Source organism: Bos taurus, chromosome 27 (assembly GCF_002263795.3).
Source record: "Bos taurus isolate L1 Dominette 01449 registration number 42190680 breed Hereford chromosome 27, ARS-UCD2.0, whole genome shotgun sequence".
Lineage (NCBI taxonomy): Eukaryota > Metazoa > Chordata > Mammalia > Artiodactyla > Bovidae > Bos > Bos taurus.
Genome location: NC_037354.1, coordinates 34,703,081 through 34,824,976, shown reverse-complemented (window position 1 = coordinate 34,824,976; position 121,896 = coordinate 34,703,081). Strand labels below are relative to the sequence as shown.

At 38.5% G+C, this 121,896-nt stretch overlaps 2 protein-coding genes across 7 annotated transcripts; one reads left to right on the top strand and one right to left on the bottom strand.

Moving 5' to 3' along the window:
- The first annotated feature begins 2,362 nt into the window (after positions 1-2,362).
- ADAM3A (ADAM metallopeptidase domain 3A (cyritestin 1)) lies at positions 2,363-116,736 on the top strand. 6 transcript variants are annotated; one of them, NM_001098166.2, is given in 21 exon segments: positions 2,558-2,651; positions 3,123-3,205; positions 10,136-10,191; positions 22,328-22,406; positions 28,960-29,036; positions 29,511-29,664; positions 39,000-39,062; positions 49,698-49,769; positions 50,222-50,388; positions 51,479-51,560; positions 65,422-65,561; positions 80,810-80,996; positions 85,576-85,674; positions 88,987-89,182; positions 89,671-89,761; positions 90,061-90,241; positions 98,107-98,193; positions 100,315-100,438; positions 103,394-103,556; positions 110,193-110,237; positions 116,565-116,736. In NM_001098166.2, coding segments are annotated over 21 exon segments (2,214 nt in total). In that variant the 5' UTR covers positions 2,558-2,593; the 3' UTR covers positions 116,575-116,736.
- Positions 74,754-75,359, bottom strand: LOC132344095 (replication protein A 32 kDa subunit-like). The gene has a single exon (XM_059882401.1). It carries the CDS (start codon positions 75,163-75,165, stop codon positions 74,782-74,784), a length of 384 nt encoding a protein of 127 aa, XP_059738384.1. The 5' UTR covers positions 75,166-75,359; the 3' UTR covers positions 74,754-74,781.
- Positions 116,737-121,896: the final 5,160 nt, after the last annotated feature.

The following is a 121,896-nucleotide window of genomic DNA, read 5'->3' as shown; positions in this document are numbered from 1 at the left end:
AAACAGATACACAACCAGAATATGAGCCCCTCTGTGGGTCAAAATGTGTCCAATATGCTACTGAGGAAGAGAGAAGGGCAATTATTAATAGCTCCAGTAAGAATGAAGCAGCTGGGCTAAAATGGGAATGATGCTCAGCTATGGATGTGCCTGGTAGTGAAAATAAAGTCAAGTGCTGTAAATAACAATAATATATAAGGAACGGTCCACGAATCAAGGTAAACTGACATAGTCAAGCAGGAGATGGCAACACTGAACATCCACAGGTTAAGAATCAGTGAGCTAAAACAGGCAGGAATGGGTGAGCTTAATTCAGATGACCATTATATCTAATACTATAGGTAAGAATCTCTAGAAGAAATGGATAGCCCTCAGAGTCAACAAAGAACACCAAAATGCAGTAATTGGGTGCAGTCTCAAAAACAAAAGGATGATCTTGGTTCATTTCCAAAGCAAACCATTCGACATCAAAGCAATACAAATGTGTGCCGCAATAGCTGATGCTGAAGGAGCTGAAGTTGACTGGTTCTCTGAAGACCTAAAACACCTTCTAGAACTAATATCAAAAAAGATGCCTTTTCATCACAGGGGATGGGAATGCAAAAGTAGGAAGTCAAGAGATACCCAAAATAACAGGCAAGCTTGGCCTTGGAGTACAAAAGGAAACAGGGCAAAGGCTAACAGAGTCTTGTCAAGAGAAAACACTGGTCATAGCAAACATTCTTTCCAAACAATCCAACAGATGACTCTATACATGGACATCACCAGTTGGTCAACACTGAAATCAGACTGATTATCTTCTTTGCAGCCAAAGATGGAGAAGCTGTTGAGTTCGGTTCAGTTCAGTTGCACAGTAGTGTCAGACTCTTTGTGACTCCATGGACTGCAGCATGCCAGGCCTCCCTGTCCATCAGCAACTCCCAGAGTTTATCCAAACTCATGTCCATTGAGTCGGTGATGCCATTGAACCATCTTATCCTCTATCTTCATCTTCTCCTCCCATCTTCAATCTTTCCCAGCATCAGGGTCTTTCCAAATGAGTCAGTTCTCCACATCAGGTGGCCAAAGTATCAGAGTTGCAGCCTCAGCATCAGTCCTTCCAATGAACATTCTGGACTGATCTCCTTTAGGATGCACTGGTTGGATCTTTTTGCAGTCCAAGGGACTCTCAAGAGTCTTCTCCAATATCACAGTTCAAAAGCATCAATTCTTCGGCACTCAGATTTCTTCACAGTCCAGCTCTCACATCCATACATGACTACTGGAAAAACCATAGCCTTGACTAGATGGACCTTTGTTGGCAAAGTAATGTCTCTGCTTTTCAATAGGCTATCTAGGTTGGTCATAACTTTCCTTCCAAGAAGCAAGCATCTTTTAATTTCATGGCTGCAGTCACCATCTGCAGTGATTTTGGAGCCACAAAAAATAAAGTCTGACACTGTTTCCACTGTTTCCCCATCTATTTCCCATGAAGTGATAGGACCAGATGCCATGATCTTAGTTTTCTAAATGTTGAGCTTTAAGCCAACTTTTTCACTCTCCTCTTTCACTTTCATCAAGAGGCTTTTTAGTTCCTTTTCACTTTCTGCCATAAGGGTGGTGTCATCTGCATATCTGAGGTTATTGATGTCTCTCCTGACAATCTTGATTCCAGCTTGTGCTTCTTCCATGCAACTCTTTTTGAGAATATATTGAAACCCTTGCCAGTTTCACATTCCAGGAATGTTTTTCTTAAGGGCTTTGTAGCCATTTATTTGGAGAAGGCAATGGCATCCCACTCCAGTACTCTTGCCTGGAAAATCCCATGGACGGAGGAGCCTGGTAGGCTGCAATCCATGGGGTCACTGAGGGTCGGACACGACTGAGTGACTTCACTTTCACTTTTCACTTTCATGCATTGGAGAAGGAAATGGCAACCCACTCCAGTGTTCTTGCCTGGAGAATCCCAGGGACAGGGGAGCCTGGTGGGCTGCCGTCTATGGGGTCGCACAGAGTCGGACACAACTGAAGTGACTTAGCAGCAGCAGCAGCAGCAGCAGCCATCTATTTCAATCATAGGCTTCAAAGTTGGTTCAGTGGTAAAGAATCCGACTGCCAATGCAGGAGACCTGGGCTCCATCCCTGGGTCCCATAAGATGCTCTGAACAAGGAAATCGCAATCCACTCCAGTATTCTTGCCAGGGAAATCGATGGACACTGGAGCTTAGCAGGCTATACGCCATGAAGTCCGAAAAGAGTTCGAGGGAACTCAGAGACAAAATAAAATCCTGCCTCAGACCACACTTCGCCTTTTAGCCTCAACCGGCCAAAACCTGTTCCATTCCCCCCACCCCGCCCCCCGCCCCAAACCTCCCCTCGCAGCTCTAGCCCCGCTTCTCCTCTCTACCCTCCAGCCCTGCCCTTCTCCAACCCCACCCTCCAGCCCCGCCCCTTCTCTCTGCCCTCTAGCCTCTCCCCTCAGCCCCAGTCACGCCCCTCAGCCCCAGCCCAGCCCCGCCCCTCCGAGACCCCCGTGCCCAATCCCCTCCACGCTTGGCGAACCTCGCGAGCCAGGTCCAGTCAACCGCCTTCCCTGAGGCAGGCCGGCCACGCAATGTTATCTCTCCTGCTACTCCTCACAGGGCTGGGCCAGCTGGCCTCCGCGGGCCATCGTAAGTGAGGACCCTACCGGATAGGAGGAGGCCCCATAATCACAGTGTCCCTTGGCGCGGGGGTGGAGGCCGTTGCCCTCCTGGCCACAGAAGCCCAGGTCAGGCTGGGGGAGCCCGGGTTTGATTGGAGTCCTGCCCATTTTCAGGGTTCTGCCAGGCCCGCTGGTCGGAGGACTCAGAGCAGGAATGGGATAGTTGTCCCTCACGCCCAGACGGGGATACAGGTCTTCTAGGTAGACGGGGTGGGGGTGGAGGTAGGGAGAGGATCCTGGATGGGGTCCAGGGGACCCCTTCTTAAAACCCTACACAGCATGATATTTTGGTGTGTGTGTGTGTGTGTGTGTGTGTGTGTGTGTCCGCGCGCACGCACTGGGGCTTGGAAGATCCACAAGTGATGTGATAGGAGAGGACAAGTAAGAAAGGATGCGGTCATGCCCTGGGGAATGCTCACTCTTGTTTTCCTTACTGCAGACTCTGAAACAGCACGTCTACAAATTACAGTGCCACGGAAGATTGAGACAAACACCAAAGATGGCAGTATTTCAGAAACACATGTAATTAACAAATCACTTTAAAATAAAAGAGTGTTTTATTTTTACTGGAATGCAAGACCCCAATCGATGCATGCCTTCATGACATTTTGTGTTCTACCAAGATTGTGTTCAAGAGACCTTTTGTCTGAGGAGAACAAGTGCTTTCTTTTCATTTCTCAAGTAAATATAAACCTTATGAAACAATTTTAAAATACAGATACAAAGAAAGAGATGCCTTGAATTCGTATCACACAAAAAGGTGTCTATGGTCTACTAAATTTTCTTTTTAAATATATCTTGTATGTAAATGAAGCCATACAAATATTTAACTTGTAGCATGATTTTAAGATAACAGTATATACATAATATATGCACGCCTGTATTTAACATATATGTGCATATGGATATGTTTGCAAAAATGAATGTTATTTTTGGTCTGACTAACATGGTAAAGTGCGTCCCTTATGTACATTGTAAAATGAAATCTAGGCAGTGCAGAGACTTGTTAAGAAAGTGAATGGCTATCTCACTTTCTAAAGGCAGTAAATTTGAAGGAAGTTTTAGAGACATGCGTACACACACGCACATAAATTTTTAATGAGCGTGTATGAGAGTTGTAGTTGGCTTTGTCTTTTATGGGTAGACTTAGGAGTTAATTTTATGATAATTAGTAACAGCCCAGTTATTATTGTTCTTAACTGTAGGGTATCCTATATGTAACATCATAAAATGTTTTAAATTATAGATGGCTAAATAGTTTCATTTCTTTTTTTTCCACGGGGATGGTCTTGATCCCTGTCTCCTATACAATGTCACAAACCTCTGTCCGTAGTTCATTAGGCACTCTGTCTATCAAATCTAGTCCCTTAAATCTATTTTTCACTTCCACTGTGTAATCATAAGGCATTTGATTTAGGTCATACCTGAATGGTCTAGTGGTTTCCCTCACTTTCTTCAATTTAGGTCTGAATATGTAAATAAGGAGTTCATGATCTGAGCCATAGTCAGCTCACGGTCTTGTTTTTGCTGACTGTATAGAGCTTCTGCATCTTTGGCTGCAAAGAATATAATCAATCTGATGTTGGTGTTGGCCATCTGGTGATGTCCATGTGTAGAGTCTTCTCGTGTTGTTGGAAGAAGGTGTTTGCTATGACCAGTGTGTTCCCTTGGCAAAACTCTATTAGCCTTTGCCCTGCTTCATTCTCTACTCCAAGGCCAAATTTGCCTGTTACTCCAGGTGTTTCTTGACTTCCTACTTTTGCATTCCAGACCCCTATAATGAAAAGGACATCTTTTTGGGGTGTTAGTTTTAAAAGGTCTTGTATGTCATCATAGAACCATTCAACTTCAGCTTCTTTAGAATTACTGGTCCAGGCATAGACTTAGATTTTGCTGATATTGTTTGTCATGGAAACGAACAGAGATCATTGTGTCGTTTTTGAGAGTGTATGCAAGTACTGCATTTCAGACTCTTTTGTTGACTATGATGGCTACTCCATTTCTTCTAAGGGATTCCTGCCAACATTAGTAGATATAATGGTCTTCTGAGTTGAATACACCCATTCCAGTCCATTTTAGTTTGCTGATTCCTAGAATTTCAACATTCACTCTTGGATCTCCTGTTTGACCACTTCCAATTTGCCTTGATTCATGGACCTAACATTCCAGGTTCTAATGCAATGTTGCTCTTTACAGCATCGGACCTTCCTTCCATCACCAGTCACATCCACAACTGGGTGTTGTTTTTGGTATGGCTCCATCACTTCATTCTTTCTGAAAAAGAAATGCAGAAAGGCAAAATGGTTGTCTGAGGAGACCTTGCAAATAGCTGTGAAAGAAGAGAAGTGAAAAGCGGAGGAGAAAAGGAAAGATATAAGCACCTTAATACAGAGTTCCAAAGAATAGCAAGGAGGGATAAGAAAGTCATCCTCAGTGATCAATGCAAAGAAATAGAGGAAAACAACAGAATGGATAAGACTAGAGATCTCTTCAAGAAAATTAGAGATACCAAGGGAACATTTCAGGCAAAGATGGGCTCAATAGAGGACAGAAATAGTATGGACCTAGCAGAAGTAGAAGATATTAAGAGCTGGCAAGAATAGATAGAACTATGCAAAAAAGATCTTCACGACCCAGATAATCACGATGGTGTGATCACTCACCTACAACCAGACATCCTGGAATGTGAAGTCAAGTGGGCCTTAGGAGGCATCACTATGATCAAAGCTAGTGGAGGTGATGGAATTCCAGTTGAGCTATTTCAAATCTTGAAAGATGATGCTATCAAAGTGCTGAACTCAATATGCCAGCAAATTTGGAAAACTCGGCGATGGCCACAGCACTGGAAAAGGTCAGTTTTCATTCCAATCCCAAAGAAAGGCAATGTCAAAGAATGCTCAAACTACCTCACAATTGCACTCATCTCACATGCTAGTAGATTAATGCTCAAAATTCTCCAAGCCAGGCTTCAGCAATACATGAACCGTGAACTTCCAGATTTTTAAGCTGGTTTTAGAAAAGGCAGAGGAACCAAAGATCAAATTGCCAACATCCATTGGATCATCAAAAAAGGAAGAGCATTCAAGAAAAACATCTATTTCTGCTTTATTGACTATGCCAAAGCCTTTGACTATGTGGATCACAATAAACTGGAAAATTCTGAAAGAGATGGGAATACCAGACCACCTGACCTGCCTCTTGAGAAACCTGTATGCAGATCAAGAAGCAACAGTTAGAACTGGACATGTAACAATGCACTGGTTCCAAATAGGAAAAGGAGTACATCAAGGCTGTATATTGTCACCCTGCTTATTTAACGTACATGCAGAGTACATCATGAGAAACATTGCACTGGATGAAGCACAAGCTGGAATCAAGATTGCCAGGAGAAATATCAATCACCTCAGATACGCAGATGACACCATCTTTATGGCAGAAAGTGAAGAAGAACTAAAAAGCCTCTTGATGACAGTGACTTCTAGTGAAAAAGTTGGCTTAAAGCTCAACATTCAGAAAACTAAGACCATGGCATCTGGTCCCATCACTTCATGGGAAATAGATGGGGAAACAGTGGAAACAGTGGCTGGCTTTGTTTTTTAGGGCTCCAAAATCACTGCAGATGGTTATTGCAGCCATGAAATTAAAAGACACTCCTTGGAAGGAAAGTTATGACCAACATAGACAGCATATTAAAAAGCAGAGACATTAATTTGTCAATAAAGGTCCATCTAGTCAAGGCTATGGTTTTTCCAGTGGTCATGTATGGATGTGAGAGTTGGACTGAGAAGAAAGCTGAATGCTAAAGAGTTGATGCTTTTGAACTGTGGTGTTGGAGAAGACTCTTGAGAGTCCCTTGGACTGCAAGGAGATCCAACCAGTCCATCCTAAAGGAGATCAGTCCTGGGTGTTCATTGGAAGGACTAATGTGAAGCTGAAACTCCAGTACTTTGGCCACCTAATGCAAAGAGCTGACTCATTTGAAAAGACCCTGATGCTGGGGAAGATGAGGGCAGGAGGAGATGGCAACGACAGAGGTTGAGATGGTTGGATGGCCTCACCGACTCAATGGATGGGTTTCAGTGAACTCTAGGAGTTGGTGATGGACAGGGAGGCCTGGTATGCTGTTCATGGGGTCTCAAAGAGTCAGGCACAGCTGAGTGACTGAAGGTTTATTTGAAGGTTTATGAATAGTTTCATAAACCTTCCTGAATAGTCATCTCAATAGAATCAAGGGTCAAACCACTGTAAAAAGTTGTTGATAAATAATGCAAAATGTCTACCAGAATAGTTGCATTATGTTTTACTCTTCTTCACAAAAATAGTGATGCCTATTGACCTGAGGCCTCTCCAGGTCTCCTCTTCAGTCTTCTTATCTTTGCTCTAGTGAACACCCTCAATGAATGCTTCACGTCTAACGGGTGTTTTTCATCTAAGCCTTAACAAGAGATTGCGCATCTGTATATCAACTGTTTGAATCATTTTGATTAGTTGTCAGTCTGTTTCTGGTTTTGACTTCTCTTTTAATAAGAAATAACAGCTTTGGATAGGACACTTTGTTTTCCAGAAGGCAAAAGTGTTGATGTAAAAACATAGGAATGGGGTAGGAATCCAATTACAACCCCAGTAGCAAGATCTGAGAAGAATGTACTCAAATTTTTGTTAAATGAAAAACTGTGTTAGACATTGGGGTAGGTTTTATAGACTGAGTGGTTTACTTCTGACTGGCTCACTTTGTGGCACCAAGAAACACCAGAGATTATATATTTATAAAAGCTATTACATCCCCCAAAATGATCATCAGGAGACACTGAAATGTTCAGGAGAGTATAATGTACACTGGGAAAATGCTTCCAAAAGAAAGCATGAGGTTTCATGATCAGATCAGATCAGTCACTCAGTCGTGTCCGACTCTTTGCGACCCCATGAATCGCAGCACGCCAGGCCTCCCGGTCCATCACCAACTCCCAGAGTTCACTCAGACTCATGTCCATCGAGTCAGTGATGCCATCCAGCCATCTCATCCTCTGTCGTCCCCTTCTCCTCTTGCCCCCAATCTCTCCCAGCATCAGAGTCTTTTCCAATGAGTCAACTCTTTGCATGAGGTGGCCAAAGTACTGGAGTTTCAGCTTTAGCATCATTTCTTCCAAAGAAATCCCAGGGCTGATCTCCTTTAGAATGGACTGGTTGGATCTCCTTGCAGTCCAAGGTTCCATGATAATAGCAGGAAAAAAAGAGCATTTGGTACACACACACATGCAAACACACACACATATACACACCCAATATTATGAGATAAGCATCCCTTGCTTTAAAATATTCATTTCTCAAGGAACATATAATGCTTCTAAATTTCTATGAATTTAATACAATGTCATCAGCATATATAACATGAAAACTGATGGCACAGCAGAGAGAAATTTTCAAATGCATTTCCATAGACAGATCTTTAAATTTTTTCTCACATGTTGATTGGCCAGTGTTAAAATTCTTCATGTGGGGAAGGAACATTTGAGCAAGAAAAAATAAGCATTTTATTGAAGAATAAAGTGACCCCAATGAAGTTTTCCCCTTTCTGCTCTTTGTTTAGCCACACTGGACTCTATGTATATCACATATGAGGGTTTTATATAAAGATAAAAGCTATGTTGCAGCAAGAAAAAGAGAATTCAATAAGTATCAGGAATCCAGGAAGCTTCCCCAGTGAGCTAGCTCCATGTCAGCCTGTGCTCTGGGAATACGTTGAGACTCTGGCTTTAAAATCACAAGATTTATGGGAGGAATCTTGGCTTTGGGAGAACTCCTTACAAAGCTTTCAGTGACCTCTTAAGTAACCAAGCCAGCCTTTTTGAACTAATTAGGGAAACACAACAGAAGCTAACCTTGGCCGGAGGGGGGGGTTGTATTGTAAACTGCAGCAATTTTAAGTCTCAATGCCCTTGTTTTAGCCAAGAGTCAGAAACATCCAAAGTTGTCAGTATTTCCAGAAACAGAACTTTAAAATTTTTTTAATATATATTTATTTATATTAATTGGAGGCTAATTTCTTTATAATATTGTGTTGGTTTTGCCATACATCGACATGAATCCGCCACGGGTGTACACGTGTTCTCCATCCTGAGCACCGCCCCCACCTCTCTCCCCAAGAACTTTTATAACCAAGCTGCACGTATGCTCTGTCTCCATTGTAAATAATGGTTCTGAAGAACAATACTTATACTTTTCAAGAATATATGATGTCATTTAATGAAATACCACAGCAAGGAAAATAAATAAATAAATGAAAAACATATAGGGATAGTACAGCACTCATTATCTGGGAACAGTACAGTTAGGTTAAAACTTAACAAAAAGACTCAGAAATGTATTTGAAAATTTAAAAATATATTTGTACATGGTTCATGGGTTGATGGAGAGATCATAAACTGTAATCAATATTAAATAATAAACAATGAGTGAGAATGAAAAATTGCAAAGAAAAACTTAAGTCATGCTCTGAAGTTCATATAATACCATAATATATACTCTTATCCACAAATAAATAGATGACAATAAATGGTTGGAAATTTAAAAATAGAAAAATAACTATAACCTTAAAATTCTTAAAACTTTCTCCTTAAATAAAGAGGTAGAATTAATGAAAAAATACATAAACTGAAGTAGCTCAGATTCCCAATGTCAAAAGTTGATTTCTGCGAAGAAGATAAAACAGAACATTTGGTGAGATAGACTAAGGAAAATGAGAAGGAAGAGATGCACTGTTAGAAGTGAGACTCACACAAATGTGAACTGGCCAATAGAATATGAATTCCAGATATCATCCTTTAGTAGAAGAACTGCCTTTTAGCTTTCTGAATGGTGCCTTTAAGTGAACATCAGATTTTAGTTTAATTTTAGTTTTATCTTAGAAAAGAACTTGCTTTGTATTCTTTAATTTTCCTTTTATTTTCTCTGGAGACTGCAAAGTAAGGAAAGATCAGAAAACTCAAATTTCTTCAAATTTTACTCAACATTTCTAAATGCAACCATTTTAAGTAAAAATTTGTTTGAGACTTTAATGCTCTTACTTTTGCAGTAGATTTATAATCCTAGATTTTATGTAACTTGGATTATGATTAATTCTGTCATATGTTCCAAGATTGAAGAAAACTGTCATGGTATATCTCTGTAAAAGTGAAGATATATAGTTTGTTTTCATTGTTTTTAGTCTCTTAGACATTTCTAACTGTTTTGAGACTCCATTGACTGTAGCCTGCCAGGTTCCTCTGTCCATGTGATTTCACAGACAAGAATACTGGAGTTGGTTGTCATTTCCTTCTCCAGTATATATAATTTTGAAACATGATATCATCCCTGTTTATATTAAAGAGTACATATTTTTTAAAATTAGGACTTTTGACTTTCAGAGATTTGAAATATCTAATAATTACTTTTTCTCTGAATCCTTTGCTATAGGTCGCCTATTCCATCCAAATTGACAAGAAAACCTACACTCTCCCACTTGAAAAACAGTAAGTGGACATTCTTTCTTTCAGAGAGTTGTTTTTAGTTTCTTAAGTTTGGAATGGCTTCCTATAACTGAGTCTACATTAAAGCCTAAACATTCAAAGGCATGAGTATTTTATTTAACATGTTAAGTCTTCTTGTTAATTCATGTCAGATTAGACTTTTGAGTCATTATCATTAGATCTTAAGTCTAATATTCAGATTCAACTATAATGATATAAATATTAGAGCATATGAAATACATGATCATCATTTTATGTAACTCCTTACATTTAATTACATTACAATTGTAAATGAACTAATGTTATCTGCCCATAATTCAGTTTCTTTGTTTCATGTCATTTAACATAATTATGTGACTTTATGCATTTTGTTTGATGTTACACTCTCAGTTTGTCTCATTTTGCTATAGTGTATACTTTTAATGTCTTCAGATTTCTGCTTTCATTCTGTGAGGAAGCCAACATCAATTACCTGTGTGTATCACTCCATGATTTTCTAATCTAAATTTCATCTTTATCTGAAATAAAACATACAGAAACCTACCCGAAAAAGAATTTCTTTGCTCAAATGCAAATTGTCTTCTGCAAGTGTCTTATTCAATAACAGCATATATTTTCTTTCTCTGTATGTATGTTTTCTCTCATTTTTAGTAGTGAGAATGCATGGCATATAGTATTGATGGGTAATGAGGTTATTTCCAGGGATTGTCACTATAGACTCTGACAAGAAGCATCCTCATCCATGTATTTTTATATCATACAGATTTTGTTACATAACAGACTTGATATAAATTAATGGACTTCTGGATCAAGAAGGATGAATGCTAAAAATAGTCATAATAATAATAATGACAAGAACAACAGTAACTGACATTTACTGAGCAAGTACCATTTTCCAAGTGAATTTCTAGCAATTTTCATGTTGCTGAGTCATGTTTGACTCTTTGGTACCTCATGGACTGCAGCATGCCAGGCTCTCCTGTCCTCCATTTATCTAACCATCTCATATTCCATCACCCTCATCTCCTTTTGCCTTCAATCTTTCCTTGCATCAGTGTCTTTCCAATGAGCAGATTCTTCATATCAGCTGGCCAAAGTATTGGAGCTTCAGCTTCAGCATCAGTCCTTCCACTGACTATTCATGTTTGTTGCCTTTAGGATAAACTGGCTTGATCTCTTTGCAGTCCACAGGACTCTCAAGTGTCTTCTCCAGAACCACAATTCAAAGGCATCAGTTCCGCAGCCTTCTTATGGGCCTATTTTCAAATCTGTACGTGACTACTGGAAAAACCATGACTTTGACTATACGGACCTTTGTTGGTGAAATGGTATCTCTGCTTTCTAGTACACTGTCTATGTTTGTTGTAGCTTTACTTCGAAGAAGCAAGTGTCTTTTAATGTCACGTCTGCAGTCACTGTCTTCAGTGATTATGGAGACCAAGAAAATAAAATCTGTCACTGCTTTTGCTTTTTCCACATCTATTTGCTATGAAGTGAGGGGACCAGAGCTATGATCTTAGTTTTTTGATTGTTGAATTTTAAGCCAGGTTTTTCACTCTCCTCTTTCACTCTCATCAGGAGGCTCTTTAGTTCCTCTTCACTTTCTGCCATTAGAATGGCATCATCTGCGCATCTCAGGTTGTGGATATTTCTCCAACAATCTTCATTCCAGCTTATGCTTCATCCAGCCCATCATTCCACATGATGTACTCTGCTTATAAGTTTAATATGCAGGGTGACAATATACAGTCTCTTACTCCTTTCCCTATTTGCACCAGTCATTTGTTCCATGTCTGATTCCTACTGTTGCTTCTTGACCCACATATATGTTTCTCAGAAGAGAGGTAAAGTGTTCTAGTACAAGCATTTCTTTGAGAATTTTCCACAATTTATTGTGATCCATAGTCAAAGGCTCTAGCATAGTCACTGAAGGAGAAGTCGATGTTTTTCTGTTTCTCCCTTGCTTTCTTCATGATCCAACGAGTGTTGGAAATTTGATCTGTCTTCTCTACTTCTTCTAAACCCAGCTTGTACATCTGGAATTACATGGTTCATGTACTTCTGAAGTCTAACTTGAAGGATTTTGAGCATAACCTTGCTGGCATGTAAAATTAGCACAATGGTAAGGTCGTTTGAGCGTTCTTTGGCACTGCCCTTTTTTGAGGTTGGAATAAAAACTGACATTTTCCACTCCTGTGGCCACTGCTGGGTTTTCCAAATTTGCTGATTTACTGAGTGCAGCACTCTAGCAGCATCATCTTTTAGAATTTTGAATAATTCAGCTGGAATTCTTTTACCTCCATTAACTTTGTTCATAACAGTGCTTCCTAAGGCCTACTTGATTTCACATTCCAGCATGTCTGGCCCCAGGTGAGTGACCACACCATGGTGGTTTTTTAGGTCATTAAAACCTTTCTGGTATAGTTCCTTTGCATACTCTTGCCATCTCTTCTTAATATTTTTTGCTTCAGTTAGATCTTCAGTGTTTCCATCCTTTATCAGGCCCATCTTTACTTGAAATATTCCCTTATCTCCAGTTTTCTTAAAGAGATCTTTAGTCTTTCCCTTTCTATTATTTTTCTCTGTTTTTTTGTTTGTTTTGTTTTGTTTTTTCATTGCTCAAGAAGTCTTTCTCATCTCTCCTTGCTATTCTCTGGAACTCTGCATTCAGTTGAGTATATCTTTCCCTTTCTCCCTAGCCTTTCACTTCTCTTCTTTCCCCAACTATTTTTAGCACATCCTCAGACAACCACTTTGCCTTCTTGCATTTCTTCTTCTTTGGGATGGTTTTGGCATTGCCTCCTGTACAGTGTTACAAACTTCCATCCATAGTTCTTCAGGCATTCTTCCACCAGGTCTAATCCCTTGAATTATTTGTCACCTCTACTGTATAATCATAAGGGATTTGATTTAGATCTTACCTGAATGGCCTAGTGGCTTTCCTTGCTGTCTTCAACTTTAGCCTGAATTTTGCAATAAGGAGCCACAGTCAGCTCCAGGCTTTGTTTTTACTGATTGTATACAGCTTCTCCATCTTTGGCAACAAAGAACATAATCAATCTGATTTCAGTATTGACCATCTGTTGATGACCATGTGTAGACTGGTCCACTGGATTGTTTGGAAAGAATGTTTGCTATGACCAGTGTCTTCTCTTGACAAGACTCTGTTAGCCTTTGCCTGCTTTCATTTTGTACTTCAAGGCCAAACTTGTCTCTTATTTCAGATTTCTCTTGACTTCCTTCTTTTGCCTTCTAATCCCCTATGATGAAAAGGGCATCTTTTTTTGATCTTAGTTCTAGAAGGTATCCTAGGTCTTCAGAGAACCAGTCAACTTCACTGTCTTTAACATTAGCCATTGGGGCGTAGACTTGGGTTACTGTGATGTTGAATGGTTTGCCTTAGAAACGAACTGAGATCATTCTGTCATTTTTGAGATTGTCCCAATTACTGCATTTTGAACTCTTTTGTTGACTATGAGGGCTACTCTGTTTCTTCTAAGGGATTCTTGCCCAAAAGAGTGGATATAATGGTCATCTGAATTAAATACACCCTTTCCCATCCATTTTAGTTCACTGATTCCTAAGATGTTGATGTTCAATCTTACCATCTCTTGCTTGACCATTTCCAGTTTACCTTGATTCATGGACCTAACATCCCAGGTTCCTATCCAATATTGTTCTTTACGGTATTGGACTTTCATCACCAGACACATCCACAGATTAGCTTTATTCCTGCTTTGGCCAAACTGCTTCTTTCTTACTGTGCAAAAGTGCAGTTGCTCAGTTGTGACCGACTCTTTGCGACCCCAATGACTGTAGCCTACCAGCCTCCTCCATCCATGGGATTTTCCAGGCAAGAGTACTGGAGCGGGTTGCCATTTCCTTCTCCAGGGGATCTTCCCAACCCAGGGATTGAACTTGAGTCTCCCGCATTTCAGGCAGATGCTTTAACGTCTGAGCCACATTATTAATTGCCCTTCACTCTTCCTGAGTAGCATATTGTATACCTTCAACCTGAGGGGCTCATCTTCCAGTGTCATATCTTTTTGCTTTTTTCATATGGTCTGTGGGGTTTTCCAGGTAAGAATACTGGAGTAGATTGCCGTTTCCTTCTCCAGTGTACTACATTTTGCCAGAACTCTTCACTGTGACCCATCCATCTCGAATGCATGGCTTATAGCTTCATGTAGTGACACAAGCCATCTCTGCCAAAGCAAGGCTATAATCCATGAAGGCGATTTTACCTTGGGGGTCTGGCAAATTACCAGCCCAGTTTGAGACTATGTCACTTATTTTGATGGGGCCTTCCCAGGTGGCTCAGTGGTAAAGAATCCTCCTGCCAAAGCAGGAAATGCGAGAGACTCACGTTCAGTTCCTGAGTGGGGAAGATACGCTGGAGGAAGCAATGGCAACCCACTCCAGTATTCTTGCCTGGAAAATAGCATGGACAGAGGAGCCTGGTGGGTTACAGTTCATGGGGTTTCAGTGTCAGACATAAGTGAGTAACTGAGCACTACTGCACACTTACTTTTGCCAAAGTCATGTTGGATGAATTGATTTCAACAGAGGCTTAAAAAGGTTCTCATGGTTTTCTGCTCTCCATCTTTATCTGTCATCCCCATGAGAATATGTTTTGGCTAAGCTTGCTGAAAGATTAAAGACATGCGGATCATAGCCAAAGTGTTCTATTTATGCCTGCTGCTGTTAAGTCACTTCAGCCGTGTCCAACTCTGCACGACCCCATAGACGGCAGCCCACCAGGCTCCCCTGTCCCTGGGATCTCCAGGCAAGAACACTGGAGTGGGTTGCCATTTCCTTCTCCAATGCATGAAAGTGAAAAGTGAAAGTGAAGTCACTCAGTTGTGTCCGACTCTTAGCGACATCATGGACTGCAGCCTACCAGGCTCCTCCATCCATGGGATTTTCCAGGCAAGAGTACTGTGGGTTGCCATTCCCTACATCAGCCAATATTCAGCTGAATCCTGTACCACTGAGCAAGCCTGGCCAGTTAGCAGAGTTGTCATGGCTACTGGCACATGACCCAAAAGTGTGAGCAGTAGGTACATTTTGTTTTACCGTATGTGGTTGTGGTTGTTCATAATGGAACATTATGCATAATATCATTTGTTGAGATTCATTCATATTGATGTGTGCAAAGTGGGTTTTAATGCATATGTCGCCATCAAATTAATATATCTCATAAATTATTTATCCTCCCTTATTTACAACAAGAAAGCTTTCTAGTTGACATCCCTGGACATGACTTCCCAGGCCTCAGTGTAGCTATTGCATTATAAATAAGAAAATTCTTAAGTGTTATATACTGCCAGTTTTTTTTTTTTCTTCAAAACCTTTATAACTAATTTTTATGACAATAAATTAAAGGATATTTGTTTTCTACATTCTCAACCAAATGCATATATTCACTCATTTTTGTTAATTAGTGGATAACAAATACTATTTTACTGTTGCTTTAATATGCCATTCCCTGGTTGTTAATAACATGTAGTGTCTTTCCCAGTCAAAATGTACAGTTCTCATTGACTTGCTTCCCGTAAGATTTTAAGGTAATTAGTTTCTATTCATTCAGTCAGTCCAATTCAGGTCAGTCACTCAGTCATGTCCGACTCTTTGCGATCCCATAGACCGCAGCACGCCAGGCCTCCCTGTCCATCACCAACTCCCGGAGTTTCTCTAAACTCATGTCCATTGAGTCGGTGATGCCATCCAACCATCTCATCTTCTGTCATCTTCTTCTTCCACCTTCAATCTTTCCCAGCATCAGGGTCTTTTCAACCAAATGCATATATTCAACCAAATGCATATAACCAAACTCTGGTCTTTTCAGAGTCAGCTCTTCGCATCAGGTGGCCAAAGTATTGTCTTTTATTCATTAGTTTTGAGTTATTTATATTCTATGTATGGCTTTATCTTTCTGTTTTTCTACTTTTTGCTCCATCATCAACTTGTGAGAAGTTTTGTTTTCTCTGGCTATTACCACTTAATCTTTTCTATAGTTGTGAAAATAGCATGTTGAATACTGATGTTTCCTCCTATGTTTTGGGGATTTATTGCTATAAAAAAGAATTTTCAAATAATCCTCATATTCATATTTTTTCTTATAGGTTCTCATGTTCTTCTCTTGTGTCTCTCAGATCCTAAAGTGATACCAAAACATCCTATATTTTTTAAAATTGTCTTTCCATTCTAAATGTAAATCCACTACTTTCAGTTTCTTTATCAGCTCTATTTGCATTTTCCTTCTTTTTTGAAACATTTTTTAATTGCAGTTTTCTGCTGACTCAGGTATTATTTAGTTAGAATATTTTCTAGTTAGATTATTTTCTTCAGAAGGAATATGCAAATAGCATGCGTCCCTAATACAGATCTGTGGATGTCTTTTTGTTCTCATAATTGAATAACATTTTGGCAATGTGTTGAATTTGTGAGTCATATTTCTTTTCTATAAATTTTTGTAATTTGATACAGTCTGTTTTAAGTTTTCCAGTATGTTTTCTTTGTATAGGTGGGTGTGAGTTTCTGTGTATATGTATGTATATTACATTAATACTCCCTGAAATATCCAAAGTCCCTTAATGTTTTCTTTTTAATTTTCAGCCCATATACCTTATTTTCTTCCATGGGGAATTTATGCTTTCATCCTGCATCTTATTTCTCTGTGCTGTATATCATATTCTATAACTATGATCAAATCTTTATTTTTGACGTGCATTCTGCCAGCATCTTTCTTTATTGGCTAAACCTTTAATTATGTTTACAGTAAGCAAATTTTCTTGGATACATTTATTCGATTCCTTAATATTAACTGTCTGCCAATGCAGGAGACAGAAGAGATGTGGATTTGATTCCTGAGTTGGGACTGTCCCCTGGAGGAAGGTATGGCAGCCCACTCAAGTAACGTTGCTTTCAAAATTTCAAAATCTCATGGAAAAAGGAGACCAGTGGACTATAGTCTGTAGAGTCAAAGAGCTGAACACAGCTGAAGGGACATAGCATTCACACGTTGTGTATTTTAGTTTCATATTATCTTTTTTTTTCCTTCTCCAAATGGTCTGCTTGGAAAGCTTATTAATTTTTCTTGAATTTAAGACTGTTCTTGTCCATCAATGCTAGTTCATTAGAAGCTAGCTTTTAAATTTTGCCTTTGATTTGTTTTTCAATTTCCTTTTTTTGGACGTTGTTTTTCTTTCAGTGCTCACTTGTATTTCCCTTATGTGCTTAGTTGCTCAGTCATGTCTGACTCTTTGCAACCCCATAGGCTATAACCCAGCAAGCTCCTCTGTCCATGGGGTTCTCCAGGCAAGAACACTGGAGTGTGTTGCCATTCCCTCCTCCAGGGAGGCTTCCCAACCCAAGGATCGAACCCAAGCCTCCTGCATTGCAGGTAGATTCTTTACCATCTGAGTTACCAAGGAAGCTTGATTTTCCTTATATCACTGATGAAGGCAGATTGGTGTGTTGTTTCATATAAAAAAGCAAAAGGTGTGGTTTTGGTAAAGAGCCTAGGATGAATAAACTTACAAACTAATTTTTTCTCATTTTAATAATTCTTGTCAAATATCTGTGAAGGTTTTTACTTCTGATTTCTTTTTTTCCGGGAATTACTGTTGGATTCCCACTCTGCCACCTCCATTTAAATGCTTACAGTTATAAAATGTAGCTCTGCCCTTGTTCCAGAATTCATGTTCTAGATGCTTTCACCTAAACCCATATGGGCCATTCAGATTCTTTAATCATTATATACACTGATATATAAAGATATACATAGTATATCATTTCAGTATATATATATGTATATATGTGTATATATATATATTTGAATCTTTTTGTCTTATACATCATTACAAATTAACTATACTTCACTAACAATCTTTTTTAAAAAAAGAATGAGAGCAAATAAAGTAGATATGAATTGAAAAGTAGTGATTGTAAAGTAATTAACCTCCAATTAAAATAAATAAATTAATATTTTAAATAAATAAAAACAACAAAAAAAGTAGTGATGAAGAAAGCACTCTGTTAATGCTTTAGTTTCTCTCTATCCTGGTGTTCAGAGGCTTCCTGATGTTTGGAATCCTTGAGAAATCTAGGGTCCTTGGACTCTTTAGTCAGTAGAAATTGTTAAGTGGCCAGACAAGGAATTCAGGCAAGGCTTTGTTGAGACTGGCGCTGCAGCAGGAGGGAGTGAAAACAAGCAACAGGTTCCCTTGCTCACTCTCTGAGGAGGGCAAGCTGGTTCCTCATGTGAGGTGAAAGTCAGGGGGGACTGGTGGTCCAAGGCCACTCTGCTCACCACAGGAGAGGCCAATGAATCCACGAGATGAGGGACTGAGGCAAGGAAGAGACTTTATTTGGGGAGCCAGCTGACCGAGAAGATGGCAGGCTAGCACTTCAAAATAACCGTGTTATTGGGGTCTGGATGCCAGATTCTTTTATAGATCAGAGATGGGGGGATGTGAGGTACCAAAGTAAAAAGACCTTGAATCTTGGAAACACCTCCTAGAATGCCAAGTCTCAGGCAGAGGATGTGTTAATTTCTTCCTTCCTGCCATCTACAGCACGTGGTTCTGAACAAAGGCACTCCAGTTTACAGTCAGTCAGAGGGGCAGGATTCTCTGAGGCAGGCCATTCAATTATAGTAACAAAAGCAATGAAAAGCAAGTCACAGAAACAGTTCCAACATGGAGTCAGAATTGGCTTCTCTGCAACAGTTTGCAGGTTCCCTTGGTGGTGCTGTGTACAAGCATCATGCACAGATCAGATCAGATCAGTCGCTCAGTCGTGTCTGACTCTTTGTGACCCCATGAATTGCAGCACGCCAGGCCTCCCTGTCCATCACCAACTCCCGGAGTTCACTCAGACTCACGTCCATCGAGTCAGTGATGCCATCCAGCCATCTCATCCTCTGTCATCCCATTCTCCTCTTGCCCCCAATCACTCCCAGCATCAGAGTCTTTTCCAATGAGTCAACTCTTCACATGAGGTGGCTAAAGTACTGGAGTTTCAGCTTTAGCATCATTCCTTCCAAAGAAATCCCAGGGCTGATCTCCTTTAGAATGGACTGGTTGGATCTCCTTGCAGTCCAAGGGCCTCTCAAGAGTCTTCTCCAACACCACAGTTCAAAAGCATCAATTCTTCAGAGCTCAGCTTTCTTGACAGTCCAACTCTCACATCCATACATGGCCACAGGAAAAACCATAGCCTTAACTAGAAGAACCTTTGTTGGCAAAGTAATGTCTCTGCTTTTGAATATGCTATCTAGGTTGGTCATAACTTTCCTTTCAAGGAGTAAGCGTCTTTTAACTTCATGGCTGCAGTCACCATCTGCAGTGATTTTGGAGCCCCCCCAAAATAAAGTCTGACACTGTTTCCACTGTTTCCCCATCTATTTCCCATGAAGTGATGGGACCGGATGCCATGATCTTCGTTTTCTGAATGTTGAGCTTTAAGCCAACTTTTTCACTCTCCACTTTCACTTTCATCAAGAGGCTTTTGAGTTCCTCTTCACTTTCTGCCATAAGGGTGGTATCATCTGCATATCTAAGGTGATTGATATTTCTCCCGGCAATCTTGATTCCAGCTTGTGTTTCTTCCAGTCCAGCATTTCTCATGATGTACTCTGCATATAATTTAAAGAAGCAGGGTGACAATGTAAAGCCTTGACGTACTCCTTTTCCTATTTGGAATCAGTCTGTTGTCCCATGTCCAGTTCTAACTGTTGCTTCCTGACCTGCATACAAGTTTCTCAAGAGGCAGATCAGGTGGTCTGGTATTCCCATCTCTTTCAGAATTTTCCACAGTTTATTGTGATCCACACAGTCAAAGGCTTTGGCATAGTCAATAAAGCAGAAATAGATGTTGTTCATCGCAGCACTGTTTATAATAGCCAGGACATGGAAGCAATCTAGCTGTCCATCAGCAGATGAATGGATAAGAAAGCTATGGTACATATACACAATGGAATATTACTCAGCCATTAAAAAGAATACATTTGAATCAGTTCTAATGAGGTGGATGAAACTGGAGCCTATTATACAGAGTGAAGTAAGCCAGAAAGAAAAACACCAATACAGTATACTAACGCATATATATGGAGTTTAGAAAGATGGTAACAATAACCCTGTGTACGAGACAGCAAAAGAGACACTGATGTATAGAACAGTCTTATGGACTCTGTTGGAGAGGGAGAGGGTGGGAAGATTTGGGAGAATGGCATTGAAACATGTATAATATCATGTATGAAACGAGTTGCCAGTCCAGGTTCGATGCACGATACTGGATGCTTGGGGCTGGTGCACTGGGACGACCCAGAGGGATGGTATGGGGAGGGAGGAGGGAGGAGGGCTCAGGATGGGGAACACATGTATACCTGTGGCGGATCCATTTCGATATTTGGCAAAACTAATACAATATTGTAAAGTTAAAAAAAAAAAAAAAAGAAATAGATGTTTTTCTGGAACTCTCTTGCTTTTTCCATGATCCAGCAGATGTTGGCAATTTGATCTCTGCTTCCTCTTCCTTTTCTAAAACCAGCTTGAACATCAGGAAGTTCACACTTCACATATTGCTGAAGCCTGGCTTGGAGAATTTTGAGCATTACTTTACTAGCGTGTGAGATGAGTGCAATTGTGTGGTAGTTTGAACATTCTTTGGCATTGCCCTTCTTTGGGATTGGAATGAAAACTGACCTTTTCCAGTCCTGTGGCCACTGCTGAGTTTTCCAAATTTGCTGGCATATTGAGTGAAGCACTTTCACAGCATCATCTTTCAGGATTTGGAATAGCTCAACTGGCATTCTATCACATCCACTAGCTTTGTTTGTAGTGATGCTTTCTAAGGCTATGCCTTGCTTTTTCTCCTGGCACCTCAGAAGTGGTGGTCACTTTGTGGCCTTTTTGTGTCTAATTTGTTCATACTTACCCAGACTGCTCATGCAGGCAGTTATTTTTAGTCCCTTATAGTTCCTTTATCATTTGTTACTCATGGAGACATTTGCCCAGGTCAAGTACTCCAGTAAAGAGTTCAGGTCCCACCCTATCTCATTCTTACCATAAACATGTTAGATTGTTCCAAGGTAATCAACATCCACCTAGTAAGAAGCTTATAGCTCCAAACTCCATTTATATCACATTTATGTAAAAATAACATATGATATTTGAGCCAAAGACTAGAATCCTTCTTCCAAACAAAGACTTTGAGACGTAGTGTGTGGTTCTACAATTTTTCTCCTACTGCTTCAAGAGAAGCAGTTGCCATAGAGGGACCATGTGTTTTCCTAGGTTCCAGAAGGAAGGCATTGTGGAGTTGAATCTGCAGTAACCTTGTAAACAACATTTGTTTTAATTTTAAAGCACTGGGAATTTGGAGGTTGTTTTTTAGCCTAGGATAAGTTATGAAAAAAAAATTAATGAAATAAGCATAAATTTTTTGTTATTTATCAACCCATGGCTGCTTATTAGCAAATTATAACAAAAGCATTTATGCCATGAGATGTATAGATGGTTGAATCTATAAAAACTTTGCTTTGGGTATTGGAAGTCCTGGATTTTATTAGACATCAATCTGTGTCATTACAGTGCCCACACTTGTATCTGGTCATTCTGGTTCTTGTTTTTTCTTATATACATAATATGCTATCAGAAAGAAAGGTAGACAATGGAGAGATGAACCCACTTCAGTTCAGTTCAGTCCTTCAGTCTTGCCTGACTTTTTGCGACCCCATGGACTTCAGAATGCCAGGCCTCCCTGTCCATCATCAACTCCCAGAACTTACTCAAACTCAGGCCATCCAACCATCTTATCATCTGTCACCCCCTTCTCCTCCTGCTTTCGATCTTTCCCAGCGTTAGGGTCTTCTCCAGTGAATCCATTCTTTGCATCAGGTGGCCAAAGTATTGGAGCTTCAGCTTCAGCATCAGTCCTTCCAGTCAATATTTAGGACTGATTTCCTTTAGGATTGGCTGGTTTGATCTTCTTGCAGTCCAAGGAAGCCATTGAATTTTTGCATATTTAAGCTCATAAATTGGAAAGTAATGTTTTTTTTAAAATGTCATAACTCTGGAAGTTACTTTTATTAATGCTGTTATTAAGACAAAGTTTATTGTTTTGGTTGAATTAGGTCATTTTTAGACTCTAACCTCCTGGTGTATTCATACAACAAATCGAGGGTGTTATATCCAGATTCTTCATTTATAAAGGTAAGTTTTACTTTATGTTTTGTAGATTTTTATCCTTTTGTGGTAAAGACATCATTGGTGGGAAGAATGAGCCTCCGTTATGCTCAGCCAGATTGTTGGGCAAGCAGATTGATCACAAACCCAAACATAATGTGGCTGTTGCTATGAAAACATGTTGAATAGAATGAGCATTTCAGAATGTGAAACTCAGGAATCACTTAATTGAAAAGGTCATTTACATTCTCTGGAAGTAGTTGTAGGAATTTGAGAGCAGAAAGAAGTGGGAAAAGGAACTCAAAAGCCTCTAAATACAGGGTAAAGTTTTGATGAAAGTGTCATAGAAGCTGAGCAGTGGAGGGAACAGTGGAAACCACTTCACAGAAAGAGCACAGAAAAATAAAGCTGCAATAGCATATTGAGTACTAAATCCTAATATGTTTACATGAAAACCACAGGAATTTGAATTATATCCCCCAATGCAGATAAGAGTCAAAAAAATGTTTAAAAGAATATGAAGAAGTTAGCTTTAGTCTAAGATATGTATTTTGCCAGACTAGATGATGGAGAAGATACGAATGCGAGTGTTTGTTCAAATTCTGTTGCTGTGCTACAATTCAGAGAGAATGATGTTTAAAATATGGTAACCAGTACAGCATTTCTCTTTCTCACCACCTGCAAGTAGAAAGTAGGACAGAATTCATGAGGCACCTGGTTTCAGACATTAGACAGTTAAAAGAAAAATCAGAGATTCTTCCTCTGACAGAAAGGAAGCACAGAGGGTGAGTCTCACACTGAACTTGGTCCTCTGACTAGGAATAATGTCTTAACTATAGTACAAGAGTTGAATCAAATAGGACTTCTTACGAGTTTGGATTTTCTGAATTGTAGGGATAAAGTATTCCCTACAATTGGATAATGTTAGATATAGGTTTTTGGGTTTTTTTGTTTAATATGGTCTTTACAAAGTTAAGGAAATTCACTGTTCCTAGATTGGTAAGAATCTGTTTGTTTTTCTGCCCCATGATGGGGATTGTAATTAATTGTATAAGATGGCTTTTCTGTATTAGTTGATATGATTATATGATGTTGAGATAGTGTATTGCTTTGACTGATTCTCAAATATTGATACAATACCTAGAAAATATCTTTCATACCTAGAAAAATCCAAACTTGGTCTTGTTGTATGAAATTTTTATTCATGCCTGGATTTGATTTGCTAACAATTTTTTGAGAATTTTGGGGGTCAAATTTCATGAAAAACATTGGTCTATGATTTTCTTTTTTTGTAGTGACTTTGTCTAATTTTTAGATTAGAGTAATACTGGCCTCATTAAATACATCAAAAAGTAATGCATTCTCTTTTGCTTTTCAGGAGGACATTGTATAAAATACTTGTTAATTCTTAAGGTACTTGGTAAAATTCTACAGTGAAATCCCTGGCTTTGGGATTTTGCATGTGTGTGTGTTGGGAGCTATTACATTAGCAATTCAATTTTTTTAATAGTTATAGGCTATTTTATTTATCTGTTTTTTTTAAATTGCTTTGGTAGGTTGTAGTTTTTTAAGTAATTGGTCTGTATCATCTTGGGGGCATTTCTGCATGGAATTTTGTAATAGTATTTATTATTCTTTTAATGACTTACAGGAGCTTTAGTGATGTGTTGGTTGATTTCAATCATTGATGATATGTGACTCCTCTTTTCTTAACTGTCAATCTTACTAGAGATTTTTCAATCTATTGCACATATCAAAGAACAGACTGTTTTCTTGCTTTGATTTTCTTTACTGTTATTTTCAATGTCACAGCTTTTTGCTGTGTTTCTTTTCTCCCTGATACCTTGCTTCAGGTTTATTTGGCTCTTCTTATTCTAATATGTTAAGGACAAAACTTAATAGGTGACCATTCATCTGGAAAAGATTGAGGGAAAGAGAAGGCTTAATGTCATTTGAATCAGGAAATGCGATACCTCAGCCTTACCTTTTCGGATTTGTGTGTGGATACATAAGAATTTCAGGATCATTTTTTCTGGTTCTGTGAAAAATGCCATTAGATATTGTATAGGAATCACATTGAATTTGTAGATTGTTTTAGGTGGTATGGGTATTATCACCATAAGAATTCCTCCAGTCCATGATCACTGGATCTCTTTCCATTGTGTCATAATTTCTTTCATCACTGTACTATAGGTTTAGAGTACAGGTCTTTCTCTTCTTGGTTTAATTTAATCAAAAAAATTTATTCTTTTGGATGCTATTGTAAGTGGAATTGTTTTGTTAATTTCTCTTTCTGACAGTTTGTTAGTTTGTAGAAACACAAATGATTTTCATAGGTTAACTTTATACTCTGTAGCATTGCTCAATTTACCAATATTTTTCTTCTTTAACCTATGTAGTAATTGCTTTTATTACTTGAATTTTGAATGTGGAACCTCCTTTGCATATCTGGGATACTTCCCACTTGCTTTTGGTTTACAATTTTTAAATTTATTGTTGATTTTTATTTCCTAATATGTTGTTGAGAATTTTTGCATATATGCTCATAAGAGATTTTAATGTGTAGCTCTTTTTTTTTTTTAAGTGTTATTGGTTGTTTTGGTTTTAGTATAACATTGGCCCACATAGCATGAGTTAGAAGTATTTGTTCTGTTTCTATATTCTGAAGGAATGTGTAGAGATTTGATATGGTTTACTCAAGTGTTTGGCAGAATTCAACAGTGACAACATCTGGGCCTGCCTGCTGCTTTGTGATTTGGCAGGTGATCAATTTTATTCAACTTCTTTAAGAGAATCAGACGTAGTCAGATTGTCTATTTCCTCTTACATGAGGTTTGACAAATGGTGTGTTTCAAGTAGTTGGACCATTTTATCCAGGATTTCAAATTGGTGGACATAGAGTTGTTTATCTCATTCCTTTATTATTCTTTTAATGTACATGAGGCTATAGTTAAGATACTTCTTTTATACTACTGATGTCAGTAATTAGTATCATCTCTCTTAGCATGCCTGGCAAGAGGTTTATCAATTCTAAATCTTTCTTTGCTGTTGCTTACTTCGGATTTAATTTGCTTTTCTTTTTTTCTAGTTTCCAAAGTGGAAACTAATTACTATCCCATAACTCCTGTAAGATTTGATCACTTTCTACTGTCTTCCTTTGCTCCTTTGATCTGCTGGAGTTGAACTGAGTCTTTCTTTTTTTTTTTTTTTATCTTTTTTTTAATTTTAATTTAAAGAAAAAAAATTATACATGTGTTCCCCATCCTGAACCCTCCTCCCTCCTCCCTCCCCATACCATCCCTCTGGGTCGTCCCAGTGCACCAGCCCCAAGCATCCAGCATCGTGCATTGAACCTGGACTGGCATCTCGTTTCATACATGACATTTCACATGTTTCAATGCCATTCTTCTGTCTGATGCAATCTGCTGTTGAAGACTTCTAGTGAATTTTTTCAGTTCAGTTATTATTCTATGGCTTCCCTGGTGGCTTAGTGGTAAAGAACCTGCCTGTCAATGCAGGAGACGGGTTCAATTTATGAGGTAAGAAAACCACTTGCAGAAGGAAATGGCAATCCACTCCAGCATTCTTATCTGGAAAGTCCCATGGGCAGAAGAGTCAGGTGGGCTATAGTCCTTGGGGTAGCAAGAGTTGGACACGACTTGGCAAGTAAACAACAGCAGCAATTATTCTACAGCTCCATGATTTCTGTTTGATACTTTTAATATTTTATCTTTTTTTTTTTTTCAAACTCTCACTTGGTTCATGCATTGTTCTCCTAACCTCAATGAGCATCTTTATGGGAAAATCTTCATTTTTAATTTTTTATTAGGTACATTAATTTTATTTCACTAGTGTCAGTTTCAGCCTGTATCTTGTTCCTTTGTTTGAAATATCATTTCCTTATTCCTCATTTTACTTACCACTCTACTTTGGTGTCTGCTCATTAGGAAAGCAGTCCCCTCACAGGGTCTTCATGAGACCTTCCATGTCCTTCCATGTACAGAAGGACACCCCCACAAATCAGCCCGGCCAGTGATTTGGGGGTCCTCTACCAGCTGTTTCTCTCTTCAGGTAGAAGCAGACCTCTGTGGGGTTTTCCTGCTCTGGCTCTGTCTCAGAAGGGATGCTCTGTCATCCCAGGTCAGTGCCTCTGTTCTCCCACAGACTGTACCACGGCTACAGTGCTGCAAGATCGGAGGGACAGATGCTGGTTCTTGGGGTAGTACTGGTGAAGAGGGAGCACTGCATTCAATCCGTAGACGATTGTCTCCTGCAGTGGAGGCAGAGAGGTGGGCTTTTTCTTCTTCTCACTCTGTGATGAGTGTGGACAAGCAGGGAAGGGAGTCAGTGGTGTCAAGTAACCCAAGCCACGATCTCCATTGCGCTTTGGGTGACTAGACTGCCCCGGTTTGGTGACCCTGTTGCTTGCATATTCTCCTCAAAAACACTGGGGCACTGCTTGCTTGAACAACACCCTCTTCTTGTCAATCTGGAAGCTAGATTATCTCTTTCTAATCTAATCTAATCTCTGGGGCAGATTCTCTGGTGAACAGGCATCCCAAATCTCCCTACTGGCTTTGGTGCATCTGATGTTGCATTCACCAAAAGATGTGCACAAGCCAGTCTGTTACTTCATTGTCTCTCACAGATGGAATTGGTGCATTAATTGCCACTCACTTGGTGTATTTATTGGAAGATAGCAGATCTAGGGATTTCTAAACCACCATATTTTGACCAGTATTAAGCCTTTATTTCTTTGAATAATTTTTCTGCTCTGCTAATTCTTTCTGGTTCTCCTTCGTGGATTCTGACATATATTTTAAAATGTTTGGTAATGTTCCATGTGTTCTTGAAACTCTATTCATTTTCTTAATTAATTTTCCTGTGATTTGTATATTGGGTAAATTTTATGCATCTGTCTTAAGTTCATTGATTCCATCCCTTGTCATCTGCACTCTGCATTTGTTCCTACCCAGTTTGGGTTGTTTTCTTTGTTTGTTTGGGTTTTTTAAATTATATTATTTGGTTCTAATTTCTTAGTTGTTATTTTTAATAGCTTCTATTTCATTTCTGAAATTTCCTTATTCTTTCAGCTGTTTCAGGATGCTTTTAAAATGTTCATTGAATGAGTATTTTCACAGCTGCTTTAAAATCCATTGAATCATTCCAGCATGTGGCTAATCTCAATATGCAGCATCTGGTGTCTTCTCCCATTTTGTTGTGATATTCTTGGTTCTTGATATAGTGTATAGTTTTAGATTGTATGCTTGTCATTGAAATCTTCTATTGTTGAAGACAATCACCCAGTTTAAGTTCAAATTTAGTGTGCTTGTTGCTCTAGTGACCATTTAGCCTTCTTGGAACTTTTGATATTATTTTGTTGTCCGTCATTCTTCCTGGCTTATGTGGAGCTCACTGGATCTCTGCCAGGGCAGCCCATGGCAGGAAAAGTTTCTTTCCTGGGCCACCCTCTGTTGCTTCATAATGTTGGTTGATGAGGGAACCATATAATGGAGAACATTTCTTCTAGCTGTATGTCAGTCACTGGCTATCAATATGCTTCTCAGTCTGTCTCTGCTAGTGCCCTTGAGAGAGGAAAGTTTTTAATCTAGGCCACTCTTTGCTGCTTTGAGTTTGGAGTGTTGAGAGTTATCTCACGAGGATCATTTTCTCTTATTGGGCATGCAAGGCCAGGAGATGCATAAACTGTGATGCTGTCTTCTGCTGGATAAAATGTTGGGACCTGGTTTGCATTCTACATCTTTGTGAAGATTTGTGGCATAGTTTACTGACACCACTGTGGGCAGAACTGGCTGCTATGTTGTCTGACAGTGGAGTGTGTATGCTCTGCCAGTATCGGTTGGAGATAGGAGTTAAGTCGAGTATTGAGATGAGTGAATGCTTACTGATGCATTTGTATGTATGGACACTAATGCCATAGAATCACATCCATACATGAGAATGTGATGATAATAGCATGTTCATAGTCCAGGATTAACTGAGGAACAAGGCTGATTCTAGATATCACTACACTTCTTAAGGAAGAGAAGGAAATATTCAGTACAAGACTGTATCAGTGGAGAACGTAGGAAGAGTAATGTTTTAAAAGTCCATTGAGAAGAGACTTTCAAGTAAGGATGATCAACATGGTGAGATATTAAAAAATAGTGAAGAAATGTCAGTTAAGATAGTTTGGTCTTACTTAGAATGAAACAAATGAAATGCCCACAGTGGAAGTCAAATTAATGCTGGTGATTACCTTGAGGTAGCATTTTTAGACTATATATTCAAAATGTGGACTGAGAACGACAAGATATAGATCAGAATGTTATTTATGGAAAGTTCAGATTTACAGCAAAAATCACTTTGGAAAGAATAGGAGTTGTGATTATTTATAGTTAGAAGAGTGTCAAGGGGAAAAGACTGTAGAAAGATAAAAAGGAAATGAAGTGTCTGTTGAATTGTATCATGGAATGCTTAAATTTGATATTTGATGATGTCTAGGATGAGGGTTATCAAAAAAATCAAACTCTTTGTTTACTAATCATTACCAATGTATCTTTATATTACTCCTGTGCAGGGCCATTGCTTTTATCAAGGATATGCCACAGAGATTCCAAATTCAGTTGTGACACTTAGTACCTGCTCTGGACTCAGGTAATGACATATTCCAGAGATGTACCATAGTCGATATCTAGTGTATCCTTTAACTTTTAGAAACTTCTTGAAGGGTAGATGGAAGACAAAGAAAATAGACACTGACACTGTGACACTGTGTTTCTTCTCATCTACTTTCTGTGCCTGCTTGTCTTATCTTTTCCACTATACTCTTTGTGTCTCTCCCAGGCTTGCAATTATAAAATTCATTCAGAAATAGCTGTCATTGGAATGAGAAATATCCCTATTACTGAGCCACTCTAGAACTGCAATGACTCTTAAATGCTATAATAGATAGAAGGAGGTAGAAAATTGGGTTTACACGTTGATGGAAGTAGGATGGGGCTATTATTAGATATTAGATGACAAAAGCATTATCAAATTTCTACTTAATGTTTTCTTTTAATATTTATTTATGTTTATTATTAAGAAATCCATACTTTTAATTTCTTTGTTATGTGTTTCAATATTAAGGGGATTATTGCAGTTTGAGAATGTCAGTTATGGAATTGAACCACTGGAATCTTCAACTACATATGAGCATGTTATTTATCCGTTCAGAGATAAAAAAAGTGATTTTTCTCCCATATCTGCAGATCAATCCTACAAAATTCTTGTGAAATCAAATGTAAGTAACTTGTGTATGCAAATTGTGATAAACATATTCACATTGATATCTGTTACATTTGGAAAACAAATTTAAAGTAATACTGGTTATAATAAAGCCTTCTCTTATAAGGTATTTATTTTAAATATATTTTGTGTAGTCATATAATATTAAAAGTGTAACAGCTGTAAATATATAATTCAAAATTCTCACATATACCTAATTTTAAGTATTTTCTGCAGATATTCCTTTTAAGTATTTTTATGCAAATATACACAAATATTAAATGAAAATATTAAGTAGAAATTTGATAATGACCTTTGTCATTTAATATCTAATAGTCCCATCTTGCTTGATTAACATGTAAATCCAGTTTTCTACCTTCTTCTATTTATTATTGCATTTAGGAGTCATTGCAATTCTAGGGTAGCACAGTTCCACTCTTAAACTGAATTTCCATCCTAAAAATATAATGGTACTCCAATTTGCTGATTGTAAGTGTCACCTGTTTTGCCATTTAGTAACTTTATTAACTTTGTAAAAATAAAAGTTAATTTTGATAGAAAATGCAAAAGTACAAATGAGGCAAAATTGTTCCATATCTCATTGCCTAGACATAGTGTTCTTAGAACTTTGAGGCATTGGTTCTAATTCTTTTACTGTGTCTAGTTATAAAGATGATTTATAAAGGAAGATTTAAGAAAAAAATTATCTAATCATGTATTTTTCTTTGAAATTTCATTTGTGCTATTAAGAGGATAATATAAGTTTTCACTTATCATTAAGTTACATTGCATTTATTATTATCTTAAATGAATGTTAGTTAATATTATTAAAAATTTAAATATAAGCAGAAGGATAATAAGAACTGACCATAATACTATTCTCTAGACAAAAAGCTATTGTGAAATCCAGGACAATCATTTTGATATATTGTTTTTCATATACATATATGTTATATATATATATATAAATTTAAAACATATGCTTTATAACATTATGGTATATTTTGCATATTTATATTCTTAACTTCAATCAAGAAATACTGCATGAATGTACCAGATTTTCGAACACTCACACTTTTCTTAAAAATGCTTTTATCTAGAAATAGGCATATTTCCAAGATTTTTAGATATATATTCTAACTTCCTACTTAGAATGTTTGCACAACTTTACATTTTGCCATCAAAAGTTACGAAAATGAAACTCTGTCCACATATTCATATCAAAATTGGATATCCTGTTTAGAGAGGCAAAACAAAATTATAATATGAAATGTGAATTTAATTTTTTATGATCTTCATCTCATTATTGCTTTAATATTTTTTATTTTGCCAAAAATACAAATGCAGATTTTAAAAATTACCCTTTCAGAATGTCATAAAAATGATAAAATATAGTTATATATAGAAATGAAAATGTCCTTTTTAATAGAACTGAGATGTGACTCCCAACCCTATGCCATCTGCCTGTTGCAGTACAACACTGACACAGTTGAAGACCATTTTCAAAACTGAAGCAGAGCATTGTCACATAAAATAACTTTAAAGGTTTCCATGAACCCTCCTCTATGGCAGTGGGAAAACCCAAATGGATTGACATGTTATGGCAAAGACAAATAGCCCTGCACTAGAACCCCCCAACTTGACTTGAAGAGTCAGCAATAAAAGAGGGGTTGACAGAGGCAAAGGTAACATACAATTCCAGCTGCCATAGCTTGAAGTTCTAGTCAATTAGGCTGTAGCCACAAGTATTTGGCGGAGTAATAAGGCAATGGCACCCCACTCCAGTACTCTTGCCTGGAAAATCCCATGGACGGAGGAGCCTGGTAGGCTGCAGTCCATGGGGTCGCTACGAGTCAGGCACAACTGAGCGACTTCACTTTCTCTTTTCACTTTCATTCATTGGAGAAGGAAATGGCACCCCACTCCAGTACTCTTGCCTGGAGAATCCCAGGGACGGGGGAGCCTGGTGGGCTGCCGTCTATGGGGTCTCACAGAGTCGGACGCGACTGAAGTGCCTTAGCAGCAGCAGCATATTATCTTTTTATATTTAAATCTTCTCATCTGTAAAAATTCAGTAATAAAAATAATACCCAAGTCACACGGGTACTTTAAAGTTTCAATAAATTTGTAATTAAAAATTACTTAGCATAGTATGTCAGAAATGTAAGTGATTGATGAATATCAATAAATATTGCTCCTACTACTACTATTAGTATTTGCTACCAGTAGTTTCTCATGTACTGAAACAAGGTAATTGGAGCTAAATATGGAAAATTTGGATACAAAATAGAATGCAATATGAAATAAAAGACACTAAAATTTCAGAACTAAGAAGAAACCAGGGATGTCACTGCTGTTACTGATTGGTGGCCCAAGACTGGGGACCCTTGCACAAGGCAACTACTGAAATGTCTTTTTAACTGTGAGTCCAAATACCTAAGGAAATGATATTAAGGGTGGGTCTAGGAAGACAGGTGGTTGAAAATAAGTTTAAAAATACATATAAAACCTAATTTCCTCTCCTAAACAATTGTTTCTGCTGTAAACTCACAGCTGGTCTAAGACTCTTTTCTTGTGTGGAATGTGTGAAGTGGGGTCACCAGGCATAGATGTCTTTGTAAATCATAATAGAAGGTGGTTATATCAAAATTTGTGTGAATATATTAAACTTGACACACTAGATGTTGGGAAATGGTTTTAAACATTCTAAGATGTTCATTAGAATCCAGGAGGGAATTGAACCACCCCAAAGAATCAAAACTAAGTATGTTGACAGCAAGGTTTCCCATTAAACATTCCAGATAATTTACCCTCTCTGAAGACAGCAGCCCATAACCTCCATATGTGGTCATGGATGTTGCAATATGCTGTCAATACCTAATATGAAGAAGCACTAGACACAGGATTAAACAATTTAATATGGTAGATATTGTCATGGAAAAATTCAAAATGTTTAATCTTGAGGCACTAAGGAATGGAGAGAGAAAGTGAAGAAAGCAACATGACAATATACTCAGAGAGGTGTGCTATGCTTAGTCTCTCAGTCATGTCCGACTCTTTGTGAACCCATGGACTGCAGCCCATCAGGCTCCTCTGTCCATGGGATTCTCCAGGCAATAACACTGAAATGGGTTGCCATGTCCTCCTCCAGGGGATTTTTCCAACCCAGGGATCAAACCCAGGTCTCCCACACTGCAGGCAGATTGTTTACTGATTAAGCCCCTAGGGAAGCCCATACTCAGAAAGGGTGAAGAAAATATTTCATCCACAAACTAAGAACAGAGCACTGTTTAAAAAATAAAATTCAGCAGATAACAGTTCTTGGGAATTAAAAGCATGCTACACAGGTGTAAAAACAGGAAAGTGCATCACAGAAAATTCCAGAAATCACACACAACTAAAGTATAAACAAAAATGACAAGGAAATTTGAGAGATAAGATATGCAATTAAAATAACAATGCAGGTGATGTAGTATGAGTTTCAATACAAATGAAATTGAGAATCAAAATGATTTAAGCAGGGGTTCTGAATCAGCATTTTTAAATATCTGATTTCTTCTGTATAAACACAATGTAGATTGGCATGAAACTACTTAGCACCAATATTGAAGATTGAAAGGCAACACAAAAATTACTTAAAATAAGGCAAGGTAGTTTTCAGCCTGTAATTATTTACCCAGTCAGAACTATATAACTGATATTTTTCATTAAAACCATTTCTTTCCTCCCTATTGTTAATACCCTTCCTAATGTGTAAAACAAACCACACTTAGGTTCAGGATGGGGAACACATGTATACCTGTGGCGGATTCATTTTGATATTTGGCAAAACTAATACAATTATGTAAAGTTTAAAAATAAAATAAAATTAGAAAAAAAAGAATAACAGAGAGAGACTCTAATCTCACCAGGAATGAGAAGATTAGCAGGCCACAACACAACCACATTTCTAAGGAGTAGTTGTCAAATACACTGAATTATCTGTCAAATCAGGAGATGGGACAACTTTGTAAGCTGTTATCCTCAAACTGTATTCTTCATGAGTAAACACTATTAGGTCAAATACAATGAGATTTTGAAGTGATGAATTTCTGTCAGTGGTTTAACATGATGTGTGGGCTTTGCTCATGCAAAGACCAAGGTAGATGAAAATGCTAGCTGTTTCCTTTCCAGCTTCAACTCGGGACCTCAAAGTGTCCCCAATAGTATTTGAATTCAGATAGGAGTAAAGGGAGAAGACTGTCTGAATCCCCATCTTGATTAACCTGAGCTGAATAGGTATCTCTCACCAACTTCTCTCTCAGAGAAGGAGCAATATCATTCTTGAAAAATTGGTCATTTCTTATGAACCAAATATAGTGTAGGTCAATTATCCCCACCATTTGTTCAACAAAAGTTTGACATGAAAGAAATGAATGTATTCTGAAAGAAGAATACAAAAGTAATAAACATGGGACATAAAAACAAATATAAATATAAAATATAACACAAATTACATGATCCAAAATGAGTTAAAAACAATATTGATATTGTTATATATTTATGTACAGGGTGCCACCTGTTGTTGTAAGACCTTGACAGTATGCCCTGTCTTTCCATTTCTTTCTACAATTCTGAGAGCGAGGACAATTATCCCTCTCTTCAGAAGGAAGCAGAGACCTAGAGAGTTCAAATTATTATTGTAAGTTACAGCATTAAAATTCTAGTCTAAATAATACAACCCCAGAGATCCATTCTTTAGTACTCACAAGTCTACGCTTTCACAGTCTGTTTAAAGATCCTGGAAGTGCTCAAGAAATAGACATAAAAGAAAAACAAAGCCATTTGGAAAATGAAAGCCATTGACAATAGAACTGGTGAATAACAGAATAGACATTATCATAAAACCCTAAGGTAACTAAAATGGATGGGAATGGGTGAATTTAACTCAGATGACTATTATATCTACTACTGTGGGCAGGAACCCCTCAGAAGAAATGGAGTAGCCATCATGGTCAACAAAACAGTCTGAAATGCAGTACTTGGATGCAATCTCAAAAATGACAGAATGATCTCTATTCGTTTCCTAGGCAAACCATTCAATATCACAGTAATCCAAGTCTATGCCCCAACCAGTAACACTGAAGAAGCTGAAGTTGAACGGTTCTATGAAGACCTACAAGACCTTTTAGAACTAACACCCAAAAAAGATGTCCTTTTCATTATAGGGGACTGGAATGCAAAAGTAGGAAGTCAAGAAACACCTGGAGTAACAGGCAAATTTGACCTTGGAATACGGAATGAAGCAGGGCAAAGGCTAATAGAGTTTTGCCAAGACAATGCACTGGTCATAGCAAACACCCTCCTCCAACAACACAAGAGAAGACTCTACACATGGACGTCACCAGATGGTCAACACCGAAGTCAGATTGATTATATTCTTTGCAGTCAAAGATGGAGAAGCTCTATACAGTCAGCAAAAACAAGACTAGGAGCTGACTGTGGTTCAGATCATGAACTCCCTATTGCCAAATTCAGACTTAAATTGAAGAAAGTAGGGGAAACTACTCAACCATTCAGATATGACCTAAATCAAATTCCTTATGATCATACAGTGGAGGTGAGAAATAGATTTAAGGGACTAGATCTGATAAACAGAATGCCTGATGAACTATGGACAGAGGTTCGTGACATTGTACAGGAGATAGGGATTAAGACCATACCCATGGAAAAGAAATGCAAAAAAGCAAAATGGCTGTCTGGGGAGGCCTTAAAATAGCTGTGAAAACAAGAGAAGCAAAATGCAAAGGAGAAAAGGAAAGATATAAGCATCTGAATGCATTGTTCCAAAGAATAGCAAGGAGAGATAAGAAAGCCTTCTTCAGCAATCAAAGCAAAGAAATAGAGGAAAACAACAGAATGGGAAAAACTAGAGATCTCTTCAAGAAAATTAGAGATACCAAGGGAACATTTCATGCAAAGATGGACTTGATAAAGGACATAAATGCTATGGACCTAACAGAAGCAGAAGAGGTGGCAAGAAACAATACACAGAAGAACTGTACAAAAAAGATCTTCATGACCAAGATAATCACAATGGTGTGATCACTCACCTAGAGCCAGACATCGTGTCATGTGAAGTCAAGTGGGCCTTAGAAAGCATCACTGCAAACAAAGGTAGTGGAGGTGATGGAATTCCAGTTGAGCTATTTCAAATCCTGAAAGATGATGCTGTGAAAGTGCTACACTCAATATGCCAGCAAATTTCAAAAACTCAGCAGTGGCCACAGGACTGGAGAAAGTCAGTTTTCATTCCAATCCCAAAGAAAGGCAAGGTCAAAGAATGCTCAAACTACCGCACAAATGCACTCATCTCACACACTAGTTAAGTAATGCTCAAAATTCTCCAAACCAAGCTTCAGCAATACATGAACTGTGAATTTCCAGATGTTCAAGCTGGTTTTGGAAAAGGCAGAGGAACCAGAGATCAAATTGCCAACATCTGCTGGATCATGGAAAAAGCAAGACAGTTCCCAAAAACATCTATTTCTGCTTTATTGACTATGCCAAAGCCTTTGACTGTGTGGATCACAATAAACTGTGGCAAATTCTTAAAGAGATGGGAATACCAGACCACATGGCCTGCCTCTTGAGAAACCTGTATGCAGGTCAGGAAGCAACAGTTAGAACTGGACATGGAACAACAGACTGATTCCAAATAGGAAAAGGAGTACGTCAAGGCTTTACATTGTCACCCTGCTTCTTTAAATTATATGCAGAGTACATCATGAGAAATGCTGGACTGGAAGAAACACAAGCTGGAATCAAGATTGCTGGGAGAAATATAAATAACCTCAGATATGCAGATGACACCACCCTTGTGGCAGAAAGTGAAGAGGGACTAAAAATAAAAATCCTCTTGATGAAAGTGAAAGTGGAGAGTGAAAAAGTTGGCTTAAAGCTCAACATTCAGAAAATGAAGATCATGGCATCCGGTCCCATCACTTCATGGGAAATAGATGGGGAAACAGTGGAAACAGTGTCAGACTTTATTTTGGTGGGGCTCCAAAATCACTGCAAATGGTGACTGCAGCCATGAAATTAAAAGATGCTTACTCCTTGGAAGGAAAGTTATGTCCAACCTAGATAGCATATTGAAAAGCGGAGACATTACTTTGCCAACAAAGGTCCATCTAGTCAAGGCTATGGTTTTTCCTGTGGTCATGTATGGATGTGAGAGTTGGACTAAGAAGGCTGAGCGCCGAATAACTGATCCTTTTGAACTGTGGTGTTGGAGAAGATTCTTGAGAGTCCCTTGGACTGCCAGGAGATCCAACCAGTCCATCTTAAAGGAGATCAGTCCTTGGAAGGACTGATGTTGAAGCTGAAACTCCAATACTTTGGCAACCTGATGTGAAGAGCTGACTCATTTGAAAAGACCCTGATGCGGGGAGGGATTGAGGGCAGGAGGAGAAGGGGATGACAGAGGATGAGATGGTTGGATGGCATCACCGACTCAATGGACATGAGTTTGGGTAAACTCCAGGAGTTAGTTGTGGACAGGGAAGCCTGGCATGCTGTAGTTCGTGGGGTCCAAAGAGTTGGACACAACTGAGCGACTGAACTGAACTGAGGAGGGTATACCATAGGCTATAGTTTTCTGACTTCTGCTCTGGAGATACATACTGTGGTATTGGTTTATGTGTGGAACAGTGGAATACCATAGAGGGGAGGTATAGCCATGTGCTCTTGCCCAAATGATTATATGCAAAGGTGCTAAGGTCTTTGGAAAGTAAAAAATGACGTCTTCATCAAATTATGCACAAAGATTGGATTTCCACATGGAAATCCTTATTCTAAAAAATTGAATTAGAGGGTAAACTTAAGTGTCAAACCAAACAAAATTTCTAGTAGGGGACTTAGGAAAAACCAAATTAATGAGCCAAAAGACTGTGAAAAGATGGTCAACATCATTAATTACACAGGAACTGCAAATTAAAATCTCAGTGAGTTCCCAGCACATACTTACAGGAAAGGATGCAATGCAAAAGAATGACAATACCAAATGAAGGCAAGAGTGAGGAGCAGTTGACATTAGTTCTTGGCAAAAAAAATGCAGAATGATCAAATTATTGAGTTGGCGAAAAGATCGGTTCAGATTTTTCCATTTGATGTAATGAAAAGACCTGAACAAACATTTTAGCCAACCTAATAACTTTAGAAAACAATCAAATTTTTATATTTCTATATGCATATACAGGTATCATGTCAATCAGATTTTCCAGTTCTAAACATTGAACCGAGAAAAATGAAAAACAATAACTATCCAAAGACCTGTACATGGATATTCACATCTACATTATTTACAATAGCTAAGATGTTTAAATAATCCAAATGGTCATTAACAGTTAAATGTATTAACAAATTGTTTTGTTTCTAAAATCTCACCCTTGGTAACAATAAAAACAAATAAATTACCAATAATCACAGCAACACGGACAAGTGCTGAGTTAAAGAAACCAGATATAGAAGAAGACATATCATATGATTTCACTTATATAAAATTCTAGGATAAGTTATTGTAACCTATGGTGAGAGAAAGCAGATCACTGGTTGCCTTGAGCCTTATAAGCTATTAACTTTATAGGGTAATGGAAACATTCTTTATTTTACTGATAGTAATGGATGCATGGTTGTATACATTGTTACCAGTTCTTGTAACTGTGTTCTTATCAAAGTATGTTTTAAAAATTGTATTTTAATGATGAAATTCAGAAGAGATATTAAGTTCCTTAGTGGCTGTTAGTCCCTTTGTAACCAAATGAAGTACAATGTAATTAATTTGAACTGTACTTAAGTAATCAAATAAAGTATAATATAATTTTAAAAAATACATGTATTTTATTGAAAGTAGGCCATGGTAAATAATTGCAAGTACAAAAATGATGACAAAATAGATGAACATTTGGGGGAAAGTTGATGGGAATTTGTTTAGCTTGAAGGTTAAATTAGGGACCTAGAAGAAGTTTTTGAGGAGAAAGAAACAAGAATCCTCCCTCATTTTAGTGACTTTTTTTGAGGATTCTAATTATCAAGAATATAAGGCAAAAGCTTCTGATTTGTTCTCAAAATGTTTACGCAAATTCTCCCAGATTATTTACTCAGTGGGCATTGAGCCTTATATTTCTTGTAATCATATCTTTACATGTTTGCATCTGTAACTATAATCTATCTATCTATCTATACCTGTGTGTGTGTGTGTATATAAATACATATATATATATACATATATATAATTGTATAATGTACATGATAATTACAAACAAGATAAGATTTTTAAAATCTTATCAATTCATGTCCTCTGTTTTGCAGAAAGATTCAGGTGTGCTGTTGAAAAGAGTTCTGAAAATACATGTCATTATTGATAAAGCTTTGGTAAGCATTATTGATACATTTTCCTTATACCTTTTTGTTTAAATTGAAAAGGAATATAAAGATAATCTTTGCAATGCAGAAATACATTACTCTGTTCAAAATATATGTATCAGTGTGACAGGACATAAAGACATGTTATCAGTTGGCTTTCCAATGACATAAGGGGATCAATAACAATATTTATTAGAACTAATGTAAATTTTTGTATGTAAGGGGAGATCTAGTAATCTGTTAGATTATAACTAGTTGCATGTATTTCTGGGTTCACCCCCAAATTGTGGCAAAACACTTCCTTAAGTCAATTTTCATTTTAAAGTGTTTTATTTATTACTAAATTGAAGAAGATCCTTTTATTAAACATAATCTTTTATAAGAATATTTTGTGCTGTGTAATTGCTTGGGTATTCTGGTGGAAATAATCATTTTTTAGATGGCTATAGTAGTTTTATTCATATTAATAAAACTTGGAAAGAACATAGATTTTCTTTAGTAAGTGAGTGGATAAGTTGTGGTACATTCAGACAATGTGATATTATTTAATGCTAAAAAATTAAAAAAATTAACTGCTAATTAACTATGAAAAACATAATGTTGGTGAGAGGGAGGCTATGATTTGATGGTAAACATTCTGTAGAACACACTGGGTAAATATCTAGTAAATTGTAAAGGGAGAAGAATAATACATAGGAACACATTTGATTTTGGAACTTTTCATTTATACAATTAGTTCTAGCAAACACTTAAAGAAAATAAGTTTAAAAAAAAAACCTGTTTTGTCCATTATTACTAGTAATTTTGTATAAGTCAGTAAGTGTCATGATATTCTAGAATTTTTGCATAAAATGAAATTTTCAAATCTTTAAATAACTTTTATAAAAGCAATAATAGAACAATGTGACATCAGCTCTGGGATCCCTGGCCCCTCCAACCAGGCTCCAGGCCCCAGCTCTGCCTATCAACAGCTAGGCACTAGCCCCAGGACCAGGCTTCACCCAGCAGTTGAAGTGCCATGGCCTTGGAATGTTCTGCACCTTGACTCCATACAGCACTGAGCCAGCACTATCCCAGAGCTCCCTGGAGTTTCACAGTCAGCTGCCTTATGACCTGGTCCTGCCAACCAGCACCTGGCAGCCAATGCATGAGGCAGAACTGCCAACCAACTGGACCAGGGGGCAAACAAGACTAACAGACCTCTCACCTAGTCAGCAACAGAAAGACTCACACAGCCACACAGGGGTAGCCACTAGAGTATACACCAAAGGTGATGAAAGTTGGATCGGTTGCTGAAACACACAATGCCTGCAAAAGGCCACTTCCCCAGCATTAAGAAGTACAACCAACCTACCAGATACATACAAATGCAAATACTTAGATAGACATGTTCCAGATGAAGCAACAAGAACAAAGCCCAAAAGAATGTTTACGTGAAATGGAGATAGGCAACCTACTTGAGAAAGAGGTTAGGGTAGTGCTTGTAAAGATGATCAAAAAACTCAGAAGAAGAATGCATACACAGAGCAAGAAAATATTAATATGAAGAACAACCAAACATAGATGAAGAATACAACACTGAAATGAAAAATACCCGTGAAGGTACCAATAGGAGACTAAATGATACAGAAGCATGGATCAGTGAGCTGGAAGACAGTGTAATGGAAATTACTGATGTCGAACAGAAAAAAGAAAGAATGACAAGAAATGAGAACCTTGAAAGAGAACTCTGGGACAACATTAAGCACATTAATATGTGCATTATAGGCCCCCCAAAAGGAGAAGAGAGAGATAGTAATTAAAATGACAAAAGTTAACAATGAAAAGAGGACACTGAAAGCAGGAAAAGAAAAACAACAAAAAGAACATCCATAGAGCTATCAGCTGACTTTTCAGTAGAAACTCTGCAGTCCAGAAGGGAGTGGCAGGCACAAAGTATTTAACATGCCGAAAGTGAAAAATCTACAACCAAGAATACTCTATCCAGCAAGGCTCTTCAAATTTGATTTAGAGATCAAAATTTTTATAGACAAGTAAAACTTAAAGAGTTCAGGAACTAGCATTACAAGAAATGTTAGAGCAGTTTTACTAAGATGAACGAAAAGTCCAAAACTGGAAATACAAAAATTATGAAAGGAAAAGCTCACTAGTGGGAGCAAACATACAGTAAATGTAGGAAATCATCTCACATGCAAAGCTGGAAGGAAGGTAGGAAGAATCTTGTCTTTTAACAAAAGCATCTATATCTATAATAAGGGGTTAGGAGATACTTAAATTAGATGTAAAATAAGATATTAAAAGCAGTAATTGCGAGGGGAGGAGAACATACATGGTTGTTAAAAATGTATTTGAAATGTATTTATTGTTAAAAATGTATTTGAAATGTATTTAAGAGATCAACAACTTAATCATATATAAACACATATGTGTATGTATAGATTGTTACATAAAAACATCAAGGTAACTGCAAAAATGTATACTATATACACACAAGAAAAGTAAAAGATTCCCAAATATAATATTAAGGTAGTCATCAAATCATACGAGAAGGGAACAAAAGAAGAAGAAAGGAACAAAAAAGACCTACAGAAAGAAATCCAAAGCAATGCACAAAATGGAAATGTGAACACACATATCAATAATTACTTTAAATGGAAATGAACTAAATGCTCCAAGAAAAAAGAAATAGAGTAGTTAGATGGATACATGACAAGACTCATATATGCACTGCCGATAAGCAACTCACTTCAGATCTAAAGACTCACAGACAGAAAGTGAGGGAATGGAAAAAGGTATTCCATGCAAAAGGAAATCGAAAAAAAGTCAGGGTACCAATACTTATATCTAACAAAATAGATTTGAAAAAGAGGTTGTTACAAGAGACAAGGACACTGCATAATGATAGGGATCAATCCAAGAAGAAGGTATAACAAATGTATATATCTGTGCACCCAGCATAGAAGCATCCAAAACCATACAGTAAATATTAATGGACATAAAAGGGGAAATTAACAGTAACTCAATAACAGTAGGCAATTTAGCACCTCACTTACATCAATGGACAGATCATCCAGACAGAAAATCAATAAGAAATCAAAAGCCTTAAATGACACATTCTCTATATATGGAACATTCCATCCAAAAGATGCAGATTGCAAATTTTTCCAACTGCACATGGCACATTGTACAGAATAGATCACATGATAGCCTATAAAATCAGCCTTGGTAAATTTCAGAAATCATGCCAAGCATCATTTCTGACCTCATGCAATGAGACTAGAAATGAACTACAAGAAAAATACTCCAAAACAAAAACTAAACACATAGAGGCTAAGCAATGTACTGCTTAATATCAATGGGTCACCACAAAATCAAATCTCTGCCTGGAGACAAATGAAAACACAACCATCCATAAATCTTAGATACAACAAAAGCATTTCTAAGAGAGAAGCTTTTCACACAGGTTTTGATACAGGCTTATCTCAGGAAACAAGAAAAATCTCAGATAAACAACCTAACTTTACACCTAAGGGAATTAGTAAAAGAACAAATAAAACTCAAAATTAGTAGAAGGATAGAAATCATAAATAACAGAACTGAAACTAATGAAATAGGTACTAAAAGAAGAATAGAAGAGAGGCAGACTAATCAAGGAAAACATCTATTTCTGCTTTATTGACTATGCCAAAGCCTTTGACTGTGTGGATCACAATAAACAGTGGAAAATTCTGAAAGAGATGGGAATACCAGACCACCATACCTGCCTCTTGAGAAACCTAAATGCAAGTCAGGAAGCAACAGTTAGAACTGGACATGGAAAAACAGACTGGTTCCAAATAGGAAAAGGAGTACGTGAAGGCTGTATATTGTCACCCTGCTTATTTAACTTATATGCAGAGTACATCATGAGAAACGCTGGGCTGGAAGAAACACAAGCTGGAATCAAGATTTCCAGGAGAAATATCAATAACCTCAGATATGCAGATGACACCACCCTTATGGCAGAAAGTGAAGAGGAACTCAAAAGCCTCTTGATGAAAGTGAAAGTGGAGAATGAAAAAGTTGGCTTAAAGCTCAACATTCAGAAAACGAAGATCATGGCATCCAGTCCCATCACTTCATGGGAAATAGATGGGGAAACAGTGGAAACAGTGTCAGACTTTATTTGGGGGGGGGGCTCCAAAATCACTGCAGATGGTGACTGCAGCCATGAAATTAAAAGACGCTTACTCCTTGGAAGGAAAGTTATGACCAACCTAGATAGCATATTCAAAAGCAGAGACATTACTTTGCCAACAAAGGTCCATCTAGTCAAGGCTAAGGTTTGTCCTGTGGTCATGTATGGATGTGAAAGTTGAACTGTGAAGAAGGCTGAGCGCCGAAGAATTGATGCTTTTGAACTGTGGTGTTGGAGAAGACTCTTGAGAGTCCCTTGGCCTGCAAGGAGATCAAACCAGTCCATTCTGAAGGAGATCAGCCCTGGGATTACTTTGGAAGGAATGATGCTAAAGTTGAAACTCCAGTACTTTGGACACCTCATGCGAAGAGTTGACTCCTTGGAAAAGACTCTAATGCTGGGAGGGATTGGGGGCAGGAGGAGAAGGGGACGACAGAGGATGAGATGGCTGGATGGCATCACTGACTCGATGGACGTGAGTCTGAGTGAACTCCGGGAGTTGGTGATGGACAGGGAGGCCTGGCATGCTGCGATTCATGGGGTCGCAAAGAGTCAGACACGACTGAGCAACTGAACTGAACTGAACTGAATCAAGGAAAAAGAAGAGAGGTCCCAAGTCAATACAATAAGAAATGAAAGAGCAGATTTACAACAAACACCAAGAAACATAAAAGATCATAAGAGACTACTCTGAACAGCTATATACCAATAAAATGCACAACTTGGAAGATGTGGGAAAATTCTTAAAAATGGACAATCTCCCAAGACTGAATCAGGAAGAAATACAAAATGTGAACAGAATAATTACAAGTAATGAAATTGAATCTGCAATTATAAAACTCCCAAAAAACAAACATTTATGGCTTTACAGGTGAATTTCCCCAAAAACTTAAGAGAAGAGTTAGCATCTATCCTACTCAAACTATTCCAAAAAATTGCAGAGGATGGAACCATTCTGAACTTATTCCATGGGGACATCATCAACCTGACAGGAAAGTCAGAAAAAGATATCATGAAAAAAAGAAGAAAAGAAAATTGCAGGGATTCCCTGGTAATTCAGTTCAGTTCAGTCACTCAGTCATGTCCAACTCTTTGTGACACCATGGACTACAGAACACCAGGCTTCTCTGTCCATCACCAATGACCAAAGCTTACTCAAACTCATGTCCATCTAGTCAGTGATGCTGTCCAACCATCTCATCACCTGTCGTGCCCTTCTCCTCCCGTCTTCAATCTTTCCCAGCATCAGGGTCTTTCCTAGTGAGTCAATTCTTCACATCAGATGACCAAAGTATTGGAGTTTCAGCTTCAACATCAGCCCTTCCAATGAATAGTCAGGACTAATTTCTTTCAGGATAGACTGGTTGGATCTCTTTGCAGTCCAAGGGACTCTCAACAGTCTTCTCCAACACCACAGTTCAAAAGCATCAATTCTTCGGCACTCAGCTTTCTTTATAGTCCAACATTCACCTCCATTGTTGACTATTGCAAAAACCACAGCTTTGACTAGATGGACTTTGCTAATAATGCCTCTGGTGTTTAATATGCTGTCTAGGCTGATCATAGCTTTCCTTCCAATGAGCAAGCATCTTAATTTAATAGCTGCAGTCACCATCTGCAGTGATTTTGGAGCCCAAGCCAGTAAAGCTTTTCACTGTTTCCATTGTTTCCCCATCTATTTGCCATGAAGTGATGGGACCAGATGCCATGATCTTAGTTTTTTGAATGTTGAGTTTCAAGCCATCTTTTTTACTCTCCCCTTTCACTTTCATCAAGAGGCTCTTTAGTTCTTCTTCGCCTTCTGCCATAAGGGTGGTGTCATCTGCATATCTGAGGTTATTGATATTTCTCCTGGAAATCTTGTTTGCAGCTTGTGCTTCATCCAGGCTAGCATTTCGCATGATGTACTCTGAATATAAGTTAAATAAGCAGGGTGACAATATGCAGCCTTGATGTACTCCTTTCCCAATTTGGAACCAGTCTATTGTTCAATGTCCAGTTCTAACTGTTGCTCCTTGAGCTGCATACAGATTTCTCAGGAGCCAGGTCAGGTGGTCTGGTAATCCATTTGTTTCAGAATTTTCCACAGTTTTTTGTGATCCACACAGTCCAAGGCTTTGGCATAGACAATAAAGCAGAAATAGATGTTTTTCTGGAACTCTCTTGCTTTTTCAGTGATCAGTGGATGTTGGCAGTTTGATTTCTGGTTCCTCTGCCTTCTCTAAAACCAGCCTGAACCTCTGGAAGTTCACGGTTCATGTACTGTTGAAGCCTGGCTTGGAGAATTTTGAGCGTTATCTTACTAGCGTGTGAGATAAGTGCAATTGTGCAGTCTGCCTTCTCTAAAACCAGCCTGAACCTCTGGAAGTTCACGGTTCATGTACTGTTGAAGCCTGGCTTGGAGAATTTTGAGCGTTATCTTACTAGCGTGTGAGATAAGTGCAATTGTGCAGTAGTTTAAACATTCTTTGGCATTGCCTTTCTTTGGGATTGGAATGAAAACTGACCTTTTCCAGTCCTGTGGCACTGCTGAGTTTTCCAAATTTGCTGGCATATTGAGTGTAGCACTTTCACAGCATCATCTTTTAGGACTTGAAATAGCTCATGTGGAATTCTATCACCTCCACTAGCTCTGTTCGTAGTGATGCTTCCTAAGGCCCACTTGATTTTGTATTCCAGGATATCTGGCTCTAGGTGAGTGACAATACCGTTGTGATTATCTGGGTCATGACAATCTATTTTGTATAGTTCTTCTGTGTATTCTTGCCACCTCTTCTTAATATATCTGCTTCTCTTAGGTCCATACCATTGCTGTCCTTTATTGTGCCCATCTTTGCATGAAACGTTCCCTTGGTATCTCTAATTTTTAAGACGAGATCTCTAGTCTTTTCCATTCTATTGTTTTCCTCTTTTTTCTTTGCATTGATCACTGAGGAAGGTTTTCTTATCTCTCCTTGCTATTCTTTGGAACTCTGCATTCAAATGGGTATATCTTTCCTTTTCTCCTTTGTCTTTAGCTTCTTTTCTTTTCATAGCTATTTGTAAGGCCACCTCAGACAACCATTTTGCCTTTTTGCATTTCTTTTTCTTGGGATGGTCTTAATCACTGCCTCCTGTACAATTTCACAAGCCTCCATCCCTAGTTTTCCAGGCACTCTCTCTATCAGATCTAACCCCTTGAATATATTTGTCACTTCCACTGTATAATCATAAGGGACTTGATTTAGGTCATACCTGAATGGTCTAGTGGTTTTCCCTACTTTCTAAAATTTAAGTCTGAATTTGGCAACAAGGAGTTCATGATCTGAGCTACAGTCAGCTCCCAGTCTTGTTTTTTTCTGACTGTATAGAGCTTCTCCATGTTTGGCTGCAAAGAATATAATCAATCTGATTTTGGTGTTGACCATCTGGTCATGTCCATGTGTTGAGTCTTCTTTTATGTTGGAAGAGGGTGTTTGCTATGACCTGTGCGTTCTTTGGCAAAACTCTGTTAGCCTTTGCCCTACTTTGTTTTGTACTCCAAGGCCAAATTTGCCTGTTACTCCAGGTATCTCTTGACTTCCTACTTTTGTATTCCAATCTCCTATAATGAAAAGGATATCGTTTTGGGGTGTTAGCTGTAGAAGGTCTTGTAGGTCTTCAACTTCAGCTTCTTCAGCATTACTGGTTGGGCCATAGACTTGGATTACTGTGATATCGAATGGTTACTGGTACTTCAGTGGATAAGAATTCACCTGCCAATGCAGGGAACGTGTGTTCAGTCCCTGCTCTGGGAACATCCCATGTCTTCGAGCAACTAAGCCAGCAAGCCTCAACTACTGAGCCCACATCTTGGAACTACTGAAGCCTGCTGGCCAAGAGCCTGTGCTCTGCAACAAGAGAAGCCACCACAATCAGAAGCCTACACACTGCAGAGAAACTCCATGCATAGCGATGAAGATCCAACATAGCCACAAATAAATCTTTTTTAAAAAAGAAAAGAGCAAGCCAATACCACTGATAAACATAGACGCAAAAATTCTCAACAAAATGTTAGCAAACCAGTTTCAACACTATATTAAAAGGATCATACACCACATTTCACCACAGTGAAATTTATCCCAGAGATGTAACGGTTTTTCAGTATCCACAAAAAAAATTAGTGTGGTACACCTACAGATGGCCCACAGATACATAATAACCATATGATCATCTCAGTAGATACAGAAAAAGATTTTTACAAAATTCAACTTCCATGTATGATAAAAAAAAAAAACTCTATAGAAAAGAGGCATAAATAAAATGGTCCTCAACATAATATAGCTCATGTATGACAAACCCACACCTAATATCATACTTAATGGTGAAAAGCTGAAAGCACTTCCTTGAAGATAAGGAACAATACAAGCATGTCTTTGCTTGCAAATTTTATTCAACATAGTGCTGAAAGTCCTTGCCTTAGTAATCAGTAAAGAAAAGGAAATAGAATCCAACTTGGGAAGGAAGAAAGAGAATAGTCAATGTTTTCAGATGACGTGATACTATACATAGAAAATCCTAAAGTGAAAAGAAATGAAGTCACTCAGTCATGCCCAACTCTTTGCTCCCCTATGGACTGTAGCCTACCAGGCTCCTCCGTCCATGGGATTTTCCAGGCAAGAGTACTGGAGTGGGTTACCATTTCCTTCTCCAGAAAATCCTAAAGACAACACCAAAAACTACTAAAGCTAATCAATGTATTGGTAAAGATGCTGGATGCAAAATTAATATACAGAAATTTGTTGCATTTCTGTCTACTAACAATGAACTATCAGAAGGAGAAATTAAGAAGACTATCTCCTTTACTATTGCATCAGAAAGAATAATACCTAGGAAAAAAAATCTTAAGTAAAAGACTTGTACCTAAACAGATGGAAAGACACAGTGTTTTCATAGATCTCAGGAATTACTGTTGTTGAAGTGTCCATACTCCCAAGGCTATTTAAGGATTAAGTGTAACCCCTGTCAAAATACCAATGGCATTTTTCATGAAACTAGAACAAGTAATTCTAAAATTTGTATGGAAACAAAAAGATCTCAAATAGCCAAATCAATATTGAGAAATAACAGAAGAAAGTATCACACTGTGTGACTTTAGACTATACCACTAAGCTGCAGTAATCAAAATAGTATGATACAAGAATAAACACAGACACATAGGTCTATGGAGTTGAATAAAGAGCCCAGATATAAACGCATGCACTTATGGTGAATCTACAACAAAGGAGGTAAGACTATACATTGAAGAAAAAAGCAGTCCTAAAAATAAGTGATGCTGGGAAGACAAGACACCTATGTATGTAGGACTGAAAGTAGAACATTTTCTCACACCATTTACAAAAATAAATTCAAAATGAAATAAGGACTTAATGTAAGACAGGAAACCATATTACTCCTGGAATAAAATATACGCAGAACACTCTCAGTCATTAATCATAACAGTGTTATTTTATCTGTCTCCTCAGGCAAAGAAAGTGAAAGGAAAAATAAGCAAATAGTAACTACTTAAAAGCTTTTGCACAGCAAAGGAAACAATAAACAAATGAAAAGACAGCCTGTAGAATGGGAAAAGAGTAGTTGTCAATTATGACTGTTAAAGAGTTAATATCCAAACTATATAAACAGTTCATACAACTCAATATCAAAAACAACCCAATTTAAAAGTGTGCAATATTGTAAAGTAATTAGCCTCCAATTAAAATAAATAAATTTAAAAAAACATAAAAGGAAGTATATACAAAGAAAATAAATAAAAGTGTGCAAGAGAACCAAATAGACAGTTTTTAAGGAAGACCTACAGATGGTTAATAAGCACAGAAAAGATGTTCAACATCTCTGAAATGCAAATCAGAACTACTAAAAGATATCGCTTCACACTTATCCGAATGGCTATAATCAAATAAGCCACAAATAACAATTGTTGCCAAGGATGTGAATAAAAAGGAACCCTTATTAATTATGCAATCTTGGAATCTTAACTTTTGATCCTAAATAACTACATGTGTAAAGAGGAATATAATCATCACCATCTCATTTTAATATTGTCATTGTTTAGTCAGTCACTAAGTCATATCCAACTGTTTTGCAACCCCGTGGACTGTAGCCCCTCCAGGCTCCTCTGTCCATGGGATTTCCAGGCAAGAATGCTGGAGTGAGTTGCCATTTCCCTCTGCAGGGGATCTTCCTGACCCAGGGATCAAACCCACATCTCCTGCATTGGCAGGTAGATTCTTTAGTACTGAGCAAGTTGGGAAGCCCTATTTTGTATTATTGGTTACTATAAAATGTCCCTAGGTTTAAGTCTAGAACTTATTAAGTACTTGTTAAGTCTTAATTATAATTTTGTCTTTTTGTTTGCATGCTGCATTATTTTACCATTTTTATATCCATTGAAATGTGGTAGTTTAGTCATTTTCACTGATGACTAAAAAATAAAATTTGCCTTTCAGTATCATTATATGGGTTCTGAAGTGGCACTTGCATCTGAGAAAATTATCTATGTTTTTAGTCTAATCAACACTGTGAGTATTTACGTTTCATATTTAAATAAGAAGCATTCATGTAAATACAGTAGCATTGTTTGAATAACTAGCATGTGCACTTTTTAAAATACTCATGTACTTATTTGGCTGCATTGGTTCTCAGTTGCCGCACGTGGGTTTGTTCCTCGTGCCTCACTGGCTCAATAGTTGCCATGCATGGTCTTTGTTCCTCTGCGGCATGTGGGATCTTCCTGGACCAGAAATGGAATCCACGACCCTGCAGGGAAAAGCAGATTCTTAACTACAGCCCACCAGTGAAGTCTGACATGTGCAATTTTATAAAATGTATACTCCTTCAAACTAGCTTATTCCACCAGTGAATTTCATCTGAAAAAACTATAGCTAATCAGATATATTGGCATTGCATGTAAATGTATAGTATTATATTTATGATTACTTATAGCCATATATCATGAATCTCCTATTTTTAGATGTATTCTCAGCTTCAAGTGTCTGTTATATTAACTTCTCTGGAAATCTGGTCAGATCTAAATAAGATTTCAACTGATGGGGATGCACATGATGTACTACAAAGATTTGTGTCCTGGAGAGAAAAATCTTTATTACAAAGCTCCCATGATTTGGCATACTTATTAATGTAAGTAATTTATTTTCATTGGTATAAAGTTTATCAAACTATTTGTAAGTGAACTATCAAAATTGTACACAAAATTTATTATTTAGAATAAAAAAGATAGCTCAAAAAATGACTATGTGAGTACTGTGTTGGCAGAATGCAAACTATAAATCTGATGATTCAATGTAAGATACTAAAGCATGGTAGGCCTGAGTGGTCTGCTTACTTGAGTGGTCTGCTTACTTCTGAGTTTCAAGAACTGAAAATATGGAAAGCCTTGGGAAAATATAGGGCCTGTATGGTTTTAAAGAATTTCGCAGAGGTAAATAACCAAGACCAGCATTTTAACATTAAATAAAGCATACATTAGTTAACAGAATGCAATAAATCCATATAAATCTGCTTACATTAGAAAACGTAAGTATGGTAATGTGGCGATCTTATGGAATTTCTATCCTGACCTAAGGTGTAGCTATTTAGCTGCTTGCACTGTAACTTTCAAGAGTCTTTCTATGTACTGATTTGATTATTTTGGATGGAAAAAAAACAAAAACATGATTCCAAAAGGCCTTAAGTAATATGGATACATCTATAAATCTCTGGTGTCTCTGTGGAATTTAAGGTCAGGTGTGGAGGTTCAGGAGCAGCTTTAACTAAGGATTAACGTGTGTGTGGACACTTAATGCATCCCATCTCTGTTTTTCCTGATGACTGTGCTGCACACTTTTTCTCTTTCGTCCTCCAATCCAACACTTTTTATGCCATCTGAGGTTTTACTACATGCAAATTCATGGCAGTAATCTATCCTGACTTTTATGTCTTAGGACTTTGTCCATCCAGTGTTGACAGCAATAGAGATTAATTTCTGGAAGGATGAGGCACTGCTGGATTTTAAGCTGTGCACCATACAATGTCAAAGTTGACTTTTGAACTTAATTTGGAGGCACCAGGGGAGACTACCGAAATACAAAATGATTGAGAGCATTAGACATGATACACAATATTCATGTTTTAAAGAACGCAGCTTTATTGAGGAATCTAATTCTTAAAGATCATTAAGTTATTAATAATTTAAAGTGCATTTATCCACAAGGAAAATGTTATTATTTAGTTACAGGGACCATCCTAATTATGTAGGAGCAACATATCATGGAATGGCATGTGATCCAAAGTTTGCTGCAGGACTTGCTCTGGTATGTCCCTTCTCTTCAGTAATTATATCATGTTTTGAAAGTTAGTATCTTCTTTAAGAACAAAAATGTGTATAGTATATCTAACATTTTATTAAATTAATATTTTAATACAGTGCTGTATTTTTTACTTTAAACCTCACATTGTCATTTTTAATTTTTTTTTATTTTCTTAAAATACACATTATGTAAAACTGACTATCTTAAGTATTATATGTTCACTGTGCAGTAGTGTTAAGTCTGTCTGCATTGTTGTGAAGTAGATGTGTAGAATCTTTATCTTGCTTTAATGAAACTTCATACACGTTGGCCAGACAGCCTCATTTTCCATACCTCCACCCCCTGGCAACCACGATTCTCCTCTCTGCTTCTGTGAGTATGATATATTTTAGATCCCACATATAAGGTAGACCATACAATATTTGTCTTTCTGTGTCTGGCTTATTTCTCTTTGAATAATACATCCAGCTTCATCCATGTTTTTGAAAAGGGCAGGATTTCATTCTTTTTATGGCTGAATAATATTTCATGTTACTCATATACATATATAAATCATATCATATTATCCATTTGTATATATAGACATTTTCTTTATGCATTCATATATTAGCCACCACTTAGTTTGGTTCCGTATCTTGGTGGTTGTGAATAATGCTACAATTAACATGAGAGATGGGAATGCAGATATCTCTTTGAGATAGTAGCTTCAGTTATTTTGGAGATATACCTAGAAGTGGGTTTACTGGATCATATGGTATTTCTATGTTTAATATTATGAAGACTCATAATGCTGAGGTCCAGAGTGGTTGCACCATTTTATAATCCCACCAGCATTTCACATTTCATATTTCATTCATCCCACCCTCATTAACAGTTGTTATTCTTTGTTGTTGTTAATTATTCCAAGGGGTATGCAGTGATATCACATTTTGTTTTTGACTGTAGCTTTATAATCACTAGTGATATTGAGCCACCTTTTCATATCCTTTTTGGTGTTTTGTACATCATCTCTGGAGAAATAAACATTTATTCAAGACCTTAGCCCATATTTTACCTGCATTACATGATTTTCTTGTTTAGTTAAAGCAGTTCTTCTTTTTAGTATCAACACCTTTGGATATCCTGCATCCAGTTTCCCTCCTCTCAAGCTCTGCGCCCTGTATCCATAAATCTAGTCCCTTTTTTTAGTTTGCTTGTTTGTTTTGAATTATAATTGACCTATATCCCTATGTTGACTTCCCTGATGGCCCAGTTGGTAAACAGTCTGCCTGCAATGTGGGAGACCTGGGTTGGGAAGATCCCCTGGAGAAGGAAATGGCAACCCACTCCAGTATTCTTGCCTGGAGAATTCCACAGACAGAGGATCCTGGTGAGCTACAGTTCACAGGTTCACAAAGAGTCAGACATGACTAAGTGACTAACTTTCACTTCACCCCTGTGTTAGTTTCTGTTATACAAAATATTAATTCAATATTTCTATACTATTCAAAATGCTTATCACAGTAAGTCTAGAAATGATACATCATTATACAAAGGTTATTGTTCACTCACTCAGTCGTATCTGACTCTTGGCGAGCCCATGAAACTGCAGCATGCCAGGCTTCCCTGTCCTTCACCATCTCCCAGATTTTGCTCAAACTCACTTCCATGGAATCAGTGATGCCATCCAACCATCTCATCTTCTCTTGTCCCCTTCTCCTCCTGCCTTCTATCTTTCCCAGCATCAGAGTCTTTTCTAATGAATTGGCTCTTCGCATCAGGTGGCCAAAGTATCGGAGCTTCAACTTCACCATCAGACCTTCCAATGACCATTCAGAATTGATTTCCTTTAGGATTAACTGGTGTGACCTCCTTGCTGTCCAAGGGACTTTCAACCGTCTTCTCCAACACCACAGCTCAAGCATCAATTCTTTGGCATTCAGGCTCCTTTATGGTCCAACTCTCACATCCATACATGACTACTGGAAAAACCACAGTTTTGACTATACAGACCTTTGTCAGCAAATTAATGTCTCTTCTTTTTAATATGCTATCTTGGTTTGTCATAGCTTTTCTTCCAAGGAGCAAGCATCTTTTAATTTCATGGCTGCAGTCACCATCTACAGTGATTTTAGAGCCCAAGAAAATAAAGTTTCTCACTGTTTCCATTGTTTCACCATCTATTTGCCATGAAGTGATGGAACTGGATGCCATGATCTTAATTTTTTGAATGTTCAGTTTTAAGCCAGGTTTTTTTCTACTCTCCTCTTTGACTTTTATCAAAAGTTTCTTTAGTTCCTCTTCGATTTCTGCCGTAAGTGTGATGTCATCTGCATCTCTGAGGTTATTGTTTTTTCTCCCGGCAATCTTGATTTCAGTGTGGGCTTCATCCAGCCCGGCATTTCATGTGATGTACACTGCATGTAAGTTAATAAGCAGAGTGACAATATGCAGCCTTGACATATTCCTGTCTCAGTTGTGAACCAGTCTGTTGTTCTGTGTTCAGTCCTAACTGGAGGCAGGTAAGGTGGACTGGTGTTCACATCTATTGAAGAATTTTCCACAGTTTGTTGTGATCCACTCAGTCAAAGCTTTTAGCGTAGACAATGAAGCATAAGTAGAGGTTTTTCTAGAATATTGCTTTTTCTATGATCTAATTGATGTTTGTAATTTGATCTCTGGTTCCTCTGCCTTTCTAAATCAAGGTTGAACTTTTGGAAGCTCACAGTTCATGTACTGTTGAAGCCTGACTTGGAGAATTTTGAGCATTACCTTGCTAAGCTGTGAGATGAGTTCAATTGTATGGTAGTTTGAACATTCTTTGGCATTGCCCTTCTTTGGTATTGGAATGAAAACTGACCTTTTTCAGTTCTGTGGCCACTGCTGAGCTTTCCAAGTTTGCTGGCATATTGAGTGCGGCACTTTCACAGCATCATCTTTTAGGATTTGGAATAACTCAACTGGAATCCATCACCTCCACTAGCATTGTTCACAGTGATGCTTCCTAAGGCCCTCTTGACTTCAAATTCCAGGATGTCTGGCTCTAGGTGAGTGATCATACCATCGTGGTTATCTGGGTCATGATGATCTTTTTTGTATAGTTCTTCATGTATTCTTGCCACCTCTTCTTAATATTTTCTGCTTCTGTTCGGTCCATACCATTTCTGTCCTTCATTGTGCCCATCTTTGCATGAAATGTTCCCTTGATATCTCCAATTTTCTTGATTGCAAATATACTACATAGGTATTAATTAGATTCCCCACACCTTGCATTTCATACCCATGACTCATTTATTTTGCAATTGGAAGTTGTATCTTTTAATCTTTTTTACCTATTTCTTTACTTCCCCCAGATGCCTCCATTCTGGAAGCCACCTGTTTCTTCTTTGTATTTATAACTCTGTTTCTGTTTTATGCTTTTTCATTTGTTTTTAGATTCCACATATAAGAAAAATTATATGGTATTTATGTTTCTCTGTCTGACATATTGTGTGTGCTGAATTGTGTCCAGCTCTTTGCAACCCTATGGACAGTAGCCTGCCAGGCTCCTCTGTCTGTGGAATTTGCCAGGCAAGAATACTGGAGTGGGTTGCCATTTCCTTCTCCAGGGGATCTTTCCAACTGAGGGGTCGAACCTACATCACTTGTGTTCCCTGCATCAGCAGACATTTTCTTTACATGAGAAGCCCATTTGACATATTATTCTTAGCCAAGGGACTCTCTAGAGTCTTCTCCAGAAACAAATTTGAAGGCATCAGTTCTTCAGCATTCAGCCTTCTTTATAGTCCAACTCTTACATCCATACATGACTACTGGAAAAACCATAGCTTTGACTATACAGACCTTTGTAGGCAAAGTGATGTCTCTGATTTTTAACATGCTTTCTGGGTTTGTCATAGCTTTTCTTCCAAGGAGCAAGCATCTTATAATTTTGTGACTGCAGTCACCATCCGGAGTGATTTTGGATCCCCCCAAAAATAAAATATGTCACTGTTTATACTTTTTCCCCATCTATTTGCCATGAAGTGATGGGACAAGATGCCAAGATCTTAGTTTTTTGAATGTTGAGTTTTAAGACAGTTTTTTTCACTCTCCTCTTTCATCTTCATCAAGAAGTTCTTTAGTTCCTCTTCGTTTTCTGCCATTAGAGTGGTATCATCTGCATATCTGAAGTTGTTGATTTTTCTCCTGACAATCTTGATTCCAGCTTGTGATTCATTCAGCCTGACATTTTGCATGATGAATTCTCCACAGAAATTAAAGAAACAGGGTGACTATATACAGCCTTGGTATATTCATTTTGAATCAGTCTGTTGTTCCATGTTCAATTCTGACCCTTGCTTCTTGCCCTGCTGTGGAATGAATTTCACAGCAAGAATACTGCAGTGGGTAGCCATTCCCTTCTCCAGGGGATCTTCCTCACCCAGGGATCAATCCCAGGTCTCCTCCACTGCAGGCAGATTCTCTACCATCTGAGCTACCAGCAAAGCCCTTGGTGGTCTTATTCCTATGTATTTAATTCTTTTTGATGTGATAATCCATGAAATCGTTTCTTAAATTTCTCTTTCTCATTTTCATTGCTAGTGTGTAGAAATGCAACAAATTTGTCCATATTGATTTTGTAGCCTGCAACTTTACCAAATTCATTGATGAATTCTAGTACTTTTCTGAAACCATCCTTAGGATCCTACATGTACAATAAATATCATGTCATCTGCAAGCAGTGACAGTTTAACTTCTTCTTTTCCAGTTTGGATTCCCTTTACTTTATTTTCTTTTCTTATAGCTGTAGCTAGGACTATCATGGCATCTGGTCCCATCACTTCATGGGAAATAGATGGGGAAATGATGGAAATAGTGTCAGACTTTATTTTGGGGGGCTCCAAAATCACTGCAGATGGTGATTGCAGCCATAAAATTAAAAGATGATTACTCTTTGGAAGAAAAGTTATGACCAACCTAGATAGCATATTGAAAAGCAGAGACATTACTTTGCCAACAAAGGTCTGTCTAGTCAAGGTTATGGTTTTCCAGTGGTCATGTATGGATGCGAGAGTTGGACTCAGTGAAGAAAGCTGAGCACCGAAGAACTGATGCTTTTGAACTGTGGTGTTGGAGAAGACTCTTGAGAGTCCCTTGGCCTGCAAGGATATCCAACCAGTCCATCCAAAAGGAGATCAGCCCTGGGTGTTCTTTGGAAGGAATGATGCTAAAGCTGAAACTCCAGTACATTGCCACCTCATGCAAAGAGTTGACTCATTGGAAAAGACTCTGATGCTGGGAGGGATTGGGGGCAGGAGGAGAAGGGGACGACAGAGGTTGAGATGGCTGGATGGCATCACCGACTCGATGGACTTGAGTTTCAGTGAACTCCGGGAGTTGGTGATGGACAGGGAGGCCTGGCATGCTGCGATTCATGGGGTCGCAAAGAGTTGGACACGACTGAGCGACTGAACTGAACTGAACTGAGGACTTCCAAAGCTATGTTGAATATATGTGGTGAGAGTGGACATCCTTGTCTTTTTCCTGATCATAGAGGAAATGCTTTCAGCTTTTCACAATTAAGTATGATGTTAGCTGTAGGTTTGCCATATATGGTCATTATTATGTTGAGGTATGTTTCCACTCTGCCCAGGTTCTGGAGAGCTGTTATCATAAATATTGCTAAATTTTGTCAAAAGGTTTTCTGCATTTATTGAGATTATCATCTGGTCTTTATTCTTCAATTTGTTGATGTGATGTATCACATTGATTAATTTTCATATACTGAAAAATCCTTCCGTCCCTTGAATGAATGATCTTTCTAATGTATTGTTGGATTTGAATTGATAGTATTTTGTTGAGGATTTTTGCATCTGTATTCATCAGTGATATTGGCCTGTAATTTTTTTTTTTTGTGATATCTTTGTCTGGTATCAGAGTGATAGTGGCCTCATAGAATGAATTTGGAAGTTTTCCTTCCTCTACAATTTTTGGAACTGTTTCAGAGGATAAGTGTTAACTTCTCTAAATGTTTGATAGAATTTACCTGTGAAGCCATTGGGTCATTGACTTTTGTTTGTTGGAAGTTTTTTTTTTTTTTTAACTGGGAAATTTTATTTTATTTTATTTTATTACTTTACAATATTGTATTGGTTTTGCCATACATCAACATGCATCCGCCACAGGTGTACATGTGTTCCCCATCCTAAACCCCCCTCCCACCTGTTGGAAGTTTTTAATCATAGTTTCAATTTCAGTGCTTGTGATTCATCTGTTCATATTTTCTGTTTCTTCCTGGTTCAGTCTTGGGAAACTGTATCTAAGAATTTGTCATTTCACCCAGGTTTTCCATTTATGATCCTTTGTATTCCTGTGAAGTCAGTTGTATCTTCCCTTTTTTCATTTCTAACTTTATTGTTTTGAGTCCTCTCACTTTTTTTTCCTGATGTGTCTGGTTTAAGATTTCTCAACTTAGTTTTATCTTTTCAAATCAGCAGCTTTTAGTTTCATTGATATTCACAGTGGTTTTCTTTGTCTATATCTCATTTATTTCTGCTGTTATCTTCATGATTCTCTTCCTTCTACTAAATTTAGGTTTCATTTCTTCTTTTTCTATTTGTTTTAGGTGTAAGCTTACATTGTTTATTTGAGATTTTTCTTATTTTTTGAGGTAGAATTTCTATAAACTTCCCTCTCAGAACTGCTTTTAACTGCATCCCATAGGTTTTGGACCATTGTGCTTTCATTTTCATTTGTCTCTAGGTAAATTTTTATTTTGTCTTTGATTTTTTTAGTGATCCATTGGTTGTTTAGTAGCATATTGTTTAGCTGTCACGTGTTTCTGGTTTTTTTAAAATAGATTTTTACTGTAGCTTATTTCAAATCTCATAGCATTGTGATCAGAAAAGATGCTTGATGTGATTTCAGGTTTTTTATATTTACCAAGGCTCACCTTGTAGCCCAGCATGTGGTCATTCCTGGAGGATGTTCCCTGTGCACTTGAGAGGAATGTGTAGTCTGTCTCTTTTGGATGGAATGTTCTAGAAATATCAGTTAAGTCCTAGTGATCTAAAGTGCATTGGAATTCAAGGCCTTTGTTTCCTTATTAGTTTTCTATAGGCATTATCAGTCCATTGAGGAAAGACGGGTGTTAAAGCCCCCACTATTATTGTGTTACTGTCAATTTCTTCCTTTATGGTTGTGTGTATTTGCCTTACATATTCAGGTGCTCCTAAGTTGGTTCTGTATACATTTATAATTGTTATATCTTTTTCTGGAATTGAACCCTTGATTATTGTGTAGGGTCCTTCTTTGTCTCTTATAACAGTTTTTGTTTTAAAGTCTACTTTTTCTGAACATATCATTCCTTCCCCAGCTTCTTTTAATTTCTATTTGTGTGGAATACCATCCCCTTACTTTCAGTCTGTAAGTTTCCCTAGCTCTGACAAGGGTCTCTTGTAGATAGCATATATACCAGTCTTGTTTTTGTATCCACTCAGGCAGTCTTTGTCTTTTGGTTGGTGCATTTAATCCATTTACATTTAAGGTAATTATCAACATGTATTATCCTATTACCATTTGGGTTTATCTTTTATAGATCTTTTCCTTCCCTTGTGTTTCCTGCCTAGAGAAGTTCCTTTAGCATTTACTGTAAAGCTGGTTTTGTGGTGCTGAATTCTCTTATGTTTTCCTTGGCTGTAAACCTTTTGATTTCTCCATCAAATCTGAACCTAGAGTCTTGCTAGGTAGAGGATTCTTGGTTGTAGTTTCTTCCTCTTCATCACTGTAAATATACTTTGCCATTGACTTCTGGCTTGTAGAGTTTCTGTTGAGAAATCAGCTGATAACCTTAAGGAAGTTTGCTTGTATGTTATTTGTCATTTTCCATGGTTACTTTTAATATATTATCTTTGTTAGTTTGATTATTAGGTGTCTCCGTGTATTCCTCTTTGGGTTTATCCTGCCTGGGACTCTCTTTACCTCTTTGACTTGGTTGACTGTTTCCTTTCCTATGTTAGGAAAATTTTCAGCTACCATCTCTTCAAATGTTTTCTTAGGTAACTTTTTCTTTTCTCCTTCTGTGATCCTTGTAATATGATGTTTGTACATTTAATGTTGCCCCAAAGGGCTCTTTAGGCTGTCTGCATTTCTTTTCATTATTTTTTCTATTTTCTGTTTTGCATCAGTGATTTCCACCATTTTGTCTTCCAGGGCCCTGATCCGTCCTTCTGTCTCAGTTAATTCTGCTGTGGATTGCTTCTACTGTATTGTTCCTCTCTGTTTATTCTTTAGTTCTTCTAGGTAGGGCTTTGGTAAACATTTGCATATTCTTCATTCTTTTTTCTGAGATCTTGAGTCATCTTCAATATAGTTGTCCTGGATTCTTTTTCTGGATGGTTACCTATCTCTACTTCATTTAGTTGTTTTTCTGGGATTTCATCTTTTCCTTCATCTGGAGATGTAATCCTCAACACTTCCATTTTGATTAACTTTCTGTGATTGTGATTTTTCTTTTGGAAGCTGTGGGATTACAATTCTACTTTCTTCTCTGTCTGCCCTCTGGTTGTTGACGAAGGAACTGATGGGAGGAACTGGTAGTGTGAAAAACTGAGTCTTGCTCTGATGGGTAGGGCTGTGCTCAATTACACTTTGATCCTGTTGTCTTCTGATGGATGAGCCTGTGCTCCCTCTTTGCTAGTTGTTTGGCCTGAGGTGATGAGGCCAGGAACCTACAGGCTCTGTGGTAGGGCAAATGGTGACCTCCAAGAAGGCTCTTGCCAAGGGGAACCTCCCAGAACTGCTGCTTCAAATGTCCCTATCCTGGAAATGAGCCACTGCCAACCCATATCTCAGCAGAAAACCTTCCAAACCTAGCTGGTAGGTCTGATTCAGTCTCCTGTGTGGTCATTGCTCCTCTCCCCTGAGTCCTGTTGCACACAAGATTTTGTTTGTGTCCTGCAAGAATAGAGTCTCTGTTTGCCCCAGTCCTGTGCAAGACCTGCAGTCAAATCCTGCTCTCCTTCAAAGTCAGATTTCTTGGGGATTCCTAGTCACTTGGATAGATCCCTGGGTTGTGAAGCTTGGCATGGGGCTCAGAACCTTCACAGCAATGGGAGAACTTCTTTGGTATTGTTGCTGTCCAGTTTGTGGGTCACCCAGCATCAGCTGTATATGGGATTTCATTTTGTCATGATTGCGCTCTTCCTACCATCTTGTTTGAAAAGTCAAAACAAACAAACAAAAAAGAAAACTCCTTTGTCTCTGGACATGGAGTATCCATTTTTCTGGGTTCCATCATCCTCCTATTGATGTTTGTTCAACAGCTAGTTGTGATTTTCTTTGTAGGGTCCACTTGGATTTTCCTAGTTTGAATTCCTCAAGCTTCTTAAATCTGCGTGTGCTCAGATTCCTAACATTTGTGACACTGAGTTTCTTGAATACGTTTTCTTTCCCTTTCTCTTTCTGAGACACCCATAGTGCATATGTTGGTTATTTTGTCACAGTCTTCCTCTCTACATTATGTTTTTGTTTTCTGCTTCTGTGAAAAAAAATTGTTTCAAATGACTTGTCTTCATTTCTGATTGTTTCTTTTGCCTAATAAAGTCTCTTTTTAATCAGATCAGATCAGTTGCTCAGTCGTGTCCGACTCTTTGCGACCCCATGAATCACAGCACGCCAGGCCTCCCTGTCCATCACCAACTTCCAGAGTTCACTGAGACTCACATCCGTCGAGTCAGTGATGCCATCCAGCCATCTCATCCTCTGTCGTCCCCTTCTCCTCCTGCCCCCAATCCCTCCCAGCATCAGAGTTTTTTCCAATGAGTCAACTCTTTTTAATAACCCTCAGTAAAATTTTAAGTTTATTGTTTGTATTGATACATAACCATGATTAATTTTTTAATATTTTATTACTCTACAGATATTTATTTCTGAAATTTTCAGATATTTCAGTTCAAATCAGTTCGGTCACTCAGTTGTGTCTGACTCTTTGCAACCCCATGAATTGCAGCATGCCAGGCCTCCCTGTCCATCACCATTTCCTGGAGTTCACTCAAACTCATGTCTATCAAGTCAGTGATGCCATTCAGCCATCTCATCCTCTGCCATCCCCTTCTCCTCCTGCCCCCAATCCCTCCCAGCATCAGGGTCTTTTCCAATGAGTCAGCTCTTTGCATGAGGTGGCCAAAGCAATGGAGTTTCAGCTTTAGCATGATTCCTTCCAAAGAAATCCCAGGGCTGATCTCCTTCAGAATGGACTGGTTGGATCTCCTTGCAGACTCTCAAGAGTCTTCTCCAACACCACAATTCAAAAGCATCAATTCTTTGGCACTCAGCATCCTTCACAGTCCAACTCTCACATCCATACATGACCACAGAAAAACCATAGCCTTGACTAGATGGACCTTTGTTAGCAAAGTAATGTCTCTGCTTTTCAATATGCTATCTAGGTTGGACATAACTTTCCTTCCAAGGAGTAAGTGTCTTTTAATTTCATGGCTGCAGTCACCATCTGCAGTGATTTTGGAGCCCAAAAAAATAAAGTCTGACACTGTTTCCACTGTTTCCCCATCCATTTCCAATGAAGTGCTGGGACCAGATGCCATGATTTTCGTTTTCTGAATATTGAGCTTTGAGCCAACGTTTTCACTCTCCTCTTTCAATTTCATCAAGAGGCTATTGAGTTCCTCTTCACTTTCTGCCATAAGGGTGGTGTCATCTGTATATCTGAGATTATTGATATTTCTCCTGGCAATCTTGATTCCAACTTGTGCTTCTTCCAGCCCAGTGTTTCTCATGATGTACTCTGCATATAAGTTAAATAAGCAGGGTGACAGTATACAGCCTTGAGGTATTCCTTTTCCTATTTGTAACCAGTCTGTTGTTCCATGTCCAGTTCTAACTGTTCCTTCCTGACCTGCAAATAGGTTTCTCAAGAGGCAGATCAGGTGGTCTGGTATTCCCATCTCTTTCAGAATTTTCCACAGTTTATTGTGATCCACACAGTCAAAGGCTTTGGCATAGTCAATAAAGCAGAAATAGATATTTTTTTGGAACTCTCTTGCTTTTTCCATGATCCAGTGGATGTTGGCAATTTGATCTCTCGTTCCTCTGCCTTTTCAAAAACCAACTTGAACATCTGGAAGTTCACAGTTCACATATTGCTGAAGCCTGGCTTGGAGAATTTTGAGCATTACTTTACTAACGTATAAAATGAGTACAATTGTGCGGTAGTTTGAGCATTCTTTGGCATTGCCTTTCTTTGGGATTGGAATGAAAACTGACCTTTTCCAGTCCTGTGGCCACTGCTGAGTTTTCCAAATTTGCTGGCATATTGAGTGCAGCACTTTGACAGCATCATCTTTCAGGGTTTGAAATAGCTCAACTAGAATTCCATCACCTCCACTGGCTTTGTTCTTAGTGATGCTTGCTAAGGCCCACTTGACTTCACATTCCAGGATGTCTGGCTCTAGGTCAGTGATCACACCATCATGATTATCTGGGTTGTGAAGATCTTTTTTGTACAGTTCTCCTGTGTATTCTTGCCACCTTCTCTTAATATCTTCTGCTTCTGTTAGGTCCATACCATTTCTGTCCTTTATCAAGCCCATCTTTGCATGAAATGTTCCTTTTGTATCCCTAATTTTCTTGAAGAGATCTCTAGTTTTTCCCATTCTGTTGTTTTCCTCTATTTCTTTGCATTGATCACTGAGGAAGGCTTTCTTAACTCTTCTTGCTATTCTTTGGAACTCTGCACTCAGATGCTTATATCTTTCCTTTTCTCCTTTGCTTTTCGCTTCTCTTCTTCTCACAGTTATTTGTAAGGCCTCCTCAGACAGCCATTTTGCTTTTTTGCATTTCTTTTCCATGGGAATGGTCTTGATCCCTGTCTCCTGTACAATGTCACGAACCTCCGTCCATAGTTCATCAGGCACTCTATCAGATCTAGTCCCTTAAATCTATTTCTCACTTCCACTGTATAATCACAGGGATTTGATTTAGGTCATACCTGAATGGTCTAGTGGTTTTCCCTACTTTCTTCAATTTAAGTCTGAATTTAGTAATAAGGAGTTCATGATCTGAGCCACAGTCAGCTCCTGGTCTTGTTTTTGTTGACTGTATAGAGCTTCTCCATCTTTGGCTGCAAAGAATATAATCAATCTGATTTCGGTGTTGAGCATCTGGTAATGTCCATGTCTAGAGTCTTCTCTTGTGCTATTGGAAGAGGGTGTTTGCTATGACCAGTGCATTTTCTTGGCAAAACTCTATTAGTCTTTGCCCTGCTTCATTCCGTATTCCAAGGTCAAATTTGCCTGTTACTCCAGGTGTTTCTTGACTTCCTACTTTTGCATTCCAGTCCCCTATAATGAAAAGGACATCTTTTGGGGGTGTTCTAAAAGGTCTTGTAGGTCCTCATAGAACCATTCAACTTCAGCTTCTTCAGAGTTACTGGTTGGGGCATAGACTTGGATTACTGTGATATTGACTTGTTTGCCTTGGAAACAAACAGAGATCATTCTGTCGTTTTTGAGATTGCATCCAAGTACTGCATTTCGGACTCTTTTGTTGACTATGATGGCTACTCCATTTCTTCTAAGGGATTCCTGCCCACAGTAGTAGATATAATGGTCTTAAGATACTTCAGATACTTAAGGATAAGTAATTATGTAAAGCCAATTAAGTTAGTTGATCCTATCATTACACTAAAATGGAAAATTATTTGATTATATCAATAGATGCAGAAAATGCATTTGACAATTTTAAGACAATTTATGATTAAGCTCACCAAAATAGTGAGAGAAGCAAACTAGAACCTCACAAAGAATCATTTAGAAAAAAATAGAGCTTACATCAAATTTAATGTTTAGAGATGAAGTGCTTCCCACTAAGATTTGGAACAAGGCGAGAATTTAACTTGCCACTCTTATTCAGTTTTGTGCCCGTGTGCAAAACTGATGATACCAAGTATTGTGAGGACTTGGAGCAGAGGAACCGTCATTCATGTTGATGAATTAGACTTTAGACAGTTTGGTAATATAAAATTCAACATTGCCTGACTTCATGATCTAGTAGTTATCCCCTATACCATTTAGAAAATTTCACTGAAAACTTGTATCCACAGAAAGTTGGACCTGATTGCATATAGCAACTCTATTTATAATTGCCAGAAATTAAAAGCACACAACATGTCCTTTGATACATGAGTGGATAAAGAAACAAGACATAAAGAGCAATTTTATTCAGTATTCAGAAAATTAGTCATCAAGCAATATAAAGACATGGAGGAATTTTAAATGCATAGTGGTTAGTAAAAGAAGCCAGTTTGAAAAGTCTACACACTGTATCATTCCAAATCTACTACAATCTGGAAAAGGCAAAACTATGGAGATAGTTAAAAACATCATTGATTACCAACCAGGGCTTTGTGTGTTGCTTTCATCACTACTCAAGTTTTATTGTTTTAATGCTAGTATTTTGCCTTTAGGAAAAAACTGATTTTATCCTAAAACTATTTCTGACATTAAAACTGACTGTCAGTTAAACTCTTAAGAATCTGTGCATTTTTTCAAAGTATTCAAATTAAAAGTATTATAGTTACTGAAACAATGATTAATCTTCTCAGAATACTTTTTCAGTTTATTAGAATTAAATCAGTAGCATGTAATGAAAGCATATATTATTAATAGTATTGTTTATATATGAGTGCCATTTGTATTGAGAGTACTATTATCCTAAAAGAATAACAAAATCTAACTTTGCCAATGTTCTTGAGAAAATAATGAGCTTTATATAAAAGTTTATTAAATTTGTATTTGCATTTAGCTAATATAGCCACAATTACATGAAAAAACCAGGGATTGAAAAAAATAACTTGAGCAACCATTTTGTTTTTTATTCCCTTTAGTATTCGAAGATGATAACTTTAGAGGCATTTTCAGTTATTTTCACGCAGTTACTTGGAATTATGCTGGGATTAAAGTATAATAATAACATCTATGAATGTTCCTGTCCAGGAATTGCATGCATAATGAATCCTGAAGCAATGTAAGATGTGATTTTTATGAAAACTTTGTATTCTTTTGGGAGATATTTATAGCATTTCTTGATGTACTATATCTTTGATATAACATAGATAAAAGCATTTTTACTAAATACCTATGAATTATTTTAATGTTTATTAAAGGAATGAGTATTTGATATTGTAGGAAATGTGCTTCATATTTCTATGCTCAGTGCTGTAGTATCAAGTCATTGATGATGAGTCCTTGTGAAGCACTGGAATCTTGATGTGAGATTTATTCATCCTATAAAAAAAATTTAAGCATGTACAGTTACAAGAATTGTGTTAGTCTGTCATATGAATGATTAATAAGATAGAAAAGTGTTATATATTTTGTATTAGTCTATCAGGGACAGAATTTTAAAGTCAACATGAGAATAAGCAAAATTTAAATGACTTATATTAAGTGCCTAGAGAAAAATAAATAGGGAATACATGGAGAAGAGAAACTTTATGATAAAAAAGGGGGGTCTAGGAAGCTTTCTATGAGACAAAACTCATGTTGGGACCTGAAACAGAAAAAATAAGTCTGGTCACATGAAGAACTCGTTGAAAACTTTTCAGGGAAAGACAGTGAAGTGATACGTGGATATGAAGAAATGTTAGAAGCTCAAAAGACTGGAAAGGATAAAACAAACCAAAAGAAATGACTGAAATTATATGGAAGAATATTAAAAGCGTAGAATTTTTTTAAAGATGGTAAAATACAATCAGGTTAAAGAATCATGATTCAGAGAAAGAGGTCCAGGAAGGACTAGAAAATGTAGGAAAGAAGCTAAGCAAGCAATCATGATGCAGAAATTGGGATTTTATGATAAATGTAACAAAACACATTTTAATTGATTTATGCAGCATGGATAATAAAATATGTTTTGTAACATGAATGTTAAAAATTTCACACAGAATAACAATAGGGTAATACTGTTACTGAATTAAGTCCTATGGACCCTAGCTTCTCTGCCTGGACAGGGGATGGTTCTTGGTTTGTTTTATTCAAGAAGCAGGGTAATGAAACGGAAGCTCAGATACCTCAACAGATAAAATTTCTTCAATGGACAAAGAATGAAGAAGTTCACAGATGAACTTCTCACCCACGTGGTGATAGGGATTTACTTTTAAAAAGTAAAGACGAAGGAAGGAAGAGTAAGGCTAGTGATGCAGAAGCATATGCATTAGTCCTCCAGGGAAGGGGCAGGGCTTTTTCAAAGGAGTGGGGTGCCTACATTTATCAATCCTTTTTGAACAATAATGTCCATTTATGGGCACTGGTAGGTGTGTCATTTAATACTCTAATGTAGTAAAATAAACATATAATGAGACTCACGATCTCTTGGAGTTCTGATTGCTCACCATCTTGGACCCAGCTATTTCTTTCTTTATTTTATTATTTTGTGTGTGTGTGTGTGTGTGTGTGTGTTTCATTTGTTTGTTGCTTCCTTTCTTATTTCTGGACCCTTTACTTTAGAGATTTATGGTAACTCTTGCTAAATGTGCAGGGTGATAGGTTTTGAGCAAAGACTGGAGCAGATTTTGAGCAAAGATTGGAGCAGCTCTGCCAATGGTATTTGGTAAATGATGATTCTCATAGTATACAGCAGTTTTGTAAGTTTGAGAGAAAGGGAGATGAGAAAGCTCTGGTCAGAGGGACTTGCTTGCTGGGTCCCATGGGACTCTAATAATCACAATTGAAGAAGTAAGTTCTTGGCCAGCTGTCTCCCCGGGGCACTACCCAGAGAGGAGATTGAAACACACCGCAGACTTTCTGTGAAAGTGGCCTATTGTTTAACATGTCCAGGAGATTTTGTCTGAAAGGGAAGCTTCCTCTTTGGCACACATCTTATAGCCTTTGGTGATTCTCTCAACAAGCAGAGCCCAGTGGGACTAATGTCACCCTCCCATTTGCTTTCTCCAGTTCCTGAAGAAAGCACCCCAAATTTTGAGAATGCCACCCATCATTCCTCTCTATATTGCCTTCCTCTGTTGACCTGTGGAACTTATGCTTACACTCAGAAGCATGTATAATTTGCATACTTTAAAGGCTGCTAACTGAAGGTCAGGTTTCCAATCACCCCAATCTTAGGTGCTAAGTCAGGTCCTTCATTTTAGGACATTGACAGGTCTGATCATACCCTTAACAACTCAAAGACACTGAGAATGAAATTGGCTGATGCTTGGACAATATGAAAATTTTCAAAGAAAAGCAAAATCTAGGATCAGCTTGAATGACTAGATTCATCTTGTTTATCGCCACTCCTTCAAGACTGGGAGAGATTACTGTTTTGTCTAGAGTTAGATAAACAAGAGACAATTAAGTTATATGCAGAAACAACAGAATAGATTACAAGCAAAAGAATAAGATAATATATCATAAAATGACCGTAATCAAATGGATATAAATGAATTGCCCAGTAAAGAATTCAGAATAATATACTGAAAGATGCTCACCAAGAAAAGGAGAAGACTGGATGAACAATGTGAGAACATAAAACCACAGGAAATATAAAGAAATACTGCATGGAAGTCAGAGGACTGAAGAATACAAAACTGAACTGAAATATACAATAGAATATTGTAGTGATAAACTAAAAAGAGCATAGAAAGGATTAACAAACTCAGCAAAAGGAAAAATTACTACACAAACATTAAGGTAAGTGAATTATAAGACAACATCATGTGGACCAATAATCACATTCTATAGGTTCCAGAAGAGTGAGAAAGGGACAGAAAACTTTTTTGAAGAAATAATGGCTGAAGTGTTCCCTAACTTGGGAAAGGAGACAGATATCCAGATTTAAAGAGCCCAGAATTGTAAATAAGGTGAATTCAATGAGACCCACACCAAGAAACATAATTAAAACATCAAACATTAAAGACAGGAACCGTCTTAGAAGCAACAGCTTGTTACATACAGGGGAAGCTCTTATAAGAACATGAGGAGCTTTGACAGCAGTCACATTGCAGGCCAGTAGGTAGTAGTAAGGTAAATGCACAATGCTGAAAGAAAAAGACTACTTTTACCAAGCAAAGGTGTCATTCAGAATTGAAGGGAAGAGATAAGAGTTTTACAGACATGCAAAATCTAAAGGAGTTTAACACCATTAGTCCGACCTTAGTAGAAATAGTAAATGGAGTTCTTTAATGTTTAGAAAAGGTACTAATTAGTAAAAGGAAAACATAAGAAGTATAAGTCTCAATGGTAAAAGTAAATACATACTGAAATTCAGAATAATTGAAAAAGTAAAGTAGGCAATTGGGCTTCCCTTGTGTCTAAACTGGTAAAGAATCTGCCTACAATGTGAGAGACCTGGGTTTGATCCCTGGGTTGGGAAGATCCCCTGGAGAATAGAATGGGTACCCACTCCAGTATTCTGACCTGGAGAATTGCATGGACTATATATAGTCCATGGGGTTGCAAAGAGACAGACATGACTGAGTGGCTTTCACTTTCACTTTCACTTTCAAAGCAGGTAATTAAAGGTAACATGGTTTGCATAAAAGTCAAGTGTCATAAAAATTACAACTATAATATTGTGATAAGCTATATGTAACATAACAAGTTATAAAATGTTATACAAAGCATAAAACCTGTTGAGGAAAATAAATATATTCTAAGTCAAAATATAGAGTGCATTTGAAACTTTGTTATCTACTTAGACTGTGAGAGATATATATTGTATGTGCAAGCCTCATGGTAACCATAAAACAAAAACAAAACAAAAATCAAACCAAACCCATAACCAACCAAACAAACAAACAAAAAAAGTGGAAGCACAAAAGAGAAAAAAAAAAAGAAGGAATGCAAGAAGAGAGCAAGAGCAGAGGAAAACATCAGAGGAACAACAAAATAGCCAGAAAAGAAGGAGCAAAATGACAATAAGTTCACGCCATCAATAATTACTTTTAAAGCAAATGTATCAAATTTTCCAGTCAAAAGAGAGGATGGATGATGAATGAAAAGCAAGACCCACCACTCTCATACCTACAAGTGATTCCAGGCAGGCGTAAGGATACACAAACTAAAAGTGAAAGGATGGAAAAAGATATTCCACATAAAGAGAAACCCAAAGAAAGCTGGAGTGACTATACTAATATCAGATAAAAATGGACTTTAAAACAAATAATGAATCCGTCTGGGCCGTCCCAGTGCACCAGCCCCAAGCATCCAGCATCATGCATCGAACCTGGACTGGCAACTCGTTTCCTACATGATATTTTACATGTTTCATTGCCATTCTCCCAAATCATTTTGATATTTGGCAAAACTAATACAATTATGTAAAGTTTAAAAATAAAATAAAATTAGAGAGAAAAAAATAAATAAATAAAATAAAATAAAATAAAATTTCCAACAAGAAAAAAAAAAAAAACACAAATAATGATAATAAGAGATAAAGAAGGGTACTGCTTATTTATATCAGGAAAGAAGTAACTCTATACTTACTTATATACAGTAAGAAGAAATAACATTTATTAATATACATACACTCAACATTTGTTGTTTTTATTGTTTCATTGTTTACTTGCGAAGTCATGTCCAACTCTTTTGCAGCCTCATAGACTATAGCCCACCAGGCTCATCTGTCCATGGGATTTCCTAGACTAGAATACTGGAATAGGTTGCCATTTCCTTCTCCAGGGTATCTTCCTGACCCAGGGATCATACCCACGTCTCCTGCTTGGCAGACAGATTCTTTACCAATGAGTCACAGGGAAGCCTGCACTCAACACAGAATAAACTAAATACTTAAAGCAAATATGGACAGGAATAAAAGGACAAACAGACAGTAAAACAGTAATAGTAGGAAACTTTTAAGTACCTATGTATTTCATCAGATAGATCATCCAGGCAGAATGTCAAAAAAGACACATTGGCTGTAATGAAACCTTAGGCCTGATAGATTGACCTGTATTACAGAACATTCCACCCAACAGAAGTAGAACTCACATTCTTCTCAAGTGTATTTGAAGCATTCTCCTGAATAGATCATATGTTAGACCACAAAACAAGTTTCAACCAGTTAAAGAATTTCAAAACCATATTCAACATCTTTTCTAACCCCAATAGTATAAACCTGGACATAAATTAAAAGAAGAAAATTGGAAAACTCAAAAATATGTGAAGACTAAACAAGGTACCACTAAATAATCACGTGCCAACAAAGAAAGAAAAGAAAGCTCAAAAAGGACCTTGAGAGCAACAAAAATGGAAATACGACATACTGAAATTTATGCCATGCAGACAAAGCAGTTGTAAGTAGAAGTTTATGGCGATAAATCACTATTTCAGGGAAAAGCTTAAAAAAAAAATCCTAATCTATACCAGAAAAAAGAAGAACAAATGAAGTCCAAGTTAGTAGATGAAAGGAAGTATCAAAAGTCACAGTGAAAATAAATGAAATAGATAATAAAAAGATACTAGAAAAAGATCAGTGAAGCCAAGAAATCGTTCTCTGAGATTTTAAACAAGATTGACAAACTTTTAGCTCAAAACTCTTCAAAAAAAAGAGCAAAAAGATTCAAATTTTAAAAATTAAAAATGAAAGACAATATGTTGCAAATAATACTACATAAAACAAAAGATTATAAGAGACTATTATAAACAATTATTATACATGAACAATTTGGAAAATCTAAGAGAAATGAATAATAATCTAGGAACATAGGACCTTCCAATGCTGAATCATAAAGAAATACAAAACTTGAACAGATTGATTACCTATACGGAGACTGAATCAGGAATCAAAAACCTTCCAGCAACCAAAAGTCCAGGACCACTAGTTTCCCTGGTGAGCTATACAAAACATTCAAGAAGAATTCCTACAAATCTTCAAACTCTTCTGAAAAATAGAAGAGGAGGGAAATTTTTCAATCAATATTTTATGAGGCCAGCACTGTTTTCATACTGAAACAAACAAGGATAGCATGAAAAAAAATAAATGTTATGGTTTTGATGAATTTTGATGCAAAAGTCTTCAGCAAAATATTAGCAAGCCTAATTCAACAGTACACAGACATAGTTAAGGTGTTCAAGGAGTAGGTGGGTGTAGAGTACATCTCTCTCCATGGATGATGCGTCAGGAATACACCTTCAGTTGCAGAAGTTCTCTCAGAACACCAGTTGAAAGTGGACAGGAGTCCCTTACCACTGAAAAGGAATGTATAGATTGATGCAAAATTTGGCAGGACAAAGGAAGGAGGAGAGTGATCAGGACTGAACTTGCATCCAGAGTATAGGGGAACTGAGGCATCAGTCAGATCCCTACAGCAGGGCAATATTTTGGGACAGTGGAAGCTATAGGAGAATGCAGCAGCTGATCTATGACAGTCTGAATGGAAAGAGAACCACAGAGACAATCCTTGGGGGCAGCCCCTCCCTTCCCTGGACAGGGACACAAGTCTCTTGGAATGTGTGGCAGCTGGGAGCTGGAGCATATAGACTGGAGAGCAGTCTCAGGGTAAGGTCTGTTGTTGACTATGGGGAGACAACTTGAGGGGACGTCAGGGAGGAGATTGTGGTGGAAAAGGCCAGACAGCTGTGGAGGAAAGGCGATACTGCTGAGTCATGGACAAGGGGTGGAGCCATCACTGTAGCCTCTCTCCGCACATGCCACCACCAGCAGCTGACCCAGGGAGGGTGGCCTTTTAAGTACCCAATGCAGTGAGCAATAGAGAAGGACCCCAGCCAGGGCAGCCCTTTAAGTACCTGGTACACCTTATATGCAGAGTACATCATGGGAAATGCTGGGCTGGAAGAAGCACAAGCTGGAATCAAGATTGCCAGGAGAAATATCAATAACCTCAGATATGTAGATGGCACCACCCTTATGGCAGAAAGTGAAGAGGAACTCAAAAGCCTCTTGATGAAAATGAAAGAGGAGAGTGAAAACGTTGGCTTAAAGCTCAACATTCAGAAAACGAAGATCATGGCATCTGGTCCCATCACTTCATGGGAAATAGATGGGGAAACAGTGGAAACAGTGTCAGACTTTATTTTTTTGGGCTCCAAAATCACTGCAGACAGTGACTGCAGCCATGAAATTAAAAGACCCTTACTCCTTGGAAGAAAAGTTATGTCCAACCTAGATAGCATATTGAAAAGCAGAGACATTATTTGCCAACAAAGGTCCATCTAGTCAAGGCTATGGTTTTTCCAGTGGTCATATATGAATGTGAGAGCTGGACTGTGAAGAAAGCTGAGCACCGAAAAATTGATGCTTTTGAACTGTGGTGTTGGAGAAGACTCTTGAGAGTCCCTTGGACTCAAGGAGATCCAACCTGTCCATTCTGAAGGAGATCAGCCCTGGGATTTCTTTGGAGGGAATGATGCTGAAGCTGAAACTCCAGTACTTTGGCCGCCTCATGGGAAGTGTTGACTCATTTGAAAAGACCCTGATGCTGGGAGGGATTGGGGGCAGGAGGAGAAGGGGACGACAGAGGATGAGATGGCTGGAGGGCATCACTGACTTGATGGACATGAGTCTGGGTAAACTCCGGGAGTTGGTGATGGACAGGGAGGCCTGGCGTGCTGCGATTCATGGGGTCTCAGAGAGTTGGACATGACTGAGCAACTGAACTGAACTGAACACCAATGGAGAAAGGACCCCAGTCAGGGGAGGCACTTAAGTGCCTGACATGCTGAACAACAGAGAAGGACCAGCCAGAAAGCCTCTTTGAGCGCCAGCTGCCTGAGGCTAGAAAAGTCTGTAAGTGCCATAACTCCTGCTCCTGAGGTTGCCAGGGTCCCTGCACATTGGCCCTGCCAGGGTCCCTGCAATCCAAGCGGCTCCACCACCTCCATTCTTAATCCTCAGTGAGGCAGAGGTGCCAGAGGCTTGAAAAAATCCTAGTAGCACCATATCTCCTGTTCCAATCGCTTCCGGCTCCTCTGGGTACCTGGCACTGTTAGAGGCCCTGTGTTCCAAGCTGCCACACCACCGCTACAGTAGATCCCCACTGCTGCAGAGCTGCCAGAGGCTAGAGAAAACCCCAAAAGAGCCATGTCTCCTACTCCCCTGACCTCCAGCTCCCCTGCATACCTGGAGCTGCCAGAGCACCTGTGATCCAAGCAGCTGCACCACCTCCACACCGGGTCCTCCCTGGAGCAGAACCCAGTCCTCCAGGGCAGCCTCGGGAGCAAACTCCTGTGGACAACCCACGTGTAGAGGTGGAGATGAAACCACAATTGAACCCCAGGGTCAGTGTGGCTAGGGAAGAGGACTGAAAACCTTCCTATCAACTGTACAAGCTGCAGATTAAAGCCAAACAATCAACTAGGCAAACTCTGTGTCTATGAAATGTATAAAGGGACAATGAGAATTCCCACAGAACAGAAGACACTAACTCTGGCAGCTGTGGACACTGGAGGCCAGAATACGCAGGTGTAGGGCCAGAATCTGAGCTGTCCCGATAGCGGGTCCAGAGACCAGCTCAGTATTGGAGGGCATCCTAGGGATGTAGAGGTGGACTGTAACTCACAGTGAGGAAAAGGACGCTTGACAACAGAGATCAGACAAAAGCTATTATTATTATTTTGATTTGTTCTCCAAAGAAGACATACAGATTGCTAATAAACACATGAAAAGATGCTCAACATCACTCATTATGAGAAAACTGCAAATCACAACTATAGTGAGATATCACCTCACACCAGTCAGAAGGACCGTCATCAAAAATCTACAAATAATAACCGCTAGAGAGGGCGTGGAGAAAAGGGAAGCCTCTTACATTGTTGGTGGGAATGGAAATAGATACAGCTGCTATAGAAGACAGTATGGAGATTCCTTAAAAAGCTAGGAATTAAACTACCATATCACACACACACACACACACACACACACACACAGAAATCTCTCAGTCGTGTCTGACTCTTTCCGACCCCATGGATTGTAGCCCACCAGGCTCCTTGGTCCATGGGATTTTCCAGGCATGAATACTGGAGTGGGTTGCTGTTTCCTTCTCCAGCGGATCTTCCTGACCCAGAGATCGAACCCGGGTGTCCCGCATTGTAGGCAGATGCTTTACCATCTGAGCTACCAGGGAAGTCCATCAAAAACACAGAAGAGTAGTAGCAAGTTTCAAAAGGATGTCAGTTGAGATCTTTTACAGATGAAATCTACTTCCTAGAAGTCAACTCGCCAATTATATGCACAGCTGGAGACAAGAGGCTGCAAAAAGGTCCAGCTGGAAAATATCTCGGGTACCCAATTAGATCCAGTTATCTGCGTCTGTGGATTTAAAATGATCATCATCCACGGTGGAATAGATGTGTCCCTCATTGCTCAGAAAATCCACAGCTAGCTTGATTGAGGCTACGGACATGTGTTGCAGTTGGTTCTTGAGCTCCTGAAAGTTCAATCCTTCAGGTCTTGGGCAAGCCTTAATCAAATTCAGCACCTGGTTCTGGGCCACAGTGAGGCCATTTGCTGGTATGAAGTTATTCCCACCGAAATTCCCAGCTTCACCCATTCCTGGATTGCTGATAGGTGCTCTCCCTGCTAAAGGCTGGCTGTTCAACTTGCTCAGCATCATGTGTGCATTGACTACTTCCAGAATATGTGTGGTGAACTCATTCATATCCTCCAGGGGCATGATCTTAAAGGCTACCAGGCTTTTCTTGTTCCATATGACCCAACAATCCCACTACTGGGCATATACCTTGAGAGAGCCATAATTGAAATCAACCCATGTACCTCAATGTTCACTGAAGCACTATTTCTGATAGCTGGGACATGGAAGCAACCTAGATGCCGATTGACAGATGAATGGATAAATAAGCTGTGGTACATATATGCAAATGAATATTACTCAACCATAAAATGGAATGCATATGAGTCAGGGCTACTGAGGTGGATGAACATAGAGCCATTAAAACAAGGTGAATTAAGTCAGAGAAAACGAAGTATTGCACATTAACATATAGATATGGAATCTAGAAAGATGGTGCTGATGAACCTATTTGCAGAGCAGCAATGGAGACACAGACATGGAGAACAGAATTATGGTCTCGGGGAGGGGGCAAGGAGAGGGTGGGAGAAATGGAGACAGTAGCAAGGAAACATATTCACTCCCGTATGTCAAAGAGATAGCCCGTGGGGATTTGATGTATGACTCAGGGAGCCCAAACCAGGGCTTGGTGACAACCTAGAAGTGTGAGATGGGGTGGGGGTGGGAAGGAGGTTCAAGAGGGAGGGGACACATATATATGTGGCTGATTCATGTTAATATATGGCAGAAACCAACATAATATTGTAAAGCAATATCTTTCAACTAAAAATAAGTAAATTAAAAAAAATTCAACAGCACATTAAAATGATCATGTGTCATGTAAGGGCTTCCCTGGCGGTGCTAGTGGTAAAGAATCCATCTATCAGTGCAGGAGACTTATGAGATGAGAGTTTGATTCAGGGTCAGGAAGATCCCCTGGAGAAAGGCATGGCAACCCACTCCAGTATTCTTGCCTGGAGAATCCCATGGATGGAAAAGCCTGGTGGGCTTCAGTCCTTGAGGTCACAAAGAGTCAGCTAAGATCGAAATGTCTTGGCATGCACACACACATAACATGAAGAGAGGGGTTTATTTAAAGGGTGCAGGAGTGAGTCAACACCTGTAACTCAATATGTTATACCCCATTTACAAAAAATGATAAAAATATATTCATCTCAATAAATTTAAAAATATTTGAAAAAATTCAAATCCATTTATGATAAATACTCTTAACAAAGTAGACATGGTGGAACGTGCTTCAACTTAATATGGTTATATATGACAAACCACAGCTAACATCCTACTCAACATTGCAGGGACTTCCCTGGCAGTCCAGTGGTTAAGACTCTGAGCTTCTCCTGTAGAAATCATGGGTTCAGTCCTAGTCAGGAAACTAGGATCCTGCATGCTGCATGGTGTGCCCAAAAACAAAATATGCAAAACAAAAAACAATGTAAAGATGGGTGATTTCCTTCTAACATCTGGCAACAAGACAAGGTTGCACAGTCTTGCCACTTTTATTCAAAATGGTATTGAAAGTCCTAGGCAGAGCAGTTAGGTGGTAGAGATAAAAGTTATCTAAATCAGAAAGGAAAAGTAATACTGTCACTATATGCAGATGACATGATTTTGTACATAGTAGAAAACCCTAAAGGACTCTACCAAAAACTGTCAGAAGTAATAAGCATATTCAGGGAAGTTACAGTATGCAAAGTTAATATATAAAATACTTTGTATTGCTATATACTAAAAACACATTTTCAGAAATAGAGATTAAGAAAGAAATCCCATTTACAATAGCATCAAAAAGAATAAATTACTTAGAATAAATTTAAAGGCCAAGAAAGTGAAAGATGTGTACTGAGAAATATAAGACATTGATGAAAGGAATGAAATAATATGCTAGGAAACAAAAAATACTTCATGCTTATTTACTGGAAGAATTAATATTGTTAAACTATCCATATAAGGACTGGAAAAGGTCAGTCCTTACCCCAATTTCCAAGAAAGGTAGTACTAAAGAATGTTCCAACCATAGGATAATTGCTCTCTTCTCCCATGCTAGTAAGGTCATGCTTAAAATCTAGCATGCTAGGCTTCAGTGTTATGCAAACTAAGAACTTTCAGATATCTAAGCTGGGTTTAGAAAAGGCAGAGGAACCAGAGATCAAATTGCTAACATTCGCTGGATCAGAGAGAAAACAAGGGAATTCCAGAAAAATATTAACCTCTGTTTCATCAGTTGGTCCAAAGCCTTTACTATGTGGTTCGTGATAAACTGTGGAAAGCTCTTAAAGAGACAGGCATACTATACTATCTTACCTGTCTCCTGAGAAACCTTATGCAGGTCCAGAGGCAACAGTTAGAACCCTGTATGGAACAACTGATTGGTTCAAGATGGAGAAAGGAGTATGACAAAACTGTCTGCTGTCACCCTGTTTGTTTAACCTATACGCTTAGCACATCATGAGAAATGCCAGGCTGAATGAGTCACAAGCTGGAATTAAGATAGGTGGGAGAAATATCAACAACCTCAGATATATGGATGATACCACTCTAACGGCAGAAAGTTAAGAGGAACTAAGGAACTAAAGAGCCTCTTGATGAGGGTGAAGGAGGACAGTGAAAGAGCTGGCTTAAAATTAAATATTAAACTAAGAGCATGGCATCTGGCCCCATGACTTCATGGCAAATACAAGGGGGAAAGTGGAAGTAGTGACAGATATCTTCTTCTTGGGCCCTAAGATCTTTGCAGATTGTGACTGGAGCAATGAAATCAGAAGACAGTTGCTTCTAAGCAGGGAAAAAAAAGTGAAGTCACTCAGTCATGTCCAACTCTTTGCTACTCCATGGACTATAGCTTACCAAGCTCCTCTATCCATGAGATTTTCCAGGAAAGGGTACCAGAGTGGGTTGCCATTTCCTTCTCCAGAGGATCTTCCCTGGAGATCGAACCCAGGGATCGAACCCAGGTCTTCCACATTGCAGTCAGATGCTTTACCGTCTGAGCCACCAGGGAAGCTATGTTAAACCTAGACAGTGTGTTGAAAGCACAGACATTACTCTGCCGGCAAAGGTCTGTATAGACAGGGCTGTAGATGACAAGTACAGGTCATCTATACTTGTGAGAGCTGGGCCGTAAGGAAGGCAGAGCACCAAAGAATTGATGCCTTCAAACTGTGGAAGAAATGATGCTAAAGAGTCCATTGGACAGCAAGAAGATCAAACCAGTCAATCTTAGGGGATATCAACCCTGAATACTCATTGTAAGGACTGAAACTGAAGCAGAAGCTTCAGTATCTTGGGCATGTGATGCTAATATCCAGCTCATTGAAAAAGTCCCTGATGCTGGGAAAGATTGAGGGCAGAAGGAGAAGAGGGCATCAGAAGATGAGATGGCTGGATGGCATCACCAATACAGTGGACATGAACTTGGGCAAATTTCGGGAGATGGCGAGGTACAGGGAGGCCTGGCGTTTTGCCATTTGCAAAGAGTTGGACACAACTGGGTGACTGAACAGCAAAAATCTATATTATCCAAATCAGTCTGCACATTCAATATAATCCCTATTCAAATTGCAATGATACTTTTCCCAGATATAAAATTAGTTCAGTTCAGTTGCTCAGTCGTGTCCAACTCTCTGAGACCCCATGAATCGCAGCACGCCAGGCCTCCCTGTCCATTACCAACTCCAGGAGTTCACTCAAACTCACGTCCATCGAGTTGGTGATGCCATCCAGCCATCTCATCCTCTGTCATCCCCTTTTCCTCCTGACCTCAATCCCTCCCAGCATCAGAGTCTTTTCCAATGAGTCAACTCTTCGCATGAGGTGGTCAAAGTACTGGAGTTTCAGCTTTAGGATCATTCCCTCCAAAGAACACCCAGGGCTGATCTCCTTTAGAATGGACTGGTTGGATCTCCTTGCAGTCCAAGGGACTCTCAAGAGTCTTCTCCAACACCACGTTCAAAAGCATCAATTCTTCGGCTCTCAGCTTTCTTCACAGTCCAACTCTGACATCCATACATGACCACTGGAAAAACCATAGCCTTGACTAGACAGACCTTTGCTGGCAAAGTAATGTCTCTGCTTTTCAATATGCTATCTAGGTTGGTCATAACTTTCCTTCCAAGGAGTAAGCGTCTTTTAATTTCATGGCTGCAATCACCATCTGCAGTGATTCAATCCTAAAATTTGAATGGACCCTGAATAGCCATGATAACCTTGAGAAAGAACAAAGTTGGAGACATCATGTGCCTGATTCCAGGACTAAGATAGACAAGATACAAATAAGCCATGAGCATTTGTGTCAGAATATAAGAAGATGTTCAAAGAATTTGGATATGTGCCTCATGGACACAAAATAGTTTGAAGGAGTCTTCCAACAGGCAAATCTAGGACAATCTGAAAGTCATATGTAATGTTAATGATTAAAACACCTTTTAGTGTACTAGGAAAATTTGAGTCCATATTCATATAAATACATGAAAATATTATTTTGAAGTGAATAAATATATTGATGGATATATTAAAATAAGGTTATAAAAGATATATATACATAGTGAATATATTGAAAATATAACTAGGAAGGATATATATACATAAAACTTCTCCCCAAATAAGTATTAAGAGATAAGGAGAGAAAGAGATGTTAGAGTATAGACTTTAATCACCTAATCAAAATGACTTTTTTCAAAAACGTAACAAGTTGGAATCGTGTGCTGTTAGGATGCAATGGAGCAGACAGACTCAGCAACACTTCTGTGATGCATTTAACAACATACATAACCTCAGTCTAAGTACTGGGAAACATTTCACAAACCTAAACTGAGGCACATTTTCCCAAATAATCAACCTGAGACTATAAAACTTTTGAATGTCAGAAATGCCACAAAAAAGTGTAGTCAACTAAACTAAGGCGATAGGAGTACTAAAGGCAGTGGTTGGTTCTGAAGTGGATCTTTTTAATGTAGAGTGCCAGTACCGTGATGAAGGAGAAATTTGAACCTGATAAAAGAATTAGATGTTAACAACATATCTTTGTTTCCTGTTATTGAAGGTCTGTTTTAAGAGAATTCAGTTCTCTATATGAGTTATACATTAAAATTATTATTATTCAACTCGTTTAGGAAACAAAATTTGTTTCTCATGTCATTTCTCTAAGTATGAGTTTGTTACTAATTTAAACAAAAACCCATTAAACAGTGTACTAGAAATATAGAAATATCAAACTAGAGAGAATCTAGGGTTTATGTGTTCTATATACTTCATGCTGAGCTGTTTTAATTTTGTTACCAAAATAAAAATAATTCTGACTTTTAATTAATTCAATCAAACATTGTGTTTATTCTTTCAGTTTTCTATATTATCCCTAGTATGTATCATTTTCTTAATAATAATTAGTTCTTACTATAATGATTATAATCTTGACAGTGTTGTAAATAATAAGCAAAGTAATAAACAGTAAGTTGTACTTAAATAGAGCCTTTTTGTCAACAAGCACTGTTTTGTTTAACATGTCCTCAATTATGCAACCTCATTAACATCCTCTACTTATTAGATATCTGTTATACTGAATTAGAATAGAAATGAGCTTATTCTTTTATTACTAATTGAATTAAAAATAAAGCACTCTCCATTTCTTGGCTATCTCTAATGAAGAAGTAAATAATTCACAGCATGTTATTGAAGAGTGTTACTTTGATAGTGATTTCATTCCTTTTAACTAAGAAATACAATTTAATTTTAGACGTTCCCATGGCATAAAGTTTTTTAGCAGTTGCAGCATAGATGAATTTAAACATACAACTTCACAGCCTAAATTTGAATGTCTTCAGAATCGAACAGTTCCAAAAGTGGTTCCCCAAGGAAGACAATCCATTTGCGGCAATGGAGTTCTGGAGCCACCTGAACAATGTGACTGTGGTTCCATCGAGGTTAGTGGAAAAGACTGATATTTGTTTTTGTGTTTGTCACGTAATCTCACAAATGTAGATGTGACATAAAGGGGGAAAACTTGAAAAAACAATTGTTCCATATAGTCAAACATCTAAGATGGGGGGCATGTGATAACTTGGCTCATCCAGAATTTGAACAATTTAAGAATAGGGTAAATGCAGCCCAGGGTTGAATGAAGATTTTCCTTACTGTGTAAATATTAGCCATCTTTCTGTATCATAAACATCAATTCCAACAGTAGTATAATTATCACCTAAATTATCCATGAATTCCTTTAAAGTGACTGATTTAAATCACTGAGTTATTAAATGTATGCTGTTGTTCACATCTTCATCTTCTAATTTCAGTCCTTGCATCGGGGGAACTTCATTTATTTTAGCTTGGTTTCACAAAATTGAATTAAAGAACAGAGACATCACTTTGCCCACAAAGAACCATATAGTCAAAGCCGTGGGTTTTCCAGTAGTCATGTATGGATGTGAGAGTTGGACCATAAAGGCTGAATACCAAAGAATTTATACTCTTGAATTATAAAGCTGGAGAAGACTCTTGAGAGTCCTTTGAACTGCAAGGAGATCAAACCAGTCAATTCGAAAGAAAATCAACTCTGAATAGTCATTGGAAAGACTGATGCTAAAGCTGAAGTTCCAATACTTTGGCCACCTGATGCAAACAAATTGACTCACAATACCCTGATGCTGGGAAAGATTGAAGGCAGGAGGAGAGGGGGACAACAGAGGATGAGATGGTTGGATGGCAACACCAACTCACGGGATATGAGTTTGAGCAAGCTCTGGGAGATGGTGAAGGACAGGGAAGCCTGGCACACTGCAGTGCATGGGGTTGCAAAGAGTCGGACACGACTGAGCAACTGAACTGAACTGATAGGTTCATGGATTATAATAAATGCATCACCACATCTGTTACATTCCAGTGTCGTGTTATTATTTTTGGTCAACTCTCGTCTCTTATTTTGGAGTTGCTTTTTATGAATATTCTTGAGCATATAAACCACCTCAGTCAGTTCAGTCACTCAGTTGTGTCCGACCCTTTGAGACCCCATGGACTGCAGCACGCCAGGCTTCCCTGTCCATCATCAACTCCCGGAGTTTGCTGAGACTCATGCCTATCGAGTCAGTGATGCCATCCAACCATTTCATCCTCTGTTGTCCCCTTCTCTTCCGGACTTCAATCTTTCCCAGCATCAGGGTCTTTTCCAATGAGTCATTTCTTCGCATCAAGTGGCCAAAGTATTGCAGTTTCAGCTTCAGCATCAGTCCTTCCAATGAGTATTCAAGACTGATTTTCTTTAGGATGGACTGGTTGTATCTCCTTGCAGTCCAAGGGACTCTCAAGAGTCTTCTCCAACACCACAGTTCAAAAGCATCAATTCTTCTGCACTCAGCTTTCTTTATAATCCAACTCTTACATCCATATATGACTACCGGAAAAACCATAGTTTTAACTACACAGGCCTTTATCAGCAAAGTAATGTCTCTGCTTTTTAATATGCTGTCTAGGTTGATCAGAGCTTTTCTTCCAAGGAGCAAGAGTCTTTTAATTTCATGGCTGCTGTCACCATCTGCAATGATTTTGGAGCCCAAAACAGTAAAGTCTTTCACTGTTTCCATTGTTTCCCCATCTATTTGTCATGAAGTAATGGGACAAGATACCATGATCTTAATTTTCTGAATGTTGAGCTTTAAGCCAACTTTCTCACTCTCCTCTTTCACTTTCATCAAGAGGCTCTTTAGTTCTTTGCTTTCTGCCATAAGGGTGGTGTCATCTGCATATTTGAGGTTATTGATATTTCTCCCGGCAATCTTGATTCCAGCTTGTGCTTCATCCAGCCCAGCATTTCTCATTATGTACTCTGCACATAAGTTAAATAAGCAGGGTGACAGTATACAGCCTTAACGTACTCCTTTCCCAATTTTGAACCAGTCTGTTGTTCCATGGCTGGTTCTAAGTGTTGCCTCTTGAGCTGCATACAGATTTCTCAGGAAGCAGGTCATGTAGTCTAGTATTACCATCTCTTTCAGAATTTTCCACAGTTTGTTGTGATCCACACAGTCAAAGGCTTTAGCGTAGTCAATGAAGCAGAAGTAGATGTTTTTCTGGAGTTCTTGCTTTTTCTATGATCCAGTGGATGTTGGCAAATCTAGGTCTTTAGTCTAGATTTCCATTATACATTGAGTGCTGTCAAAATACACTGTCTACTGTAGGCTCTCTCTTTGATTCTAGATTTTCGATATTAGGCTATCACGTCACTAATTTTTGTTTTATTTTCCACACTATTAATATTTAGTGAGGGTTTAATATTCCATCTTCGCTAAATTCACTTGCTGTTTTTCATTGCCATGTTTATATTGTGAAGCATAACACAATCTTCTTAATAATGAAACATGAAAAAGAAAAAATGATTATTATCTGATTCTTATAGATATTACAAGTGTTAAATAAGAATAGAATTTGGGATATACTTTAGTAATATGCCATTAGTGTAACTGCATTATGTTTCATTTTATAAAGGACAAGTATCCAGGTATAATAAAATATCTAATAAATTACTATTCTATAAGAATTTTAGCAGAACAGATATATTCCACTTATAGTTACATTTACAACATACTACTCAAAATACTTAATGTAAAATAAAAATACATATATGTAGATATATATTTATATATATAACAGAAACATTTTACACCTTCACATATTTACTGGGGTTAATGTGGAAGAAAATTTTATACAGAAGCTCTTGGAACAAATCAAAAAAGAAAAGTGGCAATTTTCAGATTTCGCAATATCACAGTAATAAAAATATTTTTAAAACCTGCCAAAATAGAAATAAGTTGTCATGACAAATTGCAAAACAATATAAAATATATAAGTGGCTAGGGGCTAATATTATTAATACAAAAGTGCTTAGAAATAAAGGAAATAAATAGAATATCTCAACAAAAAGGATGCATAAACATATGAAATAAACTAAATTGTGAAGATATGTGAAATTGAAACAGATATAAACACTTAGTTATTTGTGCCTATTCACTTTATTCATTTTAAAATATTACTTATCAATATTGTATTGGTTTAACCTCCAATTAAAATAAGTTTATATTAAAAATAAAATTAAAAATATATTACTTATCAGTCTTATATCACTCTTACACTAACTAAACTCTATAAAAAGAAGGAAATAAATGTGTATTATGAAAGAGCTCTTCAGATCAGATCAGATCAGATCAGTCGCTCAGTCGTGTCCGACTCTTTGCGACCCCATGAATCGCAGCACGCCAGGCCTCCCGGTCCATCACCAACTCCCAGAGTTCACTCAGACTCATGTCCATCGAGTCAGTGATGCCATCCAGCCATCTCATCCTCTGTCGTCCCCTTCTCCTCTTGCCCCCAATCCCTCCCAGCATCAGAGTCTTTTCCAATGAGTCCATTCCTCACATGAGGTGGCCAAAGTACTGGACTTTCAGCTTTAGCATCATTCCTTCCAAAGAAATCCCGGGGCTGATCGCCTTCAGAATGGACTGGTTGGATCTCCTTGCAGTCCAAGGGACTCTCAAGAGTCTTCTCCAACATCACAGTTCAAAAGCATCAATTCTTTGGCGCTCAGCTTTCTTCACAGTCCAACTCTCACATCCATACATGACCACAGGAAAAAGCATAGCCTTGACTAGATGAACCTTTGTTGGCAAAGTAATGTCTCTGCTTTTGAATATGCTATCTAGGTTGGTCATAACTTTCCTTCCAAGAGCTCTTAACACTTTTTAATTCTTTGAACTAATAACTTTTAGAATCAATCTTTAATATACAAGAGCTAAAAAGTGAAAAAAATTTCTTTGAAATGACACAACCACAATATGCTGTTGTTATTTGGAAACCTCTATTTTGTCACATCCAAAAACACTTATATAGTCACAGAACATCTTGAGGAGAATTGATAAGACAGATAAGTAGTTTCCTAGTGGCTCAGACGGTAAAGAATCTACCTGCAATGTGGGAGACCCAGGTTCGATCCTGGATTAAGAAGATCCCTTGGAGAAGGGACGGCTACCCATTCCAGTATTCTGGCCTGGAGAATTCCATGAACAGAGGAACCTCGCAAGGCTACAGCCCATGGAGTCACAAAGAGCTGGACACGACTGAGCAAGTAACGCACACATACACACACACACACACAAATGAAAAAAAAAAAATCTCAAAATTTATTGTCCATATGTTTATGAACACAAAAAGATTGAAATAAATTGCATTACATTTTTTAAATAAAAATTTATTTATTTTAATTGGAGGTTAATTACTTTACAATATTGTATTGGTTTTGCATTACATTTTTAACAGTCAAATCTTCAGCATAGAATCATGAATGATTTCATTACCACTTTTTTCTATATCAAAATACATTGTCTAGGTGAAGAGGTGCTAAAAATAGATACAGATATAAAAATTATACTGTGATGTAGAGACATGTCTTAAGATATTATGACAATAAGTAAAATGATTTAGTTCAAAATTATTTAACTTGATTGCCTTTGCTTTCAGAATTGTGAGCATACTAAATGCTGTAATCCTTTAAACTGTGTACTGATTGGAAATGCAGACTGTGGTTCTGGACCATGTTGTGGAAAAAAAACTTGTATGGTAAGTTTTCAGAATATTGCCTTATTTTCCTCCATGAAATTCTTGCTTTTGTGGGCTTTTTAGCTTTTTTTCACATAATTTTTACTCATCTTTCAAATATATTACTGTATGTTCTTGATTCATACACAGTTGATTTCAGAATTGAGAGGTCTTTAGATCTTTTCCAATCAACTATTTAGCCCTACCTCTAACCTTATTGTTTCAATCCCTACTCAGAAAACAACTTCAGGTAGTTTGGGTGTTGTGAGTTCCTCTTGGTCATAATTGAATGTAGCTCCTCACAATCTACTTATGACAAAATTATGAGTAAGCCACCCCACACACACTTGAGATACAATATTTGAATAAACAGACAATTATACTAGTAACCCCTCACTTTGGAAGTAGCAGAAAAAAAGGAATTCATAGGGAATAGTCAGCAATATGTAGCATATCTAATACTGAAGATTAACTTTGTCAATCACTCACTGAATCCTTGACTTCCCTTGGGCAGTTTTCCCCTCAATTTTCCTTCATAGCCACCTCTGATAGGAGACTGGGTAAAATCTCTATTCTGGGGAGGGCTTCATTTTAGCAGCTCACCTTTTTGTGTGTCAAATTGGGAGGCTATGACACACGTGAATGCTGATTGATTAGAGGTTTTGTCGTCAGGTCTGTTTTTCCACTGCCAATGACAATCTCTCCCCACACCGTTTCACCCTGTTCTCTGCATGCTCTTTTTCACTCAGTGGGCTAGTTCTTAAAGCCAATGTTCATTTGTTTCAAGGCACATTAATGTAGAGGCCAGGCTAGGGTTTCCACTTCTTAGCAATAAACTGTGTTGTTCTTTCCTTCCCCAGAACTCTCATCTTTGTCTCCGTCTCCAAATCAGTGAGACTGAACAGTTGAATTTTCTAAACAGTCCATTTCCATCTGGACTCCCCAGGTGGTGCTAAAGAGCCTGCCTGCCAGGAGAATCCCATGGACAGAGGAGCCTGGCCCCTGCAATCCACAGGGTTACAAAGGGTTGGAGATGATTGAAGTGACTTAGTACACACCCACCATTGCCCTCAACCTACATCTCAAAGGATAATTCTTTGCAACAGAGATAATTCCTGCATTTGGTCCAGTGAAAATTCATAGTGTAAGTTTCTAGGGAGAGATTCAGGGTAACAGCAGTGAAATCTGTAAAGAAGTTCCAACTAAAACCTGTAACTCCAGCTATCACCTTCTGTTTTTAACATCCAGGACTGCATTTATTGGTCTGTAGAAGGTAGCCCTGGACAGCCTTTTCATTTTTCACACTTGAAGGCACCTGTGACTCAATTCTAGTTCTGGGAATATACCCACCACCACCATCTGCCCAGGACTTTCCTCCTCAATCTTGAGGCATGCTTCAATGTCCTATGTTAGTTCCCATTAAATTTCTAACATATTATAGCATAAAATATAGCTTTTGCTGTCTTTTCAAGGGTTGCAGGTGCCTCTCATTACTGACCATAACCTTAAAAGGCTTTTTATTTTTTTATCTGTCTACTTTCCATCCTACTTTCCACTGACATGGTCTGAAATGTAATGCTTTGATCCAGCGTTTTGTTTTTTTTTTTCTTATAAATTTTCAGTTTAGATGGACACAAGTCCAAGTGCAAAGATATGGAATACCAATACTTTAACGTGCTATTATCCGACACATAACAGGGACTAACATGTTTTAGCCAGTACCCAGACTTTCCTCTCTGAAGTTTTAAGAAGCTGTGTCTGGTACTGCACACCAGCAATTATCATGGGTCAGTTGTATCTTGATGATGAACAGACGAGCAAAGAATAAGAAACAAGCACTCAGGAAGCTTACATACGACATGAGTTCAGCATCATGCTCAAGTGAATCTGTTTCAAACAGGAGCAACAAGATTCTTGTGCTATACGTCAGTTGGATATCCTTGCTTTTCCTTGGCAGTTCTCAGACAAGCTTTTCCTGTGTGCAGTACTGATAGCTCAGTGCAGATCCTGGCTTTTCTAGTCTATACTATGTGGTATTTCAGAAGAGCAGAGGGATCCCCTCTTTCCCAACAACACCTATGTCCAGCCCTGGCAGCAGCAGAAGCCCTGACCTACCATTACATTCTAAGTTAAATTTCCCGCCACTGTGTCTAGGGAGAAGTGTTCTGATTGTCATCCTGAATCAGAAGCAGTTTCATAGTAGAAGTGGAGTTAGTCCTGAAAGGAAATTACTTGAAGGGCAAAAAGGACAAGGGTGTCCACTAAGAAACATTTTAGAAACCTGGAAAGACCAGCATCTGAGTTAGTTAAAATATTTTGGGAGTGCAATGGATTAGTCCCCAGGAATCAAAAGTTGAAAAACAGATATGCATAGTGTTATCTCAGATATTTTCTGTTTATCTTGAAGTGAATACTCAGGATAACCAAAGCACTGTAACTAAGAGAACATTCACTAGGGCCATTTTTAAATTGAAGCTCAAGTCACACAGTGAAAAGTTAGCCATTTTAAAGTGCATTTAGTGTGCTGAGTAGCATTCAGCGCATTCACAGTGTTGTGCAGCCACCGCCTTGACCTGATTCCACAGTCGCTTCCTCACCCAAACAGGAGACCCCAACCCATGATGCACCTGCTCTCCTCTCTCCCTTCCCCTCAGTTCCTGGCAACCAGCACTGCATTCGGTCTCTAAGGATTTCCCTACTCTGGACATTTCATAGTACTAGAACCATACAGTGGGAAACCTTGTGTCTGGTTTCTTCACTAAATACAGTGTTTCCGAGTTTCAGTCACCTTGTACCATACATCAGTACTCCATTCCTTTATGTGGCTGAACACATTCCATTGTCCATACCACAGTTTGTTTACATATTAGGGGGCATTTGGGTTCTTTCCAAACTATTTCACCAGAACTTTTAAGCAGATTTATAGTTTAAATACTTACAAACATAACGGTAATGAAAATGATAGCTACAAATTCAATGCTGTTATTTAATTTTTTTACATTTGTTATACTACTTCAGGGAGAAGGCAATGGCACCCCACTCCAGTACTCTTGCCTGGAAAATCCCATGGACAGAGGAGCCTGGTGGGCTGCAGTCCATGGGGTCGCTAAGAGTCGGACACGACTGAGCGACTTCACTCTCACTTTTCACTTTCATGCATTGGAGAAGGAAATGGCAACCCACTCCAGTGTTCTTGCCTGGAGAATCCCAGGGACGGGAGCCTGGTGGGCTACCATCTCTGGGGTCGCACAGAGTCGGACACGACTGAAGCGACTTAGCACCAGCAGCAGCATACTACTTCAAAGCAAATATGTGTTTTTCCTTTTCTCACAGATACTTGATAGAGGAACAGAGTGTAGGAGAAGCACTGATCCATGTGATTTTCCAGAATTTTGCAATGGGATATCTGAATTTTGTGTACCTGATATGAGAGCTGCCGACTTACAAACGTGCAATAATAAATCTTCCTATTGCTTTAGAGGAATATGCCAAGATAGAACAAAGCAGTGCGTCACTTTGTTTGGAAAATGTAATAATTTATCTTTTCCTCTGAGCTTTATTTTTAAGCTATCTTTTTTCTAAAGTCAGTAAAACACCAAAATAAAAAGGACTGTTTGTTAAATCCAAATTCGAACATAAAATTGAAATCATTGTAACTTTGAACTACGTCAAGAGGTAAAACAGACCCAATAAGAACAGGAGAAAATGAATAGGATATTAGTCAAATTTGAGGTGGTTGGGAGAAAGTGAGTGGAATTTAGAATTGAAGATGAGAGAGTGCAGAAGACTGTAGGATTTCTCAATTATTTCTGCTCTAACATACCAGCTCTCCTGTTCTTAAGTGGGTAGTTTTCAGTAAGTGTTTCTTTTTCTTGTGTAGCCAATAGACAATACTGAAATTTGTAAGAGATGACATTGACGAGGCATTATTGTTTAGATATTTCAGTATTAATTTACCACAGTTTTAGTTTTTAATTTTTTAAAGATGAGTAATTGGAAATGTGTTTATGTTTTTAGATGCTAAAGAATCTAGTTATCAGTGTACAGAAGAAGTGAATTATCAAGACGATGATTTTGGAAACTGTCTAGGAAGAACTTGTTTTTTTCAGTATGTACTTAGAAATTTATACATTTTTCAAATGCCTGTGTGAGTGTCTGTGTGTTTGTATACTGCCAAGACTCACTTAATGCAAATGAAAGATTAACCTGGTTTATATAGATTAATTTATATGTTGCACTTTATTAGTTGGTGTACGTTCTGAATAGCTTTGGTGTTATGATCTCAGTAACATTTTGAATTATCCTCATATTTGGTACTGTTTTTTTATCTAATCTCTTGTGTCTCTAAGAGACCTGTGGTCATTAAGAGTTTTGTGTTTTGGTTTTTTTTTTTCCCTTTCTTGATAGCCAACATCTTTGTGGAAAGTTAGTTTGCCACTGGACACATTCAGCTATAGTATCAAGGAATGACATTGATGTTCAATATACCTACCTTGGAGGCCACATATGTATGTCAGCAAATCTAAGAACCCGTAGATATCCAGACCCTACTGTTGCAGCTAATGGAAGCATGTGTGATGAAAATAAGGTAAATAAAATTTTTACTTGATTCTATACATGGTGTATGGATGTCTGTGTGTGTGTGTGTGTGTGTGTGTGTGTGTGAAAGAGGGAGAGAGAGAGAGAAAGAGCTTAAAATTTTTTAATTTGTAATTAATGGTATAAATTTTGGTTACTATATCATTGTAAAATTAAAAGGTCACTTTCTATTGGCTAAAGGAACCTTTACTTCACTATCTTTTTATTGTGAATTTTGCTATAGTTAGTTGAATTTGTTTTGTCACATTTGAGAATATAAACTTGTCGAGTAGGCAAGGATCTGGTCTGTGACAGTTTGTGTAATCAAAGAACAAAAAGTATCAAATAATACATGAAAAAAATGGGTCAGAACAAACTGAATAATGAGAAAAACAAGGAAAACAAAAAAAAAAGCCAACATTTAGCATTGCAGTATTTGACTAGAATTAGTCAAATTGCAGTATTTGACTAGAATTAAATGGAAATGAAACTAAAATATTTTCTCATTAGCCTACTCTCATAGTTCTTTCTTCAAAAACATACTTGTTTAAAATTGGACCTTCTACAAGATACAATAATAAAACAGAGTTTAAATTTTATGTATTTTTCTTAAGTACTTTGATAAACATAAATAATTTTTTTAAAACAGTGCCAGTAAAAGCTAGTATATGAAAGTAAAAACGGAAACAATTATTTCACATTTTAATTAAAATAATTACATTAAAATACAGTATTTTAAAAAAGTGAATAGAGGAAATTGGAAGTGAATAGTAACCTTATCTCAGAATGGCAAAAGATAGTCTCACATAAATATAATGGCTTCCCTGGTAGCTCAGCTTGTAAAGAATCCGCCTACAATGCAGAAGACCCCAGTTCGATTCCTGGGTTGGGAAGATCCCCTAGAAAAGGGATAGGCTACCCATTCCAGTATTCTTGCCTGAAGAATTCCATGGACAGACGAGTCTGGAAGGCTACAGTTGACCCCTGGGCTGGAAAGATCCCCTGTAGAAGGGAACAGCTCTCCACTGCAGTATTCTTGCCTGAATAATTCCAGGGACAGAGGAGTCTGGCAGGCTACAGTCCATGAAGCTGGCAAAGAGTTGGACAAGAGTGAGCAACTTTCACTTTCAATCACAAAGAAACATACTGATGCTGACTGCATTATGAAGTAATATGTCATCCCTCTAAGCATCATTTAAAACACAATGCAATCACGTTTACCATAAATATGGCAGAGTAAATATGTAAAATTATTAACTAATTTAATTATTCATTAAATACAAAAAAAGTAATGTAATGGTATAATAGTATAATGTGGTTTAACACACACAAGAAAATTAATTTGGGCTTTTCCCTTGATTTCTGGCCCTGAGCTCCTAAACCTTAGAATTTCCTGACAGGAATATTTGGTGGTATTCATAATGAGATTCATCCAAAGAAATCTGAATTTATGCTAATGAGGTAACAGGGTGGTGCCTCTTGATGCTTCAGAGTATGCTGGTCACCAGAAAGATGAATTGACTAATGGGGTGGAGCTTTAAGCTCCACTCACAGCATCAATAAAGGGAATGATATGGCTGGAAACTGGACTCTGTAAAAATTTTTGAATGATTAGACTCAAGATAGTTTGTAAGTTGGTGAACGCAATGTGTTGTAATGAGGATGTGCCTGGAGAGGACATGGAGACAATGACACTTCCTCTTGCCCAACAACATAACTTGACCTGTGCATCTCTTCCATTTGGATGTTCCTGAATTATATTCTTTCCCATAAATTAGTAAACATAAGTGAAGTCTTTCCCTGAGTTTTGTGAGCCAAATTAGCAAATTATCAAACCATAGAGGGAGCCATCAGTTCAGTACAGTTCAGTTCAGTTGCTCGGTCGTGTCCAACTCTTTGCGACCCCATGAATCACAGCACGCCAGGCCTCCATGTCCATCACCAACTCCCGGAGTTCACTCAGACTCACGTCCATCGAGTCAGTGATGCCATCCAGCCATCTCATCCTCTGTCGTCCCCTTCTCCTCCTGCCCCCAAGCCCTCCCGGCATCAGAGTCATTTCCAATGAGTCAACTCTTCGCATGAGGGAGCCAAAGTACTGGAGTTTCAGCTTTAGCATTATTCCTTCCAAAGAAATCCCAGGGCTGATCTCCTTTAGAATGGACTGGTTGGATCTCCTTGAGTCCAAGGGACTCTCAAGAGTCTTCTCCAACACCACAGTTCAAAAGCATCAATTCTTCAGTGCTCAGCCTTCTTCACAGTCCAACTCTTACATCCATACATGACCACAGGAAAAACCATAGCCTTGACTAGATGGACCTTTGTTGGCAAAGTAATGTCTCTGCTTTTGAATATGGTATCTAGGTTGGACATAACTTTCCTTCCAAGGAGTAAGCATCTTTTAATTTCATGGCTGTAGTCACCATCTGCAGTGATTTTGGAGCCCAAAAAAATAAAGTCTGACACTGTTTCCACTGTTTCCCCATCTATTTCCCATGAAGTGATGGGACCAGATGCCATGATCTTCATTTTCTGAACGTTGAGCTTTAAGCCAACTTTTTCACTCTCCACTTTCACTTTCATCAAGAGGCCTTTTAGTTCCTCTTCACTTTCTGCCACAAGGATGGTGTCATCTGCATATCTGAGGTTATTGATATTTCTCCCGGCAATCTTGATTCCAGCTTGTGTTTCTTCCAGTCCAGCGTTTCTCATGATGTACTCTGCACATAAGTTAAATAAGGAGAGTGACAATATACAGCCTTGACGTACTCCCTTTCCTATTTGGAACCAGTCTGTTGTTCCATGTACAGTTCTAACTGTTGCTTCCTGACCTGCATACAGATTTCTCAAGAGGCAGGTCAGGTGGTCTGGTATTCCCATCTCTTTCAGAATTTCCCACAGTTTATTGTGATACACACAGTCAAAGGCTTTGGCATAGTCAATAAAGCAGAAATAGATGTTTTGCTGGAACTCTCTTGCTTTTTCGATGATCCAGAGCATGTTGGCAATTTGATCTCTGGTTCCTCTGCCTTTTCTAAAACCAGCTTGAACATCAGGAAGTTCACAGTTCACGTATTGCTGAACCCTGGCTTGGAGAATTCTGACCATTACTCTACTAGCATGTGAGATGAGTGCAACTGTGCGGTAGTTTGAGGATTCTTTGGCATTGCCTTTCTTTGGGATTGGAATGAAAACTGACCTTTTCCAGTCCTGTGGCCACTGCTGAGTTTTCCAAATTTGCTGGCATACTGAGTGCAGCACTTTCACAGCATCATCCTTCAGGATTTGAAATAGCTCAACTGGCATTCCATCACCTCCACTAGCTTTGTTCGTAGTGATGCTTTCTAAGGCCCACTTGACTTCACATTCCAGGATGTCTGGCTCTAGGTCAGTGATCACACCATCGTGATTATCTGGGTCGTGAAAATCTTTTTTGTACAGTTTTTCTGTGTATTCTTGCCACCTCTTCTTATATCTTCTGCTTCTGTTAGGTCCATACCATTTCTGTGCTTTATCGAGCCCATCTTTGCGTGAAATGTTCCCTTGGTATCTCTAATTTTCTTGAAGAGATCTCTAGTCTTTCCCATTCTGTTGTTTTCCTCTATCTCTTTGTGTTGATCGCTGAGGAAGGCTTTCTTCTCTCTCCTTGCTATTCTTTGGAACTCTGCATTCAGATGCTTATATCTTTCCTTTTCTCCTTTGCTTTTTGCTTCTCTTCTTTTCACAGCTATTTTTAAGGCCTCCCCAGACAGCCATTTTGCTTTTTTGCATTTCTTTTCCATGGGGATGGTCTCTGTCTCCTATACAATGTCACAAACTTCTGTCCATAGTTCATCAGGCACTCTATCTGATCTAGGCCCTTAAATCTCTTTCTCACTTCCACTGTATAATCATAAGGGATTTGATTTAGGTCATACCTGAATGGTCTAGTGGTTTTCCCTACTTTCTTCAATTTAAGTCTGAATTTAGTAATAAGGAGTACATGATCTGAGGCACAGTCAGCTCCTGGTCTTGTTTTTGTTGACTGTATAGAGCTTCTCCATCTTTGGCTGCAAAGAATATAATCAATCTGATTTCGGTGTTGAGCATCTGGTAATGTCCATGTCTAGAGTCTTCTCTTGTGTTGTTGGAAGAGGGTGTTTGTTATGACCAGTGCATTTTCTTGGCAAAACTCTATCAGTCTTTGCCATGCTTCATTCCATATTCCAAGGCCAAATTTGCCTGTTACTCCAGGTGTTTCTTGACTTCCTACTTTTGCATTCCAGTCCCCTATAATGAAAAGGACATCTTTTTTGGGTGTTAGTTCTAAAAGGTCTTGTAGGTCTTCATAGAACCGTTCAACTTCTGCTTCTTCAGCGTTACTGGTTGGGGCATAGACTTGGATTACTGTGATATTGAATGGTTCGCCTTGGAAATGAACAGAGATCATTCTGTCATTTTTGAGATTGCATCTAAGTACTGCATTTCGGACTCTTTTGTTGACCATGATGGCTACTCCATTTCTTCTGAGGGATTCCTGCCCACAGTAGTAGATATAATGGTCATCTGAGTTAAATTTACCTATTCCAGTCCATTTTAGTTCACTGATTCCTAGAATTTCGACATTCACTCTTGCCATCTCTTGTTTGACCACTTCCAATTTGCCTTGATTCATGGACCTGACATTCCAGGTTCCTATGCAATATTGCTCTATACAGCATCGGACCTTGCTTCTATCACCAGTCACATCCACAGCTGGGTATTGTTTTTGCTTTGGCTCCATCCCTTCATTCTTTCTGGAGTTATTTCTCCACTGACCTCCAGTAGCATATTGGGCACCTACTGACCTGGGGAATTCCTCTTTCAGTATCCTATCATTTTGCCTTTCCATACTGTTCATGGGGTTCTCAAGGCAAGAATACTGAAGTGGTTTGCCATTCCCTTCTCCAGTGGACCACATTCTGTCAGACCTCTCCACCATGACCCGCCCGTCTTGGGTGCCCCACGGGCATGGCTTGGTTTCATTGAATTAGATAAGGCTGTGGTCCTCGTGTGATTAGATTGACTAGGTTTATGTGAGTATGGTTTCAGTGTGTCTGCCCTCTGATGCCCCCTTGCAACACCTACTGTCTTACCTGGGTTTCTCTTACCTTGGGCATGGGGTATCTCTTCATGGCTGCTCCAGCAAAGTGCAGTCATTGCTCCTTACCTTGAAGGAGGGGTATCTCCTCACCACCGCCCTCCCTGACCTTCAACGTGGGATAGCTCCTCTAGGCCCTCCTGCGCCCACGTAGCCACCACTCCATGGACGTGAGGTTTGTCCTCCCAGCCACCGCCCCTGGCCTCAGGTGTGGGGTAGCTCCTCCTGGCCACAGCCCCTGACCTCGGACGCGGGGTAGCTCCTCCTGGCCGCGGCTCCTGACCTCAGACGTGGGGTAGCTCCTCCCGGTCGTTCCTGAGCCATCGCAGCCTGGCACTCTCACCCACTGCCCCTGACCTCGGACGTGGGGTAACTCCTCCTGGCCACTGCCCTTCCGGCATGGGGTCCTCCCGGCTTCTGCCCCTGACCTCGGATGTGGGGTAGCTCTTCTCGGCTGCACTTCAGTGCGCCGGTCGCAGCCACCCGCGCTTTTCCTCTAATATATAGCCAGTTGGTCAGAAGGATAAAGACATGAATCTGGTGTCTGAAAGGGGAAGAGTCTTGTCGGACTGAGCCTTTTAACTTGTGGAATTTGATTCTAACTGCAGATAGATAATGTCAGAATGAGTTGAATTGAATTCTTGGACACTTGGTTGGTATCAGAGTCATAGGTATCAGGTATCATAGTGGGTATACCCCCACTATGTGTGTGTGTATATGTACTTATATATCAGAGGAGGTGATGGCACCCCATTCCAGTACTCTTTCCTGGAAAATCCATGGACAGAGGAGCCTGGTAAGCTGCAGTCCATGGGGTCGCTAAGAGTCAGGCACGACTGAGCGACTTCACTTTCACGCATTGGAGAAGGAAATGGCAACCCACTCCAGTGTTCTTGCCTGGAGAATCCCAGGGATGGAAGAGCCTAGTGGGCTGCCATCTATGGGGTCACACAGAGTCGGACACAACTGAAGCGACTTAGCAGCATATATATGTATATATATATATATGCACATCTATGTGTACCACAATATATATGTACATGTGCACACACATGTACCCCAGTGTGTATATACATGTGTACACACACATATCCCAGTATGCATGTTCATGTGCACACACACACATATCTGAGTATATATGTACCTGTACACACACACACACACGTACCCCAGTATATATGTACATGTGCACACACACATCCCCCAGTGTATATATACACATGTGTAGACACACATATCCCAGTATGCATGTACATGTGCACACACACACATCCCAGTATATATGTACCTGTGCACACACACACACACACACACCCCAGTATATATATACATGTGTACACACACATGTCCCAGTATATATGTACCTGTGCACACACACACACACACACACACACACCCCAGTATATATGTACATGGGCACACACACATACCCCAGTGTATATATACACATGCGTAGACACACATATCCCAGTATGCATGTACATGTGCACACACACACACCCCAGTATATATATACATGTGTACACACACATATCCCAGTATATATGTACCTGGACACACACACTCACAGGACTGAGTGACTGAACTGAACACATCCTATATGACTACTGGAAAAGCCATAGCTTTGACTAGACGGACCTTTGTCCATATATTTACTTGTCAATAGTGATAGAAAATAACGAATGTTTCTAGACTTCATCATCTGTTGGATATTCTCAGATAACTTGAGAAAAGTGGGCAGACAATCTTAGAACATGTCCCCCAGAGTATTCAAATTAAATTAAAATTTTGATAGAGGAATATTAACATGCAGTCTACATCAAAATCAGGTTAAATAAATAACTAAAACACAAATTTGTATTTAGTGAGCATTTGCTATGTCCCAAACTATTTTTGTTCCTTTATGTGTAATAAATTATTTCATCCTTATAACCTATGACTTAGGTATAATTTCTATTTCAAATTCAAAGATAGATAAACTGAGGTATGAAGGAGAACATTGCTTTTGTAAAAGACAAGAGATACTGTTATTAAAGTTAGAAGAATGTAAAAATGACTGGTTGAAGCACTGGTATTGAGCATTGATCAGTGGGCTCTATGATTAAAGTAGTTCTTGCACTGAATACTGGTTCTGTCAGTCAGTGGTGACATGCCCTAAAAAGTGTACATTTAATTCTCATCAAATATAAAATGTGGATAAAAATATCTCTCTCTCAAGGTCTATGTGAGCATATATATAAAAATGCATAGAAAGTGCAAAGGCCCATTGCAAATGCTCATTAAAATTTGGCTTGTTTTGTTTTTATACCAGCTATAATTTTTAGCTTCATAATTTCTATGCCTTGTAGAAAAGACATAGAAAAGTTCTATGTTTTCAGGTGTATCAAGAATGTTGTCTACTTTTATTGAGGAGACAAACTAGAGAAAATCTCTATGGCACTTGAGAAGCACTGAATGGACATTTCTTGTATTTTATTTTTAAAATCCTTTTCCACATTAAAATAAAAAACCTCCTGTAACATACCAAATTACAATACTTTAATAATTTTCATTGGCTATTAGTAAACTCACAAGCCTCCTCCTTCAATGGAAGCAATCTCTTATTGTGAAAACTTGATGTTTTTTATTAGAATGAGTAGATGTTATGAAATTCAAGTTCATCCTAAGTATATATCATATTGTGTATCTAATTTCTTATAATAAGTACAGTCAATGAATTCCTGACTTTAAAGTTGTTGGTTGTTTCATCATTTTAGTTTTGTGACAATGGAGCTTGCAGGGCAATCCATCAATATACACAGTATCAGGATTGTGACCCACTTACCAAATGCAAAGGACATGGGGTATGTAATTGTTACTCTATTTTATGTATAGTTTTAAAATACATATCATAACATCCCACAAGATAATAATAAGCTTCAGATTAATGGATGTGGAAATTTCTTTGGAGAATTTCAGTTAAATGTAGAAACCAAATTTCATTATTTATACATGTGTGCATGTTCTAGGTATTCTATCAGATAACTGCACACTTCATGAGCTAAAAACTTTTAAACTTTGTACAAAATTGCAATATGAAACATAAGCTATTACAATGTTGGATAGAGACTGCATACTTTTGGAAATAGATATATTTAGTGTTACATGTATATCAGTTCAGTTCAGATCAGTCACTCAGTCATGTCCGACTCTTTGTGACCCCATGCATCGCAGCACGCCAGGCCTCCCTGTCCATCACCAACTCCTGGAGTTCACTCAAACTCATGCCCATCGAGTCAGTGATGCCATCCAACCATCTCATCCTCTGTCATCCCCTTCTCCTCCTGCCCCCAATCCCTCCCGGCATCAGAGTCTTTTCCAATGAGTCAACTCTTTGCATGAGGTGGCCAAAGTACTGGAGTTTCAGCTTTAGCATCAGTCCTTCCAAAGAAATCCCAGGGCGATCGCCTTCAGAATGGACTGGTTGGATCTCCTTGCAGTCCAAGGGACTCTCAAGAGTCTTCTCCAACACCACAGTTCAAAAGCATCAATCCTTCGGCACTCAGCTTTCTTGACAGTCCAACTCTCACATCCATACATGACCACTGGAAAAACCATAGCCTTGACTAGACGAACCTTTGTTGGCAAAGTAATGTCTCTGCTTTTCAATATGCTATCTAGGTTGGTCATAACTTTTCTTCCAAGGAGTAAGCGTCTTTTAATTTCATGGCTGCAGTCACCAACTGCAGTGATTTTGGAGCCCCAAAAAATAAAGTCTGACACTGTTTCCCCATCTATTTCCCATGAAATGATGGGACCAGATGCCATGATCTTCGTTTTCTGAATGTTGAGTTTTAAGCCAACTTTTTACTCTCCTCTTTCACTTTCATCAAGAGGCTTTTTAGTTCCTCTTCACTTTCTGCCATAAAGGTGTGTCATCTGCATATCTGAGGTTATTGATAGTTAGTATCTCCCATTATCTTGATGCTTCATATTTTCTATAGTAACCCTGGAAAAATTGACCTGTGTGTCTTGTATCAAAATTTACTTCCTATTTACACATCCTGTTTAATTTCAATTTAATTTTGCCTGAATTTATCCCTAGATTCCTTATCTGCTTCTGACCCATCTTTTGATTTATCCATAAAATCATATTTATAAATATATTCTAGCCTTCCTGTGCTGTGCTGCGCTTAGTCGCCATCATGTCCAACTCTTTGCGACCCCATGGATCATAGCCTGCCAGGCTCCTCTGTCCTTGGGGCTTATCCAGGCAAAAATACTGGAGTGAGTTGCCATGCCCTCCTCCAGGGCATCTTCCCAACCCAGGGATTGAACCCAGGTCTGCCGTGTTGCAGGCTGAATTCTTTACTGTCTCAGCTACCAGGGAAGCCCAAGAATATTGGAGTGGGTAGCCTATCCCTTCTCCAGGGGATCCTCCCAACCCAAAAATTGAACCAGGATCTCCTGCATTGCAGGTGGATTCTTTACCAGCTGAGCTACCAGGGAAGCCGCCTAGCCTTCCTATTTTCTAGCAAAATCAATTTTTCTTACTGTACCTGAATAAGTAAGCTCCACCCTTTAGTTTTCTCCCCGTGTTTCATAAAAGTTGACTCTTACAACAGTTTTATAAATATCTGGCACAATTCATAATAAATTTCAACTCCTGCTATAATTTTTAGCTTTATAATTTCTATGCCTTTTTAAAAGAGACAGTTCTATATTTTCAGGTGTATCAAGAATGTTGTCTACTTTTATTGAAGAGATAAATTAGAGAAACCCTCTGCAACATTTAAAAAGCATTGAATGGACATTTCTTGCATTGCATTTTATCTTTATACTTATTTTCCACATTAAAGTAAAAACAGCCTGTAACATACCAAATTGCATTACTTTAATCATTTGCTTTGGCTCACAATCAATACTAATCCACTTAAATTTTATATGACATATAAAATGGTCTTCTTTTTTTGGTTTCATTCCAGATTTGCAATACTCGCTTACATTGTCACTGTGATGTTGGATATGTGCCCCCAGATTGTGAGGAAATAGCCTTATCACCAGGAGGAAGTATCGATGATGGATTTTGGAATTTAGAAATTGATGAATGTTAGTAATTAAATCACTGCTCCAACAGAGCCTTCTGTATCCTTAAAGCCCCACTGTCTATGTGGCTATTAAGCACTGGACATATGGAGAATGCAATTAAGGAACTAACATTTTCACTTTATTTTACCTAATTAAATGTAAACTGTCACTTTGTAGTGCTATTATAAATAGCACAGCTATAGATTATGTTGTCAATCAAAATTTTGTATGTGCTTTTTTAATTCAAATCTAGCCATGAACATTTTAATGTGTCATCTTAATTTTAACCATGGTTTCCCAAATTTTTTGATTTATACAGCAGTTTTCTAGATTTGTTGCTGTTCAGTCACTAAGTCACATTTGACTCTTAGGCGATCCCATGAACTGCATCACTGCCAGGCTTCCCTGTCCTTCACTATCTCCTAGAGTTTGCTCACATTCATGTCCACTGAGTCAGTAATCCAACCATCTCATCTTTTGTCTCCCCCTTCTCCTTTTGCCTTCAATCTTTCCCAGCTTGAGTAGGCTCTTCACATCAGGTGGCCAAAGTATTGAAACTTCAGCATCAGTCCTTCCAGTGAATATTCAGGGTTGATTTCCTTTAGGATTGACTGGTTTGATCTCCTTGCTGTACAAGGGACTCTCAAGAGTCTCCTCCAGCACCACAACTCGAAAGCATCAATTCTTCAGCACTCAGCCATCTTTATGGTCCAACTCTCATATCCGTACATGACAACTGGAAAAACAATTGTCTTGACTAGATGTACCTTTGTCAGCAAATTGATGTCTCTGCTTTTTATTTTTTTTTTTAGCTTTTTTTAAAAATTTTTTAACTTTACAATATTGTATTGGTTTTGCCACATATCAACATGAATCTGCCACAGGTATACACGTGTTCCCCATCCTGAACCCTCCTCCTTCTTCCCTCCCCATACCATCCCTCTGGGTCGTCCCAGTGCACCAGCCCCAAGCATTCAGTATCATGCATCGAACCTGGACTGGCAACTCGCTTCATATATGATATTATACATGTTTCAATGCCATTCTCCCAAATCATCCCACCCTCTCTCTGCTTTTTAATACCCTGTCTAGGTGTGTCATAACTTTCCTTTCAAGGATCAAGTACCTTTTAATTTCATGGCTGCCTTTACCATCCCCAGTGATTTTGGAGCCCAAAGAAAGAAAATCTGACACTGCTACCACTTTTTCCCCTTCTGTTTGGCATGAAGTGATAGGACCAGATGCCATGATCTTTGTTTTCTGAGTGTTATGCTTTAAGCCAGTTTTTTCACTCTCCTCTTTCACTCTCATCAAGAGGCTCTTTAGTTCCTCTTCACTTTCTGCTGTTGGAGTGGTATCATCTGCATAGGTGAGCTTGTTGATATTTCTCCCAGCGAAAGAGATTCTTGATTCCAACTTGTGATTCATCCAGCCCAGCATTTTGCATGATGTACTCTGCATATACGTTAAAAGTTGTTTTTTGTTTGTTTGTTTGTTTTAATGTTGCAAGGTATTTAAAATGTCTTGCTACATATGGGAAAATAAAATTTGGATTCATATACAAAAGTTTTTGAAAACCAGATGCTTTTTAATTTATTTTTTAATTGGAGTATAATTGCTTTCCAATGTTGTGTTAGTTTCTGCTGTACAACAATATGAGTTAGCTATAAGTATACATATATCCCTTCCCTCTTGAGCTTCCCTCTCATCTCCACCCCTCTAGGTCATCACACAGGCCCGAGCTGAGCTCTCTGTGATATACAGCAGCTTGGTAAATTACTTTGAATCAACATATAATTGGACTGTACCTGTGTTTCAGTGGCACAGATTCTCTTGTCATCTTGAGAGGGCATTAAATTTGTTTACACTTAATATCATGAGGTAGTGCATAGGCAAAGAATCTACCTGCCAATGCAGGAGATGCAAGAGATCTGGGTTCAATCCATGAGAGGGGAAGATCCACTGAGAAGGGAATGGCAACCCACTCCAGTATTCTTGCCTGAAAAATTCAATGGACAAAAGAACCTGGCAGGCTACAGTCCATGGGGTCACAAAGATTTAGACAATTGAGTATGTCCACGAATATACACAATATCATCACAATTGGTTTGGTGGTAATTCTGATTGCTTGATTTATATTTTTTTAATTTTAATTTTCTGGTTTATTCCTTTTGATTATTTGGACCAATAGATTTACTTTTCTAGTTTTATCCAATATCTTTGTAACACCAAGAGGAATATCAACTTTTTAAATTAATGCAATCAAAATTAAAACAATATCACTTTATATCATTTGTTATGTAAATTTAACCTCACCTACTATTACTGTTTCTTTTTAATTAGCCTCAGTTCTATCTGTAATTTTCACTAAATAATTTTTAAAACAATTCTTTTTTTTTTTGGTCTTAAATACTAGTCTTTATTTTTACACAAAGCAGTGTAAAATGAGGCCATTCCCCAAAGGGTGACTTGGAACTAAAAAATCCACACTGAGAGCGAGAGTGTTAGTGTTAGTTGCTAAGTCGTGTCTGACTTTTTGCAACCCCATAGAGCCTGCCAGGCTCCTGTGTCCATGAGATTTCCCAGGCAAGAATATTGGAGTGGGTAGCCATTCCTTTCTCCCAGGGAGCTTTTTTTTTTTTTTGCTCCTTTTTTTAAATAGAGGAATCTATTAGATCTGTTAGGTAATATCAACCTAATATATTCTAAGTAGCAGTGCAGTATGATAGGAATATGATAGTATGATAGAATGAAATACATTAGAATGTAACACATAAACATTAAATATACATATAAAGATTAAATTATATATTTTAAAAGAAATATTTTGGGGTATAGTCACAGAAGTTTGGAAAGCTCTTTTAAGTTTAAATTTATTTATTCTATGATTATATTATTTGAATTCCAAATTTTTATAATTCAAATTACTGAAATGTATCATTTTTTAAAAGTTAAAAGATATTGTTATGTCTTCAGCTAAAACTGCATACTTGATAAAACGACGTCGTGCCTCTCAAAAAAATAACCTGATGATCAGTTTCTACGTACTCTTACCTTTCTTCATTTTAACTGCTATCATTGCTCTTAAATGGAATAAAATGAAGATATTTTGGAACAAAGAGGGAACAATAAGTGGGGGGTAAGTAAACACATTGCTTTTTATATTTAATATTTGAAAGGCTTTATGAGAAAATTCAAATGTTATTCAGAATATTATAAATAGGGACTCGTATGGATTGGCTTAATGCTTGTGTTTGTGTGTGTGTGTGTGTGTGTGTTCTTAGTCTCTCAGTCGTGTCAGATTCTTTGTGAATCCATTGACTGTAGCCCGCCAGGCTCCTCTTTCCATGGGGATTCTCCTGGCAGGAATACTGGAGTGATTTGCCATGCCCTCCTCCAGGGGATCTTCCCACCCCAGCGAATTGAACAGGCATCTCCAGCACCAAGGGCTTCCCTTGTGACTCAGCTTGTAAAGAATCTGCCTGCAATGCTGGAGACCTGGATTTGATCCCTGGGTTGGGAAGACTCCCTGGAGAAGGGAAAGGCTACCCACGCTAGTACTCTGGCCTGGAAAATTCCATGAACTCTCTCAAAGAGTCGGACATGACTGAGCGACTTTCACTTTCACTCCTGCACTGCAGGCAGATTCTTTACCATTTGAGCCACCAAATGGTGGCTTATAAGTCACTGATAATGCTTATAATTCTACCAAATGTTTACAAATATACCAGATTTTTTTTTTATAACTTTAGGCACGTGGGTATCCTTCATGCCCATATAGGCCCAGGAACAACTGAATTTACTCAGTTAATTCTCAGTATCTTTCTAGTAGAAAGTCATGTTGGCTATAATTGCTTTAGACGGTTCTGTATACTTCCTAAACAACCCCATTTTCCTTGTCTTGACATTTGGTGGTGCCAAGAAGCCAGAATATACTGGAAGGTAAAAGAGTTCCAGAAAAACATCTATTTCTGCTTTACTGACTATGCCAAAGCCTTTGACTGTATGGATCACAATCAACTGTGGAAAATTCTGAAAGAGATGGGAATACCAAGACCACCTGACCTACCTCTTGAGAAACCTGTATGCAAGTCAGGAAGCAACAGTTAGAACTGGACATGGAACAACAGACTGATTCCTAATAGGAATAGGAGTACATCAAGGTTGTATATTGTCACCCTCCTTATTTAACTTATATGCAGAGTACATCATGAGAAATGCTGGGCTGGAGGAAACACAAGCTGGAATCAAGATTGCCGGGAGAAATATCCAAAACCTCAGATATGCAGAGGACACCATCCTTATGGCAGAAAGTGAGAAAGAACTAAAGAGCCTCTTGATAAGAGTGAAAGAGGAGAGTGAAAAAGTTGGCTTAAAGCTCAACATTCAGAAAATGAAGATCATGGCATCTGGTCCCATCACTTCATGGGAAATAGATGGGGAAACAGTGGCTGACTTTATTTTGGGGGAGCAGGGGCAGAGACACTCCAAAATCACTGCAGATGGTGATTGCAGCCATGAAATTAAAAGACGCTTACTTCTTGGAAGGAACGTTATGTATGACCAAGCTAGACAGCATATTGAAAAGCAGAGACATTACTTTGTCAACAAAGGTCCATCTAGTCAAGGCCATGATTTTTCCAGTAGTCATGTATGGATGTGAGAGTTGGACTATAACAAAAGCTGAGCACCAAAGAATTGATGCTTTTGAACTGTGGTGTCGGAGAAGACTCTTGAGAGTTCCTTGGACTGCAAGGAGATCCAGTCAGTCCATCCTAAAGGAGATCAGTCCTGGGTGTTCATTGGAAGGACTGATGTTGAAGCTGAAACTCCAACACTTTGGCCACCTGATGTGAAGAGCTGACTCATTTGAAAAGACCTTGATGCTGGGAAAGACTGGGGGCAGGAGGAGAAGGGGACAACAGGGGATGGGATGGTTGGATGGCATCACCAACTCAATGGACATGAGTTTGAGTAAACCCTGGGAATTGATGATGGACAGGGAGGACTGGCGTGCTGCAGTTCATGGGGTCACAAAGATTCTGACACAACTGAGTGGCTGAACTGAATTGAATGATGAATAGAGACGGGGCAGCACAGAATATGGGGCCAGAGACAATAAACAGAGATGGGTCAGCATAGAATATATGGGGCCAGTGATGTGAATTGGAATTGGTGATGGACAGGGAAGCATGGCGTGCTATAGTCCATGGGGTTGCAAAGATTCGGACATGACTGAGCAGCTGAACTAAACTGAATGATGATGAGTAGAGATGGGGCAGTATAGAATATGGGGAAGGTGAGAAAATGTAAGATCACAAAGAGCGAGGGAAAGCACATATGAAGGACATGGCCTATGTTACACGAAATTAATATTGCTCCTGTGTTTCTGAAATTAGAGTTAAGCTACTTGCTCAGTTTTTCATTTTTTTAGAATGGAATTTAATTACTTCTTTTTTTAAAATGAGGTATAATCACCTTATATATTAGTTTCATGTGTATCATACTTTGTATATAATGTAAAATGATCATAGTCTAGTTAACATTTGTTACATAGTTGCAAATTTTTTGTTTTCCTCCTGATGAGGTCTTTTAAGATCTACTCTTTTAGAAAGTTTCATATATGCTGTTAGTTATTGTTGACTATAGTCAGCATGCTGTCCATTACATCCCCATGACATTTATTTTTTTGTATAGAAGTTGTACCTTTTGAACTTACTTACCCGTTTTTCTCATCACCACTCCAACGCATTACCTATGGCAACCACCAATTTGTTCTCTGTATCTATGAGGTTTTTGTTTGTTTGTTTTGGTTTTTTCGATCTACATATAAATGGGATCATACATTGTCTTTCTCTGTCTGACCTTATTTCACATTCATACAGCTTTTTCTTTACTGTAGCACAAATATTGTTCACAATTTGCTTAGTAAATATTTAGGAAGATGAGAATGCAGAAGTAAGTGTAAAGATTGGGTCTCGTTTCTTCATTGTAAAGTAAATCATTTTTGTTTCTCATATGTTTATCAGAGATAAAATGATATAAAATTTCTATCAGCACCTCTGCTTACCAAGTAAGTTAATCTTAGTTATGAACAAGTTAGCAGCAACCAGTAAATTCAAGGCAGTATTCTGCATGATTCATATGGACATTTATATAATCATTCAATTGTTATAAATTGATTTAATTGAATGATATTTGGCATAAGTCTTCCTGGGCTCTTATTTAAGACACGTTCAAAAAATCTGAATAGTTGCAAAGCTGAAACTGACTTCTGGAAGAAATGGTATACTTAGATATCACTGACCATAAATAACAAAATCTGCCTAAGTTTTAAGAGCATCAGTCAATTGTTTCAGGGCTACAAGGGCAAGAAATGATGTAGAGCTGAAACACAAAAGGGTAGTAAGGAACTGGATGGTTGTGAACTTGGTCATTCTCTCCATCACCCAAAGGCTTTTATGATTGACATAATCTCTTTTTGTCTATGTTCATTCTTTCCAAAAGAACTGTTCTGCTTACAGATGGCCCAGAGTACCTCTCTCAACCATTCTAGTTTCATTTTCAAGTAAAAATCCTAAAAATCTCTCAAAACCAGCATCTGTTAGTTAAGAGACATCAACAGACAGAAAGAAATAACTGTGCAAGTGTATCTAGTTTCAACAAGTGTCCTTTCAGAATTTATAATCCCAAATTGGATGTTCAAACCTGATTTTTACCATCTGTAGCCAAAGAACTGTAGCCATTACAAGGAAACTTTACACCATAATATTACTCTTCAACAAGAACTGAGTGTGTATAGGAGCCAAAGGGAAAATGGAGGCTGTCTGAATACCACAAAGTGTAAACAGACATAAGTGAAAGAGAGGCCTCATTAAGGAGCTCATTAACAGAAGTGAGATAACTATTCACATAGTTATTTGATAGAAATAATCGAAGCCATGATAATTTAAGAATTCATGTGTAAATTGTCTTTAACTTTGGAGGAGCATTATCATAGATATTTTAATATTTCATCCTGTCTTCCATGTAGATAACATAGAGAAAAGTAATAGATGGATTTAAGTTTGAAATTTTTAAAATGCTTAACATATTTAGTTTTTAACTTTTTATTTTATGTTGAAGTATAGCAGATTAACAATGTTGTAATAGTTTCAGCTAGACAGCAAAGGGACTCGGCGGTACATATGCATGTATACTCCCCCAAACTTCCCTCCCATCCAGGCTGCCACATAATATTGAGCAGAGCTCAATATGCTATACAGTAGGACCTAATTGGTTATCCATATAAAATATAGCCGTGTGTACATATCCATCCCAAACTCACTGTCTAGGCTTTCCCCTCATCCTTACCCCCTGGAAACCATAAGTTCACTCTCTAAGTCTGTAAGTCTGTTTCTGTTTGTAAACAAGTTCATTTAGATACTGAACTTAAAGGATGTCATACAATATTTTTCCTTCTCTGTCTGACTTACTTCACATAATATGACAATCTCTAGGTCCATCCAAAATGCAGCAAATTGCTTTATTTCTTTCTTTTTGATGGCTGAGTAAAATATTCCATTGTATATATCTGTTGATGGATATTTAGGTTGTATCCATATCTTTGTTGTTATAAATAGTGCTACAAAAAAAAAATCTGCAAATCAATCAGTGTGACGTACCACATTAACAAAGTGAAGAATAAAAGCCATATGCTCATCTCAATATATGCCACAAAAGCTTTTGACAAATTCAACACCATTTATGATAAAAATTCTCCAGAAAGTGGGGATAGAGGGAACATATCTCAAAATAATAAAGGCCATATATGACAAACCTACAGCTAACATCATACTCAATGGTTAAAAGCTGAAAGCCTTTTCTCTTAAGATCAGGAAGAAGACAAGGATGTCCACTGTCACCACTTTTATTCAACAGCTTTGGAAGTTCTAGCTATGGCAATCAGAGAAGAAATAGAAATAAAGGGAATCCTAATTGGAAAGCAAGAAGTTAAACTGTCACTGTTTGCAGATGACCTGATACTCTACATAGATCTTAAAGATGCCACCAGAAAACTAGTAGAGTTCATCAATGAATTTGTTAAAGTTGCAAGTTATAAAATTAATACACAGAAATCTCTTGCATTTATAAGATCAGAAAGAAAAATTCAAGAAGCAATTTCATTTACTATCACATCACAAAAATAAAATACCTAAGAATAAACCTATGTAAGGAGACAAATGACCTGTACTTAAACTATAAAATTGAACAAAAGAGAAACAGATGTAAAGACATACCATGTTTATGAATTGGAAAAGTCAATATTGTCAAAATGAATATACTACCTAAGGCTGGAATCAAGATTGCCGGGAGAAATATCAATAACCTCAGATATGCAGATGACACCACCCTTATGGCACAAAGTGAAGAGGAACTCAAAAGCCTCTTGATGAAAGTGAAAGTGGAGAGTGAAAAAGTTGGCTTAAAGCTCAACATTCAGAAAACTAAGATCATGGCATCCGGTCCCATCACTTCATGGGAAATAGATGGGGAAACAGTGTCAGACTTTATCTGAGACTCCAAAATCACTGCAGATGGTGACTGCAGCCATGAAATTAAAAGACGCTTACTCCTTGGAAGGAAAGTTATGACCAACCTAGACAGCATATTCAAAAGCAGAGACATTACTTTGCCAACAAAGGTCCGTCGAGTCAAGGCTATGGTTTTTCTTGTGGTCATGTACGGATGTGGGAGTTGGACTGTGAAGAAGGCTGAGCACTGAAGAATTGATGCTTTTGAACTGTGGTGTTGGAGAAGACTCTTGAGAGTCCCTTGGACTGCAAAGAGATCCAACCAGTCCATTCTGAAGGAGATCAGCCCTGGGATTTCTTTGGAGGGAATGATGCTGAAGCTGAAACTCCAGTACTTTGGCCACCTCATGCAAAGAGCTGACTCATTGGAAATGACTCTGATGCTGGGAGGGATTGGGGGCAGGAGGAGAAGGGGATGACAGAGGATGAGACGGCTGGATGGTATCACTGACTCGATGGACTTGAGTCTGAGTGAACTCTGGGAGTTTGTGATGGACAGGGAGGCCTGGCGTGCTGCGATTCATGGGGTGGCAAAGAGTCGGACACGACTGAGCGACTGAACTAAACTGAAGGCAATCTATAGATTCTGTACAATCTCTATCAAATTTTCTGTGGCATTTTTCACAGAGGTAGAACAAGAAAACCTTAAAATTTGTATGGAGACACAAAGACCCCAAATAGCCAAAGCAATCTTGAGAAAGAAAAATGGAGCTGGAGAAATCAGCCTTCCTGACTTCAGATTATACTACAAAGCTATAGTCAGCAAAACAGAATGGTACTGGCACAAAAATAGAAATACAGATCAGTGGAACAGGATACAAAGCCTTGAAATAAACCCATGCACCTATGGTCAAGTAATCTACAACAAAAGAAGCAAGAATATACAATGGAGAAAAGACAGTCTCTTCAACTAATGGTGCTAGGAAAACTGGGAAGCTGCAAGTAAAAAAGAAAAAAAAAGAATTTAGATAATTCTTTAAATCATTCACAAAAATGAATTTAACATATTTAAAAGTTAGGCTACCATTGGTAAATATATCCCAGTAGGATATATGATCCCTGAATGGGATATAGGATGAAAAGTGGATATTGGTACATATTAACTGAGTAATTAGTAAAAGTCTAGCTGTTTTTGTCTTCTTGAGTTCATTTAAGATTGCAGTGTTTCCAAACCTTAAAACAATTCTATTTCTTTCATACAGATCTCCATCAGAAATCAGCAATAGTAACAGCAGTCAGTCTAACAGGTAAAGGTGAAGTAAAATAATCAAATTATTGACAAAACGATATAATTCATTAAATATTTTTAAAATATATTTAACAGTACTTCAGTATAGGAAATATATTATTTCCATTTATTGTTTTCAATTATTTCATCATTTTGATATATAGTCATTACTGTCATATACTAAAAGAAAGACTAAAACAAAGCATTTGGTGTTGATATTACTTTATACTTCTATAGAAACATTTCATGTTAACTCACATTATCCAGATTCATTAGCCACAATTTTTGTAAAAAGAAATGGCTTTAAAGGGATTTTAAATGCATTCTTAAAATATTTATGAGGAATCATGCATTTGTTTGGTGTATTTAAGACACCAATCTGCGTTAACAGCTTGTCTAAATGAGAGTTTTATACACATTGCTCCCAACACTTGTATTTCTTCCTCATTGACTCCCTGGTTATTGTTCTCCTTATTTTAGAAATAAGAAAACAGATATAAAGAATGTAAGTAATTCCCCACGTGTATAGAATGGTAGTAAGTTTTTGAGCTTGAGATTAGATAATCATACTCCACGGTTCAAACTCTTAAAAGTGAAAATGTTAGTCTCTCAGTCGTGTCAGACTCTTTGTGAATCCATGGACTGTAGCCCGCCAGGCTCCTCTTTCCATGGGGATTCTCCTGGCAGGAATACTGGAGTGATTTGCCATGCCCTCCTCCAGGGGATCTTCCCAACCCAGGGAATTGAACAGGCATCTCCAACACCAAGGGCTTCCCTTGTGGCTCAGCTGGTAAAGAATCTGCCTGCAATTCTGGAGACCTGGATTTGATCCTTGGGTTGGGAAGACCCCTGGAGAAGGGAAAGGCTACCCACACCAGTATTCTGGCCTGGAAAATTCCATGAATTCTCTCAAAGAGTCGGACATGACTGAGCGACTTTCACTTTCACTCCTGCACTGCAGGCAGATTCTTTACCATTTGAGCCACCAAATGGTGGCTTATAAGTCACTGATAATGCTTATAATTCTACCAAATGTTTACAAATATACCAGATTTTTTTTTCAAACTTTAGGCACGTGGGTATCCTTCATGCCCAAATAGGCCCAGGAACAACTGAATTTACTCAGTAAATCCTCAGTATCTTTCTAGTAGAAAGTCATGTTGGCTATAATTGCTTTAGACGGTTCTGTCTACTTCCTAAGCAACCCCATTTTCCTTGTCTTGACATTTGGTGGTGCCAAGAAGCCAGAATATGCTGGAAGGTAAAAGAGTTCCAGAAAAACATCTATTTCTACTTTATTGACTATGCCAAAGCCTTTGACTGTATGGATCACAATCAACTGTGGAAAATTCTGAAAGAGATGGGAATACCAAGACCACCTGACCTACCTCTTGAGAAACCTGTATGCAAGTCAGGAAGCAACAGTTAGAACTGGACATGGAACAACAGACTGATTCCAAATAGGATTAGGAGTACATCAAGGTTGTATATTGTCACCCTCCTTATTTAACTTATATGCAGAGTACATCATGAGAAATGCTGGGCTGGAGGAAGCACAAGCTGGAATCAAGATTGCTGGGAGAAATATCCAAAACCTCAGATATGCAGAGGACACCATCCTTATGGCAGAAAGTGAGGAAGAACTAAAGAGCCTCTTGATGAGAGTGAAAGAGGAGAGTGAAAAAGTTGGCTTAAAGCTCAACATTCAGAAAACGAAGATCATGGCATCTGGTCCCATCACTTCATGGGAAATAGATGGGGAAACAGTGGCTGACTTTATTTTGGGGGGCGGGGGCGGAGGCACTCCAAAATCACTGAAGATGGTGATTGCAGCCATGAAATTAAAAGACACTTACTTCTTGGAAGGAACGTTATGACCAAGCTAGACAGCATATTAAAAAGCAGAGACATTACTTTTTCAACAAAGGTCCATCTAGTCAAGGCTATGATTTTTCCAGTAGTTGTGTATGGATGTGAGAGTTGGACTGTGAAGAAATTGAGCACCGAAGAATTGATGCTTTTGAACTGTGGTGTTCGAGAAGACTCTTGAGAGACCCTTGAACTGCAAGGAGATCCAATCAGTCCATCCTAAAGGAGATCAGTCCTGGGTGTTCATCGGAAGGACTGATGATGAAGCTGAAACTCCTATACTTTGGCCATTTAATGCGAAGAGCTGACTCATTTGAAAAGACCCTGATGCTAGGAAAGATTGGGGAAGAGAGGAAAAGGGGATGACAGAGGATAAGATGGTTGGATGGCATCACCAACTCAATGGACATGAGTTTGGGTAAATCCAAGGAGTTTGTGATGAACAGGGAGGCCTGGCCTGCTGCAGTTCATGGGGTCGCAAAGAGTTGGACATGACTGAGTGACTAAACTGAACTGAACTGAATGATGAATAGAGATGGGGCAGCACAGAATATGGGACCAGAGACAATAAATACAGATGGGTCAGCATAGAATATATTGGGCCAGTTATGATGAATTGTAATTGGTGATGGACAGAGAAGCCTGGCGTGCTGCAGTCCATGGGGTCGTAAAGATTTGGACACGACTGAGAGGCTGAACTAAACTGCATGACGATGAATAGAGATGGGGCAGCATAGAATATGGGGAAGGTGAGAAAATATAAGATCACAAAGAGTGAGGGAAAGCACATATTAAAGATATGGCCTATGTTACACAAAATTAATATTGCTCATGTGTTTCTGAAATTAGATTTAAGGTTCCAGCTCAGTTTTTCCTTTTTTTAGAACAGAATTTAATTACTTCTTTTTCAAAAATGAGGTATAATTACCTATATGATATTAGTTTCATGAGTATAATACTTTGTATATATATAATGTATATAAAATGATCATAGTAAGTCTAGTTAACATTTGTAGGATATATAACCCCTGAATGGGATATAGGAAGAAACGTGGATATTGGTACATATTAACTGAGTAATTAGTAAAAGTCTCTCTGTTTTTGTTTTCTTGAATTTATTTAAGATTACAGTGTTTCCTAACCTTAAAACAAATCTATTTCTTTCATACAAGTCTCCATCAGAAATCAGCAATAGTAACAGCAGTCAGTAGTACAGGTGAAGGTGAAGTGAAATAATCAAATTATTGACAAAATTATATAATTCATTATTTTTTTTAATATTTTAACAGTACTTCAGTATCGGAAATATATTATTTCCATTTATTCTTTTCAATTATTTCATCATTTGATATCTAGTCATTACTGTCATATACTAAAAGAAAGACTAAAACAAAGCATTTGGTATTGATATTACTTTATACTTCTATAGAAACATTTCATGTTAACTCACATTATCCAGATTCATTAGCCACAATTTTTGTAAAAAGAAATTACTTTAAAGGGATTTTAAATGCATTCTTAAAATATTTATGAGCAATCATATATTTGTTTGGTGTATTTAAGACACCAATCTGCGTTAACAGATTGTCTAAATGAGAGTTTTATACACATTGCTCCCAACACTTGTATTTCTTCCTCATTGACTCCCTGGTTATTGTTCTCCTTATTTTAGAAATAAGAAAACAGATATAAAGAATGTAAGTAATTCCCTACATGTATAGAGTGGTAGTCAGTTTTTGAGCTTGAGATTCAGATAATCAGACTCCAGGGTTCAAACTCTTAAAAGTGAAAGTGTTAGTCAATCAATTGTGTCTGACTTTGCGACCCCATGGACTGTAGCCTGCCAGGCTCCTCTGTCCTTGGAAATCTCCAGGCAAGAATAGTGGAGGGGGTAGCCATTCCCCTCTCCAGGGTATTCCCTACCCAGGGATCGAGCCCAGGTCTCCTGCATTACAAGTGGATTCTTTACCATCTGAGCCACCAGGAAAGTCCTGAAACTCTTAAGAACTCCACAGTTTTGCCACATATTTTCTGATATAAGACTGGGGATGGGAATGGTATGTACATTTATTGAGGACCTAGTAGATGCCAAGCAAATGCTAAAAGGCACTCACCCTCCAAGGCAGAAGAATAATTCTTTACAATAAGATGAGATAAAGAAGGCTTCTGTATATACTGTTCATATTCCTAAATCAAATGTGTAAAGAAATTGTGATATATGATATTTCATGTATTAGACATCACTAGGAGTAAAGGAAAAGAATCAAACTCATCGAAGAATGAAATCACAAGTTCATCTCTTTACTTACCTGCCATATGTGACCAATGGAATAAAGTCATTGGATCTCTATTTCATTTTCTGCCACCAAAAAAAATATTTATAACTCATAGCCTCACTGTAGAGTAGTCTTATTTCTGCCTAGAGTAGCCTCTACCTCTTCTCTCAGCAAGTTATTAAAAGCCCACATCTTAGGTGAAGATTCTGGCCCTTGGCTGTCTTCTTCTCATGTCCTACAATCGTAGTTCTGTCATCATGCTGAGTGCCTTCACCTGCACTCCTTACCTCCACACAACTTTACTCATTTTCTCCTAGAGCAATACACTGAGCTCTCCATCTCCTGGATTTTTTTTTTCCAACTCTTAAGTCATAGCTTCAATCTCATGCTTTCGTTTGCATTTTTTTTCCTGTTTCTCACTTCTCCTGCCAGCAGTACTTTACGATCATATTAAGGACACCTCCAGAATTTGACACATTCATTCCATAAACATATTTTATAAGTTGATTGTAAAGTGTGCTGAAAGGTAATTCATTATATGGAAAAGATGAGAGAAGGAGGAACTGGGAGCAATTTTAAATATGGCCAACTGAGTAGGCCCTGTTGAGCAAGTGATGAGTCAGTGATGAATTGAAGGAGGTGCAAATTGTTATGCAGCTTAGGTGTTTGAAAGGAGTCACCTGAGTCAACTCACAGAAGGCTTTTATTTGGATGCAGCACAACGAGAGAGGAATACAGGCATACACGGGGGGCCAGAGAGACACCACCTCCGGCACAAAGTTCCTTATTTTAAATTGTAAACAGTCCATCATAAATCCAACTGCCCTTATCTCAGCAAAAAGAGAAGCCAGGTATTCCCGCTTTCCCACAGGTAAAGAGAGAGCTTCCCACAGGTAGATTCCCAGCTCCACTGCAGCCGTAAACCACCTCTCTCTCACCCAGGCATCGAGCTGGTAGGGCTATCAATGCATGAACCCGGGTAGGAGTTTTCAAGCACATGAATGATCTAACGAGAAAAAAAAAACAAAACACCTCAGGACTGATCCAGGAGAGAGAAAGGATGTTACCTCATACCAGGGATAGTAAAGATGGTCTTAGGAATACATTTTGAATGTGAACCAATAGAGTGAGTTGACAGTTTGGATGTAGAGTGTAAGAAACAGTGCATAAGTGATGTTCATTGCTTTTAGAGCAGGAAGACAGCAGGGCTACATAGTTAACCCAGAGCTCTCTGTTCCAAAATGTGTGCTCTTAAAATATTAAAAAATTTACTTTACAGCTTATGGATGATGAAAGAGAAGGTCTGCATAGCTAATCATGAGCTAAGACAGGTGTCTGATATGCCACAATACAAAGGTTACATTTTCTCATTTATCTGAATAGGAATGTAGTTGAAGTATTTTTGAAGAGGTAAAGGAGGATTTAGCATGATATGGTCTGCTTTTTACAAGTTTCACTGAGATAAATTAGAAAATGCAGTCAGATTTAGTCAGAATGGAGACTAATGAAACAGAATGAACAGTAAAATTGTGAAGAGGGCAGGACTGGATAAGACAGGAAAAATAACAAAGTGTTGAGAGACCTAACAGGAGTAGACTTGGTTGAAGTGCTGACTGGCTGGATGTATTTGGTCTAGAATAAAAGAGATCTGCAAAGACTTAAACAGTCCAACACAATGGATAATGATACCTTTTACTATTGACATACTGTATAGCCAGTGAGAACCAGTTTGGTGTTGGAGTGATGAAGTAGAAGGGAGTAAAAAAGGAGTTTGTTTTGAAGATATGTATGTGGGACACCTGTGGGAGAGGCACAGAGGACTATTGGAAGTTCTCCTCCTCTGTATATAAAAATAGAGAAAATAATCATTATTAATAATGACAATTATTATTCCCTCTTCACATGTTGGATTGCTCATGATTTTCTTTGACCCATATAAAATTTGTGTAAATGAGACATATATTAACACTAGTTTATACCATTACCTTTTAATGTGGCTATCACAGATGATTTAGGGGAAAAAAGAAACAAAAAAACTTGGGTTTGAAAATTGTATGGAGCAGAGGTATAAATTGTGACAGTATAAATTATCTTTGTATACTATTTAATTGATATGCATGTAGCTGTGAAGTGAAATTAGAAAGCTTTTATTAACAACTTACAAAATGTAGCATTTCTATTTTTCTATATTTCTTTTACAGCAATGACTAAACAAACAACAAAACAAAACAAAACAAAACACAGCTTGGAGAAAAGATATTAGCAAGAAACTGGCATGATTCAAGAAAGAAAGAAAAATCTTCTCTTCTCCCGTTTGTGATGACCCAAAGCTTTCAGTTTCACAAAGCAAAGTAAATCCTGTGAGTGAAAGTATGCAGGCTGGTGTCTATTGATTCTGTTCTTGAACCCAACTTCATGTGTCCAACTCAGAATAGAAGCTTAAGAGTTTGGAGCAGAGAAAGTTTTATTGTAAGGGCCAAGGAAAACCTTCAGCTGATGTTCAAAAACCCCAAGATCACTGATATTTTTAGGGGAAGAGTTTTTATAGGTAAAATTGGGGGCAAGGGCTGCAAGGTGTGGAACTTCCCTCTGACTAGTTGGTGGTGAGATAACAGGGCCGTGTTCCACCCATCTCAGCCATCAGCCTTTCCAATCACTGTGGGTCCACTTGCTTGTGCTCAGCCTCCAGTGACCTCCTCCGTCTGGGTTGAGGAGGCCCTAGTTCCTGCTGAAGAACTCAAAGACATGCACAAACTGCTAGCATATCACCCAAGGAGAGACCAGCACCAGGCCCCTTGCTGCAGCAATATTTCCTCCTGCCTCCCCTCACTTCCCTGGTTAGCAACTGTTTGAATATGCCCCTTGGGACTCATGGAAGGTCGAGGAAGCTGAAAGCCTTATTCCTTCAAATAAGAAATTGGACACATGGAAAGACTTTTGTGTCCAGGAGGGCCCCATGGGGTCATGCTCATCTTCAGTCCTTCTACCTCCATAATCCTCTAGTAGGAAACAAGAAAGTTGGTCTCTTTCGAACCTGGAAGGTTGTTCCATCCCAAACAAACATTCCATCATGCACTCCTGCCACTGACTGCCCTCAGATTCCCAAAGTCCTGGGACTCACTCCCATCTCAAGAGAAGACCCCTGGGTCCGCTCTCTCCAATAGCTCATGATTCTCACATGCTCCCCTTCCAAGTTCCGGGATGTTGAGGGGAAGGCTCTACAACTTCTACACAACTTAAAAGGATGATATGGGAGAAGGGTCTTTGAACAACTCTGGCCAATAAAACCAACATCTTAGAAGAAGTGGACCATTTCCATTAGAAACAGAATTTTTCTTAATAAATATAAAAAGAATATCCAAATATTTGTAAAGAAAGGAGATGTATAAGTAAAAATCAAAACATAGCAAGAAAGCAACAATAAAAATCTGTCTCACAAAGAAAATCCTAAATCCAAATCGCTCTACTTTTAGAAAGCAGCCTATGTGTGTAAGAAGGTTGTTTTAAGTTGCTTGTCTCTTTCCTGCCTAGAGAAGTTTCTTCAGTGTTTCTTGCAAAGCTAATCTGGTGGTGCTGAATTCTCTTATTTAGGTTTTGCTTGTCTGTACAGCTTTTGATTCTTCCATCAAATCTGAATGAGAGCTTTGCTGGGAAGAATATTCTTGGTCATAGGTTCTCCAGTAACCCACTCCAATATTCTTGCCTAGAGAATCCCTCAGACAGAGGAGCCTGGTGGGCTACAGTACATGGGGTCATAAAGAATTGGACATGATGGAAGCAACTTGGTTCTTCCCTTCATCACTTTATGCATCACTTCCCTTCATCACTTTACGCATCACTTTATGCACAGCACAGGTTCTTCCCTTCATCACTTTAAATATATCATGCCACTCCATCAGGCCTGCAGAGTTTCTGCTGAGAAATCAGCTGATGACGTTATGGGAATTCCCTTGTATATTATCATTTTTTACCTTGTTGCTTTTAATATTTTTTCTTTGTCATTAGTTTTCATCTGTTTGATTACTATGTGTCTTGGCGTGTTCCTCCTTGGGTTTGTCCTGCCTGAAACTCTCTACACATCCTGTACTTGGGTGCCTATTTCCTTTCTCATGTGAGGGAAGTATTCAGCTGTTATCTCTTCAAATATCAGAGATGCGTGTAATATGAATACTGGTGCCTTTAATGCTGTCCCAGAAATCTCTTTAAAAATCTTCATTTATTTTCTTTATTTTGTTCTGTAGCAGTAATTTCCACCATTCCGTCTTCCAGGTTACTTATCTGTTCTGCCTCATTCGTTCTGCTATTTATTCCTCTATTTTTTTAAAATTATTTTAGCCATTGTATTGTTCATATCTGTTTGCTTATTCTTTAGTTCCTCTATGTCTTTGTTAAATACTTTTTGCATCTTCTCAATCCTTGTCTTCATTCTTTTTCTGAGATCTTGATCATCTTCACTATCATCATTCTGAATTCTTTTTCTGGGAGTTGGCTATCTCCACTTCGCTTTGTTGTTGTTCTGCAGTTTCATCTTGTTCTTTCATCTGGGACCCATTCCTCTGCCAATTTTGACTTAACTTTCTGTGATTGCAATTTCCATTCTGCAGGCTCAGGGTTGTAGTTGTTGCTTTGGCTGTCTGCCCTCTCATGGATGAAGCTAAGATGCTAAAACAGGGTTCTTGATGAGAGGAACTGATTCCTGCTCAGTGGTGGGTGTAGCTTGGTCTTGTCCCTCTTGCTAGGTGTAGGGCTATGCTAGGGAGAGTTTAAGCCACTTGTCTGTTGATAGGTGGGGCTATGTTCCCACCCTGTTGTTTGTTTGACCCAAAGCAACCCAGCACTGGAGACCACAGGCTGCTTGATGGGCTCATGGCAGCCTCTTGGAGGGCTCACAGCAATAGATTCTTTCCCAAACTGCTGCTGCCAGTGTCTTTGTCCCTGCAGTGAGCCACAGCTGCCCCCACCTCTGCAGGAGACCCTCCAATACCAGCAGCTAGGTCTGGCTCAATGTTTTATGGGGTCACTGCATTTTCCCCTGGGTCCTGGTGCAAATGAGACTTTGTGTGCCCCCTCCAGTAGTGGAGTTTGTTTCCCTCAGTCCTGTGGAAGTCCTGGGATCAAACCCCACTGGCCTTCAAAGCCATATTGTCTGGGGACTTTTCCTCCCATTTCCAGACCCCCCCAGGCTGGGAAGCCTGATGTGGGACTCAGGAATTTCGCTTCTGTGGTATATTGTTTTCCAGTTTGTGCGTCACCCACCTAGCTGGTATAGGATTTAATATTACCATGATTGCACCACTCCTGCAATCTTGTTGTGGTTTCTTTTTTTCTTTGGATTCAGGGGACACTTTTTTGGTAGGTTCCAGAGTTTGGGGAGGAGTTTCCAGGTGCTCAATCTGCCCGCCAATGCAGGAACTACAGGAGATGGGGATTTGATCCCTAGGTTGGGAAGATCCCCTGGGGGAGGAAATGTCCACCCACTCCAATATTCTTGCTGGGAAAATCCCATGGATAGAGGAGCCTGCCAGGCTACATTCTGTAAGGTCACAAAGAGTCTGACATGACTGAGTGACTGAACACAAACAGAATTTTTTGACAATGATTGTTCAGTAGTTTGCTGTGATCTGGGTGTTTTTTTAAGAAGGGGCTGAGATCACATCCTTCTATTCTACCATCTTGAGTGAATTATCCAAATCACTCCACTTCTAAGTTTTAAGAAATAGTAAAAGAAAAAAACATCATAACATTGCTGCTGCTAAGTTGCTTCAGTTGTGTCCGACTCTGTGTGACCCCATAGACGGCAGCCCAACAGGCTCCCCCATCCCTGGGGTTCTCCAGGCAAGAACACTGGAGTGGGTTGCCATGTCCTTCTCCAATGCATGAAAGTGAAAGTGAAAGTGAAGTCGCTCAGTCGTGTCTGACTCTTAGCGACCCCATGGACTGCAGCCTACCAGGCTCCTCCATCCATGGGATTTTCCAGGCAAGAGTACTGGAGTGGGGTACCATTGCCTTACACAAACTCAAAGAATAAAGGGATAATATAGCCTAATTTATTTTATAACTCCAACACATCTCTGATACCAAAAACAGTAGCTTCATTAAAGTGAAAATGACAGGCAAATATTTATGAAATTGAATGGGAAAATTCTAAAGAAAGTGATGACAGATCAATCTAGAAAAATATAAAAAGGATAATGCATCATGACAAGATAGGATGTATTCCAGGAATACAAGTCTGTTCAACACTGGAAAATCAGTAAGTTTAATTCACAACATCAATAGAAAATGGAAAAAACTATATGATCAATTTATACAAAATGAAGCTTTAGATAAAACCCAACTTCCCTGATAAGATATTTATTATGAAAATCCCAGCAAATTGGGAAAAAAGTAAATTTCTGATCTCAAATGGATATCTACAAAAGTCCAATGATACAAACTCCAGTGAAGAAGATATTTGTGACTATTATAGACAATGAAGGCATCATATCTAGAATCTATTAATAAGATCTACATGTAATAAAAGAGACACATGACCACTTAATTGGAAAATGGGCCAAGTTTTCAAACAGGCACTTACCTAAACTATATAAATAGCAAATAAACATATAAACTTGTGCTAAAACTCACTAACAACCATGAAAATAAAAATTAAAACAAAAAAGTACAACATCTACACGTCCACCAAAATGACTAAAATGAAATAAGCATTAAAACAAAAACAGGAGGCCGTCCTAAGATGGCGGAGGAATAGGACAGGGAGACCGCTTTCTCCCCCACAAATTCATCAAAAGAACATTTAAACACTGAGTAAAATCCACAGAACAACTTCTGAATGCCAGCAGAGGACATCAGGCACTCAGAAAAGCAGTCCATTGTCTTCAAAAGGAGGTAGGGAAATATAAAAGACAAAAAAAAAGAGACAAAAGAGGTAGGGACGGAGCTCCCTCTGGGGAAGGGAGTCTTAAAAAGAGAGAGGTTTCCAAACACCAGGAAACACTCTCACTACCGAGTCTGTGTCGAGCCTTGTAAGCACAGAGGGCAACATAATAGGGAGGAAAAATAAGTAAATAATTAAAACCCACAGATTATGAGCCCAACAGTAACTCCCCCAGCGGAGAAGCAGCGCAATGCCTGCGCACCACTAGCAAGCGGGGGCTGGGCAGGGAGGCGCGGGCTGCATTGCTTAGACTAAGGATCGGGCCTGAATGCCCCCCAAGGGTAAGCAGAGCGAACTAATTTGGGCTAGCAAACCAGACTGTGGGATAGCTACCACGCGAAAAGCCCCAAGACACCACCAGGCCCGCGCACAGAACAAAGGGCGGAACAGAACTAGCCGGCTGCAGACCACCCCCCTCCTGTGACAGGCAGCCAGAACCAGAAGGGGGCAATCTCAGCCCCAGAGAGACATTATCTACCAAACTGCAAGCAGGCTTCTTTGCTTACTAAGATTTCTTGGGGTTCTGGACAGTCATCCGCCTAAGAAGGTGCGCCAGTTGTACACCCAGAAAACCGAGCGGCAGGGACAGGAAAGGA

Coding starts and splice junctions, on each gene's coding strand:
- ADAM3A (XM_024986153.2), top strand. CDS start 2,594: ATGTTATCTCTCCTGCTACTCCTCACAGGGCTGGGCCAGCTGGCCTCC. Junction 50,389..51,478: donor GATTTGGCATACTTATTAAT/GTAAGTAATTTA, acceptor GTTATTATTTAG/TTACAGGGACCATCCTAATT. Junction 98,194..100,314: donor CCAAATGCAAAGGACATGGG/GTATGTAATTGT, acceptor GTTTCATTCCAG/ATTTGCAATACTCGCTTACA.
- LOC132344095 (XM_059882401.1), bottom strand. CDS start 75,165: ATGCCCCTGGAGGATATGAATGAGTTCACCACACATATTCTGGAAGTA.